Consider the following 144,179-nt stretch of genomic DNA (forward strand, 5'->3'; position numbering starts at 1 on the left):
TTTCATTTTTTATGCGCAATGTATTTTTTCTCTTGCTAGCAATCTTGAGAGTCATATTCATTCTTACTGTTCTAATATGTTCATGTGTGGACAACATTAGCAACAAGACAATGTTAATGTGTTTGCATAGAACTATAATATATTTTCCCAACATTCAAGCAGTATAGAGTTAAGTCTGCCTCTAGACTGCTAGAAATTGGAAACACACCTATTTTTAATTGCTAGCAACCTAGTTGCTAATCAATGAGCAGAAAAGTAACATCTTTATTTTTGTGGAATTATTACACTCTGTCAGCCACATGCACACATCACATCCCTTGCTTTGCAGCCCCTCTGTCAGCAACATGCACACATCACATCCCTTGCTCTGCAGCCCCTCTGTCAGCCACATGCACACATCACATCTCTTGCTCTGCAGCCCCTCTGTCAGCCACATGCACTCATCACATTTCTTGCTCTGCAGCCCCTCTGTCAGCCACATGCACAGATCGCATCACTTGCTCTGCAGCCCCTCTGTCAGCCACATGCACAGATCGCATCACTTGCTCTGCAGCCCCTCTGTCAGCCACATGCACACATCACATCCCTTGCTCTGCAGCCCCTCTGTCAGCCACATGCACACATCACATCCCTTGCTCTGCAGCCCCTCTGTCAGCCACATGCACACATCACATCCCTTGCTCTGCAGCCCCTCTGTCAGCCACATGCACACATCACATCCCTTGCTCTGCAGCCCCTCTGTCAGCCACATGCACACATCACATCCCTTGCTCTGCAGCCCCTCTGTCAGCCACATGCACACATCACATCCCTTGCTCTGCAGCCCCTCTGTCAGCCACATGCACACATCACATCCCTTGCTTTGCAGCCCCTCTGTCAGCCACATGCACACATCACATCCCTTGCTTTGCAGCCCCTCTGTCAGCCACATGCACACATCACATCCCTTGCTCTGCAGCCCCTCTGTCAGCCACATGCACACATCACATCCCTTGCTCTGCAGCCCCTATGTCAGCCACTTGCACACATCACATCCCTTGCTCTGCAGCCCCTCTGTCAGCCACATGCACACATCACATCCCTTGCTCTGCAGCCCCTCTGTCAGCCACATGCACACATCACATCCCTTGCTTTGCAGCCCCTCTGTCAGCCACATGCACACATCACATCCCTTGCTTTGCAGCCCCTCTGTCAGCCACATGCACACATCACATCCCTTGCTCTGCAGCCCCTCTGTCAGCCACATACACACATCACATCCCTTGCTCTGCAGCCCCTCTGTCAGCCACATGCACACATCACATCCCTTGCTCTGCAGCCCCTCTGTCAGCCACATGCACACATCACATCCCTTGCCCTGCAGCCCCTCTGTCAGCCACATACCCACATCCGCCATGTTCTGGGCCAGTCACTTTTTTCTGCTGATGTTTCCCCTGTGTACAGTGTTCTGTCTCACAAATGCTGCATGTAAAGCATTTCTATGTAGGGGAAGTGCAAAAAGCACTGGGTCAGACTAAAATGTGACACAGGTAAAGGGTAATGGCACCAAAACCCATGTCATCCCTAGCAAGAGTAATAGGAAACTCTATACCTCTATGTAAACCTGGAAACTTGTAGCAGGTTCACTGCTATACAAACATTACAGAAGAAAATATGCCTCCTGATGTATATAGATTGTAAATACTAATAACTTTTATCTCTTTGCTTCTTTTTTTTTCTTGACTCCTGAATGACAATTTTTTTTTATTTTTATTTTTATAATAATTGTCCAGGTTTATTCAGTAAATAGACAATAACTCACTTTCCATGAAACCTTATCTAAATTGTCTCTGCTACTGTGGATGTGTCTTTTTATGTAAGACAGACTCCAGGCTAATCATATGCAGATGACAAAAGCAACACGTGTATAGATTCATATGGTATTTCACTGCCTACAAGATTTTTTGTCACAGTAGCTACTCCAGCAGACTGCACTCAGATGGCTGTCATTTCTGATCTGTATTTCCTTGTCAGCTCTTCTTACCAATGCTTTCAGTTTTCTACTGCAGCAGATTCAGTTTTCTGCTCTATTTACCAGTCAATGCAGATTTAGGGGCCGAATAATCAAGCTCCAAATGGAGCCTTGATGTCACTGTTTCCTCGCGGAAACAGCAGTTATGAAGCAGCGGTCTAATGACCGCTGCTCCATAACTTGTCCGCTGTCGCTGAGGCTGCAATCCACCCGATCCTATACAATCGGGCTTATTGACACCCCCTGCTAGCGGCCGAATCTGCAGGGGGCGACATTGCACCAGCAGCTCACCAGAACTGCTTGTGCAATGATAAATGCTGACAGCGTATGCTGTCGGCATTTATCGATGTGCAGCGGACATGATACGCTATATCGAATCATGCCCACTTGCACTTTAATAAATAGGCCCCTTAGAGTTGTAGCATCAAGAAAAACCTGGCAATGGTATGAATACAGCACACTGAAAGCTATCTGAATACTGAGCTGTGTTGTCTAAGCTGTGCATCGTCACTCCTGCTTTTCAGTTTGGTTTCTTGCAGTTTATAGAAAGCAGTCAAACTCCTTATGTATTTAATAATTATATTGAAATAATAAATAGAATACCGGTATAGTTAGGTCCAGTCTTGATTAGCATCTTTTAGATATGACATGTTAGGGTTGTTTTTCAAATAAGGATTGTTTTGTAGTCTTGCCCTTGATTTATCCATAGACAAATAGAAGTAAATTAAGTTGTTTAAATCATATGCTCTCTCTTAATCATCAAATAAAAATGTTGGGTTTTATATCCCTTTAAAACAGAAAACATGCTGAATTTGCACAGGAAGAAAATTAAAGGCTGTGGAAGCCAAAATATAAAGGGACATAAAAGTCAAATTAAACTTTCATGGTTCAGATAGGGGGACCAATAATACTGTGAGGTCCCTCAGAAATTTTTTGGAAGGCAATTTTTAGCTTGAGAGCTGTTTATCTTGCTATGAAGGGTTCTGTGTGTGAAGGACACAAATATACTTTGCAAAATATTGCTACAAAAACGCCCCAAAGATTTTGTGTAATTTCTCTCCATGTGTACGAGTTTTTAATCTTCAGGACCAGAGAGTGCAAGTTCATTAGATTTTCCAATTTACTTCTCTTATTAAGTTTACTTCTCTTGTTATCCTTTGTAGAACAGTATACCTATGTATGCTCAGGAACAACAATACATTACTGGTGATTGGTGGCTATACACATTTGTTTCTTGTCAGTGGCTCACCAGATGTGTTCAGTTAGGTCCCTGTAGTGCATTGTTGCCCTGGAGCTGATTTTAACTATGTGTTTAACCATTTTGCAAGAGTGCAATAATTACATTATTTAACACATTATAGCATTTTCTATTTGCCCTTTTATGTCCCTTTAAGTTTCATGATACATATAGAGCATGCAATAGAAAACAAAAATCTAATTTACTTCTATCTTGTGATAGTTTGTTGAAACTTGACATTCATGACAGAATACCCAAAGCATGCACTTTATTCAGCACTATGTAGCAGTGGTGTTTGAAGCAATAATTTAAACAACGTTATATATTGTGGCAAACAATGCTGCCTCATAGTTCTCAAGACACATGCATGCTAATGAATCTACCTAGGTATGCTCTCATGGGAAGGAACTAGGTTTAAACAAAAGATACTAAGAGAAAAAAAGTTAATTTTATAATAAAAATTAAACTGGATTTTTTTAAAATTGTATTTTCTATCTGAATTATTGAAGTTTAATTTTGCTATCCATGTCTCATTAATAGATTCATATATATATTTAAGCTAACAAATGGTTTGTTTTTAAGTGTTTAAGCATATAACATATTACATTTGGTTTTAATGGTGGCATAAAATGAATAGACTCTATCATTACCACATTTCTAGTGCCTTGTTTAAAATAACTGAACCTCTGTTGAATTACCTGATCTCATGCTAGAAAATACAGGTTTGGATACGTCATTTATAAGGTTTTTTTAATGAACAATGAACAAACTCATGAAGAATATTATTGTAATATTTAGTCTGGAAAAATCTTGTCAAACTTGAGTCCCTGAGGATTGAAACAATTTTTTTTAAAAATATAGCTGTATGTGAGCACAAGTGAGTCTATTAGGGGCCCAGACTGTGTTATCCATGGTCTTTTTCTAATTCTCACAGTCTCCAATAATTTAGAAATAAGTGATCAACTCTCAGATGGGAAGAATATAGATTATGTTAGACATATTTGGACTTTAATTGAAGATCTGGCAGTGGACTCTGAGAGGAAGATAACACAACTCCATTTAGAATGTGCAGTGGAGAGATGGAACAATTGAAGAAGAAAATAAGGATTTGCGTTAGTCAAGGCAAGAGAGGGTAACACTTGGGTTTGCGACGGATCACCAAAAGAAAGAGTGTATCATTGCAATGTTTCTGTAAAAAAAGTTCCAATAGCTGAAGACCAATTTAATATGAATGAATAACAATAAAAGGTAGATTAGTACAACACCCAAATGGTAGCTTAGTTGGCTGAATGATTTTGTGACATTATTGGTTCTAATATAAAAAATTATAATAATGCAAGATGTAGGAGGAATATTAGGTGTTCAATTAAAGATGTCATAGGGTAATCAATAATATAATAGAAAGTAAATTACCACTCAATACAGTAGAATACTGACAAACACACAATAAAAAATGCAACAACACTTATTTTGAATTTGAAACGAGCAGTAGAATATTTTCTGTCACATTTCAAAGTTAATTCAATTTTCTTTCTCCCTGTGTATGAAAGTCATCTACCAATCACAAAATGCATATACACAGTATACTGTGCACTTTTGCACATGCTTAGTAGGAGCTGGAGCCTTAGAAAGTTTGTATATAAAAAGAATGTGCACGTTTTGTTAAAAGTATATTGGATTTTTTTTTTTAAATTGCATGATTTATCTGAATCATAAAACTTTATTTTTATGATTCAGATAAACAGTCAGAAATATGTGACTGAATAGCTCTCTTGAGATCAGAGATAGAAAGATACAATTGTGTTACATCAACAAAGAAAGTATATTGAAATGCAAATTATATTACAGACAGAGGATAAATAGGAGAAAAAGTAGGGTATTTGTGGCTATATAAAAAAAGCTTGTTTATTCCTCCTGACATCAATGGCAGTGTTGATATCTTTACTAAATTGGTAAATTTTGATCTATAAAAATTAAAAGAGCAAGTGAAATACCGGTCAAAAGTTTGTAAACCGAATTTGCCTAGGGACCAGCGTGCTGCCATTGATGATTTAAAATCTAAAGGGGTTACCATACGGAGAGTAGATAAGGGAGGTGCCACTGTACTATTACTGAATGATTTTTATATAACAGAAATAGAGGGTCAACTTAGGGACAATACTACTTATAAAAAATTGAATGGTAATCCAATATTTAATATCCAGAAAGAGATTAGGTCCATTTTGGATAGAGCAGTATTAAGAAATAGTATTGCTAAATCTTTGTGTACTTATTTATTTGTAGAATGGCCAAAAACTCCCATTTTTTATACAGTACCTAAGGTACGTAAAAGTTTAGAGAGACCTCCAGGACGTCCAATTGTGGCTGGAGTTAATTCAGTGTTTATCAACATTGCCACATATTTGGATAAGATACTTCAGCCTGAAGTGTTAAAGTTAACTTCTTATATCAGGGACACCAATGATTTTTTGGATAAACTTAAAAACTAGTGATGTCGCGAACATAAAATTTTCCGTTCGCAACGGGTGAACCGGGCGAAACGCCATAGACTTCAATAGGCAGGCGAATTTTAAAACCCACAGGGACTCTTTCTGGCCACAATAGTGATGGAAAAGTTGTTTCAAGGGGACTAACACCTGGACTGTGGCATGCCGGAAATTACATAGTTGATGCAGAGTCTGGATTTAATCCATAAAGGGCATAAATCACCTAACATTCCTAATTTGTTTGGAATAACATGCTTTAAAACATCAGGTAAAATGTTGTATCGATCAGGTAGTGTAAGGGTTACGCCCGCTTCACAGTGACAGACCAAACTCCCCGTTTAACGCACCGCAAACAACCGCAAACAGTCCATTTGCACAACCGCAAACTCCCCATTTGCACAAGGTTGGATACCAAGCTAGCTATGTCCCGTTCCTTGTCCTCACTGATGTCATTGAAGGTCTCTTCCTCCACCCAGCCACGTACAACACCAAGGGTCCCCGAAAGGTGACAACAAGCCCCCTGGGACGCCTGCTGTGTTTGGTCTTCCACCTCCTCAAAGCCACCTTCCTCCTCTGACTCCTCTTCTTCAGACTCCTCTCTCTGCATTGCCTCTCTCTGCGTTATTATAAGGTGTGTTAAGTAGTAACATTCCTATCAGTTTAATCCCTGTTATGTGCCTTTTTTTTTGTTTGGTTTTTGAAGCCACAGTGCAGCACCAGACGCCAGAAAAATTAGGCATGTACACATGCCTGAAAAATTAGGTATTGTTGCAGCCGCTGCTGTAGCAGCGGACAGAAAAATTGATGTTTGTTTCCCAGGCAGAAAGTGCCCTAAAACATTGCGGCTTGAACCCTAGTTGGTGGCGGATAAGTCACGCAAGTCATCCGGCATTCAGAGATAAAATACAGCAGCGTGTGCACCATTTTTAGCCCAAGGCAGCTCATCTCATCAGGCCTTTTTTAGTCGAATGTATCGCCCACTGTCAGTCCCTTCGGGATCCATCCCTCATTCATCTTAATAAAGGTGAGGTAATCTAGACTTTTTTGACCTAGGCGACTTCTCTTCTCAGTGACAATACCTCCTGCTGCACTGAAGGTCCTTTCTGACAGGACACTTGAAGCGGGGCAGGCCAGAAGTTCTATCGCAAATTGGGATAGCTCAGGCCACAGGTCAAGCCTTCACACCCAGTAGTCAAGGGGTTCATCGCTCCTCAGAGTGTCGATATCTGCAGTTAAAGCAAGGTAGTCTGCTACCTGTCGGTCAAATCGTTCTCTGAGGGTGGACCCCGAAGGGCTGTGGCGATGCGTAGGACTTAAAAAGCTCCACATGTCCTTCATCAACAACACGTCTGTAAAGCGTCCTGTCCTTGCCGGCGTGGTCGTGGGAGGAGGAGGATTACTTTCACCTCTTCCCCTGTTAGATTCCCGTTGTGCTGTGACATCACTCTTATACGCTGTGTAAAGCATACTTTTTAATTTATTTTGGAACTGCTGCATCCTTTCCGACTTGCGGTAATTCGGTAACATTTCAGGCACTTTCTGCTTATACCGGGGTTCTAGTAGCGTAGACACCCAGTGCAGGTTGTTCTCCTTCAGCCTTTTTATACGAGGGTCCCTCAACAGGCACGACAGCATGAAAGATCCCATTTGCACAAGGTTGGATGCCGAGCTACTCATGTCCCGTTCCTCGTCCTCAGTGATCTCACTAAAGGTATGTTCTTCCCCCCAGCCACGTACAACACCACAGGTACCAGATAGGTGACAACGAGCACCCTGGGATGCCTGTTGTGGTTGGTCTTCTTCCTCCTCCTCAAAGCCACATTCCTCCTCTGACTCCTCTTCCTCACAATCCTCTTCCAGCGTTGCCGCAGGTCCAGCAAGCGATGCTGATAAGGCTGTTTCTGGTGGTGATGGTGACCACAACTCTTCCTCTTCACGCTCATCTACGGCCTGATCCAGCACTCTTCGCAGGGCACGCTCCAGGAAGAAAACAAATGGTATGATGTCGCTGATGGTGCCTTCGGTGCGACTGACTAGGTTTGTCACCTCCTCAAAAGGACGCATGAGCCTACAGGCATTGCGCATGAGCGTCCAGTAACGTGGCAAAAAAATTCCCAGCTCCGCAGAGGCTGTCCTAGCACCCCGGTCATACAAATAGTCGTTAACGGCTTTTTCTTGTTGGAGCAGGCAGTCGAACATTGGGAGTGTTGAATTCCAACGTGTCGGGCTGTCGCAAATCAAGCGCCTCACTGGCATGTTGTTTCGCTGCTGGATATCTGAAAAGAGCGCCATGGCCATGTAGGAACACCTGAAATGGCCACACACCTTCCTGGCCTGCTTCAGGACGTCCTGTAAGCCTGGGTACTTATGCACAAAGCGTTGTACAATCAGATTACACACATGTGCCATGCATGGCACATGTGTCAACTTGCCCAAATTCAATGCCGCCAACAAATTTCTTCCGTTGTCACAAACCACTTTGCCGATCTCCAGTTGGTGCGGAGTCAGCCACTGATCCACCTGTGCATTCAGGGCGGACAGGAGTGCTGGTCCAGTGTGACTCTCTGCTTTCAGGCAAGTCAACCCCAAGACAGTGTGACACTGCCGTATCCGGGATGTGGAATAGTACCTGGGGAGCTGGGGGGGTGTTGTTGATGTGGAGCAAGACGCAGCAGCAGAAGAGGACTCAGCCGAGGAGGTTATGGAAGAGGATGGAGTAGGAGGAGTAGAGGTGGCAGCAGGCCTGCCTGCAAGTCGTGGTGGTGTCACCAACTCCTCTGCAGAGCCACGCATTCCATGCTTGGCAGCCGTCAGCAGGTTTACCCAATGCGCAGTGTAGGTGATATACCTGCCCTGACCATGCTTTGCAGACCAGGTATCAGTGGTCAGATGGACCCTTGCCCCAACACTGTGTGCCAGACATGCCATTACTTCCTTTTGCACAATCGAGTACAGGTTGGGGATTGCCTTTTGTGCAAAGAAATTTCGGCCGGGTACCTTCCACTGCGGTGTCCCAATAGCTACAAATTTTTGGAACGCCTCAGACTCCACCAGCTTGTATGGTAAAATCTGGCGGGCTAAGAGTTCAGACAAGCCAGCTGTCAGATGCCGGGCAAGGGGGTGACTTTGTGACATTGGCTTCTTACGTTCAAACATGTCCTTGACAGACACCTGACTGTGGGCAGATGAGCAGGAACTGCTCAAGGCGAGAGACGGAGTGGCGGATGGTTGAGAGGGGGCAAGGAGGATAGCAGTGGTTGACGTGGCTGAAGATGCTGGACCAGGAGGAGGATGGCGGCTTTGAGTTTGTGTGCTGCTTGTACTCATGTGTTGATCCCATAGGCGTTTGTGATGTGCGATCATGTGCCTTCGCAAAGCAGTTGTACCTAGGTGGGTGTTGGACTTCCCACGACTCAGTTTCTTTTGGCACAGGTTGCAAATGGCATCGCTGTTGTCAGAGGCAGACACACCAAAAAAATGCCACACTGCTGAGCTCTGCAATGACGGCATTCTGGTGGTGGCAACAGCATGCGTTGATTGGCGTGCTGTCTGGCTGACCCCGGGTGCCGATGCATGCTGTCTGACTGTGCCACTAGCTCCTTGCGATGACCTCCCCTTGCTTCCAACACGTCTCCTCCTCCTCTCTGTCTCCCCATCTGAACTTTCCCCTTGTTCTTCTTCTCTTCTAGAGGGCACCCACGTGACATCCACGGACGCATCGTCATCATCAACCGCTTCACTTGTATCTGACAACTCAGCATGTGTGTAATTCTGCCTGACTGAGACATATCCCTGTTATCTACATCCTCTGGCAATAATGGTTGCGCATCACTCATTTCTTCCAAATGATGTGTAAATAACTCCTCTGACAGATCAAGTGAAGCGGCTGTGGTGCTAGTGTTGGTGGTGGCGGCAGGCGGGCGAATTGTAACTTGAGAGGTGCCCGAAGCTAAGCTGGAGGAGGATGGTGCGTCAAGGTTCCGAGTGGAAGCTGTAGAAGATTGGGTGTCCTGTGTTAGCCAGTCAACTATGTCTTCAGAACTTTTCGAGTTCAGGGTACGTGGCCTCTGAACACTGGGCATTATTCTAGGGCCAAAGGGAATCACAGCACCACGACCACGACGGCCCCTGCGGGGTGGCCTGCCTCTGCCTGTCATTTTTTTTTTAATTAGTGGTACAATGCGTGCAAGCTACTGTGACAACAGATATGAGTGGCACTGTGCACTGGCAGAAGTTGGCAGAGTAGACGCTGTAGGCCTGACACACACGCTTGCAGACAACTAACTGCTATTCAATCTATTACAGTCAAAATTGTATTTTTTTTTTAAATGTACACTACTGTTACACCAGATATGAGTTGCACTGGTGTGACACTGTGCCCTGGCAGGCCCTGAAACGCACACGTGTGAAGGAAACTGACTGCTATTATTTCACAGTCAAATTTCTAGTTTTTTTTTTTAATGTACACTACTGTTACACCAGATATGAGTTGCACTGGTGTGACACTGTGCCCTGGCAGGCCCTGAAACGCACACGTGTGAAGGAAACTGACTGCTATTATTTCACAGTCAAATTTCTAGTTTTTTTTTTTAATGTACACTTCTGTTACACCAGATATGAGTTGCACTGGTGTGACACTGTGCCCTGGCAGGCCCTGAAACGCACACGTGTGAAGGAAACTGACTGCTATTATTTCACAGTCAAATTTCTATTTTTTTTTTTAATGTACACTACTGTTACACGAGATATGAGTGGCACTGGTGTGACACTGTGCCCTGGCAGGCCCTGAAACGCAGACGTGTGAGGGGAAACTGACTGCTATTATTTCACAGTCAAATTTCTATTTTTTTTTTTTTAATGTACACTACTGTTACACCAGATATGAGTTGCACTGGTGTGACACTGTGCCCTGGCAGGCCCTGAAACGCACACGTGTGAAGGAAACTGACTGCTATTATTTCACAGTCAAAAAAGTGTTGTTTTTTTAACCCCTTAATGACCACAGCACTTTTCCATTTTCTGTCCGTTTGGGACCAAGGCTATTTTTACATTTCTGCGTTGTTTGTATTTAGCTGTAATTTTCCTCTTACTCATTTACTGTACCCACACATATTATATACCGTTTTTCTCGCCATTAAATGGACTTTCTAAAGATACCATTATTTTCATCATATCTTATAATTTACTATAATTTCTTTTATAAAATATGAGGAAAAAATGGAAAAAAACACACTTTTTCTAACTTTGACCCCCAAAATCTGTTACATATCTAAAACCACCAAAAAACACCTCTCTCTCACTTAGACCTCATCGATGGCCGCCCACCCGCCTCCCAATTCAGCTCCAACCCACCAATGAATGCTGCCATCGATGTCCGGTGCAGAGAGAGCCACAGAGTGGCTCTCTCTGCACCGGAGGGGTAAAATTTGTTATTGCAGGATGCCTCAATATAGAGGCATCCTGCAATAACCGGAAAGCAGCTGGAAGTGATCAGGATCGCTTCCAGCAGCTTTCCAGACCGAGGACGTGCAGGGTACGTCCTTGGTCGTTAAGGGACTTTTTTTAGAGGACATACCCTGCACGTCCTCGGTCGTTAAGGGGTTAAATGTACACTACTGTTACACCAGATATGAGTTGTGACACTGTGCCCTGGCAGACCCTGAAACGCACATGTGTGAAGGAAACTGACTGCTATTATTTCACAGTCAAATTTCTAGTTTTTGTTTTAATGTACACTACTGTTACACCAGATATGAGTTGCACTGGTGTGACACTGTACCCTGGCAGGCACTGAAACACACATGTGTGAAGGAAACTGACTGCTATTATTTTACAGTCAAAAAAGTGTTGTTTTTTTTAAATGTACACTACTGTTACACCAGATATGAGTTGCACTGGTGTGACACTGTGCCCTGGCAGGCCCTGAAACGCACACGTGTGAAGGAAACTGACTGCTATTATTTCACAGTCAAATTTCTAGTTTTTTTTTTAATGTACACTTCTGTTACACCAGATATGAGTTGCACTGGTGTGACACTGTGCCCTGGCAGGCCCTGAAACGCAAACGCGTGAAGGAAACTGATTGCTATTATTTCACAGTCAAATTTCTAGTTTTTTTTTAATGTACACTACTGTTACACCAGATATGAGTTGCACTGGTGTGACACTGTGCCCTGGCAGGCCCGGAAACGCACACATGTGAAGGAAACTGACTGCTATTATTTCACAGTCAAAAAAGTGTTGTTTTTTTTAAATGTACACTACTGTTACACCAGATATGAGTGGTGGCACTGGGCAAGTGGGCACAGTACACCCTGTTCCAAATTATTATGCCAATGATATATTTCTCATTTACCTAAATAATTGATGTAAACAACAGTCAGCATAATTCTCATGTTATCAACTATTAAGAGTACAATTCAAATTTTATTGAACAAACCTAATGATAACAGTATTTTTTTTTCAAAATAAAAAACTTACAATGCACTGTTCCAAATTATTACGCACAGTAAGTTTCAAAACACTTTATAGGTTGTAAAGAACTGAAAATTGTCATTTGTTGTGTTTGCAGCATATTTACTGAAATCAAAAGCTATTTCAATCAAACTTTGAACAACATTTTAACTTTTTAAACATTTTAACAGGTCACGTTACATTTTAACATAAGACCCCTTATTTGATAGCAGCTTCACAAGTCTTGCATCCATTGAACTTGTGAGTTTTTGGACAGTTTCTGTTTGAATTTGTTTGCAAGATGTCAGAATAGCCTCCCAGAGCTGCTGTTTGGATGTAAACTGCCTCCCATCCTCATAGATCTTTTGCTTGAGGATGCTCAAAAGGTTCTCAATAGGACTGAGGTCAGGGGAGGAAGGAGGCCACACCATGACTTTCTCTCCTTTTTTTCCCCATAGCAGCCATTGATGCAGAGGTATTCTTTGCAGCATGAGATGGTGTATTGTCATGCATGAAGATGATTTTATTACGGAAAGCATAGTTCTTCCTTCTGTACCAGGGAAGGAAGTGGTCAGTTAGGAACTCCACATACTTTGCAGAGGTCATCTTTACACCTTCGGGGACCCTAAAGGGGCCGACCAGCTCTATTCCCATGATTCCAGCCCAAAACATGACTCCACCACCGCCTTGCTGACGTCGCAGCCTTGTTGGAACAGGGTGGCCGTCCACCAACCATCCACTACTCCATCCATCTGGATCATCCAGGGTTGCACTGCACTCATCAGTGAACAGGACTGTTTGAAAATTAGTCTTCATGTATTTTTCTGCCCAATGCAGCAGTTTCTGCTTGTGAGCATTGGTTAGTGGTGGCCGAATGGAAGGTTTATGCACAGTTGCAAGACTCTGGAGGACTCTACACCTTGATGTCTGTGGGACTCCAGAGGCACCAGCAGCTTCAAAAATCTGTTTGCTGCTATGTAATGGTATTTTAGCAGCTGCTCTCTTGATCCGATGTATGGATCTGGCAGAAATCTTCCTCAATGTGCCTTTATCTGCACAAACCCGTCTGTGCTCTGAATCAGCCACAAATCTCTTAATAGTACGATAATCACGCTTAAGTTTTCGTGAAATATGTAATGTTTTCATACCTCGTCCAAGGCATTGAACTATTTCACTCTTTTCGGCAGCAGAGAGATCCTTTTTCTTCCCCATATTGCTTGAAAATGGTACTCTGCTTAATAATGTGGAACACCCTCCTTTAGTAGTTTTTCCTTTAATTGGGCTCACCTGGCAATCTAATTATCACAGGTGTCCGAGATAGTTTTCAGTGATCAAAAGAGCCCTGAGACATGATGCCATCCATGAGTTAAACTGAAAAAAAAAAATTTAATCTTTGTGACACTGAAAATTTCTGAAATAGAATTTGCATAATAATTTGGAACAGGGTGTATACGCTGTGAGCCTGACACACACGCTGGCAGGCAGGCAACTGCAATTAGATTACACAGGAACAAAAAAAAAAAGCAGACTGATGTTCTAGCCCTAAAAAGGGCTTTTTGGGGTGCTGTCCTTACAGCAGAGATCAGATGAGTCCTTCAGGACTGTAGTGGACACTGAATACACTAGCCTAGCTATCGATTTCCCTATTAAATCAGCAGCAGCTACACTGTCCCTCCTCTCACTAAGAATGCAGCTTCCGAATGAATCTAAAATGGATGCTGTCCAGGAGGTGGGAGGGTCTGGGAGGGAGGGTCTGCTGCTGATTGACTGGAATGTGTCTGCTGACTGTGAGGTACAGGGTCAAAGTTTACTCAATGATGACGAATAGGTGGCGGACCGAACATCGCATATGTTCGCCCGCCGCGGCGAACTCGAACAAGCTATGTTCGCCGGGAACTATTCGCCGGCTAACTATTCGGGACATCACTATTAAATACCTATCTATGCAAAATACTAAGTACATATTGTTTACCTTAGATGTGTGTAGTTTGTACACTGTTATAAATCATGAAAGTGGTATTGAATCAAGTATGTGTACTCTTAAGAATACTGGTATATATATCACGCCTCAATTACAGTTCATAGAAGAATTATTAAGAATTGTGTTGTATCACAATTATTTTCTCTTTACTGATGAATGGTATGAGCAGGTAAGAGGTACAGCAATGGGTTCCAATGTCGCCCCATCATACGCCAACCTGTTCATGGGACAAATAGAAGAAAGATTTGTATATGAGAATACATTATTTAAACTCTATGGAGCAGCCTGGTGGCGCTTTATAGATGATGTGTTTGGCGTGTGGTGGGGTGACATTGGAACTCTCCTCTCCTTTGTTGAACAACTTAATAATGCTGTTAATGGTGTAAAGTTCACTGTATCTTTTAGTGAGGAAAGCATAGTCTTCCTGGACACAGTAATATATAGGAATCCTGATGGTTTATTAAATGTGGACATACATAAAAAACCAACTGACAGAAACACATTATTGGCTTTTCATAGTTATCACCCAGACCAATTAAAAAATTCACTCCCATGTAGCCAGATGCTTAGGGTTAAAAGAATAGTGACAGATAACGTGTTGGCAGGACAGAGATTAAATTAAATGGCCACTAGGTTTAAAGAGAGAGGTTGTCCAGATCCTTTAATAAGTAAAGAAAAAAAGAGGATTCTGGAGGAGAGACCAGTTATTACTGAAAAAGAAAAGTAGCCACAACGCATGGTCTGTGTCACACAATTTAACCCCTATAGCAAAGATATCTCTAAGATCATATATAAGCATTGGAATATTCTTAGAGACTGTAACCCTGATATTGTTGCCTTTAAAAGCCTATAATGGCCTATAAAAGAGTACCTAACCTGAAAGGCAGATTAGTGAAGAGTGATGTGGGATCAAGAAAAACACAGAGCCAGACATACATAACTGCTTACAATACTGGCACATTCCCATGTTTGGGTTATGCTAGTTGTAATGCAGTAATTAAAGGCAAAGATTTTGCACATCCTTTAACAGGGAAAAAATTAAAAATCAGGGAACACTTTATGTGTGACTCATCCTATGTCATTTACCTAATAAAATGCCCCTATTCAAAAATGTATTTGGGTGAAACGACCAGAAAGGTAAGGGATAGGATGAGTCAACACAGGTCCAATATTCGATGTGGGGATTTAAATGCCCCTGTTTCCAGTCACTTTTTGGAGGCTGGGCACAGCATTAGCCAACTAAGGTGGCAAATAATTGACAACGTAGGCAGGTTACGTAGAGGGGGTAACAGGGAACAATTGTTGAAACAAAAGGAATCTTTTTGGATTCATAAGCTCAGTGCTATGATCACTACAGGTCTGAATAGGGAACTTGATTTTGCAGTGTTTCTGTAGGTTTAATTATTAATATAATAGTTTGAGATTTAAAGGCATCATCTCTGTTTAAGTATTGTTTTTAGGTTGGTTAACAGGTCTATACATAGAATAAATTAGTCTATGCTTGAAGATTATATATAAGATTTAAAGATTAGGTAGTTTGTTAAAGTAAGATGTATTATTGTATAATTCCCACTAGGTGGTGCTATGTTATTGTAATGTGATAAGCATGTGAAGGGTTAAGGTTTTCCCTTATAAAGGCTCTGTAGACACCTGTTGATTTTATGCATGATTAAGGGAATGGCTCCCGAAACGTTGCATTTGTTTGTACCTCAATACATTTCTAAGTTTTTCTATAAACTTTTGGTGCTGTCCATTTTTATTTATTGCCATGAAAGTGTATATTTTTGAAATGTTGACACACCAAGGTATTGTATATGGAGTACTTTGATGCAACCGTTTTAGCCAAAAAAAATTGGAGAATGTGTATGGTGGTAATTTTACAATTTAAATTTTTACACACACATTGCTTTTTGACTGTGATTTAGGAGAGACTGTTGTAAGTTATTGCAAGAAAACACTTCAGGTTGTTTTCTGCAAGACCCCCTGAGTACACCCATACCCCCCATGCATAGGTTTGACAGGGGTTTGTTAAAATACAGCACCAATTCTAGAACTTATAAAAAATAGAAGAGTGAAATTTAAAAATCTGGCATAGTAAAAGTAAAAAAGAAAAAGAAAAAAAAACTCAGTAACAGTAAATGTAACCCCCCCCCCCCCAAAAAAAAACACAATGGCAGATGTAAAAAAATAAATAAAAATGTACCAGTGTGTGATACCGCTTGAAGCAGTCCCCAATGCAGAGTCCAGGCTGCCCAGGGCAATCAGGACAGTAAAAGGTGGTGCCCCTTCTCTGCCCCCTCTTGGTACAGACTCTGCATTTCTTCTGAAGATTCTGCTTCGCCGCAGTAGGGGGGATTTTGAAAATAAAATGGGTAGCCCCAACTCTGCTCTCTCCCATCACCCCCCGGGGAGCAGGTGCATTGTGGTACAAAATCCCGGAAATGATCAGGAGCTGAAACTGTAAAAAAGTCAGTTTCATTCCGGGGTTTGCTTTTTTGAACAACAAAAAAGTGTTGTGGGTTGCAATCTGCATTAAGTAAATTGCAACCTTTTTGTACCAGGCCTTTGTCTTCCGCATAATTAGGTAGGTCTGCAGCAACTGATCTTCTAGATCAACCCCACCCATATGCCGGTTATATGCCTTGATGCACACTGGCTTCATTGTGCTCTCAGCTCTGCCACGTACAGAGACCTCCACAGTCCTCTCTGTGTGGATGGTGGTAAGAAGGTGTACATCCTTCTTGTCTCTGTACTTAAGTGCCAACAGCTCCTCTTGGCGCAGAGCTGAGATCTCCCCCTTTCTTAGCCGGGTGCGTGCAAGTTGTCTTGGGAAACCTGCGTGGTTCTTTCGAATTGTACCGCAAGCTACTGTATCAAAACAATACAGTAGCTTGAACAAAAGCACACTTGTGTAAAAATTGTCTACATACAAGTGGTACCCTTTGTTCATTAGGGGTAAAATCAGGTCCAAGACAATCTTTCCAGTGGTTCCCATATGTTCTGAGCAGCCTGGAGGGTCAAGTTGGATATCCTTTCCCTCGTACACCCGGAAGGCCTGAGTATACCCAGTCTCGCTCTCACAGAGCTTATACACCTTTACTCCATACCTGGAGCGCTTGGAAGGAATATACTGCTTGAATCCCAGCCTTCCCTTATACTTCATCAGGGATTCATCAACGCATATATTCCTTCCAGGTGTATAAGCCTCTGTAAACCTGGCAGTAAAGTGGGTAATCAGGGGGCGGATTTTATACAGCCTGTCAAACTGGGGATGCTCCCTAGGGGGGCACAGGCTGTTGTCGCTGAAGTGCATGAAATGCAGAATCATTTAATATCTCTTCCTTGACATACTCTGGGAGAAAATAGTGGTAGAGCAAATGGGGCTACTGCTCCAGTAGAAGCGGATGGAGGGTTTCTTTATGATGCCCATCAGCATAGTCAATGCCCAGAATTTTTTAAATTTTAGCACATCGATGGGGGCCCATTGTTGCTTTTCCAAAAAAGTGTCAGGCTTTGCAGCACGGAACTGCATATAACTTATTTTGGGCCACAATGTTCCCCAATATATCATTGCCCAGAAACACCTCCATAAAATGTTGGGGGCTAAATCCTACCACATGCACATTAATGCCAGGATTTGCTGTGAAGGGTGGGATATCTGGCCTCTTGTGATGAGGCATTACCCACTCTTCAGCAACAATGGCAGCTGGAGCAACACGTCTCCTTCTGGTTGGGGGGCTAGCAGGGGGGTAGCAGCCACAGATACGTCACTATCAGTAAAGACTGTATCTAATGATGTATCTAAGCATATGGCAGGGTCAAAATTGGGGTCTGAATCAGACATAGAGGCATCTGACTCTGACGCAAGGAAGGCATATGCCTCCTCAGCACTATATGTTCTCTGTGACATGATGTATTTTTATCTGTCACAGAGAAAAAAAATTACTAAAAAAAAAAAATCAACACAAAATTTAAATTTAAATTAACTAAATGGCTCTGAAAAGAGCCTTTTGGTCTGAAAAAAAAAATACTAAAAAAATGAACCCCTAAAACAATGCACAGAGAGCAAAAAAAGTGCTGCTATGCTATTGCCAGTGATTTATAGTGATCACTGGCAAGCTAGGCGTTAATGGCTCACAATTTTTTACAACAATTAATTTAAACTAGCTAAATGGCTCTGAAAAGAGCCTTTGGGTCTCAAAAATTTACAACAAAAATGAACCCCTAAAAAAATTGCACAGACAGCAAAAAAGTGCAGCTATGCTACTGCCAGTGATTTATAGTGATCACTGGCAAGCTAGGGGTTAATGGCTCTGAAAGAGCCTTTGGGTCTCTAATTTTTTAACAAATAAATAATATAAATGTCTCTCTCCTAAAAACAGGTCTCTCTCTCCAACAAAAACGCAAGTGAGGAGAGGGAGGGAGATCCACACTGATCAGAGTCAATATTTACAAATATTGACATGATCAGACGAATGGAATATTTTGTTATCATTTTTTTTTTATTGTGGCAGGCTCAGATTGGATGACCCTAGCTTTCCCCTATGATGAGGCAGGCTAGGGACACCCCCAGAAGCCCCATAATGCACTGGGAATCGCCATCTTTGAAGCCACATGGGGGAGGGGGAAGGTGGCTGTATAGGGGCTATATGGGGCTATTTTTATTATAATCTACTATATGTGTTTATATATTTTTTTATTATATGTTGTTTTACTAAGTGCCTCGACCCACCGAGGCACTTAGCACACTTACAGAGCATCAGAAGCCTGCCTGATGGCTTCCGATGCTCTGTCTGACTGCTGGGCTCCACGTGGAGTGAAACCTGGAAGTGATCGCTCCGGGGTAGTGATCAAAATGGAGCCCGGCAGTCAGGAACAGTATTAGAGGATGCCTCAACATCGAGGCATCGCTGCAATACTTACTTAGAGAAAAGTGGGTCCAATGGCACTACTTGCAAATTATAAAAAACTTCCTATAGCTCGAATTTAATGGTAAAGTGAGAAGATAAACTTATAAATAATGAGCTGAAGGGTGCAGTGTATAGACGAACTTAGAGAAAACTTGTATAGGAGGTGAGTGCCTCCTAATGAAAGTATACACATATATCACTCAGGGAGTTTGATAGGATAGTGTTATAATCTTGCATCAGATCTCTGACTGTAATATGCTGTTGTATTACTAATGCCAATCTCATATAAGAGGTGGGCAGGTGAAATTGATGATTAAAATATAACTTTTAATAGAGTTGTGTTTAAAATAAGGAAGAAAAACTTTAAATTATAAACACTTACACAAAATCAGTGTGTTGCTGTATTGCATTCTAAAATATATATGTTGCAACGTGGATGTCTGAAGGGACAAATAAGTATATGTAGGCAGGGCCGCCATCAGGGGGTGACAGGGGTGACTCCTGTCAGGGGCCCAATGAGCCAGGGGGGCCCCATGAGGCAAAAACTAAAAAAAAAAAAAAAAAAAAAAAAAAAAATTTTTTTTTTTTTTTTTTTTTTTAATTTTGGCAGCCACCAGTGGGTACTACAGGAGAGTGCTAATTGAGCATGGGAAATGTTATTACAAGGAGTAAAGTATTAGCATTTGAGAGGATTTCTTAGTGTGCACTAAACCACTATGCTCAGTGTGAGACAGACTTGGCACTTTGTACAGTGTGTGCCTGAGTCAGACGGCAGATCACTTTCATTTGAAGAGGAGGTAGGACTTACTTAGCAAATGTTTTTTATTTCTTTGTGCAATTTTGGATTGTAACTTCAGTGTGGTAGTAGTTGTATGGTGGGGCTAGGAGTCCATAAAAACACATTTTTTTTAGCAGCAGTGTGTTTATGATTATTTGACAATGCTGTAGAAACTCTATATTTAAAACCATGCAGAAATGTTTCCTCCTCAATACACAAATGGTAGATGCCCTTTTGGCAGATATGCATTTTATATATATATATATATATTACATTCCAGTTTACTGCCCCTTTATGCAAGGACTTTCCAGATGCAAGGAGGCATTTTATCTAAGATTTTTACATCTGCATAAAATTTTATACTCTCAGACTAAGATTGCTCAGTGTTTGAAATGATACAGGTTAACTTAAAACTGTTCAGTTTACACTACAGCTGACTTAGTTTTGAAATACATACCAACAAGCCTAAATCCTGCATTTAACCAGATCTAATGGTATGAGTACCACAGCTTATGGTCCCACCAAGACCATATAGAGTACAGCATTTTCAAAATCCATAAGTACAGCTGACAGATGGGAAAATTTGTACACTATATTTGAAGTGGTGCTCTTGGTTGGGGAAAATGGGAAAAAAACAAACAAACATATGTCAACCTTTTAAAGGTACTTTTCTTCATCTAGCCATCTACCCAGCTCATTAATGTACAATTTTGAATTCACAGAATTATTTTTGTTTGCACATTTACAAATATGATTCTTTAAAAAGTGATCTCTTAATTTCTGCATTTTTTTTTATCATGCATGTCACTCACTGTTGATTTAGGGGACGCAAGGTGCATAAATGTTTCCTCCTGTGAGTGTTTCTGTGGGTGTATGTGTTTATGTCTTTGTGCTTTGGTTTGTGTCTCTATGTGTATGTATTTTTTATCTGTGGGTCTCTCTGTGAGGGTGGGTGTGTATGTCTTTGTGCATTTTCTGTGGATGTCTGTGAGGGTGTGTGCATATGTCTTTGAGCTTTTTCTGTGGGTGTTTCTGTGAGGGTGTGTGTGTGTATGTATGTATGTCTGTGTTTTCTGTGGGTGTCTCTGTGAGGGTGTGTGTATGTCTTTGTGTGTTTTCTGTGGATGTCTCAGTGAGGGTGTGTGTATGTATGTCTTTCTGTGTTTTTCATGTGGTTGTCTCTCTGTGTGTGTGTGTGTATATGTCTTTGTGTGTTTTCTGTGGGTGTCTCTGTGTGTGTATGTGTTATATGTCTTTGTGTGTTTTCTGAGGCTGTCTGTGTCGGTGTTTCCTTGGGTGTATGTGCAAGTTTGAGTTTGTGTGTGTGTCCATTGTCTGTTCCTTTTTAGGACATTTTGACCTTACTACTAATTATTCACATCTTTCTACAGACTTTGAGACTAACAAGACCTTTCCAGAAGTAACCACTCCACCATTTAACCTTTAAATTATTGTTTAGGCAGTTCAGGGCCCTTCCTTTCAGCCACTGCATGCTGCTGTCATAATTTAGTTGTCATCTTCCTTTACAAAAAGATAATCAGAAATCCATATTTGGTTTTCTAAATCTCCTTTTTTTTACAAAACTGTAGTTTACCTCATTACTTGTCAGGTCAATGTAAACAAGTGCTAAGTGTCTGTTTGGGTTTCTGTGTCTGAGTGTGTTTCTTTGCGTGTCTGCTAGAGTGTCTATATGTGAATCCTTATGTGTGAGTGTTTGTGTGTGTTTCAGTGTATGTTACTACCTTTACAACATTTCCAAGTTTAAATAGACAATTAAGAATAAAGTGCATATACGTTTTAGTCACTTGGTCAAAAATTGCACATGTCAAAGGAGGGGGGGGGGCCCTGATCAATGGTTGAGTCAGGGGCCCCAAAATTTCTAGTGGCGGCCCTGTATGTAGGTTGATTTGCACACCTCAAAAGGTGTGTATGTTGCTGACCACAGTTATTAATGGGTACCTTTATACCTTGTTATTTGGGTAGCTTATCAATGTTATTTGGGTAGCTTATCAATGTTATTTGGGTAGCTTATCAATGTTATTTGGGTAGCTTATCAATGTTATTTGGGTAGCTTATCAATGTTGAGGAGTAGAAATCTCACTAAGTTACCAAAAAGGTTAGTTATAGTGTATAAAAGGAAACCACTGATATACACTTAGATATATTGGGGTAAATTCAGGTATTAGAGAAATGTGAATTATAGCTTAAATTCAGTATTGCTTATTGTAGCTGTCAATATAGTTGTTTAAAGATTGTAACAATTGTAATAGTTTGAAATAAAGATACAATATTGATATTTATTCTAGCTGAGAATACAGTTGTTCAGCTTCTTGATACAAATATAAACACTTTTGTGAGGAAATTCACATTTGTTAGGTTTGGTAAATAGCATTAAGCAAAAGTGTTTAGTGTTTCTTTGTGATAAAAAAGACTCATGTTTGTATGAACTTTGCAGATATCAGCTCAGTCATTCAACAACCATTGCTCTTTGTACAACGTAATATTGAATAATAGTGAGATTGAAACTTGTTGGGATAAGCTACAAAAAACAATTAATATCAGTTATTATACGTTATACTAGGTATTCTGGTTAATACCAGTAATAACAGTAACTTAAGACAGTGTTTGAACTGATGCTTGGTATTAAGCTAATACTAAATATAGCACTTGCGCTGTTTGTGGTATTTTGTGTGGGGCTGATAAGGAATATTACACTTGCTCTATTAGGAAATATTCTGTATTGGTTAATACTGAATTCACAATATCATGTGTTATTTTTAATGCTGGTATTCAATTTTATGTGATAGTGTTCAGTACTCATACGGTAAATATGTTACTGAGACCTATTAATGATATCATTCATGAGGATAATATATTTATCTTTCGGTGGTGGACTTCCGGGGAGGAGGAGCGTCCTGAATGCAGCGCGCGCTCTGGCTCTCCTGTTTGTGAGAGCCGTCGACCATCAGAGCCCTACTATCTATGCCCTATTGCAGGGGGGAAAAAATACACCCTGCCCGGGGAAAGGAGATACGGACGGAAGTCTATTGGCCCGGTATTGGCTGTTCAGGCCCAGCCACACATACTGATATGCCTAACAGATACAGACACGCAAGTAACAACAGCTACAATCCCAGTAAAGGAAGGATAACAGAGGCAGTAAGAGTACCCCAAGTCTAAAGTGAATAAACGCAGCAAGCGTTGACATCTACTCTGAGGATTGACGAGACTAAGGCAGCCAAGCAGCCCCCTGGAAGGTGGTCTTTTTTTTCGGCGGAGCAGAGCAGTACCGATGGTGACTACAGACTTCGACACACCCCCCTTCTAGTAAGTCGGCACGCGAAACAGTGACTGCACCCGGGAGCCGGAACACACTTTCAGGAACACGCTGACTACAGCCAAGCATTGTCCAGAAGCAGCGGAAAGGCTCGGTGCATCGTACACGGGTGGAGGACTGCCTAGGAGGGAGGTCTCCCAAACGGCGGCCTTACAGTAAGTCACTTAGCCAGAGAGCCGTGAAGAAGCAGGGGGGTAAGTACCGGCATGTTTATACTAAGTGTTAATACTGCTTAATACGGAACGTACATTAGACTTGCATGGTCAAATTACTCCTCACAGTTTTGTTATATAAATCTTGGGGACATTTCTAGCCCGGTGGGCGAAAGCACCTGGTGGGGCAGTGAATTTTAAAAGTGTCTTAGTTGCCAGTTGAGACGCACAATACTTTGAAGGATACTCTTATATCAAGGTCTGGAAAAGGGACGGCAGGATAAACCCCAGTGTGCTGTCAAATTAAAGTTTATTGAACGTCAAAGGGAGTTAAATCACGGAGAAAGTTCCAGGACGTTTTGGGGTTTTTAATAGATCCATAAAAAAGCTGGGGCATGCAACTATCTTTTAATTTTGATACCTACAGATTAAGATAAATTAATAAACTCCCCTGAACTCAACATACAAGGATGCTTTTTTAAGAGAGACTAAGGGATTAAGGGAAAGAGAAGAAAAAAGAAAAAGGGAGAAAGAAGAAAAGAGCTGGGAGGGAAGCAGAACTGATGAATACATATATATCGAAGGAGATTTGATAACAGGCTTCTCATAATTTTTGCCAAAAGACACAATGCCTTCTAAGGATAGGATGCCTGCATAGTAGCAGGCTCTACTGTTTGCCACTGTTGCTCTTTTTTTTTTTTTTTTTTCTTTGTTGTTTTCTTCTCTGTTTTCTGACATATGGTATATTGTTTTATCTGCTTGATTGGTTGCTTGCCAGTTTAAATGTGTATAGCTTCATATATTTGAAATGTGTAGTAAGGGAACATAACACACTTTTTAGCAGAATAAGCCAAACAGCAGGCTGCTGCAGGTGGTAATTTGCAGGTGCCTGTACCCCGACCAACAGGGGGGAAGTGAAGAAGAGGGTCACAAGAGTAGAAAACTCACTAACTCCCTTGCCTACCACAGCTGTTTTCACAGGACACTAATCACAAATTTAATAATTAACAGTCAGCAAGGGTGAGGAGTCAGGAGGTGGGAATAGGGGAAATCAGATTGAGGTTAGAATTTGGAATTATTATATATCATTACCACGATCACATAATAGTGTATGGGGTAGAGTTGAACTAAACACAAACACGAGCACATAAAGAAGGGCCGCCTGCGATCCCACAATAAGATCGCCAAACTGGTCCATAATAGGATAGAGCCCCCTATGAAACCCTAAAAATTGTAATCACATAGATTCAATAGACACAGGAGAACAGTAAGAAAAGAGATACACAGCAGCAGACATTTGCACAACGCTTGTAGAAGGAAAGACAGATCATCTCTGTTCCAGATTGCAGGGTACACACTGTATATATCTTGAGGAATTCACATTATTAACCCACATGGACAAATACATGACAAACCCAAAAAATAAATCTCCCGCCATGCCAGTAAGGAAAGACAGGAAACAGAAACTAGGTCAAGAAACTGGCACTGAGAGTAGCTTAGAAAGCCCGTCTAGCAACCAAGACACACAGATGACAATAAATCAATTAGCGGATCTTTTACTGCCGCAGTTTGAATTGGTGAAGAAAGAGATTGTAGATCTATCACAGGAGATAAAGCTTTTTTCAGTCAGAATAACAGAAGTAGAGTCTAGGGTATCAGAAACAGAAGATAAACTAAGTATTCAAGAATTCAATATAAGGGAAAACACAGATAAAATAAAGGCACTCATACTAAAGGTGGAAGATCTGGAGGACAGGTCGCGCCGGAATAATGTGCGGGTGATGGGACTCCCAGAGAGCAGAGAGTTCCAAGATCTGTTGAAATTTGCAGCATCCACACTCCCCAAATTATTGGGGATTCAGGCAGACAGAGATACACTTCAGGTGGAACGAGCGCACAGGGTAGGAAGTGTCAGGACATCCTCTGATGGTAACACACGCCCCAGGATGGTTCTAATTAGATACCTGAACTTTCAGGACAAAACTAATATCATGCAACAGTACAGGAAAACACAAACATTAACAATTGATGGAAAGAAAATCCTGTTGTTTCAGGATTTTTCTGCCGAGACCGCCTCTAGGAGGAGGGTCATGGCACCATTTTGTTCAGGGTTAATCAAAGCTGGACTTAAAACAGCGATGATATACCCGGCCAAAATCACGGTTTTAACTATGGAAGGGAGAGTGGTGCTAAACTCAGTTAAAGAAGCACAGGATTTCTGTCAGGAGAATAATATAGAGGTCTGAGAGGGAACTTTTATGGTACATGGTTACGTAAGGTAATGAGTTTGTATATGAATCTTAAAGTGTTCAATTGGTTATATCCAGTTTCCAAGGTTATTAAAGCAAGGAGAATGTATCAGAAGTTTAAAATGCTCATTATAATAAAGAGTTGCGGAAGTGGGGGGGAGAGAACGGGCGGCATCCTCCCCTTTTTTTTTTTTTTTCTTTTTTTCTTTTTGGTTTCTTTTGCTTTTTTTTGTTTTTTTTTTCTCTCTTTTTTCCCTCTTCTTTCTTCTCTCAAGCTTTAGATGCCTGGTTAAAAGATTAAAATGTCAGAACCTTTAAAACTAGTGTCATGGAATGTGGGGGGAATAACTTCCCCCACTAAACGGAAAAATGTTCTGAGAATGCTGAAAGGAGAGAAGGCTGACATCATTTTCCTGCAGGAACTGCACCTAAAAGATCACGAAATAGAAAAATTGAAAGTGAACTGGGTGGCAGAAATTGTTGCGACTTCCTGCAATAAGCGGAAGCGCGGAGTGGCCATTATTATAAATAAAAAGGTTAACTATAAAATCTTAAAACAAGAGTGTGATCAGCAGGGCAGGTATATAGTCCTCCAGATGCAGATAGAGGATGTCAGCTGGACCTTTTGCAACATATATGCCCCAAATAAACTCGAGAAAAGTTTCTGGCAAAAAGTTCAACAGAAACTCATACCACACGTAGAGCAGAACCTGGTTATAGCGGGTGATATGAATCTTACGTTATATCCTGAGATGGATAGGTCCAGAGTCAGAGGCGGTCAAGCAAACAATAGAGAGGCCAAATTCTTTAGGAATTATATCAAGTCATTAAAATTAAATGACATCTGGCGGTTGCAACACCCGGATGAACGGGTATATACGTGTGAATCAAAGACGCATAGAAGCTTCTCCCGCATTGACCTATTTTTGATAAGTCAGCAAGTAGCCAGGCTTGAAGCCGAAACCCAAATAGCAGATATTCTGCTATCTGACCACGCTATCATAAGTTTGAGGGTTTGGCCAGATAAGAGAATGAGAAGACCCGGGAACTCGTTTCATTTCCCAGCCTATATGAGTCAAAATATACAGTTTATTAACTGGTTAAAAGCAAAATGGTTAGAGTATTGTGATTTAAATAATGAATACATCAACAAAACGGAAACTTTCTGGGAAGCAGGAAAAGCAGTTATGCGTGGAGAAATTAAGGGATACATGGTTAAGTTAACGCGAAAGTTGAGAGCAAGAGAGTTACAATTGGCGAACCAGCTTAGAAACACATATAATAGATTCCTCCAATCCCCGAATCAAGCCACATGGAGCAATTATATCTCCTCTAAGAATGAAAGGGAGGACTTTTTTAGAGAGAAATGGGCAGGGGAGGACCTTAAGGCAAGGTCTAAGTATCAAGGATTTCATGGGCTCTCTGCCAAGCATCTGGTTAAAATAGTAAAGTTTCGACAAAAGAAAAACATTATAGCAGCAATAAAAGAGGGCAACAAGGTAATAACCCAACCGGCAGAGATCAGGGAAACATTTTATAAGTATTTTCAGAGTATTTATACCAGTGGTGGAATAGATGAAACGGCAAAGAAACAATTTTGGGAAAAAATTAAACTGCCTAAACTATCAGCAGTGGATTTAGACGGTATTAATGCTGCTATAACAGAAGCAGAAATAGTGAAGGTAATACATAGGATAAAATCTGGAAAAGCAGCAGGCCCTGATGGCCTACCGATCGAATTTTACAAAATTCTATCAGGTACATTTGGCAGTACATTAAAAAACCTATATAATGAGTATTTCTTAACACAAGCCTTAAAATCCCCTTACTTCTCGGATTCAATTGTTACCTTGATACATAAGAAGGGAAAAAAGCCAGATCAGTTATCAGCTTACCGTCCTATCTCCCTGTTAAATCAGGACTATAAAATCTTGATGTCAATTATCGCTGACAGATTAAAGAGAGTCATAGGTAAACTGATACATACAGATCAGGTAGGTTTCATCCCGAACAGGAATTCAGTCCGGAATATGAGAAGAGTCCTGACAGTAGTAGACCACTTTCACCAGATCGGCCAACGGCACAGAAGTGAGTACAATAACATCATGAAAAGAGACTTTGCATTAATCACCATCGATGCTGAAAAAGCTTTTGACTCCATTGAATGGAATCACCTCATAACCTCTTTGGAAAATTTCGGTTTCTCTGGCCGATTGGTCGATCTGGTGAGAATGGTCTATAAGGAACCCAGGTCACAGCTTTTAGTGAACGGTGAAGTAACACAACATATTACTTTAGAGAAAGGAACCCGACAGGGCTGCCCATTATCCCCACTTTTGTTTGATCTTGCTCTAGAACCCCTGGCAGTATATATCCTGCAATCAATTCAACCAGTTAAGATTGGTAGGGAGAATTTACTCATATCTCTATATGCTGATGATATACTCTTGTGTCTGCAAGATACCGTAAATTCGATTCCAAGTGTCCTTAAAATCATCACAGAGTATAGCACTTTCTCGGGTTACAAGATCAATCCTAAAAAATCTGAGCTACTATGGGTCAACAAAACTAGGCAGAGTTCTAATCATATTTTTAGAGAAGTGAAGGCTATCAACTATCTAGGTATCAAGATTGCCAGGGATCCGAGGGAATGGTATCAATTAAATTTCAAGGAATTTTTTGATAATATTCAGGCTGATCTTAATAAATGGAATCTGTTTTTCCTGTCAATCTCGGCCAGATGTATGATAATTAAGACAATCATATTTCCTAAAGTCCTATTCCTGCTGCAAAATTTACCCCTTCTTATCACGAGGAAAGACATAATCAGATATAACAAAGCCTGTTCTTCTTTTATCTGGGGGAAAAAGAGACCAAGAATTTCGATAGATAAAATGAGCAACTCTAAATCATTTGCAGGGTTTTCCATTCCAAATATTAAACATTATAATCTAATAGCTCTGGCCAAATTCGGATTAGACTGGCTTACCAAAGCAGAATACGTAACATACTATACGTTAGACGCAGAGCTGATCAGGCCCTTCAGCCCTCAAGCCATATTACACTGTCCTTATAGGAAACTGCCCCAGAATATAGAGGGATTGTTAACATTCACTAATATTATTAAAGGGTGGCAGTTATACTGCTCCTTAGTGGGACAGGAATTCCGGGTGTCTCCATATCTACCGATTATTGGGTGTGTGGATTTCCCACCAGGCCTTAACTACAAAGTGTTTTCTGACTGGAGGGAGAAGGGTCTGAGCTATTTTGCGCAACTAAAAAATGATAGGGATGGCTTGATCTGTACCTTTCAGAGCCTGGTAGAACAATATCACCTTCCAACCAATAACTTTTATGCATATTTGCAGATACGCCATTATATTGAAAGCACGGATAGAGAAGTGGCAACGGAATGGGGATTGCTTCAAATAGCCCCGGGCCTAAAGCTGTACCAAGCAGGGAAACGTTCAATTTCCTGGTGGTATCAAAAAATTCTGACAATCAAGGGACTGGAACATATTAAACTAGCCAAGGAAAAATTCAATAAATATTTTGATAGGTTACAAAGTGAGGACATATCAGAAAGTATTAAATTTGCGGCAGAGGCAACCTCATGTATTAGCTGGAGAGAGTCACAGTGCAAAATCATAAATAACTTTTACTTGACCCCAGCTAGAATGGCCAAGTGGACGCAATCAAGGGCAGGGAATTGTTTCAAATGCAAAAGGGCAGGGGCAGATTTGTTACATTGTATTTGGAGCTGTCCAAAAGTTAGGCAATACTGGGCAAAGGCCCAGTATTGGTTGAACTGCTATCTCCAGAATAAAATTGAGTTACAGGCAGAGCATGTATTTTTTTTAAAAAAGACGGCCAATATAGGGGACAGGCAGCTGGTGAATTTAGTTATTCTGGTGGCACGCAGTCTACTTTTCAAAAAATGGAGACAGAGAGAAACTCCCTGTATTAGGGAAGTCACTAATGCTATCAAAACCCAGATGTTGGTAGAAAGGCAGAACCTTAAGCATGATTCAGAAAGACAATTTAAAAATTACTTTAATAAATGGGGAAGCCTGATCAGTTCATGGACAGCAGAGCAGCAGGGTCACTTTTTGAAACCTTTCCAAAATGCAGTGCCATTCTTAAATCTGATTATATCCGGTGCATTACCCAGGTTATGGCTAACAGAAAGGGCTACTTGATACAGGGTAAAGCTTTTTTTTTTTTTTTTTCTCTATCTTCGCCGCTTCGCTTCTTTCTCTCTGTTTTCCCCCCTTCGCCCGCTCCCTCTCTCCCCCACTTTTGCGCTTTGTACTACGTTTTCCTGTTAATGTTTTTTCTTCGTTTTTTCCTTTTTGGTATCTTTTGAAGCCGAAGTACTTAGATCCTTAATTTAGTAGAAACTAATTGTAAATCAAGCAGACATTTTTCTTTCTTTTTCGGAAGTATTGCTCGCAGTTCGGAAAACTGAGGTTAAGAACAAATGTTTAGTGTTATTTCTCCTTTTTATTTTATTTGATCTTGATGTGGGAGAAATTTAATATACGTATGTTATATGCCATGTTATGTAAATATCTATATTGTGAGGTATTATCTTTTTTTCTGTTCATACCCACAAAGGTCACATTATTGGTTTGATTATACTGTATTACATGGTGAACCTCAATAAAAAGAAATTAAAAAAAATATATATATATATTTATCTTTCAAAAAGTTCATATGTTTTCCCAAAATATCACTCGCATAAATGTTTGATGATTTACTTTATCAGCACTTATAAGGTTAATATGTGGCTAGAGCCTATTGACAATGTTACTTGTGTGCTTAAATGTATTTTACTTATGAGGTTAATTTGTATTGCCCAAAAATAATCGCTGCAATACTGTTTGAGCGTCTGGAAGCGATTTTGATCGCTTCCAACGCTCAGATTACCCGAGGACGTGTCAGGCACGTCCTTGGTCGTTAACTGACACCCTTGGGAGGACGTGCCTGACACGTCCTTGGTCGCCAAGGGGTTAAAGGGACACTGAACCCAAAATTCAGATAGAACATGCAATTTTAAGCAACTTTCTAATTTACTCCTATTATCAATTTTCCTTCGTTCTCTTGCTATCTTTATTTGAAAAAGAAGGCATATAAGCTATTTTTTGGTTCAGTGCAATGGAAAGCACTTGTTGATTGGTCAGTTAAATTAATCCACCAATCAGCAAGAACAACCCAGGTTGTTCTCCAAAAATGGGCCGGCATCTAAACTTACATTCTTGCTTTTCAATTAAAGATACCAAGAGAATAAAGAAAATTTGATAATAGGAGTAAATTAGAAAGTTGCTTAAAATTGCATGCTCGATCTGGATCACGAAAGAAAAAATTTGGGTTCAGTGTCCCTTTAAGACAATTTCTATCAACAGGTAATGGGAAGCAAAAGAGAGAGAAGAACGGTAAAATTCCTATGAGTTTATGAACTTGTTGGCTGAAGATTTACAGTACTTATCTAAATTTAAAAATGGGGAGTTTATTAAGCCAAAAAACTGGAAAATATAGTACATTAGGACCTCCCATATATCTTTACAAAGTGCTTTGTTTTCTGGTGCACAGGTGACAGTTGTTTAAAAAACAGGCTTTATCCTGGTTATTACTTTGAATGGTCAACATTTAATGAAATATTTGATTGCAGGATATTGGCCCATCCCTACTAATTTCAATTAATTGTCTTCAGTAGTTTTTAAAAGCAAAAATAAAAACTCATAGGAAAAGTTATTATCTATCAACACGATAGGCACTTTGGTAAGGAATCACTGATGTTAGATCTCATGGAGATCACCCCTCTGAGGAAGCTGTAGTGATAACGAGACTATATCAGGGGCTATTTTTACTTTGATCTTCTCACCATTGTGGCTTTGATATTTAGTCACTTCTATTTTTTTTAATCTCTTCTTTCATTTTCTTTTTTTTCTTTTAGGAATGAGATAAGGGAGGGGACTTGTTATGGTTGCCACCTCAGCCATGTTTTCCTGGACACTTATGAGTTACACACTAATAGTGATCCTGGACAGCACTATTCATGTTCTTCCCTGCATACCCTGCAGCATGTGTAACTCATAAGTGTCTAGGAAAACATAGCCGAGGTGGTAACCCTAGGGCTTGTACTATTTGATCAATGGAAAAAGGTCTAATTGGATAATGATATTTAACAATAAGGAATAGGCCGATTAACCCCTTCACTACCGGGAATTTCAGAGAAAAATACTTTTTTTATTTAACTTTTCAAAACAATATATAATTTTTTTAGTAGACAACCCAAGGTGCTGATCTAGGCCCATTCTGGTATATTTCATGCCACCATTTCACCGCCAAATGGGATCATATTAAAAAAAATGTTAACTTTTTCACAAACTTTGGGTTTTATGAAAGTTTTAAATATTCTGTATTAATTAACTCCTGCATTACATATAAATTTACAGGGAATACACAGTTCCCATAGACCGCAATGTATAGGCACTTTTTAGTGCCTTTTTTTTTTCTAACACCCCACACCCGCCACTTTTAACCCCTAATAATTACTGCCTAGTGCAGTAGTTTTTTTAATGAAAAAAGCTAAAAAAAATTCATAAAAAAATTAAAAGACCATTTAATTTGGGGGCATTTGGGGCACTTTTAGAAAATTAACTAGAGATCTGATGGCTGGTTATTTATTGCGTGCCCGCAAACAGGCGTATTTGCACATTTGCGGGCGTGCAATAAATTAGCGCTCCTCTTGTAGCCCATTATTGGTTAAAGCCTGATAATAAAAAATGAACAAAAATGATATTGCATGTTTAAAGATATATATAAATATATATATATACACACACACTTGAGCATTTCCCAGTTTTATATTATATATATATACATATATATATATATATATATATATATATATATATATATACTATATCCCTTTTTAACCCATTAAAAACATTTTTTTTTACAATATTAAAATTATATTTTTTTATGAAAATGTGTATCTATGAGTGTAATAATGTATTTTTAATGTTTTAGATGTATTATTGTTATTTGTTTTTAACCCTTTAGCTCTCACGTTGTGCTAAATATTCTAGTGCAGTTTCAGCTATCGCTTGAGCATAACCTAAAGCTTTCAACTTGTAATATGAGAGCTATTTAGCAAGGTTGTGATATTCATTTAAAGTATAGGTTGCGCTAGAGCAATGTCAGCCGTCCTAATCCTTCTCTGGTGAATGGGATTTACCATGGACTTGTAATAACAAGTTGCACGCTAACGTTAACGCAGTCCAACAATATAGTTTATGGAGTCCCGCACTTTCATTACCACCACTTGTAATATGACCCTAAATGTGTCTGTCCCTGGTCTGCAAAACTAAATAAATAAATAAAAATGCTCACAAATGTACAGTTTTAAATTCTTGTAAAACATGCATTTTATTTGCTGATCTTTTTCAGTGATTCATTTCTGAAGTATATATGAAAAATAGCTCTTTAAATGTGTCCTTTTAAACATGTTAAAATATTTCCATGAAGACAGGTTCAAATGTATTTATAGTATATTTTGATTTTGAAACTAACAGAAATTGCTTGTTTGTACAATACTAGTTTATAGAAAAGAAAAGTTCTGACTAATAATCAAAATTCCCGCAGTGCTATTGGTGGTCAGTGACACTTCCCTCAATCATTAAAGCAAAATGCCTTTTTTTAAAAATACATTTTAAAGGGACAGTAAAGTTGAAAATTAAACTTTCATGATTCAGATAGAGCAGTACTTTTAAACAACTTCCCAATTTACTTCTGATATCAAATTTGCTTTGTTCTTTTGGTATCTTTTATTAAGGAGTATTATTTGTAGCTTTGTTATACAATGTAGCAAACCACTGCTGTCATAGAGTACTAAAGACACATGCACACTCCTGAGCTCTTATAAGCCTACCTAGTTTTACTCTTCAATAAAGGATACCAAGAGAACTAAGAAAATTTGATAACAGAAGTAAATTGGAAAGTTGTTTAAAATTGCATGTTCTGTCTGAATCATGAAAGTTTAATTTTGACTTTACTGTCCCTTTAAAAACAACAAAGAAATAAAGAAAGCAATTTTTTTTAAATGTATATTTAACTTGAGCCAACCAACTACAGTAAAATTAAAAAAATATCCAGTTTTTCTTCTTCAACTTGAAGCTATTGAGGCATTTTCATGGAGAATAGGGAAGCTGTACAAATCCAACACCTGGACCAAATTAGCTCAGATTCTTTGCAAAGAACCCAAGATCAGTAGTTTGAATGTGCAGTTAGCAGTAGCTCCTGAGAGAGGCAGCAGAGAGTTGTCTGAGACAGTATAACAGTATTCAGGAGTGTAAGTGTCAGGCAAAATATACAGGCACTGAGCCCTGGAACACAAAAGCTATGGCCCAAATACATTTTAAAATATAAAATTCAACCAACATCACTCAGAACTACAGATTATTAACACTCTTGCAATGGATTTACAGGAAGTCTCCGTGAGAATTAAAATACAAATGCATTCATTATTGTACACAAGGAAAAGCTATTTTTGTCACCAAAGGCACCATATTTTGTATATATAGAAGTAAAATTGGGAATATGGGCAAGGAACTTTGGGTAGCTTTCACAGTTTTCAATAAAAAAAATTCTTCCCTTGAGGTCTTAGTTATATGTGCTTGACACATTCTCTCAAATAGAGTACAAACTTTAACAATTAGAAACAAACTAGATTACAACCTCAATTGTATCAGTGATGAATATATTCATGTGAATTATAAGAGGTTCTATATTTTAGGTATGTTAAGAGAGGATAGATACATTTATAGCTTCATATTTTTGGGTCAGGTATATTTTGTATCCAAAGAGGTTGATCTACATTTCTTATTTATTTTAGCTTTGTAAAGATAGAGGGAGATAGATAGATATAGATTTAGATAGATTTAGAGATAGATAGATTTAGTTATACAGTAGATAGAGATAGATAGATAGATCATTTACAGAACTCCTATGCTGTCCTTGCTAAATCAACCTGTGATAAACAGAATGCTATTCCTGAGGCTTCTTAAGATGTTAAAGGGACAGTCTACACCAGAATTTTTATTGTTTTATTTCCCAGTTTTGCATAACCAACACCGTTATAATAATATACTTTTAACCTCTGTGATTATCTTGTATCTAAGCCTCTGTCAAAAGAACTGAAAAAGGGGTAGTTTGCAGACTTGCAGTCTAGCCAATCAGTGCCTGCTCCCAGATAACTTCTCGTGCACGAGCACAGTGTTATCTATATGAAATACGTGAACTAACACCCTCTAGTGGTGAAAAACTGTTAAAATGCAATCTGAAAGAGGTGGGCTTCAAGGTCTAAGAAATTAGCATATGAGCCTCCTAGGTTAAGCTTTGAACTAAGAATACCAAGAGAACAAAGCAAAATTGGTGATAAAAGTAAATTGGAAAATTGTTTAAAATTACATACTCTAAGTCTATCTGAATCATGAAAGTTTATTTTGGCCTAGACTGTCCCTTTAAAGGTAAGTAAAATCTACAGGTGTCTGAATCTCCAAAAAGGAAAAAACAGGTAAGAACTGCAGATGTGAATTTGAGGCAAAATACTGTTAGTGAGTGACTCCACTTTAACGAATGTGTATGTAGGCGAAGGTAAAGGAGAATTAGTAATGTATAGCTGTTTTCCAGCAGCACAAATGTACAAATGCTGGCAGCTTAGGGAATAAATTACCTGAATTTACATAAAAAATGACTAGAGACTACTGGACTCATGCTATTGTTGATTAAGATTAATAAGTAAAATGACTAGAGACAACTTGGATTTTTGCAGCAATAACACAATCAGGATAAAATGATTCTCATAAGTGGGGCATAGTATAGTTATATCTGGTTACATGGTATTTAAAAAGATCAGAGTAGGAAAGAAAGGGAGAGGAATCGCTCTTTATATGAAAGAACATATAACAGTCACTAAAATTGAAGGAGCTAATGATAAGGTGGAAAGTATTTGAGTAACTGTGCAGTATGGAGGAAAATGTGTTTAGAGTATGCGTTGTATATAGACCTCTATTACAGTATGAAGGATTGCACCAAATATTAATAGAAGAAATAACTAAAATGATTATGAAGGGTATTGGTAAAGTAGTAAGGGGCTTTCATTTGACAGGTACAGGTATATTCTTCAATCCTTGCAAGTGGAATTACTTGAGCAATTAGTCAAAGGGACACTGAACCCAAATTTTTTCTTTTGTTATTCAGATAGAACATGCAATTTTAAGCAACTTTCTAATTTACTCCTATTATCAATTTTTCTTCGTTCACTTGCTATCTTTATTTGAAAAAGAAGGCATCTAAGCTTCTTTTTTGTTTCAGACCTCTGGACAGCACTTTTTTTATTGGTGGATGAATTTATCCACCAATCAGCAAGAATAACCCAGGTTATTCACCAAAAATGGGCCGGCATCTAAACTTACATTCTTGCATTTCAAATAAAGATACCAAGAGAAGGAAGAAAATTTGATAATAGGAGTAAATTAGAAAGTTGCTTAAAATTGCATGCTCTATCTGAATCACAAAAGAAAAAATGTGGGTTCAGTGTCCCTTTAAGGAAAAAACACAAAAGTGACTATATTAGATTTAATACTCACAAACAGTGATATAGTCTCAGATGTTTCTGTTTATTTTGTACATATGAAAATACCCAAACAACTCTTTAAGAAGGGTAAACTCTTATTAAAGGGACACAAGAACAGAGGGAACATTTGAAGGCTGTTATTTTAGATGCAACTGCACACTGTTTAAAATATGTTTGTAAATGAAAATGGAAGCCAATATGGATGGACATATAAGGACAAAAAAGATAGCTTATAATAACATCTAGACAAACTCAGATTATGATATGGAAATATGGAGTCTTAAAAAAAAAACTTTGCTGACACAAAAGAGTCAGTGAAAAAAACGGGAGAATTTTTTTTTTGGTGCTATATAAGTGATAGGAGAAAAACTATGGACGGGGCAGTAAGACTCAAGACATTTAATGGCAGAGTGGTTGAAGGAGATATGCTGTGGAATGTCTCCACAAAAGATTGTGTCTTCTGTCTTCAGATAATGTTAACATTTAGGGCCCAATGTTTTAAAGATCTCTAAGGTGGTGAGTTTCTATAAAAATACTCGGCAGTAGTTCTATTTCCCCGGTGGAATGATCTAAAGATCTCTGAGCTGTGGAGATTATATAAGAATGCTCACCAGTACTTCAATTTCCCTGGTGGAATGATTTAAAGATCCCTGAGCTGGGGAGATTATATAAGAATGCTCACCAGTACTTCAATTTCCCTGGTGGAATGATCTAAAGATCTCTGAGCTGGGGAGATTATATAAGAATGCTCACCAGTACTTCAATTTCCCTGGTGGAATGATCTAAAGATCTCTGAGCTGAGGAGATTATATAAGAATGCTCACCAGTACTTCAATTTCCCTGGTGGAATGATCTAAAGATCTCTGAGCTGGGGAGATTATATAAGAATGCTCACCAGTACTTCAATTTCCCCAGTAGAATGATCTAAAGATCTCTGAGCTGGGGAGATTATATAAGAATGCTCACCAGTACTTCAATTTCCCTGGTGGAATGATCTAAAGATCTCTGAGCTGGGGAGATTATATAAGAATGCTCACCAGTACTTCAATTTCCCCGGTGGAATGATCTAAAGATCTCTGAGCTGGGGAGATTATATAAGAATGCTCACCAGTACTTCAATTTCCCCGGTGGAATGATCTAAAGATCTCTGAGCTGGGGAGATTATATAAGAATGCTCACCAGTACTTCAATTTCCCCGGTGGAATGATCTAAAGATCTCTGAGCTGGGGAAATTATATAAGATTGCTCACCAGTACTTCAATTTCCCTGGTGGAATGATCTAAAGATCTCTGAGCTGGGGAGATTATATAAGAATACTCACCAGTACTTCAATTTTCCTGGTGGAATGATCTAAAGATCTCTGAACTGGTGAGATTATATAAGAATGCTCACCAGTACTTCAATTTCCCTGGTGGAATGATCTAAAGATCTCTGAGCTGGGGAGATTATATAAGAATGCTCACCAGTACTTCAATTTCCCTGGTGGAATGATCTAAAGATCTCTGAGTTGAGGAGATTATATAAGAATACTCACCAGTACTTCTATTTCCCTGGTGGAATGATCTGAAGATCTCTGAGCTGAGGAGATTATATAAGAATGCTCGCCAGTACTTCTATTTCCCTGGTGGAATGATCTGAAGATCTCTGAGCTGGGGAGATTATATAAGAATGCTCACCAGTACTTCTATTTCCCTGGTGGAATGATCTGAAGATCTCTGAGCTGGGGAGATTATATAAGAATGCTCGCCAGTACTTCTATTTCCCTGGTGGAATGATCTGAAGATCTCTGAGCTGGGGAGATTATATAAGAATGCTCGCCAGTACTTCTATTTCCCTGGTGGAATGATCTAAAGATCTCTGAGCTGGGGAGATTATATAAGAATGCTTGCCAGTACTTCTATTTCCCTGGTGGAATGATCTAAAGATCTCTGAGCTGGGGAGATTATATAAGAATGCTTGCCAGTACTTCTATTTCCCTGTAGGAATTATATACAGGGAGTGCAGAATTATTAGGCAAGTTGTATTTTTGAGGATTAATTTTATTATTGAACAACAACCATGTTCTCAATGAACCCAAAAAACTCATTAATATCAAAGCTGAATAGTTTTGGAAGTAGTTTTTAGTTTGTTTTTAGTTATAGCTATTTTAGGGGGATATCTGTGTGTGCAGGTGACTATTACTGTGCATAATTATTAGGCAACTTAACAAAAAACAAATATATACCCATTTCAATTATTTATTTTTACCAGTGAAACCAATATAACATCTCAACATTCACAAATATACATTTCTGACATTCAAAAACAAAACAAAAACAAATCAGTGACCAATATAGCCACCTTTCTTTGCAAGGACACTCAAAAGCCTGCCATCCATGGATTCTGTCAGTGTTTTGATCTGTTCACCATCAACATTGCGTGCAGCAGCAACCACAGCCTCTCAGACACTGTTCAGAGAGGTGTACTGTTTTCCCTCCTTGTAAATCTCACATTTGATGATGGACCACAGGTTCTCAATGGGGTTCAGATCAGGTGAACAAGGAGGCCATGTCATTAGATTTTCTTCTTTTATACCCTTTCTTGCCAGCCACGCTGTGGAGTACTTGGACATGTGTGATGGAGCATTGTCCTGCATGAAAATCATGCTTTTCTTGAAGGATGCAGACTTCTTCCTGTACCACTGCTTGAAGAAGGTGTCTTCCAGAAACTGGCAGTAGGACTGGGAGTTGAGCTTGACTCCATCCTCAACCCGAAAAGGCCCCACAAGCTCATCTTTGATGATACCAGCCCAAACCAGTACTCCACCTCCACCTTGCTGGCGTCTGAGTCAGACTGGAGCTCTCTGCCCTTTACCAATCCAGCCACGGGCCCATCCATCTGGCCCATCAAGACTCACTCTCATTTCATCAGTCCATAAAACCTTAGAAAAATCAGTCTTGAGATATTTCTTGGCCCAGTCTTGACGTTTCAGCTTGTGTATCTTGTTCAGTGGTGGTCGTCTTTCAGCCTTTCTTACCTTGGCCATGTCTCTGAGTATTGCACACCTTGTGCTTTTGGGCACTCCAGTGATGTTGCAGCTCTGAAATATGGCCAAACTGGTGGCAAGTGGCATCTTGGCAGCTGCACGCTTGACTTTTCTCAGTTCATGGGCAGTTATTTTGCGCCTTGGTTTTTCCACACGCTTCTTGCGACCCTGTTGACTATTTTGAATGAAATGCTTGATTGTTCGATGATCACGCTTCAGAAGCTTTGCAATTTTAAGAGTGCTGCATCCCTCTGCAAGATATCTCACTATTTTTGACTTTTCTGAGCCTGTCAAGTCCTTCTTTTGACCCATTTTGCCAAATGAAAGGAAGTTGCCTAATAATTATGCACACCTGATATAGGGTGTTGATGTCATTAGACCACACCCCTTCTCATTACAGAGATGCACATCACCTAATATGCTTAATTGGTAGTAGGCTTTCAAGCCTATACAGCTTGGAGTAAGACAACATGCATAAAGAGGATGATGTGGTCAAAATACTCATTTGCCTAATAATTCAGCACTCCCTGTAAAGACACTTTTTACCCTGATTACAGGATGTCTTGCTAAGGGGCATATACTGCATTTTTATTAAGGAGATGCATACATTACAAAAGTGCACAATGAAAATCGTAATTTTAAAAATCATTCAAATTAATAATTGAATAATTCACGTTAAAATACACAGGAAAAAATTGTATTGTTAAAATGCAGCAAAGATCATAACAAAATTGTTCACCAAAAATCATATTTTATCAAAAACATAAAATTTGTATGTAAATTATACAGGAATAAATCATATTAAAAATGTACAGCGTAAATCGTAATATAAGTGCACTGGATGTGCAAAAAACATACAGAGAGTACTTATAAGTAAAAAAATACAAAGCATAATTGTTGTTTATCATAAAATGGGCTGAACATGAGTTTTCCATGGGCGTGTATGAAATTGTCTCTCAAATCCCAGTGTAATTATCTAAATATTTCTGGCCTACAGATCTCACTGTTTTTTTCTTGCAAACTAAAAGATGCCGAGGTTGTGACAAAATACACAAAATACTTATACCCTAATAGAAAAACACATGCAAAGGAACATAGAGGCAATTGAAAGATGCTATACACAGAAAGTGCGCCCCCTGCTGATTACTAACTTCACTCTACTCAGTAAAGTTTCCCTTTCCAGCGAGTTCCATTACTTTCTATAGTAGACATCTTGCCATTCAAGGAAACTGCCCATTTTTTATGATAATTCCAGAAGGTCAGCCCCTGCAAAGGTCGATATGAAAAGCCACGTCTGATCCGGCGAAGTTTAGATCATTGTGCCCTAAAGGCTGTGACACACTGCAAGCGGAGCGGTGCGCAGCATGTAGATGCAGCTGTGCGCGCTCAGTGTGTCCTGTCTTTTCATCTCTGAGCACTCTGCTGCGTCAGGTCGCATAGCTGAGCGCTCAGAGATGAAATAATTGAACTTCAGAAGCGATGCGACGCGGTGCGAAGCAGCTGCATCGCCTCGCGCCGCATCGCTTGCAGTGTGTCACAGCCTTAAGGCTACATTAAAGAGACATTAAACACTAAATACATTTTATAAGCATAATATTGAGGTTATTCTGGCCTCCCTGTAGTCATAAGTTCTGCCATAATGAATCAGTCACTACAGTCCAGTGCTGACCTGTCCTGTGGAATAATTTTATTATATTGCGCATGCAATCTGAAATGGACATATATGTCATTTTAGATGTACATATCAATATATGACCTAGATTCATTAAACTTATACTCAGTACCATTGTCACTCGGTAGTGAAAGGAAGACTTAGTTACACACAGAGAGAAGCGCACTTACAGCTCAATACTATTGTTAGCCTGTTCTATGGCGATTTACCACCTGGGTGCAGCTTTTTTTAGCCCAGTAATCCTTTTCACAGAGTAGAACTTTACTCTAGTATATCAGTCTGATCCCGCCTAGTGAAAGGAACATACATTTACATCTATCTCTCTGTCTGCCTGCCTGTCTATCTATCTATCTATCTATCTATCTATCTATCTATCTATCTATCTATCTCTCTGCCTGCCTGTCTATCTATCTATCTATCTATCTATCTATCTATCTATCTATCTATCTATCTATCATCTATCTAATCTATATGGTGTATCTATTTATATATGCAATAGTTAAAAAAAGTTACTAGATCCTAGGTTTTATGCAGTCCATAGGTGTGTGCTCGTTTTAACCTATGGTACAGGTGATAGAGCATATGATTGGCTGCACTCTCCATGTTTGAAAAAAGGAAAACAAAGACTTGTTACTGGGGGCGGACAGCAATCAATCACCTAGATTATGAGTTTTGCGTTAGAGGCTATGCGGTGCTAACGAGCAGCTTATGCTCACCTCTCACAGACAGCGGTGGTATTATAGGTTTTTAAAAATTCTGCGTTAACCACAAAAAAGTGATCGTAGAGCAAAATTTTGCTCCGCATCTCACCTCAATACCAGCGCTGCTTACGTTAGTGGTGAGCTGGCTGAACGTGCTCGTGCACGATTTCCCCATAGGAATCAATGGGGGAGAGCATGCAAAAAAGCAACGTTTAGCTCCTATCGCAGCCCCATTGATTCCTATGGGGAAAATACATTTATGTCTACACCTAACACCCTAACATGAACCCCAAGTCTAAACACCCCTAATCTTACACTTATTAACCCCTAATCTGACGCCCCTGACATCGCCGACACCTACATTATATTAATTAACCCCTAATCTGCCGCTCCGGACACCGCCGCCACCTACATTATACTTATGAACCCCTAATCTGCTGCCCCCAACATCCCTGACACCTACATTATATTTATTAACCCCTAATCTTCCACCCCCATTGTCGCCGCAACCTACCTACACTTATTAACCCCTAATCTACCGCCCCCAACGTCGCCGCCACTATATTAAAGTTATTAACCCCTAAATCTAAGTCTAACCCTAACACCCCCTAACTTAAATATAATTTAAATAAATCTAAATAAAATTACTATTATTACCTAAATAATTCCTATTTAAAACTAAATATTTACCTATAAAATAAACCCTAAGATAGCTACAATATAACTAATAATTACATTGTATCTAGCTTAGGGTTTATTTTTATTTTACAGGCAACTTTGTATTTATTTTAATTAGCTAGAATAGTTATTAAATAGTTATTAACTATTTAATAACTACCTAGTTAACATAAATATAAATTCACCTGTAAAATAAAACCTAACCTAAGTTACAATTACACCTAACACTAGACTATAATTAAATGAATTCCCTAAATTAAATACAATTAAATAAAATTATCTAAAGTACAAAAAAAAACCCCCACTAAATTACAGAAAATAATAAACAAATTACAAGATTTTTTAACTAATTACACCTAATCTAATCCCCCTAACAAAATAAAAAGCCCCCCAAAATAAAAAAAGCCCTACTTTACACTAAATTACAAATAACCCTTAAAAGGGCCTTTTGCGGGCCATTGCCCCAAAGTAATCAGCTCTTTAACCTGTAAAAAAAAAAAATACAAATTCCCCCAACATTAAAACCCACCACCCACACAACCAACCCTACTCTAAAACCCACCCAATATCCCCTTAAAAAAACCTAACACTAACCCCTTGAAGATCACCTTACCGGGAGAAGTCTGGATGACGTCACTTAAAGGAACCGTCATTTAGTAAGAAGACTTTGATGGAAGATGATGCTCCGCGCCGGATGTCTTGAAGATGGACCCGCTCCGCGCCGGATGGATGAAGATAGAAGATGCCATCTGGATGAAGACTTCTGCCCGTCTGGAGGACCACTTCGCCCGGCTTGGATGAAGACTTCTCCCGGCTTCGTTGAGGACTTCGGCCCGGTTGGGTGAAGACTTCTCCCGGTAAGATGATCTTAGTGTTAGGTTAGTGTTTTTTTAAGGGGGTATTGGGAGGGTTTTAGAGTAGGGTTGGTTGTGTGGGTGGTGGGTTTTAATGTTGGGGGGGATTTGTACTTTTTTTTACAGGTAAAAGAGCTGATTACTTTGGGGCAATGCCCTGCAAAAAGGCCCTTTAAGGGCTATTTGTAATTTAGTGTAGGGTAGGGCTTTTTAATTTTGGGGGGCTTTTTTATTTTGTTAGGGGGATTAGATTAGGTGTAATTAGTTTAAAAATCTTGCAATTTGTTTATTATTTTCTGTAATTTAGTGTTTGCTTGTTTTTGTACTTTAGATAATTATATTTAATTGTATTTAATTTAGGTAAGTCATTTAATTATAGTGTAGTGTTAGGTGTAATTGTAACTTAGGTTAGGTTTTATTTTACAGGTACTTTTGTATTTATTTTAGCTAGGTAGTTATTAAATAGTTAATAACTATTTAGTAACTATTCTACCTAGTTAAAATAAATACAAACTTGCCTGTAAAATAAAAATAAACCCTAAGATAGCTACAATGTAACTATTAGTTATATTGTGGCTATCTTAGGGTTTATTTTATAGGTAAGTATTTAGTTTAGTTTTTTTTTAATTCCTTTTTTCTTGGAAAATACAACGAAGAGAAGAAAGATATGATTAGATATATATGTTAACATAAACAGTTTACAAGGAATTACCAACATTCCTTGTATTTATAGACCATAACCATCTATATAATATTAGGGGAAAACCCCAACCCTTTTTTTAGTTTTAAAGCAACGAAATGTTATAAACAATAATTATCATTAAAGACCCTCAATTTTAACTTCAAAAGTTCCTATTTTACTTTCCCTACCACCTTTGAACCTGTTACAGTACCAATAATCTATTTCCTATTGAGAGTGAGGCCTAACATAATAAAGGGGCAAAACGAACAACAACAAAAAAAAAAGGGGGGGGGAGGGAAGAGGAGAAGAGAGAAAAAAAAAAACCCTCAACCAATCAACCAATCCTCCCTCCATCCCCCTGCATCTCCTAACCTGTTCTACACTTTACCAAATATGCAGCAAAACCATTTCAGTGTTTCTAAATGGAAACATTAGGTAATCAATTTCTCTAGGTGGGAATATTCTAATAAATTTAGACCATTTATTAAAGAAATTACATATTTCCTTCTCTGAGTTCAGGTCTGTGGTCATTTGCTCAATTATTAGTTGTTCTTTTAAATAGTTCTTAACTTCTGTTATTGTTGGGGAAAATTTACTCTTCCAGTTCTTAAATATTTGATATCTGGCAGCCAGAATAATTAAATTTATTATCTTAGTTTCATTTGAAGGAATTTTTTGACCTATCAAGAATATTATATCTTTTGGGGTAAATCTATGCACAGATATTTTGAGGATATTAAGTATCCAGAATTCTATTCTTTTCCCAAATTGTTTTATTTTGGGGCATGTCCATATCATATGTAGCAGGTTTGCAGCTGGAAGACTACATTTTGGACATTTATTAAAGTTTTTATTCTTCCATCTAGCTCCTTTATCTGGGGTGTAGTAGGTTTGAAAAATTAATTTTATATGGGACTCTCTCCAGGTCTCCGAAATCGTGGCTTGAAAAAGCAATTGTAATGATCGTGTTACATGAAGCTTTTGATCAATGTCATCAGATATAAGGTCTGACCATTTAAAAGCTATAGTTTCTAAATTAGATCTTTCAGACTGTGATATCAAATATGAGTACCAAGTAGAGATAGAATGATGACCTGCTTTGGCCAAAATCGGCCAACTTTCAATTTTACCCCATGACCATTTCCCTGGGAATATATTTATTAGATGTTGAACACAGTGTCTTGCTTGTAAAAATGCAAAAAAAATCCCTATTGCTAAGATCAAATTCTTGTTTCAATTCCTCAAAGGATCGAATGACTCCTGTTGTTGAATTAATAAATTGAGCCACGTAGTAGAGACCCTTCCTTTGCCAATTTTTTAATATCGTTGATTGTGATCCTTCTTGATACTCTGGATTCCCTATAAACATCTGAAACTTCGGAATACTTATATTTATACCTGCTTGTGCCCCAATCTTTTTCCAGGCCTGTATTATTACATAAATTGTTTTAAGAGCTTTTACTTGGGTCGGGATTAGTTTAAGGTCTATATGAATTAAATTAATAGGAGAGAAAGGATATAACATATTAGCTTCTAGTGTAAAATAATCAGATTCTGTTATCCAGTTGATTGCAATATGACCAAGAAAAACTAAATTATATATGCGCAGGTCGGGAAGAGCTAATCCAAGAGCTTGCTTAGAGAAAGATAACTTGTGTATTGCTATTCTTGGTTTCTTTGATTGCCAAATAAATTGACGAATTATTGTGTTGAGTTTCCTTAAATCATAAGATCTCAATAAAATAGGGAGATTTTGCAAAATATATAACATTTTAGGCAGAAGCACCATTTTAAACAGTGCTATTCTTCCGGATATTGATAGAGGAAAATTTTGCCAATTTTTCATATGATTAGTGATTTGTGCCAAGATGGGAGGAACGTTCAAAGAATACCAATTTTGTGGATCGGCCAATATCATAATCCCAAGGTATCTAAATGCCTCTGTAACTACCTTAAAAGGAACTTTTACCAGAGAACTCTTTGCTTTTTTCAACCACATTAACTAAGATTTTGAGTAATTAACTTTATAGCCAGAGAATTGACCAAATAGATTGATTATATTCATAAGCTTAGGTATATTTGAATGGGTGTTAGCCATATAGATTAGTATATCATCGGCATAAAGTGCCAATTTCACCTCTTTTTTGTTAATCTTTATACCTTCAATATATTTTCTAACTTTAATAGCAAAGGGCTCAATTGCTAGATCAAATAGTAATGGCGAAAGAGGACAACCTTGCCGCGTCCCTCTCTCTATTTTAATCATTTTCAGCTCTATCCAATTAATTATTAAGCCGATATAGGATTGGGCACATAATTTTTTTGATTAAATTTGGGAAATTGTTATTAAATCCAAACCGGTAAAGCGTATTCAAGATATGATCATGTTTCACTCTATCAAAAGCTTTTTCAGCGTCGATAGCTATAACTACTGCATCGGATTGGTCAGCCATCTCTTGTTTACCACAATTTTTAAAATAATCAATAATAAGTAATAGTTGTCTTATCTTAGCTGAAGAGTTACGATTATAAAGAAACCCAGCTTGATCTTTGGGAATACTTTCTGATAGTCCCTCTTGTAGTCTTTTAGTCAGGATAGACATAAATATTTTATAATCCGAGTTTAGAAGGGCTATAGGCCTATACAACTCTTTTTTACTAGGATCTTTCCCTGGTTTGAGTATAAGAATGGTTTGAGATACCGCAAAGTTACAAGAGATTGCCAGATTATCTATATAATATGAATTAAAGAGCTTTGTCAGATAAGGAACGAGAGTGGGGGCTAGCTATTTATATAATTCATTTGGCAATGCGTCTGGGCCTGGAGCTTTTGTGAGTTTAAGTGATTGAATTGCTTGGTTAACTTCACTCTCTGAGATCTCAGAGTTTAATTTAAGATTTAATTCATTACTTTTATGATGTAATAGAATGTCCTCCCAGAATTTCTCATGTGGATTACCCTCCGAGGATGGCAACGAATAAATTGTTTTATAGTAGTGTATTTAGTTTTTAATAGGAATAATTTAGTTAATGATAGGAATATTTATTTAGATTTATTTAAATTATATTTAAGTTAGGGGGTGTTAGGGTTAGACTTAGATTTAGGGGTTAATAACTTTAATATAGAGGCAGTGAGGCTGGGGTGGCAGATTAGGGGTTAATAAATTGGGTAGGTTGTGACGATGTTAGGAACGGCAGATTAGAGGTTAATACAATTTAACTAGTGTTTGCGAGGCGGGAGTGCGGCGGTTTAGGGGTTAATAGGTAGTTTATGGGTGTTAGTGATCTTTTTAGCACTTTAGTTAAGAGTTTTATGCTACGGCGTTGTAGTGTAAAACTCTTGACTACTGACTTTTAAATGCGGTACCAGGCTTGATAGGAGAGGATCTACCGCTCACTTTTTGTCAGACTCGTAATACCGGCGCTATGCAAGTCCCATTGAAAATATAGGATACGCAATTGACGTAAGTGGATTTGCGGTATTTCCAAGTCTGGCCAAAAAACTGAGCGGTACAGCTGTACCTGCAAGACTCGTAATACCAGCGGGCGTTAAAAAGCAGTGTTGGGACCGGCCAACGCTGCTTTTTAAGCCTAACGCCAGACTCGTAATCTAGCAGAATGGCTTGTGAATAAAGCATTTAGACACAGTTTGAAAGGAGTTGGAGGTAAGCCTTGAGCATTCCATGCTGCAATGCTTTTAAAGGGTTAGTGCAAGGCTTTTATAGGTTTTATGTCCCTTTTATTTGATTAAATAAGTAAGTCAACGCATTTTGTTTAGCTTTCATTTTTGTCCTACAGTATATATAGCTATATATATATATATATATATATATATATATATATATATATAAGTTTTTTTACAATGCATTTTGTTATGCGTTCCTTCTGCGAAAAACTTATAAATTTTGGAACTGACTGTTACAGAAATTACATTTATATGCTTTTGTATTACAAATAAATCATGTTTTAATCAATTCAAATTCAATAATAATATTTTATACATATAGTATGACATTTGCATATTCATTACAAATGAGTTCTTTTGCTCCGATTTTAGGTTGAATATTTGGTAAGCACAAATTTAAATGTCTAAGAAAAACAAGGACCACTGAGCTGTGCAGCAGCAGATGCGAAAAGCATATGAAAATACGGCTACAACCCCTCAGGCTTTCTCTGCACACAAAGATACTGATGATCAACACAAGCCAACTGCTAAGAAAAAACTGCTAGTACAGTGTTATACAGAAAGCATGTGTTGTTTTCTATAGTAAACCATATCACATTATTTATTCATCATTCATATTTTCTTGCAAGAATAAAGATTTCTGATTGTGCAGCTACACAATGTTTGTGCATATTAATATTAATGCCTATACAAGGAAACAATTCAAAACCATAATGTGAAAAAAATACTGACTTTAAATGAATTACCTTACTGAATGTTTTTACACTAAGCTGTCTGCACCTCAGTGTGAGGCTTTTTTTAAGTTAGTCAGCAGACTATGGTATTGAAACATATTCATTTTAATGGAAACTAAACACTAAATCAATTTTATAAGCATAGTATTGATTTCTCAGCACCCTCAAGTCATCGGTGCCAACGTGTTAAAATCTAGCTTTTACAGCATCTCATTGATGACTTGTGACTACTAGTATTTAATGCTTTTTTGAACATCATGGTACACCCTTTTATTTACAGACACAGTGATGTATGCAGTTTAATAAATACTAGTGTCTCCTAACTACCAGAGGCATTCAGATGCAAAGTTCCACTGGCACCTATATCTCACAGATGCTAAGGTTATAGACATTTAACCTAAAGGCACATCCTTTTGTCTAAAAGATGTTGTTTTTTATTAAATGTATTTCAGTTTATTTTTTTTATTTTTTTTTAACTCATGTTCCTATCCTGAATAAATCAATGCTTTCTTATCATATTTGCATTGTAATATTAGTTTCAATCTAAATTTAAACAACTTTAAAGGAATTGTCTAGTCAAAATTAAACTTTCAAGATTCAGATGCAATTTTAAGCAACTTTCTAATTTACTCCTATTATCAAATTTTCTTCATTCTCTTGGTATCTTTATTTGAATTTAGGCTTAGGAGCCAGCCCATTTTTGGTTCAGCGCCTGGGTAGCGCTTGCTGATTGGTGGCTACATTTAGGCATAGCTTCTTACAGTCTTGCCTTTTCAAATAAAGCTACCAAGAGAACAAAGAAAAATTGATAATAGGAGTAAATTGGAAAATTACTTAAAATTGCCTGCTTTATCTAAATCATGAAAGTTTAATTTTGACTATACAGTTCCTTTAACTTTTACAAAAAAAAAAAATATTTTTGACAAGAATAACTGCTGCTCTTCAAATGCTTGATTGAAATGTTTTGAGTACAATGTTCCTTTTACCAGGAATTTTTCTCCACCACAAATAAAGTAAAACTGCTGCTGGGTAGGTTCATACAACTGAGATCAACCATAACCATTTTTCTCTCTACCCCAAATCTGCCACTAACCGTAACTACTTATGTTCCTCCCTGTCTCTTAATGCTACCCTCTCCAAAAACAATTATCCCTAATGGCTATTCTGTCTGCACTGCAATACTTTTTCCTATTAAAGGGACACTAAAGTCATAATTAAACTTTCATGATTCAGATAGAGCATGCAGTTTTAAGAGACTTTCCCATTTATGTCTGTTATACAATTTTGCACATTCTTTTTATATACTCACTTTCTTAGGCACCAGCTCCTACTGAGCATGTGCACTAGTTCATAGGGTATACGTATACTGGTCTGTTATTGGCTGATGGCTACAAAAGAGAAATTATATAGGAGGGCACTATAAGTGGAGTATATATATGTACCAAAAAATATATACTGTATATATATAAAAAATGATAAGAATAAAAATACAAATAAGTGAAGGGCACTAAATAGTTAAAAGATTAATACAATTTATTTAAAAATAATATTCCTTATATATAAAACTGATATATTTCTATATATCAAATTAATAGTATCGTTAATAGAATCGGTAGTAGATGCAAGTTCTATAAAAAAATCATTAAATATTATAATAAGCATGCTAAGAATGGTTCCTGGAACTGTATCACTAAGGCAGCAATTAATTAATGGCTGCAATAGTGTAACAGGACCCAGTAATTGAGTACTAAACTTTATAGTTCCATAAGGTTAGATTGATACAATGGGATACAAAATAGAAAAAATTAATAGAAAACTAATTAAAAAACATAAATCCTTGGCCGATTAAAGAAGCCTAGTTTTTAATGGAATATAATGATTTGATAGGGACGTCTCCTAAATTACATACTCTCGTTATGGATATAGGAAGTCCAAATAAAGGATTTTTTAAAGTGATAAGTATTTTAAATGATAGGTACTTTCAAACAGCAACTTCCATAAAGTCTATAGTATATAGTTATATGGGTTATGGTACTTCAGATATAGTATATCGTTTGAACTACAATGTGTGGGGTACATATATTGAGATATCAACAATATCCTTCTTAGTTTAGAGGTTATATCTGCCTCTGTCCGGTTAGTGGATGTCTCAAAGTCATGTATAGATGGGCGGTACTCACCCTCCGGTTCTTGAAAAAACCTATTTAGAGGTTTACCTGTGATTTTCTGATACAGTCAGCCTCAGCGTCCTTCTGGTGTAATGAGCTTCCGACTCAATTCCTACGTCCTTCTCTCAGGAGGGTTTCAGACAAACTGCTTCTGGTGCGCAATCACATGTGTGCACGTTACATGATACTCCTGCACCTGTGAGAAGTTACCTGCACTTAGTACATGGCGTACGCAGGGTAATTCGGATGCAAAGTTCCAGGATGTAGATGCAAGTTCTTACTAGTTTGGCCAAACTTTACAAACTCGGTTAATAAAGATTTAAAAAGTAACAGTACAGCTTCAATTTCTCTTTTGAATCTTACTTTTTGGTGTTTCACGTAGAAGGTAACACTAAAGAGAGGCAGTGAGTATTGTGGTCCAGCGCTACACTTCTTTTTTATTGGCTGATGACTGTCACAGGGAACCGGCAAATGGAAAAAAAAATCAGAAAAAAATAAATCCACTGATTATTTGACATCGCCTAACATTGCGGCCGCGGACCTGAATACGCTCTCCAAATTTAATAAAAAAGTTGTTAAAAAGCCGCGCACCAAGTACGGAATGATGAGCAGCGGACTGTTGTTAACTGACAGTCATCGATCTCGCTGCTATTCGGCTTTTTCACAGCTCTATTTGTACCCTGTCACTAAAAACCGCCACTATACTAAACTGTTTAACCCCTATCCCGCCGCTCCTGGACCCTGCCACAACGGAATAAAGTCATTAACCCCTAAACCTCCGCTCCCGGAGCCCACCACAACTCTAATAAACTTATTAACCCCTATCCCGCCGCACCTGGAACCCGCCGCCACCTATATTATGTTCTTAACCCCAATCTGCCACCCCCTACACCACCGCCACCTACATTATGTTATTAACCCCTATCCCGCCGCTCACTGAGCCCACCGCAAATAAATAAAGTTATGAACCCCTAAACTGCCAGACCCTCACATCGCCATAAACTAAATTAACCTATTAACCCCTAAACCTAACAACCCACTAACTTTATATTAAATATTAACATCCCTATCTTATAATACATTTAAACTTACCTTTAGAATTAAATTAAACTATATTAAATTAATAATTAACCTACCCTAACTATTATACTAAAATTACATTAAACTATATTAAACTAATAATTAACCTACCCTAACTGTTATACTAAAATTACATTAAACTATATTAAACTAATAATTAACCTACCCTAACTATTATACTAAAATTACATTAAACTATATTAAACTAATAATTAATGTAACCTAACTGTTAGAGTAAAATTACATTAAACTACAAATTAAATTAACTATATTATATATTTAAAAACCTAACCCTACTCAAATAATTGAAATCTACACTAAAAAATTACTAAGTTACCAAAAACTAACAACTAAGTTACAAAAAATAACAAACACTAAGGCCTAGATTTAGAGTTGGGCGGTAGCCGTCAAAACCAGCGTTAGAGGGTCCTAACGCTGGTTTTTACCGCCCGCTGCTATTTGGAGTCAGTCAGGAAAGGGTCTAACGCTCACTTTGCAGCCGCAACTTTTCCATACCGCAGATCCCCCTACGCCATTTGCGTATCCTATCTTTTCAATGGGATCTTTCTAACGCCGGTATTTAGAGTCGTGGCTGAAGTGAGCGTTAGAAATCTAACGACAAAACTCCAGCCGCAGAAAAAAACAGGAGTTAAGAGCTTTCTGGGCTAACGCCGGTTTATAAAGCTCTTAACTACTGTGCTCTAAAGTACACTAACACCCATAAACTACCTATGTACCCCTAAACCGAGGTCCCCCCACATCGCCGCCACTCTACTAAAATTTTTTAACCCCTAATCTGCCGCTCCGTACACCGCCGCCAGCTACGTTATCCCTATGTACCCCTAATCTGCTGCCCCTAACATCGCCGACCACTATGTTATATTTATTAACCCCTAATCTGCTGCCCCCGCTATCGCTGACACCTGCATATTATTATTAACCCCTAATCTTCCGCTCCGTACACCGACGCAACCTACATTATCCCTATGTACCCCTAATCTGCTGCCCCTAACACCGCCGACCCCTATATTATATTTATTAACCCCTAATCTGCCGCCCCCAACGTCGCCTCCACCTACCTACAATTATTAACCCCTAATCTGCCGACCGGATATCACCGCTACTCTAATAAATGTATTAACCCCTAAAGCTAAGTCTAACCCTAACACTAACACCCCCTAAGTTAAATATAATTTAAATCTAACGAAATAAATTAACTCTTATTAAATAACTTATTCCTATTTAAAGCTAAATACTTACCTGTAAAATAAACCCTAATATAGCTACAATATAAATTATAATTATATTGTAGCTATTTTAGGATTTATATTTATTTTACAGGCAACTTTGTAATTATATTAACCAGGTACAATAGCTATTAAATAGTTAAGAACTATTTAATAGTTACCTAGTTAAAATAATTACAAAATTACCTGTAAAATAAATCCTAACCTAAGTTACAATTAAACCTAACACTACACTATCAATAAATTAATTAAATACAATACCTACAATTATCTACAATTAAACCTAACACTACACTATCAATAAATTAATTAAATACAATACCTACAAATAAATACAATGAAATAAACTAACTAAAGTACAAAAAATAAAAAAATATTTACAAACATTAGAAAAATATTACAACAATTTTAAACTAATTACACCTACTCTAAGCCCCCTAATAAAATAACAAAGCCCCCCAAAATAAAAAAATGCCCTACCCTATTCTAAATTAAAAAAGTTCTTTTACCTTACCAGCCCTGAAAAGGGCCCTTTGCGGGGCATGCCCCAAAGAATTCAGCTCTTTTGCCTGTAAAAAAAAACATACAATACCCCCCCCAACATTACAACCCACCACCCACATACCCCTAATCTAACCCAAACCCCCCTTAAATAAACCTAACACTAAGCCCCTGAAGATCTTCCTACCTTATCTTCACCTCGCCGGGTATCACACCGATCCGTCCTGGCTCCGATGTCTTGATCCAAGCCCAAGCGGGGGGCTGAAGATGTCCATGATCCGGCTGAAGTCTTCATCCAAGCGGGAGCTGAAGAGGTCCATGATCAGGCTGAAGTCTTCTATCAACGGCATCTTCAATCTTCTTTCTTCCGGATCCATGTTCATCCCGCCGACGTGGAACATCCATCTTCACCGACGACTTCCCGTCGAATGACGGTTCCTTTAAGGGACGTCATCCAAGATGGCGTCCCTCGAATTCCGATTGGCTGATAGGATTCTATCAGCCAATCGGAATTAAGATAGGAAAATTCTGGCACCTATATCTCACAGATGCCAAGGTTATAAACATTTAACCTAAAGGCACATCCTTTTGTCTAAAAGATGTTGTTTTTTATTAAATGTATTTCAGTTTATTTGGGGGGGTTAAACTCATGTTCCTATCCTGAATAAATCAGTGCTTTCTTATCATATTTGCATGTCCATTTCCACCTGTAAAACTGTTGGGGTTTTCATAATCAGAAAGTAAGGATTAGAATGGGAAATTCAAGATCAGCACTGTAATATTAGTTTCAATCTAAATTTAAGCAGCTTTCTAATTTACTCCTATTATCAAATTTTCTTCATTCTCTTGGTATCTTTATTTGAATTTAGGCTTAGGAGCCAGCCCATTTTTGGTTCAGCGCCTGGGTAGCGCTTGCTGATTGGTGGCTACATTTAGACACCAATCAGAAAGTGCTACCCAGGTGCTGAACTAAAAATGGGCTGGCTCCTAAGCCTAAATTCAAATAAAGATACCAAGAGAATGAAGAAAATTTGATAATAGGAGTAAATTAGAAAGTTGCTTAAAATTGCATATGAATCTTGCCTTTTCAAATAAAGTCTTGCCTTTTCAAATAAAGCTACCAAGAGAACAAAGAAAAATTGATAATAGGAGTAAATTAGAAAGTTACTTAAAATTGCCTGCTTTATCTAAATCATGATAGTTTAATTTTGACTATACAGTTCCTTTAACTTTTACAGCTTTTACAAAAAAAAATATTTTTGACAAGAATAACTGCTGCTCTTCAAATGCTTGATTGAAATGTTTTGAGTACAATGTTCCTTTTACCAGGAATTTTTCTCGACCACAAATAAAGTAAAACTGCTGCTGGGTAGGTTCATAAAACTGAGATCAACCATAACTATTTTTCTCTCTACCCCAAATCTGCCACTAACCGTAACTACTTATGTTCCTCCCTGCCTCTTAATGCAACCCTCTTCAAAAACAATTATCCCTAATGGCTATTCTGTCTGCACTGCAATACTTTTTCCTATTAAAGGGACACTAAAGTCATAATTAAACTTTCATGATTCAGATAGAGCATGCAGTTTTAAGAGACTTTCCCATTTACGTCTGTTATACAATTTTGCACATTCTTTTTATATACTCACTTTCTTAGGCACCAGCTCCTACTGAGCATGTGCACTAGTTCATAGGGTATATGTATACTGGTCTGTTATTGGCTGATGGCTACAAAAGAGAAATTATATAGGAGGGCACTATAAGTGGAGTATATATATGTACCAAAAAATATATACTGTATATATATATATAAAAAATGATAAGAATAAAAATACAAATAAGTGAAGGGCACTAAATAGTTAAAAGATTAATACAATTTATTTAAAAATAATATTCCTTATATATAAAACTGATATATTTCTATATATCAAATTAATAGTATCGTTAATAGAATCGGTAGTAGATGCAAGTTCTATAAAAAAATCATTAAATATTATAATAAGCATGCTAAGAATGGTTCCTGGAACTGTATCACTAAGGCAGCAATTAATTAATGGCTGCAATAGTGTAACAGGACCCAGTAATTGAGTACTAAACTTTATAGTTCCATAAGGTTAGATTGATACAATGGGATACAAAATAGAAAAAATTAATAGAAAACTAATTAAAAAACATAAAACCTTGGCCGATTAAAGAAGCCTAGTTTTTAATGGAATATAATGATTTGATAGGGACGTCTCCTAAATTACATACTCTCGTTATGGATATAGGAAGTCCAAATAAAGGATTTTAAATGATAGGAACTTTCAAACAGCAACTTCCATAAAGTCTATAGTATATAGTTATATGGGTTATGGTACTTCAGATATAGTATATTGTTTGATCCACAATGTGTGGGGTACATATATTGAGATATCAACAATATCCTTCTTAGTTTAGAGGTTATATCTGCCTCTGTCCGGTTAGTGGATGTCTCAAAGTCATGTATAGATGGGCAGTACTCACCCTCCGGTTCTTGAAAAAACCTATTTAGAGGTTTACCTGTGCTTTTCTGATACAGTCAGCCTCAGCATCCTTCTGGTGTAATGAGCTTCCGACTCAATTCCTACGTCCTTCTCTCAGGACGGTTTCAGACAAACTGCTTCTGGTGCGCAATCACATGTGTGCACGTCACATGATACTCCTGCACCTGTGCGAAGTTACCTGCACTTAGTACATGGCGTACGCATGGTAATTTGGTTGCAAAGTTCTAGGGTGTAGATGCAAGTTCGTACTAGTTTGGCCAAACTTTACGAACTCGGTTAATAAAGATTTAAAAAGTAACAGGCTGGTGAGGCGCTGGTTTTGATACTCCCGAGAAACACAAATATGACCCCTACTATGGTGTCAGTATATTTATGAAAATCTTAGCAGTGCTATCCAAATAATATATATAAGTTTATGGCAGGGTTATAAACACAATACAAAGAAATAGAAACCCTTATCAACCATGCACCTACTAGACCATACAATTAATATAAATATCTGAATTCTTTTATTTAGTTAATATCCATAAACATATTGAAGTATATTTGCAATAAAAGGAAATTAAACAAAATTTATATGCGTTAAAACCAACTCTTAAGATATGCTATCCTTCTTACAAAACCCAGAAAAATATACCTTCACAATTTAGCCTTATTTATTTAACACAATGGGATTAAAACCTTTAACATCCAAGCAATACAATTCTAAACAGTGTTTATAAAACAATAGGATAATATATGTATTCTGCTATTTAACTGCAATTTATCCTAATACAAAATTAACTGAAAATATCAGAACTTGCATAGATGAGTTACTTGGTCAATCAGACGCAGATTTAAACAATATATATATATAGGCTGTGAAATGCTAACTTAAAAAGAAAAACACACTGCTTCTTTAAATCTATTAAATACAAATTAACTATGCATATAACTTATCTTATAAAAACCTTGTATACATCACCCAAATAAACAGCAATCCGGTTCCCAATGTTTTGCAACAGATCCAATTCACCTCAGAAATTCAAAATTGGGGTAAAGCATATGGAGTCCAAATGGTAGATGTGTGCTTTTGATTAATAACTGCCGCAGTTACCCTTTCTGGATCAAAATAACACAACCCTTTCTTAGTCTCTATGCTGGGGTTAAATCATCTGATCTTACCCCTCCCCTTTTTGATTATTTATCAGTCATTGGTGAATATTGGAAACGCCCACGGCCTTGTCTTGGATTAGTTCTTCGCAAACTGAACATGGATTGGTTTATTTGGTAAATGTGTTGTCAAGGAAATGCATTCTTTGCAACAACCAATCATCTCATGGTTGCAATTCCGCATCATAACACTAGGTGGCAGCAGACGTACAAACAAACAAATACAACAAGACCATCTCTAACATTTTTAAGCAAGTTAAATTTTTTTTTTTTTTTTTTTCATAAAATGGTTATTTAATCAGATCACACTCTCTGCATTAATCATATATAACCCCAATTACAGATGGTTAATATTAGGTTATTTTTTTCTGATTATTCTGATACCAAATATGTTATATTATTAACATTTTATTTTATTTAGGTAATTTAATACTGCTAATTATTAGTTTAAAATGCATTACAATGTTATCGGTATCCTGGCATTTATATGTGAATAATAGCTTATTTTTAATTCAGTATTGTACTGTATTCCAAGTGAATCCTGTCTATGTAGATCTGAAATAAAATAAATGTTAATAATCACTTCTCTTCAGGTCCATAAACATCTATTCATGTTCTTAAACACACAGAGGCTAAGATATTCATGCTTTCAAAACATACACATATATATATATCATATATATATATATATATATATATATATATATACACATACACACACACATCTCATGTCCATTAAAACATATACTGTTGCTTTGAAATCATAATGTAAGTCATTTGTCTTCACTGTGTTATTCTAACCCCCGACACAACGTCTGTGTTACGTGTATTCTGATGTTATCATCCAAACAGCCTGAGTCACTCAACAAGTCTGTGCCAATTATCAGTTCCTTTGAAGAATGTTTGTATCTCTCACATTTCTTCAGACGGATCGGCATTTCTCTTGGAGGAAATCCATATATTTGCTGTATCCTGAAACTGTGTTAGTTTCCATTTCCTTTCAAAATTACTTCCCCCAACATTCCTCTAAGTGACTGTTCTGAAATTTGGCAGGCCAAATGTTCCATTGTCTCCCCCTGTGTGTTCAGCATAATTTTACATAATGAATGTGGGAGATCTCTTAGGAACAAACCTTTGTCTACAGACCATGTTCATATCCACAGATCTATTAAATAAAGACAAATATACCTCTATATATTATTTAATAACATTTCAAATACCTTGACATAAATCCCCCTTTCCAATTCAAAAATATGTAGGACACATGTATTTGAATTGGATCAAAGTTAGTGGTATTTGGTGAGGATGTTGACCGTACACATCATGGACAGTCTTCTATGTAGATAGTCTGTCAATTTTGAACCTTCATGTTTATCAGTTAGGCATCTTTAAACTATAGTATGTCTTTAGTTCATTTGGGGATATGACACTTCATTCTCCCTCTATGACTTGTAGTTGGGATCTGGGATGACACGCTCGCAATTGATTGATATGGACCCATTTATTTATGAAACCTTCATTTTTGGGGATCCGTATTTTATAGGCCACTGGAGATATTTTGTCAGTAATGACAAAAGGACCTTTCCATGAGGGAAGAAATTTCTTCTCCCTAACCTGATCTCTTCCAAAGTTATAAAGATAAACTTTATCATTTATTTCATATTCCTTTTTGGATGTTTTGAGATCATAATAGGTTTTAGTGGCAGTTGCGGCTCTTTCTAAATTCCTTTGAGCAAATGCAAAGGCATGTTGCAGGTGTTTCCTTAGGTTTTCCACATATTGATGTGTATTGGCAGCGTTTATCAAATTTTGGTCTGATGTACGGTACAGCAGATGCTGAGGTAGAACCATTCTTCTACCAGTCATCAGTTCAAAAGGTGACATCGTGGTAGCACTACTTGGAGTTGCTCTTAATGCCATTAAGACTAGAGGTAGTTTTACATCCCAGTCTTTACCTGTTTCACTCACAAACTTTTTGAGGATTTTAACAATAGACTGGTTGTAACGCTCTACACCACCACTTGAGGCAGCTCTATAAGCAATATGGAGCTTTCTTTTAACCCCTAGTATTTTCCACATTTTTGTCATCACTTCGCTAGTGAAGTGGGTCCCCCGATCTGATTCGATTCTTTGGGGCAAACCAAATCTGGAAAATACATGGTTGATGAGCAATGCTGCACATGTTTCAGCACTATTGTTAGGTGCACTAATGCACTCTACCCATTTAGTGAACAGGCATGTCACTGTTAACATGTATTTGTTACCTCTTGATGACCTTGTTACTGGACCAATAAAATCAATTTGTATATCTGACCATGGCATTACCATCCCCCTTTTCTGCAATGGCGCTCTATGCATTGGTGCAGTGGGTTGGAATTGTGGGCAGATTAAACACCCTTGACAGTAGGTTTGAACGTCTTTCAACATGTGTGGCCAAAAAGCATAATCACGCAATATTTCATACGTGAGTTTGGCACCGCGATGTCCAGATGTGGGAGCATCATGGGCATGTTGGAGCATTAGACCTCTGAACTTGGTGGGTACTACCCACTGCTGGATGCCAGTTTTGGAGGTTCTAATTAACAAACCATCCTGTAATTTGAATTGTGATTTAGATTTTATTAAGATTCTCAGATCTTCTTTGCCAATACAATCATCTTTTGAGATGGGGTTGCTTTCAGGATCTTCTATGTGTTTATAGAAGATGCCTACAATGGGGTCTTCTTTTTGACTAGTGATCAGGTCCTCACTAGGAGAATCCTGACTCCATTGTACCAAGTTAGGCTCACTCTGTTGTTTTGCCTGGTTTCTGGTAATGGCTTCTACCTGAATTGCACCCATTAAATGGTCAATATTAAGGAGTTCTCCAGTTATGGCTCCTTGTTTGGCTAATGAATCCGCAAGGTCATTGCCTTCCTTATCAGGACCTAGAACTCTGGAATGACCCTTGGTCTTTTTCCAGTGTATTGTTAAATCATTGGATACTACCAGATTATCAATCTCGCAGAACAACTTGCCATGCTTGACTGGTTTGTTATTGCTTTTCTGCATGCCATTTCTTTTCCAAGTTGGCAGGTATTCAACAAAACTGTCACGCACATAATTTGAGTCAGTTATGATCACAAATTCATGAATACCATGTTCAATAGCCATTTCAATGGTTTTGAAAACAGCAGTTAGTTCTGCAACTTGACTGGATCTTGGTCCAATGTTGAAACCTATAGATATATTTGGGAATCCATTTGCCCCAGTTATACCAATGCCAGCGACTAATCTGCGCTCATTATCAATAGTGGCATGGTAAGAACAACCATCAACATACACCCAAGGTAATGTTTGGCAATTTTCCTCATTGTACATTTTATATGGGGAAAGCAATTGTTCCTCCAGAAAATCATCTTCTGATAATTCTTCCCCAGGATCTCTATCAGTACAGTCGTGGAGCTCAGCAAGTCCTTGTGCGACTGGATTCTTTTTATTCTGCTTGTAGCGAATTTCTAATGGCCAGCCTTGCAAGGAAAGAGTCCACGCTGTTATGCGGCTATTAGACAAATTCCCATCTCTTATTCTCTCACTTTGCAAATATAGCAAAGGCTGGTGGGCCGTTTCTACAATAATTTTCTCGCCCTGTATATAGCTGCGGAAATTTTGTAGAGCCCATACAGTAGATAAGAGGGCTTTTTCGCAATCGTTAAACTTTATTTCTACTGGGGATAGATTTTTGCTCGCATAAGCAATGGCTTTGTTCAAATTATCATGCTTTTGGTATAACACAGCACTCATGCTTATATCTGTGTAACCTGTCTCTAAGAAGAAAGGTTTACCACCTTCAGGGTACGCTAAGCAAGGTGCTTGAGTGAGTTTTCTCTTCAGCTCTCTGATGGCTGTCTCTTGAGACTCACCCCAGTGCCATTTCACATCTTTCTTTAGAAGAAGTAGTAGTGGTTTAGCTAATTCCGCATAATTATCAATGAATTTGCGAGAATAATTCGTCATACCCAGGAATGATCTCAATTCCTTTAAGTTAGTTGGGTTTTTAGAATTCACTATAGCTTCCACCTTTTTCTTCTGGGGATTTAATCCATCAGAGGTAACTTCATGTCCCAAGAAGTTTACACGAGTGCGGCACCATTGAGCTTTTTGCAGGGATAATTTGACACCTGCCCTTTTAAGTTGGCTGAGGACATGTTTAAGTTCTGTGATGTGTTTTTCAAAGTCTGTGCTTTTGATTAAAACATCATCAACATAAGATAAGGTCCCCCTTTCCAGTGCGTCAGGCATAGCCTTATGCATGAATACAGCAAATTCATGTCCAGAATTTATGTATCCAAATGGAAGTCTCTGGAATGCATATTGGACCTTTTGGAAGGAGAATGCTAGCTTATATTGGTCCTCTTCATGTACCTTTATGGTCCAATATCCCTGTGCACAATCAATGGCAGTGAATATTTTGGATCCTTGCATTTGTGCTAGGCACTGGTCAATGTATGGTACAGGCCAGCCAGACATGTATACTCGTTTGTTTAGCTGTCTTAAGTCAGCACACAAACGCCATTGTCCATTGGGCTTAAGGACACCTAGAATAGGATTATTATAAGAGCTGTGCACCTGTCTGATAATACCTCTTTCTTCCAAATTCCTTATGATCTCTGCAAGAGAATCATATGAGGCTAAGGGAAGTCTGTATTGTTTGACAAATACAGGTGGTGCATCGGGATCTGTTTGTATTCTTGCAATGTGCAAGTCTGTAGTACCACAGTCATAAGAATCCTTAGCAAAAATATCCTTGTACTCCATCAGGAGTTCTCGCAGCTGTTGGCGTTCATCATCGCTGGAACAGCCATTAGCTAAGGATATTTGCTCTTCGACTATTTGCTGAAATCCTGGAAAGATTTCAGGCTGTCCTATTTCATAGGCTTCTTCCAGTCTAGAGGTGAGATCCCCTTGATTATAATTTACATTGCTCCCATGACTCTGGGTATTGGGGTAATCTTGCTGTTTGATTGGCTGATCAAACACTAGAGAGGCTTCTTCAATTTTACAGATGCCTTCCTCTGAGCTGAAGGGATAAATAGACTGAATATTAAATAGACCCTCTGGCATAGATGCAAAGGATTGTTCTATTAATTGTTCTTCAGTTAGGTATCCTTCAGGTATTAGCCCAATTACATTATTCTGGAATCCAAAAGTGTAATAACTTGATTCCAGTGCATATCCTATGGTAGTTCCCTTGGATAATGTTATATCCTGTGGGGTCATGTTATGCACAATAATATTTATTGGAACAGTTCCAATATTCACCATAGGAGTGTAGGTTACTGAGACACCCAGATTTTGTATTCTATGGGAGAGGCAAATCAGTGTTTCAGAAGTTTTTAATTTCTGACCTCTCTTTACCTGTAAGGGTAAAAGAAATTTATCAGCCCCAGCAGGAATTATGACATCGCTAGATACCTGCATATTCACAGCATATGGCAATTGCTGGTTTGATTTCAGGGCTGCATTTTCATCCTGAAATACTTCAGGGTCCCCCTTTAACCTGCTCCAGAGGCAAGAATTAATCAAATCTATTTGTATGGCATATCTATGTAAGATATCATTGCCAATGTATATTTGATTATGGGGAGTATTTAAAACTAAAAACAGGTGCTTCACTGACTTATTTCCTATAGAGATAGATAATAAGCACTTAGCAGTGATGTTATAGCTTTCAGACCTGTCATCCAGGTTGCTGACACTGTGGTCTTGGGGAGAAAGATATTTAATCACTTTAGGTTCAGCTATCTGCGCTAATAAACCTTCGCTTATATAGCTAGCTTCCTGTTTTAAGTTTATTTTAGCATACTCGGTTTTACCAAGGTCATGCACTTGTATAGGGATAAATAGATCCTCTTTAACTCTCTCAATCCCTGTGAGGTATTGAGTGTGGCCTCCCCCCTTAGGGATTTTATGATCCCCCTTGTGGAGTGATATGGTTAATACATCGCCATCTAGGGAAATATTCGCTATCTTTCCAGGCGAAATTTTAAAAGTATTACCATCAGAACCACTAAAAGGAGTCTGATCGTCTATTTGTAGAATAGTGATTTCAGGTGCAGAGTTATTCCTGAAATGAATCTCCACAGCATCTGGTTTCTCTTCCACCACGTGACAGCTATGTCGGGCGTGAGATATACCAGATTTTTCATAATTGATAGGCCGTTTAACTTGCGACCAAATTACATTATTTATGCAATCAATTATGGTGCTTAATCGTTTCAGGAGATCACTACCAATAATTAAACGATCAGTTGGCAGATCCACTACAATGACAGGGTGTCTTATGACCCTGTTCCCCAATTTAAATTTTAACCAGGCAGTACCGTAAACTTTTAGGGAGTCACCCCCAACACCTATTAGAGAACCGTCAAATTCTTTTATTTTAGGTTTGTGGGGTGTTAGCTCATTTAGCTGTGTGTAGTATCTGTGGGATAAGATAGTTGCCTGTGACCCAGTGTCAATTAATCCCCTGATAGGGTTGGAGACTGAATCTTGCAGCTCAACTAGTACATAATATCTTCCTGCAGTTTCTATCATTTCACACATAAAATTTGCATTCTCATACATTTGTGGGCTTCGCCACGTATTACCTGAGTTTGCCATGCTTTCCGATGCAGAAGAAGCTTCATACCTACCTGTTTCCTCTATGACAGGGTCGGCTGGATTCTTTTGTACTGCATCTGTGGAAACAAGGTTAAGAGAGAGCTGCAAAGGAAGAGATTTGTTAACTTTTTCCGGCTGATGTCGCTCATTGTCACAGCTAATTTGTCCGTTTCCGGTCTGTGGGGAGATAACATGATTAGTATCATTGATATTTATTACTACATTTTGTATATCTCTCCCCTCCCCTTCAGGTGATACTGCAGTATTTATGACTGTGCCTGTGGTCCACTGCTGACCACTGGCTGTACCCCTAAAAAAGTATTGTTCGGTTGCTGAGCCGTAGATTTTTGACTCATATTAGCGATTTGTTCGCTCAACCGATTTAATTGGGTAAACAGCATATCTACCTGATTGTACAAGTTACCTCTACCCCTGGGCCTATCTCTTGGTGCCCCATTGTACTGATTCCTGGACCATTGGGTTCCCTCAGAATCAGGGCCACTATTTCTATTCTGGCGTGGTTGCCCCTGGGGTTCAGCTTGTTCAGTATTAATATTTTGGGAAGCATTATATACCTGGGGTGTCTGGTTACCCTGAGAATATCTTCGCCGTCTATTGTGTCTACCCTTGCGCGGATACCAATTATTTGGTGAGTATTCTCTTTGTGAGTAATTATTCACCTGATTATGTCCCCCACTTTGGTTATAGTCTCCCTGCGCCTCAACCTGTGTAGGGGGAGGGGCAGAATTAAACCTCTGTGGAGATGGCCTGTTTTGACTGGCCACCTCTGCATAAGTCCTCTTGTTAGACTCCAAATTGAGGGGGCTAGGTGACACCCTAGTTTCTGCCACAATTTTGGGTTTTGACTCCTTTTTAACCCCCTGCTCACTGGACTGCTGAATAGAGTATAACTTCGTACTCTCTTTGATCAGCCATTCCAATGAGCAGTCCTCATCAAAATCTCTAGCTAAGTTGATTTTGATGGGTGTAGGCAATGCTTCAAAAAATAAATTTACAAATTCTGAGCCATCAAATCTGGGATTATCTTCAGCCATACTGTACGCATTTTTCAATACAGAAAGGAATTCGACTGGACTCTGATTCGCACGACACTTTAAACCATATACCGCTATTTTCGCGGCAGTTTTAGTGCGATATTGCCCGAATTCTTTTCTGCATTGTTGTTTTACCCCATTCCAGGAATGAATATTCATATCCTTTAGTGAAGCAAAGAATTTGTGATGCTTACTGTCAAATACCCAAGGCAGAAATTCAATTTTCAATTTCTCACTTGTAACATTCATTATAGCTAACGCATTTTCAAAAGCCTGTAAATGATCAATTACAGATGTTGTTCCCTTATTGGAGAATATAGGTACTGCGCGTTGTACGAAGGTGATTATTTTATGGGAATCATAGACTTTATCAGACTTATTTTGGGATTCTCTGTTAGAGTTTCCCTCCCCCACATCAGCTGCGCTACAGCTGTCCTCTGGATTTACATCCTGAGGGGATTGTCTATTTGGGAAATCTACTTCTGACCCGTTAGGGGTCATTTGTCTATGTTGTTCTATATATTTTCGTACCTCGTCCCTGACGCGTTCGCTAAAGGAGTTAGCATTATCTGTATTATTCTCATTGCTAATATAGGGGTTTTCATTATGGCGATATGACCTTTTTAAATCGCTTAGTTCTCTCTGGCTTTGCGCAAGCTGTTTATTTAAATCTTGTATCTGCGCGATTAAGTCCATATTGTGCTTATCTAAGGTGGCTAGGTTTTGGGCAAATTCATCCATTTTATTTTTGGCTATTTTTAAACCCTCTTCGCGTCTGCGCGAGGAACGAATACTATTTTCTAGCTCCTGTATTTGCAATCGTTTGTCTGTGACACAAAACGACATTTCGTCAATTATGCATATTAAAAGGGGCCAGGATTTTAGTATTAGTTCGTCTCGCTTTTTGGGAGCTTCGCATTGATTAATCATTAATAATTCCTGGAAGAATTCATTCTCTTCATTCCACATATTATTATTAACGGTAATATTTTTAGCCCTAGTTTCAAGCATATCAATAAAATCATTTAATTCACCCGCAATATTAAACTTCCCTTTAAGGTAACTTAAGATATCTTTCTTAAGGACCTGACCTTTAGTAATAGGTATGGTTATGGGACCAATTTCATTGCTATGTATAGAATTAAATGAGTCACTTCTGGCTACAGACATTATTATATTGGTTTAGTACTTAGTTAAACTAAAACGCTAATACAATTTTTGCCAATAAAAAGAGAGAAGGAAAATTTTTATATTTCAAAAAAAAAATATTATTAATTTTGAAATATGAAAAATTAATATTCCAAAATATGAGAAATTAATATTTTTGATTAACTTTGAAAATATGAAAAATCAATATTTTTGATTAATTTTGAAATATGAAAAATTAATATTTTTATTAATTTTTCAAAATTAATCTTTAATAATATTTCAAGATATTAATGTCAATCTCGAAATATGAAAATTAATATTTCAACTTTTCAAAAAAAATTATATCTTCGAAATATGATTTTTTTTTTTTTTTTCTCTTTTATAATAATTTCTATTTACTTACAAATATATTATATCAATTATGATGGAATATTAATAAATCTCAGAAAAAGTGCCTCCAATTATTATGTCAGTATATTTATGAAAATCTTAGCAGTGCTATCCAAATAATATATATAAGTTTATGGCAGGGTTATAAACACAATACAAAGAAATAGAAACCCTTATCAACCATGCACCTACTAGACCATACAATTAATATAAATATCTGAATTCTTTTATTTAGTTAATATCCATAAACATATTGAAGTATATTTGCAATAAAAGGAAATTAAACAAAATTTATATGCGTTAAAACCAACTCTTAAGATATGCTATCCTTCTTACAAAACCCAGAAAAATATACCTTCACAATTTAGCCTTATTTATTTAACACAATGGGATTAAAACCTTTAACATCCAAGCAATACAATTCTAAACAGTGTTTATAAAACAATAGGATAATATATGTATTCTGCTATTTAACTGCAATTTATCCTAATACAAAATTAACTGAAAATATCAGAACTTGCATAGATGAGTTACTTGGTCAATCAGACGCAGATTTAAACAATATATATATATAGGCTGTGAAATGCTAACTTAAAAAGAAAAACACACTGCTTCTTTAAATCTATTAAATACAAATTAACTATGCATATAACTTATCTTATAAAAACCTTGTATACATCACCCAAATAAACAGCAATCCGGTTCCCAATGTTTTGCAACAGATCCAATTCACCTCAGAAATTCAAAATTGGGGTAAAGCATATGGAGTCCAAATGGTAGATGTGTGCTTTTGATTAATAACTGCCGCAGTTACCCTTTCTGGATCAAAATAACACAACCCTTTCTTAGTCTCTATGCTGGGGTTAAATCATCTGATCTTACCCCTCCCCTTTTTGATTATTTATCAGTCATTGGTGAATATTGGAAACGCCCACGGCCTTGTCTTGGATTAGTTCTTCGCAACTGAACATGGATTGGTTTATTTGGTAAATGTGTTGTCAAGGAAATGCATTCTTTGCAACAACCAATCATCTCATGGTTGCAATTCCGCATCATAACACTAGGTGGCAGCAGACGTACAAACAAACAAATACAACAAGACCATCTCTAACATTTTTAAGCAAGTTAAAATTTTTTTTTTTTTTTTTTTTTTTTTTCATAAAATGGTTATTTAATCAGATCACACTCTCTGCATTAATCATATATAACCCCAATTACAGATGGTTAATATTAGGTTATTTTTTTCTGATTATTCTGATACCAAATATGTTATATTATTAACATTTTATTTTATTTAGGTAATTTAATACTGCTAATTATTAGTTTAAAATGCATTACAATGTTATCGGTATCCTGGCATTTATATGTGAATAATAGCTTATTTTTAATTCAGTATTGTACTGTATTCCAAGTGAATCCTGTCTATGTAGATCTGAAATAAAATAAATGTTAATAATCACTTCTCTTCAGGTCCATAAACATCTATTCATGTTCTTAAACACACAGAGGCTAAGATATTCATGCTTTCAAAACATACACATATATATATATCATATATATATATATATATATATATATATATATATATATATATATATATATATATACACATACACACACACATCTCATGTCCATTAAAACATATACTGTTGCTTTGAAATCATAATGTAAGTCATTTGTCTTCACTGTGTTATTCTAACCCCCGACACAACGTCTGTGTTACGTGTATTCTGATGTTATCATCCAAACAGCCTGAGTCACTCAACAAGTCTGTGCCAATTATCAGTTCCTTTGAAGAATGTTTGTATCTCTCACATTTCTTCAGACGGATCGGCATTTCTCTTGGAGGAAATCCATATATTTGCTGTATCCTGAAACTGTGTTAGTTTCCATTTCCTTTCAAAATTACTTCCCCCAACATTCCTCTAAGTGACTGTTCTGAAATTTGGCAGGCCAAATGTTCCATTGTCTCCCCCTGTGTGTTCAGCATAATTTTACATAATGAATGTGGGAGATCTCTTAGGAACAAACCTTTGTCTACAGACCATGTTCATATCCACAGATCTATTAAATAAAGACAAATATACCTCTATATATTATTTAATAACATTTCAAATACCTTGACAATGGCCCCCAAGCCAAAAACTGATCAATTCCTTGTTTTGAAAAACACATATAAAGATGAACCTTTAAAATATGTTCTTAAAAAATATATACCTCAATGTAATATTATGAACACCTTATATTCTACTGTACAATGCTCACACTTCAGATTTTCTAAAACATATGGCGTTACATCACATCACAGACCTAAACAACACACATACATTATATATATTCCTTTGAACTGAATTATATAGCATTACACAAAAACATCACATGATCATCATATACATCTCTCCAGCCAATGTCACCACCCTTCTTGTATAAAAGATCCAGCATTTTACTTTTATAATATTTTACATCATACAGTCTGTCATGAAATCATGTGGCCAGTTCACATAATTTAATTCTTGAAATCCTACCACACACACAATCCTATATCCCTGATGCCCTGTCACATTTCAACCTCACAGTATAGCTTCCATCCCGCAGAGCCAGACCCTACTCCAATGTACACTGAAAAGCAGAGCCTAACTAAAAAAGTAACATTCTATTCCAGAAAAGTACATGTGCTAAATAATTAGAGCATTACATTTTTGTATTACAGCAAAGGGGGTTAAACACATATGCAAGGTCCAATCAAGAGCCAGTGCCAGAAGCATTGCAGGTCCTGAGCAGACTAGCACTAGGGATTGGCTCATCCACCACATCCTGTCCAGGATCTGCAATACTCTGTCTCCCAAGCTGGTCATTATCCATGTGCTTAAAGGGACAGGAATCCCCCAAATGTTCTTTCATGATTTGGATAGAACATACAGTTTTAAACAACTTTCCAATTTACTTCTATTATCAAATTAGCATCATTCTCTAGTTATCCTTTGCTGAAGGAACAGCATTGCATTACTGGAGATAACTAAACACATATAGTTAGCCAATCACAAAAGACAAATGTGTGTAGGCACCAATCAGCAGCTAGCTCCCACTAGTGTATGATATGTGTTTTATTTTTCAAAAAGGGATACCAAGAGAACAAAGCACATTTAAAAATAGAATTTAATTTAAAAGTGTCTTAAAATTACATACTGAATCCTGAAAGCTTTATTTTGACTTTCCTATCCCTTTAACTAGCTATAGTCAGCTGTACTGTACATACTAAGTAAAGGATCATTAGATTGCACTACCAATGAATGAAACTCTCTGTGGGTTAATACTTAGTATTGACCCACACAGAGAGTTTCATGGGTAGTGTAAGTGCACTCCCCAATGCTGAGGGAGATGACCACTGAGACTGGTGAGTAGGGGCCTAAACAGGTACGACAGGAGCTTAAGTACAGTATACTGTGTCTGCTCTAAGTAGAAATCAGCAAGCAGGTCTGGCTATAAATGATGTGCAATACACTTGGTTCAGTTACAAACCATCACTCAGATATAAGGGTTGCATGTCAGTGAAGGCTTGAAGCCTTTAGGCAATTAAATAAAAATGTCTCTCTCTAGTAAAATATCCACAAAAATAGCAGACACTTCTAATAGAGTGTGAATTCCCCCAAGAAATTCTTAACAAACTTTCCTTGTGCTATTTTTCCAGTTAAATCAAAACTAATAGGTTCAAAATACAAACTCCTAGAATTCTCTCCTGTTTTTATGTTTTGCCTCTGCTAGTGAATGTTGTTTTTATAATTAACAAATGCACATTTGAGGGATGCTTTTGACATTAAACCCTGTCTGTCAGCAAATCTGAAATACGTTGTCACAAGTTATCAAATTGCATATATGCTGAAGGCTCAGCAAGGCCAGATTATTTAATTGTTCCAGAATCCATATTTATACTACAGCAACACACAGTATATTTATGTTCCTTAGGCCAAATAAATTATAAAGTTGGTGCATTAAAGTCCCCTCTATACTACTTCATAATATATCCTCCTAATCCTACCTCGTACCTCCTCGACCTCCAGTCCAACTCCTTAGTGAAGTCCTCCTCACTCAGTCACTCGAGTCTACTAGTACTAGTCTTTTCCTTCCTTCTGTAGTTGTAGTAGACACACGTCGTTGTCACTCACATTTGCCAGCCGGAAAGTGGACTCCTCGCTAGGCTCGCTCCTTGCTCACTACTGATTGACGACGGTCCTGATCTGACAGACTGTGACATAGTCTGCCACAGTCTGTCAGGTCAGAACCGTCAGTCAGTAGTGAGCGAGGAGCGAGCCTAGCGAGGAGTCCACTTTCCGGCTGGCAAATGTGAGTGACAACGACGTGTGTCTACTACAACTACAGAAGGAAAGAAAAGAGTACTAGTAGGCTCGAGTGACTGAGTGAGGACTGTCAGACTCAGTCTCACATGTGGCTCCTTGGTGGCTCTGGATCCTCTACGATGCAGCAGCTCCTTGCTCCTGGTGTCAGTCACTAGTGTCTTCCGAAGTTCTGAAATTCCCGCCAATGCGACATAATTAATTACGTCACTCACTCAGTCAGCCTAGACCAGCAGGAACGCCTCCTGATGCTGCTGATTGGCTGTGTGGAGCTGCTCCATCATAGAGGCGGTTTTGAGAACCGCCTCTATTTGAGCTTGTATGGGGCCCGGTGAGCCACCTCTAGGAGGCGCTAGCTCATACTGAGCAAAATATAGTACTCAGCATCCAGGTTGCGCAATATATGGAGGGCAGCGGAAAGGCTCACTGCCTCCTTATTGCGCAACAATGGATGCTGATTTTTTTTCTTGCCTAATGGAAAAATAATGTATCGGGTGGCGCCGCCGGGGGGTGGGGGCTGGTACCTATACCTAGTGTGGCCCAAAAAAAAAAAACTGGGAAAAAAAAATGAAAAAATTAAAATATTTTATTAATCAGATTTAAAAACAGTTATTCTGTGATTTGACAGGGGAGGCGCTGCCTCCCCTGCCTCCTATTACTGCACGTCACTGGCAGTGAGTATTGTGGTCCAGCGCTACACTTCTATTTTATTGGCTGATGGCTGTCAAAGGGAGCCGGCAAATGGAAAAAAAAATCAGAAAAAATAAATCCACTGATTATTTGACATCGCCTAACATCGCGACCGCGGACCTGAATACGCTCTCCAAATTTAATTAAAAAGTTGTTAAAAAGCCGCGCACCAAGTACGGAGTGATGAGCAGCGGACTATTGTTAACTGACAGTCATCGATCTTGCTGCTATTCGGCTTTTTCACAGCTTTATTTGTACCCTGTCACTAAAAACCGCCACTATACTAAACTGTTTAACCCCTATCCCGCCGCTCCTGGACCCTGCCACAACGAAATAAAGCCATTAACCCCTAAACCGCCGCTCCCGGAGCCCACCGCAACTCTAATAAACTTATTAACCCCTATCCCGCTGCTCCTGGACCCCGCTGCCACCTACATTATGTTCTTAACCCCAATCTGCCACCCCCTACACCGCCGCCACCTACATTATGTTATTAACCCCTATCCCGCCGCTCACGGAACCCAACGCAACTAAATAAAGTTATGAACCCCTAAACCGCCAGACCCCCACATCACCATAAACTAAATTAACCTATTAACCCCTAAACCTAACAACCCACTAACTTTATATTAAATATTAACATCCCTATCTTATAATAAATTTAAACCAACCTTTAGAATTAAATTAAACTATATTAAATTAATAATTAACCTACTTTAACTGTTATACTAAAATTACATTAAACTATATTAAACTAATAATTAATCTACCCTGTTATACTAAAATTACATTAAACTATATTAAACTACTAATTAACCTACCCTAACTGTTATACTAAAATTACATTAAACTATATTAAACTAATAATTAACCTACCCTAACTATTATACTAAAATTACATTAAACTATATTAAACTAATAATTAATCTACCCTAACTGTTAGACTAAAATTACATTAAACTACAAATTAAATTAACTATATTATATATTTAAAAACCTAACCCTACTCAAATAATTGAAATCTACACTAAAAAATTACTAAGTTACCAAAAACTAACAACTAAGTTACAAAAAAATAAGAAACACTAAGTTACAAAAAAAAAATAAACACTAAGTTACACAAAATAAAAAATAAATTATCAAAGATTTAAACTAATTACACCTAATCTAAGGGCCCTATGAAAATGAAAAAGCCCCTTCAAAATTAAAAAAAAACCCTAGCCTACAATAAACTACAAATAGCCCTTAAAAGGGCCTTTTGTGGAGCATTGCTCCAAAGAAATCAGCTCTTTTACCTGTAAATAGAAAATACAAACAACCCACCACCCACACAACCAACCCCCCAAATAAAAACCTAACTAAAAAAACCTAAGCTCCCCATTGCCCTGAAAAGGTCATTTGTATGGGCATTGCCCTTAAAAGGGCATTTAGCTCTATTGCAGCCCAAAACCCTAATCTAAAAATAAAACCCACCCAATACACCCTTAAAAATCCTAACACTAACCCCTGAAGATTTACTTACAGTTTTGAAGATCTGACATCCATCCTCCAAGAAGCCGGCAGAAGTTTAGACTCGGGGTACATGTTAGGGTGTTAGGTGTAAACATAACTTTTATTCTCCCATAGGAATCAATGGGATATTGGGCAGCAGCGAACATGAGCTTTCGCTGCTTTCAGACTCCCATTGATTCCTATGGCATCCGCCACCTCCAGGGCGTCGGATTGAAAACCAGGTACGCTGGGCCGGAATAGTGGCGGGCGTACCTGTTAGCTATTTGATAAGTAGCAAAAGTAGTCAGATAGTGCCGAATATGCATTCTGAACATCTGTAGTGACGTAAGCATCGATCTGTGTCGGACTGAGACCGGCAGATCGTATGTTACGTTACAAATTTCTACTTTTGCCGGTCTGTAGGCTTTGATAACTAAAGGGAATCAAGCTCGCCACAATTACGCTTTGGAATTTCAGCGTATTTGCGGTTGATGGCTTGATAAATAGGCCTCTAAGTGTTATTGCATTGCCTTTTTATTATGCACTTGTTAATTATGCAGTTCTACTGTATTTAGTGGTCCTTTATTTTTCCATTAATTTAATAATTTAAAAAAAAAAAAATATATATATATATAAATATATATATATATATATAGCAATCACAAAGGTTTAGCACTCACAATACTCCATTTCAGAAACTGGGGTGCTGCAGCACAGAACTACATAAACTCCAACAAAGGCAGGCACTTTCCGGGTTTTTTAACCAAATCAATTTTTAATCCAAATGTGACAGTGACGTTTTGGGGTCTGAGGATGGGTCTGGAGACATGCTTGGCCAGTCTATCACCTTTACCCTCAGCTTCTTTAGCAAGGCAGTGGTCGTCTTGGAGGTGTGTTTGGGGTCGTTATCATGTTGGAATACAGACCATGACACTCCCACCACCATGCTTGACTGTAGGCAAGAAACACTTGTCTTTGTACTCCTCACCTGGTTGCCGCCACACGCACTTGACACCATCTGAGCCAAATAAGTTTATCTTGGTCTCATCGGACCACAGGACATGGTTCTAGTAATCCATGTCCTTAGTCTGCTTGTCTTCAGCAAACTGTTTGCAGGCTTTCTTGTGCATCATCTTTAGAAGAGGCTTCCTTCTGGGACGACAGCCATGCAGACCAATTTGATGCAGTGTGCGGTGTATTGCCTGAGCACTGACAGGCTGACCCCCCCACCCCTTCAACCTCTGCAGCAATTCTGGCAGCACTCATACGTCTATTTCCCAAAGACAACCTCTAGATATGACGCTGAGCACGTGCACTAAACTTCTTTGGTCGACCATGTCAAGGCCTGTTCTGAGTGGAGCCTGTCCTGTGGAACCGCTGTATGGTCTTAAGAAATACAACAAAAGGGTTTGGTTTTGCACACCTAACAAAAACATTGTATATATATATTAGCACACATACTGTGGGAGTGCTGTCAAAATGACCAAAAAAATTTATAAGACAAAAAAAGGTTTTGGCGCATCCATCCAAACACATAAGACTACATATATTTTCACCTATTTTTAACATATTTATAAATGCTGCAAAAAATTGCCTACCTAATATTTTTACATTTTTAAATAAAGTTGGGATCCTAGTCACACAATATAGCCATATTCTGCTCAGTCAGTCACCACTTACAAGGTGTCCCAAAATAGACTGGTCCTAACACTATAAAGCTAAGCCTTACTGGGTTCAATCATTCTATTAATATTTACCAAAATAGAATTCCAACAGTGCAGTACTTGCCACAAATCAAGACTGCACAGAATAAGACTCCCTGGCTTTTTATATATAACTCAATTACATTGTCTAGGAACACACCTGAGCAGGGTGGTGTGCTTTAACCAATAGAGAGATTTGGTCAGTCTCCCTGAAATTTAAGAAATACAACAAGAGGGTTTGGTTTTGCACACCTAACAAAAACATTTTATATATTAGTACACATACTGTGGGAGTGCTGCCAAAATGACCAAAAAAATGTATAAGACAAACACAGGTTTTGGGGCACATCCAAACACTTAAGACCAAATATATCTTCACCTATTTTTAACATATTTATAAATGCTGCAAAAAAATTGCCTGCTTAATATTTTTAAACTTTTACATTTTTAAATAAAGTTGGGATCTTAGTCACACAATATGGCCATATTCTGCTCAGCCAGTCACCACTTACAAGGTGTCCCAAAATAGACTGGTCCTAACACTATAAAACTAAGCCTTACTGGGTTAAATCATTTGATTCATATTTACCAAAATAGAATTCCAACACTGCAGTACTTGCCACAAATCAAGACTGCACAGAATGAGACTCCCTGGCTTTTTATATATAACTCAATTACATTGTCTAGGAAGACACCTGAGCAGGGTGGTGTGCTTTTACCAATATAGAGATTTGGTCAGTCTCGCTGTATGGTCTTGCCCACCATGCTGCAGCTCAGTTTCAGGGTCTTGGCAATCTTCTTAAAGCCTAGGCCATCTTTATGTAGAGCAACAATTCTTTTTTCAGATCCTCAGAGAGTTCTTTTCCATGAGGTGCCATGTTGAACTTCCAGTGACCAGTATGAGAGAGTGTGAGAGCGATAACACCAAATTTAACACACCTGCTCCCCATTCACACCTGAGACCTTGTAACACTAATGAGTCACATGACACAGGGGAGGGAAAATGGCCAATTGGGCCCAATTTGGACATTTCCACTTAGGGGTGGACTCACTTTGTTTGCCAACGGTTTAGGCATTAATAGGTGTGTGTTGAGTTATTTTGAGGGGACAGCAAATTTACAGGCTGTACGCTCACTACTTTTCATTGTAGCAAAGTGTAAATTCTTGTCACATGAAAAGATATAATAAAATATTTACAAAAATTTGAGGGGTGTACTCAATTTTGTGAGATACTGTATATATATATATATATATATATATATATACATATATATATATATATATATATATATATATATATATATATATAAGCAAAGATGGGTGTATGTGCACTCTCAACAACGTTCCACAACTATCAGGGTGCTGTACGGTGAATTGTAGAAATGCAAAAAGAAAGCACTCACTGAATTTTCTTCAAAATGTGACAAATGATTTTAATGCAGTTTGTGACGTTTCGGGACAGCAACAGTCCCTTCCTCTGACAAGTTAACACTAAACAAAATCCGCCTTTAAATAGGCTCCCAAGCACACTCCCCTCAAGATCAGCCAATCCAGGCTGAATAATAGACACACCCCTACAGTGACCAATAAAAATTAGTGATACATATGTGCATATAAATGTTGTGAGATTATCGATCAAAAAGTCAATTAAAAACAAGCCCAGGATGAATCCTATTGTTGGTAGTCATGTCCCCTTTACAAAATCAAAATCTTGCCGAATTCTTAGTCAACTAAAGTAATAGAATATGAGCAAACTTAATTGTAAGCTTTTAGCCAATCAACCTTCATTTTGTATATATATATATATATATATATATAAAAAACATAATTAAATCATTTGTTGTTTATTTAGATATAAATGTACTTACCTAATATTGTATAATAAATGGAGGGTTGCAGTGCAGTTTCATACTGCTTCATTTAAGACTTTTTAATAATGTTTCTGCTTTTCCTGGTTTCATGATCTTTTTTTTTGTAATGAATCTATATATATATATATGTGTAAATTAATGTAGGCTTGATAACCATTTTTGCTTTGCATTATAACATTATAATGCAACTCTATAGTAAGCTCTCATTATATGATCTATCAGTTGCTCTACCACATACAGATATTGATTTCTTAGATTGCCAAAAAATCCGGAAAGTGGGAGAAATACATTTTGACAGCCTGTCCTTCCACAATGATGATTGGATAACTTGAATAATCAATCAGACACTGTTTTTTTCTGAGAATTACTGAGAAGAAACAGAACATGAAGAAGCACAGAAGAGCCAAAGACCCAATGTCTAGTAATATTATTTTTTTTATCTATGGATTTTTTTTCAAATCAGGAGCGTTGAGTACAGATGGTGGGTGATAGTGGTTTAACTATAGGAGTGTTTTTAAAGTTAATGGGAGGTTTGAGTTGGGACAGCCATTATGAATAATTAATCTGGGGAGGTCAGAATTATTTGTGAAAGGAGAATTGGGTCAGCTCAGTTAAAATTACACAAGTGAGTCCTGAAGGTAGGACTCATACAGCAGATTCTTTCAAAGCCTAGGTACAGATTTCGCTGCACCAGTTGCACTTCCATCACAATATTATTTTACTTCAATCTTTTTTTACAGTATTCTGCAGTGCATTGTGAAATTGTGAAATGTGTCAGTCTTGACACAGAGTCATTTCATATATCTCTGTCAATGTTGGTGTCTCGTTTCCAAAGTATTGTGGCATTTTTCCCACAAGTTGTGCTTCTTTTTTTTGCTCTGATTATCTGGACTTTGAACTTTGTCTTGATTCCTGGGCTATCCTTTGTCTTCCGGTTTTCAGCTTGTAATTTTCCAGCCAGTAATGTATCCTGTTTTACCTCCTGCTTTCCAGATCATGATTATCTGTGCATTTTCTGTGTGGAGCAATGTGGGTCCTGAACGGAAACTGCCACTGATCCAATCAGCAGCGCTAACCGCACGACTCAGATATGTAACTAGCGCTGCTGATTTGATCAGTGGTGGTTTCTGCTTAGGACCACCATTGCTCTATGGTTACCTTTTCGGGGGTTAAACACACAGTAGTGCAAAATCATTAGTCTTAAAATTACATGCTCTAACAAATTAGACCAAGTTCTTTTTAGATCATTATGGTCCTTTAATTTAATGCCGATTTTGATCTCCAAATCTGGAGAAAATGTCATCTCTGGATGCAAAGGAGGATTGAATAAACTGCTGAAAGGAGTTTTGAGTTTTAGTTCATGAAATTCTTGGAATTAAACATACTTTTCCTTCCAAAGGCCTAGTTTCCATTGCTGTTATAAACTGTGTAAACTGGTGGTAGTAAGTATCTCTATTAAAACCATGAGTTTACACAGTTTACAACAGCAATGTAAACTAGGGCAAATTGCTTGGAAATCAGGTATCATCCAAACAACATGTAACCTTTAAACGATTACAAATATCAGCTAGAGAATCAGAGTCTAACTTATTTATTAGATGCAGTTTGAAAATTGAAGCACAAAAAAAAAAATCCTGGAGGAGAATAACAGATACATTGGACATATGTCTTCTTACCAAGCTTCTGTAGTGCAAAATGAATTTATGGGCACTCTATCTAAAATGTTGAGGCATTTTGACTCTCACTGGACTATAATGAGTGAGACAGACTATAGAGCCAGGGTATCCATCTTTATTGAGAGGGGGTCTACTATTTTGTGAAGTTTGTCAGTGTAATCTGAACCCTGTCAACTCACACAATACCACCGTGTGACACACGGTTCCATGCATTTCCTCCCGAGCACCCGACACAGACAGTAAATCACACGATTGTTGCTATTGTTGTTTTTAAAATATATGTTGCAGTCTGAGCTGTTACTGAGGGGTGATTGCAGAAGGAGCTGTCAGACCAGCTACGCTGTTTCTGTCAAACATTAAACTTACTGCAACCAAACGCTACTCTTTATGGAAGTTCCCCTCTCTTTCTTTTCCTCCCTTTGCTCCAACTTAGTGCTGTTATCCCCAGCATTAAGAAAAAGTATTTTTCCAGCCACCAGTTAAACTTTAAAAAGACCTTTATTCGTTTCTTACAGGGTCCATCATATCAACAACAACGTTTCAAACCTATGCCAGGTTCTTAATCATGTCTACTGAATAGTATACAGGTGTGTCTTTTATACCTGTCCAATTTTTATCAGATTGCACAATAGTGCCATCTTGTGGTTAAAATTTAAAATTACATGTGACAAATTATCTAAAGGAATTTACTATTAATTCTTATATTTTAAGTTGGTTTCTTCATTACTTATATATGTTTGTCACATGGAAATTTAAAACCAAATTTATATACATATAATTAAAACCTATACACATTATAGTATCAGAATCAAACATGCTGCTACAGGTATATGCTATCATAGTCAAAAAAATAATGACCATTCAAAATCTTTATTTAAGCCTTCAGGTATCATTGTGTTTAATCTGTTTATCCAAAACATCTCCCTTCTTTTAAGCATCTGGTCTCTGTCACCTCCCCTCCTGGGTCTGTCAACTTGTTCAATGACTTGAAATCTAAGTTGACTGATGTTGTGACCCATGGAGAGGAAGTGACAGGAAACAGGAGCCTCCATATTTTTGTTTCTAATGTTAGATTTATGTTCTGTGATTCTTGTTCTTACTTCCCTACTCGTTTCTCCTATATAAATCCTGGCACACGGACATTTGATAAGATAAATAGCATATGTGCTTCTACATGTTAGATATTTCTTTATAGGGTATTTGGTTCCCTTAATGGGGTGAAAAAAATCTTTCCCTTTTATTATTGAACTACAGTGACTGCAATGAAGGCAGGGATAACACCCTCTATTATCTGATCCCATTGTTGTTTGTAAAGTCTTCCTATTACTACCTATATCTGCCCTTACTAATTCATCTCTCAAATTTTTGGTTTTCTTATAAGCTACCATAGGAATATGTTTGAAGTCCTCCACTTGGGGATTACAGTCTCTCAGTATGTGCCAGTGTCTATTTATGATATGTGATATTTTTGTTCCTAGGGAGTTGTATTGGGTAACAAATATCATTCTGTTTTCTTTTGTTTTGTTTTTAGTGTTATCAGTTTCTTTATTTTTGAAGTATTCCAACTGTTTTGTAATTAGATCTTCTGGATACCCTCTTCTTTTGAATTTATCTGCCATTTCATTTAGTCTTATGTCACATCTCCTTTCATCAGTCACTATTCTTTTTACTCTTTTAAATTGACCTTGGGGTATTGCTTCTATTGTTCTTTTTGAATGGAAACTGTCATATTGTAATACTTTATTTTTATCTGTGGGTTTCACATACAAGTCAGTTTTTAAGAAGCCTTGTTCTTTATATACAAAAGTGTCTAAGAATGCTACTCCTGTTTCCTCCATATTGAGTGTAAATTTGAGCCCAGCTACTGATGTGTTAAGGTGTTGAACAAATTGCAGTAGGCTACCAGTGTCTCCCCACCATATGCCAAATATGTCATCCACAAATCTCCACCATGCTGCACCATATTTTAAAAATAATGGATGTGAATATATGAATTTCTCTTCTATGTGGGACATAAAAATGTTGGCATATGTTGGGGCTACACTGGGTCAGTCAACTTAGATTTCAAGTCATTGAACAAGTTGACAGACCCAGGAGGGGAGGTGACAGAGACCAGATGCTTAAAAGAAGGGAGATGTTTTGGATAAACAGATTAAACACAATGATACCTGAAGGCTTAAATAAAGATTTTGAATGGTCATTATTTTTTTGACTATGATAGCATATACCTGTAGCAGCATGTTTGATTCTGATACTATAATGTGTATAGGTTTTAATTATATGTATATAAATTTGGTTTTAAATTTCCATGTGACAAACATATATAAGTAATGAAGAAACCAACTTAAAATATAAGAATTAATAGTAAATTCCTTTAGATAATTTGTCACATGTAATTTTAAATTTTAACCACAAGATGGCACTATTGTGCAATCTGATAAAAATTGGACAGGTATAAAAGACACACCTGTATACTATTCAGTAGACATGATTAAGAACCTGGCATAGGTTTGAAACGTTGTTGTTGATATGATGGACCCTATAAGAAACAAATAAAGGTCTTTTTAAAGTTTAACTGGTGGCTGGAAAAATACTTTTTCTTGGATATATATTGGGGTCTGGCTAACCCTTTTCCCGTGCCCCAAAAAGGAAAATAGGTGCTGTCTTTCACTATCATATCCCCAGCATTAACCCATACAGGTAGCTGACAGCAGTATATTGCTTACATAATTTGCATTTAACACTTAATGTTGTCTATTTTTGTTTTCTAAAGTCTCAGATAAGCTTAGGGACCCCATAAAGGTAGTATGTGCAATATTTAGTTGCACCTTATGTACATATATAAAGCTATGTGCTATGCTAGTGTGTTCGTATATTATTATGTATGCTGTCCAGTGTGCATGAATGAGGTGTAATATATATATATATATATACAGTATATATAGGGGTGGAAAAATATCAATATGGTTTACTAGTCAGGGGTTAAAAGCTACTAGCCCAGAGGTAAAAAGTTACTAGTCTACTCAATGTTAAAGATAGGAAAAATTCAAATTTCTATTCTAACTCTAATTTCTAAGTCGTCCGGGACTAGTGGATCACTAGATATTTCAAGACTTGTATATATATATATATATATATATATATATATATATATATATACATACACAAAACAAAAGTAATGATCCCTGTGCTGTAACCCTATAGTATTAGGGGTTTAAAAGAAAGCATATATTGTTTTTATATATCAATTTACCTAATGATAAGAGCTGAGAGTTAGTACCCTGTCACCCCCTCTTAGGTGTGGTTGTATCCAATCAATAGCCTCCAGTCTCAGACTGCTAGAGTCTCTATTATGTGCCATAGAGACGTGAGCTGAAACACCATGATTCATATTACCTGGTACTATATTTATCAGATGTTCAGAGAATCTGGTTTTCAAACAGCGCTTTGTGCGACCTATATATATTAGGTCACATGAGCAAGATAAGATATAGACAACATGTTTGGACTTGCAATTCATAAAGTGATCTATCTCATATATCTTATTATTTTTATCAGCATGTACACATGTCGTGCACTTTTTTTCTACCACACTTATAAAAAACCCTTTCGTCTTTAAAAAAAATATTGTTCACTCTATTATTAGATACATTTACTCACCGTAGACTGCTTGGGGCAAGAATAGTTTTAAGGTTTTTATCTTTGCGAAAAATGTTTTTTCCTCTATCGGAGATGGCATCCTTCAATAATGGATCCTGCTTTAGAATGGGCCAATGTTTGTTAATGGCTTTTTCAATCTCCTTGTTTGCTACATTATATTTAGTAGTAAATATAGGGGGACCTTTTTTTGGATCTATATCAGTGGCACTTCGTTTGCTATAATTCTTTTTAAAAAGTTGTTCCCTATCCATAGATCTCACTTTCTTTATCCATCAATAAATCTTCAGGGTATCCTTTGACTCATAATCTATTACTTACTATTTCAGACTCTCGATCAAAATCAATAACATTAGTACAATTTCTCTTTATTCTTTGATATTGGCCATAAGGAATATTGTCAATCCATTCTTTCTTGTGACAACTTTGGGCATGAAGATAGCCGTTAGTGTCTATGGATTTCCTAAACAATTTAGTTATCACCTTCCCATCCTCATGGCCAATTTCAAGGTCAAGAAATGTAATGGTATCCTTATGATGACATTCCGTGAATTTGAGATTTAAAAAGTTATTGTTGAAATATTCAACCAGACCTCCTATACTATTCTCTTCCCCCTTCCATACAAATAGAATGTCATCTATAAATCAAAACCATTTGACAATTTTCTCAAGTTTGTGATGCTCCTGTAATTTGTAATTAAACTCACCTGTATCAATTAACAGGTACTGATAATAAAGAAATAACACTGGCAACCAGTTAAAATGGGGAAAACTTGACCCAACCTTTCTGTTGTGTGTCTCTGTGTGCCACACTGAGCATGGAGAAAAGAAAGAGCAGCAAAGAATTGTCTGAGTATTTGAGAACAATAATTGTGGAAAAGCATGGACAATCTCAAGGTTACAAGTCCATCTCCAAATATCTTAATGTTCCTGTGTCCACTGTGTGCAACATTGTCAAGAAGTTTACAGCCCATGGCACTGTAGCTTATCTTCCTGGATGTGGACGAAATCGAACAATTGATCAAAGATTGCAAGAGAAAAACTGATCAAAGATTGCAACAAATAAAAAACATGGATAATCTCAAAGTTACGAGTCCAGTTTACAGCCCATGGCACTGTAGCTAATCTCCCTGGACGTGGACGAAAGAGAAAAATTGATCAAAGATTGCAACAAAGGATTGTTCAAATGGTGGATAAAGAACCTTGATCAACTTCCAGACAAATTCAAACTGACCTTCAGGCACAGGGTAAAAATGTGTCAGCTCACATTATATGTCGCCATCTGAATGAAAAGGGATGCTATGGTAGGAGACCCAGGAGGACCCCACTGCTTTCACAGAAACATATAAAAACCAGATTGGAGTTTGCCAAAACCTACCTGAGGAAGCCAAAATTATTTTGGTAGAATGTGCTGTGGACAAACAAAACAAAATTACAGCTCTTTGGTAAAGCCCATCATTCTACTGTTTTAAGGAAAAAAGTTATGCTTTTAAAGAAAAGAATACAGTCCCTACAGTCAAACATGGTGGAGGTTCACTGATGTTTTGGGTTGCTTTGCTGCTTCAGGCACTGGATGTCTTGACTGTGTGTATGGCATCATGAAATCTAAAGACTACCAAATGATTCTGTGGTGCAATGTAGGGCCCAGTGTCAGAAAGTTAGGTCACCGTCAGAGGTCATGGGTCTTACAGAAGGACAATGACCCAAAGCACCCAGAAATGGTTTAAGACAAAGTCCTGGAGAGTACTGAACTGGCCGGCAAAGAGCACCTGTGGAGAGATCTCAAAACAGCAGTTTGGAAAAGGAACCCTTCCAATCTGAGAGACCTGGAGCAGTTGGCAAAAGAAGAGTCCAAAATTCCAGTAAAGAAGTGTAAGAAACTCATTGATGGTTACAGGAAGCGATTGATTTCAGTTATTTTTTCCAAGGGGTGTGCTACCAAATATTAAATTGAGGGTGCCAATAATTTTGTCCAGTCCATTTTTAGAGGTTTTTTTTTTTTTTGGTTTTTAAAGCTTTATTGGTAATACAACTGAAATACAGATAGGCTCCCAAACGCAGTGGGAAGTGTAAAACCAGTCATATAAGCATCATGATACAGTGAGAAAACAAAAAAGAGAACCAGACATGTCGCAGGTAACTCTCGAACTATATCAAATGATACCGTAAGAAACATGGGTAACTGAGAGAAAGGAGGGATGTCAGGCAAAGTGACAGCGAGAAAACAGCGTGGGAAAGGAGGGAAGAGAGAAAAGGAAGTGAAAAGAAGAAGAAAAGAAAGAAAAAGAGAAGAGAAGAAAAAAAGAAGAACGAAAGAAAGATAGAAGAGAAGGAGGCTCTTGAGTAAGCAGTATGCTATCCGGGAGAGTTTGGAGGATCCACCTACAGGTCTGACCTAGGGAGCCAATTGGGATTAAATAATTTAGTCCAATGTTCCCAAATCTTCTCAAAGAGGTCTATTTTATCTAGAATATAGAACACATTTCGTTCCATGGAATTGATATAGGCCATGATTTCTGAGACAGAAAACCAGCTCGGGGGGTTCTGGTTTTTCCAGGCTCTAGTGATCGCCAGTCTGGTGGCAGAGAAAAGATACACACACATGTAGCTCTGAAACTTAGGAAGGGAATGTAGGCCTACATGTAGTAAAGCTGTTTCTGGGGATTTTGGGACATGTATATTTAATCTGGTTAAAAGGGTATACACTTTGTGCCATAGAGGTTTGAGCTTGGGGCAGGTCCACCATATGTGTAGGGAGTCCCCTGGATTTCCACAAAGTCTCCAGCACTGGGGCGTAGGAATCAGGTTGAGTTTAAAGAGTCTCATCGGGGTGAAGTACCAATGAGAGAGCAATTTGTAGTATGATTCAAAGAGGGTTGTGCAATGTATATCTTTTGTGGTTAGATCAAATGCCCTAGACCAAAGGAACTGAGGGAGGTGTACATGTAAGATGTCTTCCCATTTTTTAATATGTGACGCTTTATCGTCCGGGGTTGCCCCCTCCACAAGTCACTAGAAATGGGTCAAGGGTTTACATATTTTCCCCCCTTTTTTCCACAGTGTTTCCCAGATGGTCAAGGGGCGGGGGAGAGACGGAGTGAATCCCCAAGATCTCAATATGCTTTTAATCCGGGTATATTCAAAGGGTAGCTTGGGAGGAACGGCCTGTGTGCCGGTAAGTTGGGGCAGGGGCAAATATGTGTCTGTGGAGTGAGAAGAAATTAGGTCAATAGACCAGAGAGAGGCCCAAGTTGGACCAAGCATTAGGGTGCGAGTCAGGGAGGCCTAACAGCAGACCAGCCAGGGAGTGGATAGGTGAGAGATGGGGGGATACCCCCGAGTAGTGTCTCAATTTATCCCAGGAATTTAGGCATTCTTTTATTATAATGTTCTCAATATTGAGGGTACGTCTACAGTGTGGGGGATCCAGATTAAGTCGCATAGGTGGATATGGTTGGGTAGAGATGCCTGCTCAAGAGCACGCCATCTGCTCAAACAAGTTTTGTTACCCCAGTGTGAGAGATGGGAAAGCATAGCCGCTTCATAATAACGAATAACAGAGGGAGAGGCTACTCCCCCGTACGATTTTGGGTATTGAAGCAATTTATGGGCAACTCTGGCTGGTTTGCTTTGCCAAATGTATTTGGTAAGGCCACTTTGAAACTGTAACAGCAAACATCGCGTGAGTCTTATGGGCAAGCACCAAAATAGATAAGTTCATTTTGGTAGAAATGACATCTTAAGGGCAGCGATCCTACCCAACCATGAAATTGACTTATATTCCCATTTAGAAGTTAAGGATCTCAATTCAGTTAGAAGAGGGATATAATTGTCTCGAATCAGCTGAGCTTTGTCTGGTGAGATAAAGATTCCTAGGTGTTTAATATTATCGAGTTTATGATTAAACCCGTAAGTTTGCAGTAAGGCCTGAGTATAGTCTGCCCGGAAGCCCTTGGTATTGACCTCAGTCTTCGAGGTGTTGAGTTTATAGTAAGACATATCTCCAAATCGTTTCAACAAAGATAAGAGGGATGGGATAGTGGTCCAGGGGGGTAGATGTGAATATTGTGATATCATCAGCGAAAAGGGCAATTTTATGGGTGGTACCATGAAGAGTGATCCCTGACATAGAGGTGTCTTGACGCGTAAGCTCAGCGAGGGGTTCTATGGCGAGGGCAAAAAGTAGGGGAGACAGAGGACACCCCTGTCATGTCCCATTGGTCAGAGGGAAGGAGCCAGAGCAAAAACCCAAGCCCCTAACCTTAGCCGACGGGCACGAGTACCAGGCCCTTATAAAGGATAGGGTCTCTGCCGGGAACTTGAAGACATCTAGGACCTCCCACAGATACTCCCAGCGAACCCGATCGAAAGCCTTTTCGGTGTCTAGGGAGACCACCGAAAAAGGCTTCCCTAGTCTAGTGGCTTCCATAACAATATTGAGTAGGCGTCTAGTGTTATCAGGGCCTTCACGATTATGGATAAATCCCACTTGGTCCACATTGATTAAGCTAGGTAAAAGAGTAGCCATTTGATTCGCTAGGATCTTAGAATAAATTTTGATATCGGTATTAATAAGAGAAGTAGGTCGATAGCTGGGGCATAGAGAGGGGTCCTTACCAGACTTAGGTATAGTAATGATAGTGGCTTCGAGGAACTCCTTTTTAAAAGAACCCCGGGAGCCAGAATATTGAAAAAAACGGTGGAGAATGGGAATAAGGTCCTTTTTATAGACTTTGTAAAATAACTGGGGAATCCATCTGGACCGGGGGCCTTAAGTGGTTTGAGAGAATTGACTACCCGTTTAATTTTGAGCATAGATATTGGTGCTTTAAGGGAGTCCCGTTGTTCATCTGTCAAGGTAGGGAGTTTAAGGTTTTTGAGGGTCTGCTGAATATTAGATAGTGAGGTAGCAGTGGGGGATTCTGAGTTCTGAATGTTGTATAGCTCCTCATAATAAGAGGCAAACATAGACCCAATTTGTTTAGGTAAAGTGGAGGATCGGCCTTTATGTTTCAGGATTTGTATTCGGGAGGCGCTCTCTCTATGTCTGAGCTTATTAGCCAGCATGGTGTCTGCCTTATTTCCTTTATGGTAAAATAGTTGTCTAAGTTTCAACAAATGCTGTTGTGTCCATTTTAATTCTAAGGTGCAAATGTGAGCTTTTAGGTCCTTTATGGCCATAGACTGAGCTAGGGAAGGGGAGAGTCGGTTGAGTCTCTCTAGTTCGTTGAGCTTACTAAAGGCTTGTGAAAGGGGCAACCCACGGGTCTTCCTAATAATGGCCTGCTTTCTTATCAATAGTCCTCTAATTGAGGCTTTGATAGCACCCCATAAGGTGTCATCAGCTACTGCTTGGGTGTCATTCAGAGCAATTAGTTCCCTTAGGTCTTTCTCTAGTTCCTGTCGGAAGGGAATATCAGCGAGAATAGTATGTGGCATAGACCACGCTGGTGGATATGAGGAGGTAAAGGAGTTGTAAACTGTGAGCGACACTTGGTCATGGTCAGACCATGCACATGAATGGATAGTAGTGTCCTTAACTTGGTCTAGGGTCTGAGATTGGCTAAAAATGTAGTCTAATCTAGTATAGGTTAGATGAGGGGGAGAGCAATGTGTGTAGTCCCTATCCATTGTATGAAAAGCGAGCCAAATATCAAAATATCCGAATGCAAACATAAGGGACCTGAATTTGAGTGAAAGAGTCTCTAATCTATGGTCTTTAGGGTTTGGTTTATTTGATTTTTTATCTAGTAGGGGATCCCAGACAAGGTTAAAGTCCTCGCCCATAATGACTCTACCTTGCTTATATTTATCAACCGTCTTTAATATTTTACGTAAACATTTACATTGACCTGAATTAGGGAGGCAAACCGAGACTAGCGTGTACATACATTGGTTGAGTCTACAGTTAAGGATAATGTATCTAGCTTGGGGATCTACTTCTTGAAAAGTAATTTTGCATGCCAGGCACTTGTGTATAAGGATGGCAACCCCTCTAGCTTTAGTAGTAAAGGGGGCGAGGATTAAGGTAGTGTAATGTTTAGAGAAAAGTGTAGGGATGTCACCAACCTTCCAGTGTGTCTCCTGTAGGAATACAACGTCTGGGTTGGAATGTTTGAGGGATCTGAGGACACTACGCTTACCAGGGGAATTTAACCTTCTCACATTATGTGTGAGGAACTTCAAGGAGTCCCTGTTAGCCATGTGAATGATGTAGAGAGCATTCTTGTAACAAGAGCCTGAGAAGGGGAGTAGGGAGAGAGGGAAAAAAAGGTTAAGTGCATAGAAATAGGAATATACATTTTACATAGTAAATGAATAATTGTTGTGGTGGAATTAGTCCACCATGATGAGCCCAGCATAGGGGCTAAGTGGGGGGGAGATCACCTAGGTCTATCAGTAAGACCTGGGCAGCTTGACCCAAAAAAAAGTTTTTAAATAACATCAATAAACAGTTGAATAATACAAAAAGCAGTATTTAACTGACAAATAAAATAACAAGAAACTTAACTTATGTTACTCTGTAACAACAGTATAATACTATAACTGAACAATCAGGATTAAGAGCACCAATAATGACAAAACAGATATGAGATAGCTACTCATCTTGTATTTGGAGGCCCAGATCAATTAATCAGAGTGTCCATATGCATGGGCATTTAGGGGACCGCCTCCTGAGGGGGGGGGTCAGGTGTTTTTGCCGTTTGGGCCTCTGCTCAGGTGTTTTTGCCATTTGGGCCTCTACTCTTTGACTTGCCACTTGAGTCTTGACTGTGAAGGTGGTGGTTGGAGGTTACTCATAGGTGGGCGCAGGCCCCAGGTTTCAAGGTTTTGTGATGAGAATTTTAGCTGGATAGCCCCATCTGTATTTTATATTCTCTCTTCTTAGGATCTCTGTTACTGGGGAGAGCAGTCTCCTTTGTTGAAGAGTGTGTTGAGACAAGTCCTGTAGCAATTGAATGTTCTTTTACTTTTCAGGCAAGGAAGGCTTACGGAAGGCTGCCTGCAAGATCTGATCTTTAAGACTGTAGCTATGGAAACATACAACTACGTCTCTAGGTTTGTCAGACGAGAGCGCTCTGGGCCTGAGCGCCCTATGACAACGCTCCAGAGTGTTAGGAGTCATAGTGAATGTTCCCAGGAGTTCCTTAAATAACTCTGAAAGGAAGTTTTGTAACTCAGGAGGTGAGACAGCCTCTGGAATGCCTTGGAAACAAATGTTGCTGCGTCGCGATCTGTCCTCCAAATCGGCTAATTTATATTCCAATTGTGTGATCTGATCCGCCAAAGATTCAGAGTATGCCAGGAGATTAGTATGGTCAGTGGTTAGGTCATCCTGCTTGTGTTCTAAGGCATCAACCCGTTCCCCAATCTCAGAAATGTCCTTGAGGAGCTCAGCCGAGCTGCAATGAATCTCTTGGGTTATTGAAAGGGTTTGGGCAGCCAACAATTTCTGCATAGTTGACTCTGTGATATATTTGGAGGTGGTCGCGTAGGAATTGACACTAGATTGTGAGTCGCCGTCCTGGGAGTCCTGATCAGCATGGCTATAGGCCGACTGAGATGGTACTCTTGTAGTTGGAAGAGAAAAGTGATCCAGAACTGTTTTCTTAACTTTATTCTGAGACTTAGACTGTTTCCTGGCAGTATGCGGCATTATTAATCTTTGATCAAACCGAAACCTCAAAGGAAGAAGCTTCAATATAATCTTTCAATAGTAACAGATAAGGGCTTCCTGTAGCCTGTGGAATAATCAGTTAAGTCAGGGTAAAACATTCAATAGAGCATGAGTTAAGCTTTAGTTTATATGTATACTGCTAAAAAGGGTCAACCGCCCCAGCCATACAAGCCTTTTTTACTTACCACATCAGAGAGGAAAGAAACTCCTCACAGTGTGCCCAAGAGGGCTAATTAGAGAATATGACTGACGTGGCAGTAAAAAAAAACTTCCAGGGAAGGAGAGTAAGGACAACACTATGTCTAGGGTTGTGTGCACCACAGGGTGCGTGAGATGGTTACAACAGCGCCAACACCCAAAAGCCAGACCCTCACCTTAGGGAATATGGGGATACGACCTGAAGGAAGGGAGAGGGGAATGGGAAGTGACCCACCCAGACAAGCTGGGCAGGAGCGGGAAGGTGAGGGGTGGTCACACAAGTGGTACACTTGTGATATTACTTGCACACTTCAATTAGTATAGATTTGATAGATTAGTAGGGGCAGAGTTGGAGGGTAGGTATTGAGGGTGGAGGAGGCTTAGAGTTGGAGGGTAGGTATTGAGGGTGGAGGAGGCTTAGAGTATGATGAGTTATGTAAACAATTTTAGGTAAATCGTATAAATGACACTCCACTCTGGGTATGGACCTCAGAGGCACAAAAGCTGGCGCAGCAGCTAAATTAAAATCAGTTCTCTGCATTTGAGCCTCTCAGGGTTATATTGGGGGCTTATGTCTGTCTAAGTATGAAGCTGACCACTGTGTAAATCTCACTCAGGGAAATAGTCTGTATACAGTACAGCAGAGGTTGTATGCCAATGCCCTGTGTGTGGTCCGGTTCTATGTAGTGCAACAGACAGGGGATGATTTACACTATAAGTTTATTATCTTATAGTTTTTATTAACCGGTGCTCCAGCAGTGAGGTGGAGCTTTTAGGGTCAAGGGTTGCCTCTGTTCTGAAAGGATTTAGGCATAATGCCAGCACTTGATGCAAATCTGTGGGTAGATAGGCTGAGCATGTACAATATGGCCCGCAGCGTCTCATACACTATATTCCAAGATGGCGGGTGTTCGCGCCAATTCTACTAAATAGGAGACAGACTGCTCAATCTGACGTCCCCACCTCGCAGCTCTATTGTCTGATCTATTTCTGCTCACCTGATGACCTCCGGGTACCAGCTGTGGCGGGTGCTGTCCCCAGACTCTCTAATCCTCTCTAGGCTTGTAATGCCGAAGTCCTTTCAGCACTGCGTGGTGTATCCCTCGGATCTCCAGCCGTTGGCAGGTTAGTGTCTGTCGCGTTGACACACATACTCCGGAGCGGAGCCCCGACCCTCCGGAATGTGAGGATGTGTGGCAGGCTTGCTGTGCGGGTTAACTCTGATGGGAGCAGGTGTTCTGCTATGCGGGTAAGTGCTTATCAGTGTGCTCCAACTGCAACCCTCAATCTCGGACCAAACTAAAGTTCTCCCGGGGATCAGGTAGACTGGGTGTATGATTTTAGGTTTTCAAATCTCAGTCCTAGGCTCCAAAAAACAAAGTTTTACTCCCCGGTGTCCCGGAGCTCTTAACCTTCACCTCCGTTCAGTATGGCGGTTAACTCCGCCCCCCCCATTTTTAGAGTTTTGTGTGGAATGTGTCAGATATGGCTTTTTTTCTTTCCACTTTTTTATGTCATACCATTACAAACAAAATAAATAAACATTAGAATGCCTAAACATTTGTAATGGCAACAATTTTCTGGGTGAAGTGGTGCATTATCTGACAGAAATGCAGGGGTGCCAATATTTTTGGCCAAGACTGTATATATAAAGAGAGAAAGAGAATGAGAGGAAAATTGGAAATTACATAAGAGCCTTGGGGGTCTAAAGACCGCTGCTCCATAACCTGTCCGCCTGCTCTGAGGCTGCGGACAGACATAGCTGGAAATCAACCCGATCGAATACTATAGGGTTGATTGACACCTCCTCTGCATTTATCGATGTGCGGCTGACATAGTTCGCTATAGCGGATCATGTCCATCCGCACAATGATAAATTGACCCCTTGTAATCTACTGGTCAACATTAATTTATAAACTTACTTAGATTCTTCTGTGGGGGACTGAAGGACAGAGCATCCATAATACATAACTCAGCAGTCTATCTTAACAAAAGTGAAATTATAAAAATACTGAGAGTTAAAAGACAAAAGTAGCGCATTAATTAAAGGAGGAAACAGCAGCTGCTAAGTAGAAGGCACAACCTGGCAAATGTTATGAAAGAAGAGATCTCACCATGACTCCGAGCAAATAAAATGTATAAAATATTAATGTGTCTGTGTGTCATTGTGAAAAAGAAAAAGGACAGGAAATGATTTGCTTCAGTGCTCTAAAAATGCAGATAGATTCCCCTAATGCTAAGGAAAATTCCCAATTCACAAGCACGTATTGTCAATCTCTAAAAAAAAAAAAACATAATTGCACACAATGTATCAGCAATGCCAATATTTAGTATAATTTATGTATGATCATTTATTTATAATCATTTATTTATTATCATTTATTTATTATCATTTATTTATAAAGTGTATTGTTGAATCAAGCACCAGCATACAAAAAATGTGATATGTAGTATGAAAACACTGAAGGGAGCCATCTGTATGCAAAATTAACTGAAGCATTGACACTATATTACCATTTAAAAAATAATGATGAAAAAAAAAAAGATGAAACATACATCATATTATACTAACTAGAAAGTGGCTGCACGCTTATTAAATAAGTGTGTTTTTAAATTTGGCCTGTTTCTTATTTTTTGGAACAAGATTTTGTGTACGTGATATTAATATCCCACAGAATAAAGTGGTTGCAAGTTTTTCCGGTTTACAATAGTGTTTCTTTTTGAAACATTTAAATCAAGTTTTTAAAAGAAGACAGGTTTTTTTAACATTGTATTTACTCAGCCGCTACAATCACGCACAACAAGCAGACTGATATTGTGGTCACACTGTACCAAATATGTTTACTTTTAATATCACATTTGGTACAATGCAACCACAATATGAGTTTCCTTTTAAATTAGAAGTAAATGAAGTGTTGCTGGTTAAGGTACACTATTTTTTTCTTTAAAGAAAGGCATCTGGTATATACTCCTGAAAATACCGGGGTTTTAAAGTGAAATGAGATTGTGATATAAAAAAGCAGAAAGTTCATAGTTTAGCCATCACAAACCTAATCCTGCTACTTTCATAATACTAGTTGATCATATCTGATAGATGAGTGGCATTCAAAAGGATATGTCCACGGACTGAAAAACAATGCAAAATATACTAACAAAATTACAGAAAATGCTTTATATCTTTTACATTATAAAGTTAAATTGCTGAAATATACAAATCATATCTAACAAATTATGGTTTATGACTCTTTAAAAATAACTCATTAGTGAATGCTACAAGAGTGAGCCGAGATATATGTTTTTATATACAGTATACACAAAGGAAAACACAACCAGACTGGTACTTAAAAGCTCAATTATTTAAAAACACAATGGTCAACATATATGGATAAGAACTTTGTCAAGATCTTTTTTGTTAAAATTGTATGCTCTACTCAAATCATGAAAATTTAATTTTGACTTTCCTGCCCTTTTAAGGGACATTATTTACTTACAGATTCATGAATGTAAGATTATAAAATGAGGGAATTTTATGAATATATTTTGCATATGCTGTGCTAATATTAGACACATTTAATCAGGTGTATTTTGCAATGGCTTTTCTTAGGTGTCCCCAGAGCGGACATCCTCCCACACAGCTAATATTTATTCCACAGCTCTTGAATTGGTGTGACTTCAACTAGACCTAAAATCAAGGCTGCAAAAGCTATGTTTTGCATTTTCTGTAGCAAAAACAGTGCAACTTGCTATATTTTCTACAGAAGTGTTAATCAAGGCAGGATTGGCCTACCAGAATAGCAGGATATTTCCCAGTGGGCCACAGCAGCTGGGGATGGTCAGCTACAATTTAAAGGGGTGGTGCTTCTGTATCACCTCTCTTTTCCTCTGATTATATGTACACAGAGTACAGAGGCCGAAACGATCGTCTGGGGTTGTCATGTTCCTTGTTCAGAGGAGAATTGCCTGGTATTTCGGGGCTGGACTGACCTTACTTGGCAGGATCAGACTGATATACTTCAGGAAAGTTTTCTTCTGTGAAAAGCACACTGGTCTAAAAGAGGCTGCTTCCGGGTGGTAAATCGCCATAGAACAAGCCACTGAGCTGTTGTTCGTTCCTGGTAGAGCGCTTCTCTCTTTGTATGCAAATTATTATGACCCTGGGGAAGTCTCCCTATGGGTGATGGGGGAAACCAGACGTGGACTCCTTGCCCAGTGTGCTTAGAGGAATGTGGCTGCACGTCACTGACGAGGCCCATAGGAGGCCAAAACGATCGTCTGGGGTTGTCATGTTCCTTGTTCAGAGGAGAATTGCCTGGTATTTCGGGGCTGGACTGACCTTACTTGGCAGGATCAGACTGATATACTTCAGGAAAGTTTTCTTCTGTGAAAAGCACACTGGTCTAAAAGAGGCTGCTTCCTGGTGGTAAATCGCCATAGAACAAGCCACTGAGCTGTTGTTCATTCCTGGTAGAGCGCTTCTCTCTTTGTATGCAAATTATTATGACCCTGGGGAAGTCTCCCTATGGGTGATGGGGGAAACCAGACGTGGACTCCTTGCCCAGTGTGCTTAGAGGAATGTGGCTGCACCTCACTGACGAGGCCCATAGGAGGCCGAAACAATCGTCTGGGGTTGTCATGTTCCTTGTTCAGAGGAGAATTGCCTGGTATTTCGGGGCTAGACTGACCTTACTTGGCAGGATCAGACTGATATACTTCAGGAAAGTTTTCTTCTGTGAAAAGCACACTGGTCTAAAAGAGGCTGCTTCCGGGTGGTAAATCACCATAGAACAAGCCACTGAGCTGTTGCTCGTTCCTGGTAGAGCGCTTCTCTCTTTGTATACAGAGTATTTCCTTGTATGTTTTATTTCCTAGACCATGTACCATTTAGTAGCCCTCTTTTGAATAGTTTGTAGCGTCTACTCAAGTAACACTGTGAGACAGAATGACACACTGTTTTAAGACTCTTCTCCAGATCACACTATAGATAATCGTGCTCACACTGTAAAAGAGAGTCATGAAGGAAATTGGCTTATAGTTATAGGGTGAGTATATAGCAACAATCTGCCTTTTTTTAAATTACAAATTAATATAATTTAATTATGAAAAAATATATTGGGGGAAGGAGTATCCCAGTAATCCCCTTGAGAAAAAAGGGGTGTGTGCAATGGAAAATTGGGCTGGGCTCTAATTTTTCCAGGGCTGCTTTTTATTCCCAGTTTGGTCCTGGGGTTAGTGCTGTAGAATTACAATTCCTGTCACTGTTAATTTAATCCCTTAAATACCACTTACAGAACTGAACATTAAAGAAACATAAAAGTATTTTCTGAGACCTGCCCCTGTTGCTCATCTCCAAACTTTACTTTATACTTGCTGATAGGCAGTTTTGTTCCCATTCACAAGCAAGTGCATTTACACCAATCAGTAGCTGCCTAGGCTACAACATTAGAATATAGAATGATGTTCCATCATGTCCCATCATACTTTTTCACTATTATGCCCCTTTAAGAGACATATCAAAGTGTGTGCATATCTAGACAGTAAGAAGACCTAAATAAATGTTAGCCCACAAACCTTTTTCAGTTCTAACAGTTCAGAACTCAGAGGACAAACTGGCAGCCAAGCAAAATACTATGAAGTGATAAAGACCTATCCCCAACCTTTGAGCCAATAAGTATGGTATTAGTTTGATGTATTTTGCCTTCCATTGTTATTATTTTATCTTATACATGACTTATTTTTATCTTATACATTGCAGGCCTGAAACGTTGTATTTTTTTCCTATGGACCCAACTATGACAAAATTAAGGGCTTTTATTTAAAAACTGAAGGGTGGAATCCATGTTGTTTGAAATTATTTTATCTTATACCATTGGTCACATTGCAGATAATATCATGAGAGGTTTTTTGTTGTCACCAATAGCTACAAAAGATGTTGAATAGGTAAATAACAAGTGCTTCCACTGCAGAGAGCAAATGTGCTGTTTTTCCTGCACTTCTCCATTTTCAATTATAAAACAACAACGCATAAAAGAAACCCTGAACCATTATTAACTCATTAAACAATATAAACAATAACTCCAACAGTAAGCAAATCCTACTCCAATTTTGTTTAAAATAAATTATGTTGAACTTGTTTGGCCCACTGAAATATTTAGATAAAAGAAATCTCAATAATAATGGACCTAAGAATACAATATTCCATCTATAAATATTTGTACATTCCTTCTCTCAGTGAGTAGATAATATAATATATAACCATATGACATATTAGAATATACAATGGGGGATATTTATCAAGCTGTCAACCGCAAATATGCTGGAATTCCATGTCGTAATTGTTGCGAGATTGATCCGACCTAGTTATTAAAGCCTCAAGATCGGCAAATGTTGAAATTTGTGACGTAACATACGAACTGGCAATCTCAATCCGACGCAGATCGATGCTTATGTCATTACAGATGTTCTGAATACACATTCGGCTCTATTTGACACTTGTTGCCATTTATCAAATAGTTAACAGGTACGCTTGCGTCTTTTTCGACACAGCGTACCTGGTTTTTAATCCGCCACCCTTGGGGCCGCGGATACCATAGAAATCAATGGGAGTCTGAAAGCACCGAAAGCTTATGTTCGATGCTGCCAGAGAATGAAGCATATCCCATTGATTTCTATGGTAGAAAACAAGTGACGTTTACACCTAACACCCTAACATAAACCCGAGTCTAAACACCATTAATCTGCCGCCCCCGACATCGCCAACACTTAAATAAAATGTATTAACCCCTATTCCGCCGCTCCCCGATACCGCTGTCACTAAATAAACGCATTAACCCCTAAACCTCTGTCCTCCCACATCACCACCACTAACTAAACCTATTAACCCCTAAACCATCAGCCACCCACATCGAAAAAAACTAAATTAAGCTAGTAACCCCTAAACATAACAATCCCCTAACTTTAAATTAAAATTACAAGATCCCTATCTAATATAAATTAAAACTTACATGTAGAATTAAAATAAACTATTTTTAAACTATTAATTAACCTACCCTAACTATTATACTACAATTAAATTAAACTAACAATTAAATAAACTAAATTACATATTAAAAAAACCTAACCCTACTAAAATTATTTAAATATGCTATTAAACATTATTAAAAGTACTACATTACAAAAACAAACACTAAATTATGAGAAAAAAAACAAAAACAAATAATAAAAAATAATTTTTTTTTACACCTAATCTAATAGTGTTACTAGCTTAATTTAACTTTTTTGCGATTTGGGGGCTGATGGTTTAGGGGTTAATAGGTTTAGTTAGTGGTGGTGATGTGGGAGGACAGAGGTTAAGGAGTTACGTTTATTTAGGTTACGGCGATGTCGGGGAACGGTGGGATAGGGGTTAATAACTTTATTTAGGTTGCAGCGTTGTCGGGGAGCGCAGAATAGGGGTTAATAACTTTATTTAGGTTGCGGCGGTGGCGGGATAGGGGTTAAACATTTTAGTATAGTGGCAGCGTTTAGTGAAATGATATAAATAAAGTTTGGAAAAACACGAATAGTAGCGTCATCGATGACTGTTAGCAACAGTCCAATGCTCATCGCCCCGTACTTGGTGTGCGTGTTTTTGACAGCTTTTTTTATAAATATGGAGATCGTTTTGAGATCTGATGCCGCGATGCTAGGCGAGCGTATTGATGCCGGCGAATGCAACATAGTTGACAGCTTGATAAATATCCCCCAATATGTCAAGCTGTTCTAGGATAAAGAAGTCTCTAATTGAAAGGGGTGGTCCTCAACTATCCTGTAGAGTTTTAAGGGGACAAAAAGAGAAATCATAAGTGTATGGAGTATTGTAAAGAATCGTAGAGTAGCAGCTACAAAAGAAAAAAGATAGTGGGGTATATTTATCAATGTGCAAGCAGACATGATACGAAGTAACGTATCATGTCCGCTGCACATCCCTGCATGTCGATAAATGCAGACAGCATACGCTGTCGGCATTTATCATTGCACTAGCAGTTCTTGTGAACTGCTGGTGCAATGCAGCCCCCTGCAGATTTGCGGCCAATTGGCCGCTAGCAGGGGGTGTAAATCAACCCGATCGTATTCGATCGGGTTGATATCTGTCCGCTGCCTCAGAGCAGGTGGACAAATTATGGAGCAGCGGTCTTTAGAGAGTCTAATCACACATTAGAGAGTCTAATCACAAAGTTCACATGTAAAGGAGCACTGGAACTGATTGCTTTAATCATTAAGATATGCTTTATTTCTTCATCATTAAAAAGTATACAGCACTGCCATGGTGGCCAGTTATCAACACTCACAACCTGAGTCACAAACAGCTTACGCATTTTGGTAAAGAGCATCTATGAGTACAGCATCTTAGCCAAAGTGTGTAAGCTGTTTTGTCTGCTAAAAAAAAATAATGTGTGTGGATTTCTCACTGAAAAATGGTCTACAGTAGGCATTAAATGTGAGCTGCATCTAAAAATTCCAAAACAGCTCAGCAATGGCGTGGAAATACCTCAGCAGTTGAGAGGTTAAAACTTACATATCGTACTAAAAAAATGCCATATGAATAATATAGATCAATGCAGCCACCATAAAAATGTAAAGTTAGTAACAAGCAAATGTTGCATAGCGAGTCCAAAAGCTGGTAACTGAGAAATATTAAAACTTCATATGTTCTTATATCAATATAGATGGTACCTTCATCCTTATCTTAATGTAGTGGCCTCAAGGGTCTTAATATTTAAGAAGAACCACTGTAGATTTCAATAAAAAATCCAACTGGATATGGAGTATGGAAGTTTGTACACACAATGGCGCCTCTGCAGCTTCTCTATGAACAAGTAGTCCGTTACTCCAAAACACTCTAAAAACAAAAGAAAACAGAGATGCACATCTCCGATTTACATTAAAAGATAGACATTTATTAAAATATCCCGACTCATTGACAGACACTTACAAGATATGTATGCCAACCTGACGCACACAAAAAGTTGACTTCTAGTGCAGTTAATGCACGAGCAGGAGCAATAAATATCGCTCCACTTGTAATCTAGCCATTAGTAAGTAATACTCATGATATTGTATTTGTGCTCAGCAGTTTAATGTCACTTTAATCTCAAACAAAATGTAGTAGTGATACGGAGCAGATAGGCCTAGTTTCCATTGAGGTGCTAAAGTTTGGGGTGATAAAAACACTTGTACCCGGAGTCTTACTGTAATGTAACAAGGAACAACAATAAGGGAAGGGGTCACATGGTCAGTATGCCTAAACGGGGGCATACCCAAAGAGGTAAATGAAAAAAAAAGAGGAAATAAAAGGAGTGAGTGGTGGAAATGTAAAGGAAACGCAGATAAGGTGAAGGAGGCATGAGCAAGCATATATATAGGGTAAGACTCCTCCTACAAATTCAGGCTAGCCAATAGCCAGAGTCCTACGTATCTCCATTAAAGTCCACCAGTTTCCCAACTTTACTACTTCATTGGCCTAAATAATTTATATAAGGTACAGTTTTAGCCACACCTGTTCAAGTCATTATGCTGCCAGTGTTTAAGAGTAAATTGACAACCCCAACTCTCTATCCACTTAAATCTAAACTATAGTCATCAGTCTAAGATAATTAATTTTAAACTACTTGAAATGTCACATGACAACATACTGTCACACAGCTATAAATAAGAGAGTATTTTCTCATAAAAAATAAATTAATATTTCTATTAGCTTTCATTTTGAGATCTCCCTACGCACCACCCCTGTCAAATGCTGCCTGGGATCCCACCTGGTCCAATTACAGAGCCATCCCTGAGGCACACAATATTATGTTCTATATTATTGAAGAGCTTATGCTGTCAAGATGAAAATTCCTTCACTCTGCTTGTAACAAGAAATACCAGGATCCCTGCTATATGTCCCATCTCCTGTAACTAATATGTAAGACAGGCAACAAGGGCAGTTTTTTGAAAGTGTCATAGAGCATTGTTTTAGAAGGTTGGAATTTAAGTATAAACAGCTTTTTCTATTTAGCATGCTGGAGGGTAACATTTCTGGATCCCAGTGATTGCCCTTTAGCCTTTTCATCATTTGTGCCAGAGAACATGGTTATGTAAAACAAAAGCGAGATGGTTAGCACTGGACAATATATTTTTGTTTATGAAAAACATTCTGAAAATAATAGATGTAATCTTTATCTGCAAACAGGGTGCAAGCAAAAACACAAGTAAAGATATGAAATGTGTGAGTCATTTTACTGGTTAAATAGAAAGGCAGGTTTACTTTTTCCATGACAACAGCATAAGCGAATCAGAATGGTTTCAGTGCAAAGGCTGTGTCTGTGATACACCTCCAATGGAAAGACAATGCAGGCTGTAAGCTGAAGGGAACTTTCAAGTTAATTCCTCTTACATCAGATATCTTACAGTACAAAGTGAAATATATGTTAATTTACAGCACGCAAAGGGGCATATTTATCAAGCTCTGCTACTCCATAACTTGTCCGTCTGCTCTGAGGCCAAGGACAGAAATCAACCCGATCGAATACGTTCTGGTTGATTGACACCCCCTGCTAGCGGCTGATTGGCCACAAATCTGCAGGGGGCGGCATTGCACAAGCAGTTCACAAGAACTGTTGGTGCAATGATAAATGCGACAGCATATGCTGTTAGCATTCATCGATATGCGGCCGACATGATATGCTACTTCGTATCATGTCCGCTTGCACATTGATAAATATGCCCCAAAGTATCTACAACAATCTCTTATGCTGACAAAATGTCCACATCTGTAAGTAGTGAATTCTAATATTTAGAGGATAGGAATTCTTTTGATTATGGTTGCATTTCAAGAATATAGGGATATTTGTAATCCATTAGAAAAGCCCTGTACAAAACTGTCCACATTAGGTTTCAAATTCAAGGTTATTCCCGGCCATCAGAAAACTGTGTATTTGCATGCTTTTCTAAACTTTAATTTTTTTCACTTTCATCACACCGCATCTCTTGCCTTTCTGCTCAGAATATTTCAATGTTTAAAGGGATACTTACTCTACTGTAAAATATTTTCCTTTAAAGGTACAGTGTACTGTAAAATTTTCTTCCCTTTAATGTGTTTCCAATTATCCATTTTAGCTGCTGCAGTGTATTTAATTGTTTACAAATAGCTAATTTACCTTTATTTTGTCCTGGTTAACCCACAACCTATACTGGAAACTTCATTAATAGTTGCACATAATCAAGATACAGCAGAAATCTTACTCCGAGGGGTAGATTTATTAAGCAGCGGATGCTGCTTTCTACCCACAATGTTTTCGGCTCACCGGAAACATAAGTTAAGAAACAGCGGTCATAAGACTGCTGTTCTTTAACTCACCCGCCACCTTTTAGGTGACGAACTTCAATCATCTCGGCTCGATCTGACCAGGATAATTGACACCCCCTGCTAGCGGCCGATTGACCACAAATGTGCAGGAGGTGGCATTGCACAAGCATTTCTGGTCTATGCTGTCGGCATTTAGCGTTGTCAGGTGGACATGATTCGCTACAGCGAATCATGTCCGACCGCCATTTGATAAAGTGGCCCACTAGTGTGTGGGGGCACAGTACTAAAATGTTCATTTTCAAAGGAACAATTTTGTTTAGATAGAGTGATGAGATAATGATAACTGCTCTTCTTATAAGCTCAGTCCATTTAAATGGATCGTGGTGTCAAATTGCTATTTAATGTACAAAAATAAACATAATTTTTACACTCTGAAACTAGCAAATACATCAAGTTAAAAGCAATTTTACAGTGCAACATCCCTTTAAGTGTACTGGAGATAGCTCACTTAGGTATATATAGCTGTTTTTGCACGTTGATACCACCACCCTTTGTTCTCAAGAATATCTCCACTCAAATGGAATCAGCCTGCAGGAAGAGCAGACCTCCTTACCTTATTCCTTTTACACAAAAATAACCAATAAATACCAGGAAAATATCTTGCAGCACTCTTGGAGCAGGAAATGTGCATTGATGGTGAAGAGAATATTAGGGCAAAAATAAAATGTTGTGTAGAGAAAGTTGAAGGAGATGATATATACGTGTCTGTGTCTGTATTTCATTTTGAAAAGCTAATTTAGTGGTCGATCACAATCCTTTAGATATAATTATCTAATGATTATCATCAACAGAAAAACAACATTAAAGTCTATGGGGCCTATCTATCAAGCTCCGGATGGAGCTTGATGCTCCGTGTTTCTGGCGAGCCTGCAGGCTCGCCAGAAACAGAAGTTATGAAGCAGCGGTCACAAAGACCGCTGCTCCATAACCTGTCCGCCTGCTCTGAGCAGGTGGACAGACATCACCGGAATTCAACCCGATCGAGTACGATCGGGTTGATTGACACCCCCTGCTGGCGGCTGATTGGCCGCGAGTCTGCAGGGGGCGGCGTTGCACCAGCAGCTCTTGTGAGCTGCTGGTGCAATGCTGAATACGGAGAGCGTATTGCTCTCCGTATTCAGCAAGGTCTGGCGGACCTGATCCGCACTGTCGGATCAGGTCCGCCAGACCTTGTTAAATAGAGGCCTATGGGAATTTTTTTAGAGATAAATCGGTTGATATTTTTTTCTAAAAGATTGTGATTCACTACATAGATTCTTATTTATGGGCCTAAATTAATAGCAAATATGTTTTAAGTTATTTTATTTTTTATTAGTAAAAATATTTATTACTTCTATATCCTTCTTTTGAAAAGATGGACACCGTTGTCTACAGTATCTCTTTTGTAAACATCTAATCTGTACCCAGGACCGTCTTTAACACAGGGCAAAAGGGGCAGCTGCCCAGGGCCCAGTTTCTGTTGAGGGGCCCAAGAGCCCAAAAAAAAAAAAAAAAAATTTTAATTTTTTTTTTTTATGGTTCATACCAGACTGCTGATTTGACATGGGGAACACACACATTCAGTCCTAATACTGTCACAGTCAAAAGTACTCTTCTTATATATATATTTTTTTTTTAAACTGTGCCAGACCGTGCCGGTGTCATGTGATATGCCAAGATATTGCCATGTGCTGTTTTAGATGTGCACTGTGCAGCACTGAATGCAAAGCCCTAACTCGACATCCAGCCATTCCCACTGCATCATAAAAGTTCCTACTGGGGTTACCACTGTTACCAGGTAACTGCTCTGGTGGTGGGGATTGTTTCTGGGTACGGCTGACTGTAGGCGCATGCAGCAGAAAGCTGGAGCGGCAAGCACGTGAGGATTTGAGCATCTTTGCAGCTGCATACACTGCTCTCTTCAGTCTTGAGGCTGTGTAACTCATCTCATACTGTATCCATGCAGCCTTGGGCAGACAGCATCCAGTCTGCTGGTCCCCTTAGCCCTGCTCTTTCTGCTGTGGCCTTAAGATCAACTAACTGAAGTTTGTTAGGGGAACAGTGCTTTGTAGAAAGGTGTCAGTGGGAAGAATAAGTGAGTGTACACACACCCCTCCCCATGCAGCATTGTCTAGTGCAAGGTGAGAGGGAACTTGTTCCTAGCAAAGAAGTGACATGTGCTGCTGTGGCTGATGTATAGTGTCATGCTGATACTTCACACATTAATGTAAGGTTTATTTTTATAGTTTTTGTTTTCTCTCTGTCTCAGATTTTACAGCTTCCCATAGTAGTTCTGCTGTTCCAGTCAGTAAACTTATACTGCACCTCCATGCTTCCTCCTCAGTCTTTACCTTGCTTTGCTCCTGTTGGCTGCCCTAAATCTCTTTAACCAACTAACCTCACACCAGAATCACATTCAAAAGAATATTAAATGAATCCACAGTGGAGGAATTTATATATTTATTTACTTATTAGTACTGCTTAGGTCCAGTTTCACATATTTCAATTTATTTCATTTTTTTAAATGATTAGCTCAGCAGTGGATAATCCACTGCTGGGCTAATAATTAAAAAAAAAAAAATAGATTTTGTTGTTTTTTGGGATGTTGGGGTGGAGAGCAAAATTGCATGGGGGGGGGGGGCAAGAAAATTTTCACCCAGGGCCCAGTCAATATTAAAGACGGCCCTGTCTGTACCATGTGTTTTGAAATGCAAATTTGGTCAAATTCTGTTTGTCAAATGCTGTTTGCTGAAATTTTACACCCAGTTTGCGAGCCTACAAATACTGCAAATACCAAGCAAATTTGTAACAGAAAATAATAAAAAATAAATAAATCACTGTACACAGTATTTATCACAAATGTAACAAAATCAGATTTCCTTTGGCATGTGTGATATTGAGGCTAGAGAATACAGAAGCTTTCCTTCTTTGTTCTTGGCTGTTTGTGTATCCAGCACTTGGCCTCGGTTTATGAAATTGCTTCAATGCTTCCTGCACTGACACTTGGGCTGTTTGCTTCAGTTGAGCCTTCACTGCCTGTCATGTTTCAGGTTTCGCTTGACTACTTTTTTGGGATCTTGCCTTTGTAATTTCCTCTGAGTATATACAGCCTGCATTAGGCAGCCAGTGTCCTGGATTAGTTGGGTGCCTTCATCTTGTCTGGCTATCTGAATGTACTTATACATTTTTAGAGAGTAACATTTGAGGGTACAAAAAACAACCACAAAGCCAAATTTGAAGGGAAACAGGTAGTACTGATGGGCACATTTCTAGCAAGTGTTTTTACAAAATCCTGTGGTTTACTCTGCTCATAGACAAAGCACTACAAATCCCACAATGCTGTAGAGTGCTAACCAAAGCAGCAGAACAATGCTGTTTGATGTCCGACCAAACACAAACAATGGATGCACCCAAATAACTTTTAAATGCTTTAGGTAAGTGCATATGTGGGCCAAAATCCTCTTATGTGTCTCATGCCTCTTGTGCTTAAACATAGATTACACTAATTCTTTTGCCTCTGGCTTTTAAAATGGAATTGTCCAGTCATTACTGCCTTTCACAATATTATTTAAAAAAGCTCACCAAATACATCAGTCAGGGAATGCTGCAGTGAGTGGTAATATGTTTTTTTTTGTTCTTATGTTTCTGCCTGCCTGGCAGTGTGGCAGCCAGGCCCAGCAATATGCTACTCTTCACTCCCCTTACACAGCCTCCCCTGGTGGTGCTGGAGAGACGCTACACCACATGAAGGATAACCCGAAGTAGCAGACATGCAGCCCCCCCGGTAAATGAATACGTTTATTGAAGGACTCAAAGGCCAGGCATCTGATCTGAGGTCTAATGCAGGTACGGGGCTGTCCATGTGCGACTGACAATGAGGCAGAAGTCTTATATTGTGTTTGTTTTTGGTTTTTATGGATATTTTTTTAACAAATATTTGTGCTTTATTAATAATAAAATCTAAATTAAAACAATGAGACAAGCATATCTGTTTCCTTATAATATTACTTTAGTTCTAGAGCCACCCCTAATGGTACTATTGTTTATTTCATGACAATTCATTCAGAGTCTAAGTACATGATTATATGTTAATAACCCATTGCTGAGAATCTGAATTTACTAAGCTGATATTAATGTTTAAAATAAAATCATCAATACTAAAATGGTCTAAGTGAAATCAGATCTCAAGGGAAGAGCAATGTCATCATCTGCTCTGGATCAATTTGAAATGTTGTAGCTGCTATTAGCAGTAACGTTTGCAATGCTATCTCAAGACCCTTTTAAGACAAATGTTTGTAAATATACAAAAAGAAAAGAAAACAATATGGATCTTACTCCCCTCTGAAAGTAGAACCGCTGCCGTCCAACAGTCTCTCCCAAAGCTGTTTGTAGAAATGTGTGTATGGAAGGAGGCCCTGGTTCACAGAGGGCTCAAAGAAATTCGCTGAGGTGTCGCACGGTCTCCCAAAGTGTCTCGTTGGGATAAGGTGTCTCCAAATGCTGTTGGAAAATTTCACAATTGCGTAGTGCATCCAAACACCATAAGTAACAACTGTAGATACTCACAGAATAGAGTCGAAATATTCAGCTTCTTTAGCTTTTATTTTCTCAACGCGTTTTAACGGCTTCTACCGTCTTTTTTCAAGAGCTTCTAAAATTCAATGTTGCTTCATAAAAAGGTCAAATATAATATAAAAATATATGCACCTTTACTGTTAGTCACAAAAAGCCTCTATCTGGATCCTCTCTGGCATGATGTGGTGTTTTCTCTTTTTATGATATGTTTTTTTTTAATTTTCAAATCTTTGAAGCAGATTTAACCCCTTAACTGCTGAGCCATTTCCACCTCTGTGCTGAGCTGTTTTGGACAGGTTTTTTATTTTTGTTCAGCAGACCCAACAGATTCAAACTATAATGTTATTTTCTGGATATATCATGACATTCAATAACTGTGTAACAAAATGTGTGAAATTTTTTTATATTTTTATTGAAATTTTAATAAACAGTGTTGCAAAAAATAACGTTTGTGTTTGATTTTTTTCTAAACTCGAAAGTTAAAAGGAAGAAGGGGTTATCAATATATAAATAAGGGCTTATTGTTATAGTTACCTTGATTTACACATATGGGTGCCCATGATTCTCTACTCAAATAAATGAATATTTATTCATACCAGGTGATTGCTATCATCTACCTATTAAAACTTATATATGATAGTCTTTATTTTAAAGAGCTGGGCTTTAAAACAAGGGGTCATGGGGGTCTCTAGGCCTTTTTGACGGCCTCTTATATGCGCCTAGAGACCAGAGCGGATTACTGCTCATTCTACTAGGTCAGTTGCCATTTCTTGGGCCTTCAAGTATGAGGCCTCAGTTGACCAGATTTGACAAGATTTCCTAGGCAGCTACTTGGTCTTCTTTGCATATTTTTACTAAAGTCTACAATTTTTATATTTTTGCTTTTTCTGAAGCAACCTTGGGTGGAATGTTCTTTAGGCAGTTGTCTCAGTTTGATTTTTTTTCCTGTTTAATTTATTTTAAGTGGATTCAAAAAAAGATGTTTTTAAATCCCTTCCTTTATGTTATTACTCATAAACTCTGATGCTTGGATATTAGTTCCTATGAGTAATATATTGTGGTCTCTCACCACCTGTATGAAAGAAAACATAATTTATGCTTACCTGATAAATTAATTTATGTCATGGTGGAGACAGTCCATGAGACCCCACCCACCCTTATGTTTTACTTTGCTTGGCTATACCTTAGAATGAGGTATGTGTGAGGTTGGAGGGGTTTTATAGGGCTTTATTGGGAAACTTTGCCTCCTCCTAGTGGTAGAGTAATTCCCAGGAGTAATGGATCATGGACTTTCACCACCATGAAAGAAATGAATTTATCAGGTAAGCATCAATTATGTTTTTCTTCAGGATGTTGCTGTGCTTTAGATGACAGAGAGATTGAGAGGAGAGGACATTCAGAGTTAGATACTGGCACACTGGATAAACTGCACTAAGATGGACAAGATACAAATCTTGCACAGAGTATGGCAGACTGAACCAATCTCTTCAGCACAGGTTGCAACAGGTAAAATGATTCTCTTTCTGCACGTGTTTGCGGTTATACCATGACACTTATACTTTATACCACCAAGGTCACCTTTCAAACAATGATTCTTGAGAGTCTCTAGGATTTTAGAGAGCTGAGATTGAGGTGTTTAAACACGTACTACTCCCATCTAGCTCTCTTAAGTCCTGTGCAGCTACTGTGCACTTCTGGGTTTTCCGGGGCTTGGTGACATTACCATGTCCATCTATAAATGCATGGGGGCTGCAATTAGTACTTAAAGCAGCCCCCCAAATGATGACATGTGGTGTTAACCAGCAAAGTATTGGCCAAATATATCCTATATATACATTGCCCTCCACTAATATTAGTACCCTTGGTAAATATAAGCAAATAAGGTTGAGAAAATAGTCTTTATTGTTTAAACTTTTGATCCTTTGTTCAAAAAATACACAAAAATACTCTGCTCTCATTGATATCAAACAATTGCAAACACAAACCAGGTTTATTTATAAAAAAAAATATTTGCTAAATATATGTGTGGCACAATTATTGGCATCCTTTTAGTCAATACTTTTTGCTACCTTCCTTTGCCAAGATAACAGCTCTAAATCTTCTCTTATAATATCTGATGAGGTTGAAAAATACATGACATGTGATCTGAGACCATTCCTCCATACAGAATCTCTCTAGATCCTTCAAATTTCGAGTTCAATGTTGGTGGACTCTCCACTTCAGTTCACTTCACAGGGGTTCTATGGGGTTCAAGTAAGGGGACTGGGATGGCCATGGCAGGACCTTGATTTTGTGGTCAGTAAACTATTTTTGTGTTGATTTTGATGTATATTTTGGATCATTGTCCTGCTGGAAGAATCAACCATGGCCCAGTTTAAGCTTTATGGAAGAGGCAGTCAGGTGCTCATTTAATATCTGTTGATAATGCCATGTATCCTAACAAAATTTCCAGGTCCTCTGGCAGAAAAACAACCCCAAAACATTAAAGAGCCACCACCATATTTAAATGTGGGCATACGGTACTTTTCGATATGGCTACCTTTCTGTGTGCACCAAACCCACCTCTGGTGTTTATTGCCAAAAAACTCTATTTTGGTTTCATCTGACCATAGAACCTGATCGCATTTGAAGTTCTAGTAGTGTCTGGCAAACTGAAGATGCTTGATTTTGTTTTTGGATGAGAGTAGAGGTTTTTTTCTTGAAACCCTTCCAAACAACTTGTGGTAATGTAGGTAACGTCGGATTGTAGTTTTTGAGACTTTCTGACCCCAAGATGCAACTAACTTCTGCAATTCTCCAGCTCTAATCCTTGGAGATATTTTGGCCACTCAAACCATCCTCTTCACAGTGCCTTGAGACAATATAGACATGAGTCCTCTTCCAGGTTGATTCATAACATTTCCAGCCCTGAAATGACAGGCAATTTGACTTTTTCCTATATTCATCTTTGAGTGGACTAGTAACATTTCATCTTTTTTTCTTCACTTCCAAACATAATATCAGTGAAACTGATTTTTTTATATCTGTGTCTCTCAGTTCTCCCAAGCCTTCATGTTGCTGCTCATCAGTGATTTCCAGATGCCCACTCTGTTATCAAGTAAGGGGTGAACTATTACTGACATTTTATATTACCCAGACTTTTTTAATTACATTTTTTGGTCCCCATACTAGTGCTACAATGTTTTACCTGTTAAATTTGGACACTTTATTTTCTATTTATAGTGGCATGTCTCTGTAAGTTTGTTTTGGTCCTTAATACTTGTTTTTTGTGTTCCTTATTGTTCATGATTCTGATGCTTGCTATCTGTCCCATCTTTAACTTGTTGCCTGACAAATTTTTTCAATGTATTTCTGTTATCAATGTCACTTTGTTCTCTTGGTATAATTTTTTGAAAAGCAAACCTAGGTAGGCTCATGAGTAGCAATGCACTACTAGGAGCTAGCTGCTGATTGGTGACTACACATAAATGCCTCTTGTCATTAGCTCACCAATGTGCTTAGCTATCTCCCAGTTGTGCATTGGTGCTCTGGAGCTAACTTTATCTGTGTGTTAAATTCAACCAGTTTCTTTTTGCACTTTAAAATGTAGCACCTGTAATTTGTCTACAGGCCTCTTCGACTCACAACATTTTTAGAGATGTGAAAGTATAATTCACTCACATATATAGGATTGTATATGACTCAACTACCCAGAACATTTCTTGTCAGAGAATACACAATAGGTTATTTTTTAAAGAATTTTTCACAGACTTATGTTATCATGGTACAGCTACCTGTGAGTGCCTTTGATCACCCAGGGCTGTGCATGTTGCAGGGTCATAGGATGTGTACCCAGTCCTGTCTGAGAGTGCAGTCCCCTTCTGTGTTTTGTATAAGTCTAGGGTGATTACATAAGTCTGTGAACCCTTGACTTGTTCCCAGTTTGTTTGATTGAGAGCTTACATTGTATAGCTATATTAGGGACTCAGGTTTTGGGAGAGACCTTGACGTGGTACCTGGACTTGTCCCATTTGGCCAGATGCGGTAACTAACTGTTCCAGTTTTGCTTTTAAACTTAGCTGAATGCTTGCAAGTGAGTGCTGGACTTTCTCTGTGTGTTATATATTATATATATATATATATATATATATATATATATATATATATATATATATATTTAAATTTTTTGTAAAATATATATCTATACCTATATACCTCCCAAGCATCATTTGAGAGCATGGTCCCTCGCATCATATCAGGACATGGTCCCTCCCTCCCCCTCCCAATCATCATATAAGGGCATAGTCCCTCCCTCCCTCCTCCTAAGCATCATATGAGGGCATGGACCCTCTCCCATCCCAAGCATCATGAGGGCATGGTCCCTCTATCCCTCTCCTCCCTCCCAATCATCATATGAGGGCTGGTCCCTCCCAATCACCCCATCAGATCAGAGGGCTGAATCCCTCCTCTCCCACCCCATCAGATCAGAGGGCTGGTCCCTCCCTGTTACCCTTTCCACCACATGACATCAGATTGCTGGTCCTTCCTCCTACTGCCTCAGATCAGAGGGCTGGACCCTCCCTGCTTCCCTTCCACCACATCAGATCAGAGGGCTGGTTCCTCCTTCCACCACATCAGACCGCATCAGATCAGAGGGCTGGTTCCTCCTTCCACCACATCAGACCGCATCAGATCAGAGGGCTGGTCCCTCCCTGCCACCCCCCATCGAATCAGATTAGAGGGCTGGTCCCTACTCCCACCACATCAAATGAGAGGGCTGGTCCCTCATCCCACCCTCCCACTGCAACAGATCAGGGGGCTGGTCCCTCCTCCCACCCTTCCACCACATCAGATCAGAGGGATGGTCTTGAGAGCGGAAGTAAACCACTATCCCTTGCTAGTTTTCATCAAAATGAAACGGAAATAAAGATTTTAAGTTATATTTAGACTTTTTAATTTTATTTTTAAAAATGTATAGTTTTGCTTATTTTTTTAATAACGTGCTAATTTTCAGGCTTAGATGTAGACTGATGTCTACAGATTCCTGCAGCTTCTGTTTGTATAATCTGTCTTCTCATATGCAGGGAAGGGAGGGGTCTGCTGTTCCTTTATTCCCAGCCTCTTTCACTGGGTGTTCCAGCCTAACCTAAACAGTGCTAAACTGGGAGCTTCTAAGTAAGTTGTAAAAGTTTTTATACTGGATTTTTAGATCAGTATCTGTGCATATTCTTCTTTATAGGAGTTACATGCAGTTATAGGAAAATTGGTGTATAATGTCCCTATAAGTACTTGAAATAAAGTTTTATTTATGAAAAAACAAGGTTTTGTGACATAATTAAAGGGATATGGTATAAGATAAGGGGAACTGGGAAGGGGTCAAAGGTGTATGTATGTGCTTAACTTTAATTAAAATAGTACAGCACAGAACTACTACCGAAGAACTCCACTACTTGTGTGTTATTTTGTGTGCACCATCACTGTAGCACTCAATAGTTGTTTGACATTAAAAGCACAATGAATTAAACTTAAATTGATTGGATAGAGAGTAATTCTAGATCAGTGGTGGACCGCGAGAAGATGTTGGTGTAATGCTTGTGGGATATTTCCCTATCAGACCAGACCAATCCTGGCCAGTAGTCTTTTTATCCCGGCGTCAAGTGGCAAGATAAGGAAATATCCCAGATAACAAAAAGTAAGAAGAAATGAGGATGCAATCCAATACTCACAGTAGAGATGAGAGACACAGGAAAAGGGTCTCAGGCAGTGTAGGGAACAGACACCAGGCAGTAATCTAATAATTCACGGTACCAATGAGTAAGGCAGAGAGAGGGTGGTCAGTGGCAAACAGAGTTCAGCAATGAGTAGCAGACCAGAGCGACACAGCAGTTTAAGGGTTAACCAGTAGAATATTAAAGGGACACTATACCCAAAAAAATTCTTTTGTGATTCAGATTGAGCATGAAATTTTAAGCAACTTTCTAATTTACTCCTATTATCAAATTTTCTTCATTCTCTTGGTATCTTTATTTGAAATGCAAGAATGTAAGTTTAGATGCCGGCCCATTTTTGGTGAACAACCTGGGTTGTCCTTGCTGATTGGTGGATAAATTCATCCACCAATAAAAAAGTGCTGTCCAGAGTACTGAAACCAAAAAAAAAAGCTTAGATGCCTTCTTTTTCAAATAATGATAGCAAGAGAACGAAGAAAAATTGATAATAGGAATAAATTAGAAAGTTGCTTAAAATTGCATGCTCTTTCTGAATTACAAAAGAAAAAATTTGGGTTCAGTGTCCCTTTAAGTGGCAAGCAGAGTTCTGCAATGAATAAACAGTCCAAAGCAATAAAGCAGTTCATGGGTTAACCAGTAGAATAGTCAGTGGCAAGCAGAGTTCAATAATGAATAGGCAGTCCAGAGCAACACGACAGTTCAGAGGTACACAGTAGAATAGTTACTGGCAAGCAAAGTTCGGCAATGAATAGGCAGTCCAGAGCAATACAGCAGTTCAGTGGTTAACCATTAGAATAGTCAGTGGTAAGCAGAGTTCGGCAATAATAGGCAGTCCAGAGTATTACAGCAGCAAAGTACTAAGAAACAAAGGCACCCAGGAATATGAATAGTACAACATATACATGAGCAGAGATAGAAGGTAAGTAAGGTATTAACATAAGTGCCAGTTGGCGCCAAAGAGGACAAACAGTTGTGATCAGGGAGACACACAGCATGCGGCGATGACATCACTGCCATGCTCCTTAAAAGCACCATCGGGTCCATGACAACGGCCATGGCAACGGAAGGAAGCGGCCGCAAGCATGACATAGCCCCCCTCCTAAGGATTAACTCAGGGAACCAAAGACTGTTTGGAAGGGTGGGCAGCACCAGGGAAGGAGCATGCACATCCCAGGCAGGAACCCAGGAACGATCTGCCACAGAGTATCCCTAGCAGTGCACAGGGTGTTGAAGTTGCCTGCATTTGTATCTGGAGTCCAGGATCTTAGCAACCTCATACTCGGGCACACCTTGCACCATGAGTGGTGGAGGAGGAGGTCTGAGTCGAGTTAATCTATTTGTGATGTAGGGCTTGAGCAATGAGATGCGGAAGACAGGATAGATGTGCAGGGTTCTGGGCAAGGCCATTTTGTAGGCAACATGAGATATTATTTTAAGGACCTTATAGGGACCAATGTAGCAAGGCCCCAGTTTGTCACAGGGCTGTCGTAAGTGAACATGTTGAGTAGAGACCCGGACATGCTCACCCGCTGAAAAGGCACGAATAGTAGCTCGATGATGATTGGCATGCTTCTTGTATCTGGAGACTGCTGAACTTAACTGAGAGCGTATACGTTACCAATGGGTAGTAAGGTCAGTGAAACGACGTTCGGCAGCAGGAACCCCCATGGAGTGAGTTGAAAGAGGGAAGATGCGGGGTTGATATCCTGCAGTGGCTTGAAATGGAGAGCACCATTGAGAGGAGTGTCAATGACTGTTCTTTGCCAATTCAGCTAAGGCTAACAGCTCCGACCAATTGGAATGTTAAAAATTGACATAGGCTCTGAGATAGGGTTTGAGATCCTGATTGGTTCTCTCTGCCAGTCCATTAGTCTGGGGATCATAGCCAGAAGACAAGGAAACAGTGTTACAGATTTTACAAAAAGCTCTCCAAAAAGTGGAAATGAACTGAGGACCTCTGTCAGAAACAATATTTACAGGTATACCATAAGGACGTACCACATGAAGAAGAAAAAGACTCAACAACTCTTGGGTGATAGGCAGTTTGACCAAGGTACAAAATGAGCAAGTCTGGAAAATCCATCCACAACAACCCAAATTACTGTATGATGGTCAGAAGGAGGGAGGTCCACAACAAAATCCATGGCTATGTGAGTCCAAGGTTGTTTGGGTATGATCAGGTGTTGAAGTAAACCATGAGGTAAGGATCGGGAAGTTTTATTGACAGCACACATCTGACAAGCCTTGACATATTCCTGAGAATCAGTCTTCATGGTAGGCCACCAAACATGTCAAGAAAGAAGTTTGAAGGTTCTAGTAAGACGAGGATGACCTGACAGTTTGCTATTATGAGCCCAGGATAACACAGGAGTAGGTAGGTTCGGAGCCACAAAAAAGATCTCAGGAGCCGTAGGGGCTTCAGTTTTTTTTTTATTAAACACGTCGTAGTCTCTTCAAGAGAGACGTATTAAAATGAGCAATCACACAGGAGGAAGAAATGATGTGTTCAATAGGAGCTTCAGAAGAGTCATTAGAATGAGGAAACTGATGGTAAAGCGCATCAGCTTTCTTGTTCTTGGTCTCAGGAAGATAAGAGACTATGAAATTAAAATGGGAAAAGAACAAGGCCCATCTGGCTTGGCGAGGATTGAGTCGATGAGCAGTCTCCAAATATGTCAGGTTCTTATGACCAGTGAGAATCTGAATGGGATTGGCAATCCCCTCAAGCCAATGTCGCCATTCAGTAAGGGCCATCTTAATGGCTAGGAGTTCATGATTCCCCACATCATAATTCCTGTCAGCAGAGGAAAAGTGTTTGAAAAAAAAGGCTACAGGATGCAATTTGGAGAGGCACCAGCTCCAATTTGAGAGGCATCGACCTCTAGGGTAAACTGCAGGTCAGGATCAGTATGGCGTAGTACAGGGTCAGTACAAAAGGCCTTTTTTAGGAGAAAGAAAGTGTCCGTAGCTGCTGAAGGCCAATTCTTGCAGTCTCTATTTCTCTTAGTCAGCTCAGTTAGAGGAGCAACGATCCTGGAGAAGTTCTTTATAAATTTGTGATAATAATTAGAGAAGCTCAAGAACCTTTGTAATTCCTTGAAAGTGGTTGGTTGAGACCATTCCAGGACTGTGGTTAGCTTTGTAGGATCCATGGCAAAACCCTGTTTAGAGATGACATATCCAAGGAATTGAATCTGGGCTTGGTCAAACTGAGAAACCTTTCTCCAGCTTGGCTACCAGAGAATTGTTTCTCAGGCGAAAAAGCATCTATTTTACATGCTCATGATGCTCCTCCAGGGTTGTGGAGAATATGAGAATGTCATCCAAATAAACAATAAGGAAATCCACAGTGAGTAGCAGCAAATAATTTATTCAAATGTATAGCACAGCAATTAACAGCAGCAATGTTTCAGTATTACTACCTTAATTATGCTATCAAACATACTGAAAAATATTGAGCACCCCTGTACTCCAGTTTTATACACTTTTCCTAAATTTCACAAAAATGTAGGACACCCCATAGTCGCAAGTACGGATTCTGTTCTGACTAATGTATCAATGTTTCTGGATTGTATCCTTAGACCTTATGTTGAAGTTTCCAGTTAATTTATAATGGATACTAGCGATTTTCTAAGGAAGATTGATACATTGGGGATTGAAACAGATATACTGTATATATTCTATTCAGTTTAGATGTAAAGAGTCTCTACACTTCAATCACCCATGAAAGTGGGATGGGGCAGTTAAAGCAGTATTGTGTACCAACAAAAACTATTCCAAAGCACAAGTAAGCTTCCTATTACAATTGTTAGAACTTATCCTGTACTGTAATTATTTTTTATTTGAAGATGATTATTTTTTACAAATACAAGGTACGGACATGGGCTCCAACGTCGCCCTGAACTATACTAATATTTTTATGAATATTTTCGAGGAAAATTTAGTTTTTACTAATCCTGGGTTTCATCGGTATGGTGCCTGTTGGTGGCACTATATCGATGATATCTTTGGTATTTGGTTGGGCAACGTTGGATCCCTAATGGATTTTGTGACCGATCTAAATAGTGCCACAAGACATATTAACTTTAAATTATCCTGGAGTGAGGATGATATTGCATTTCTTAATACTAATGTAATTAAGAATGGTCGGTCTTTAAAGGTAGATTTATTCAGGAAGGATACAGATCGTAATAGCCTGCTTCACTTTGATAGTGCCCACCCCCTTCCTTACTTAAAGCTCTTCCCCATAGTCAGTCCTTAAGAGCCCGTAAGTGATAATCTTCTTAAAGTGAGATTTAAAGAAATGGGCAATAGATTTTTAAATAGAGGATACTTGCCCTCAGTAATTGATAATGAAATTAAATATGCTTTATCTGTTTCTAGAGAGACTCTGTTGAGTCCAATTAAGAAAAGTAAAAAGGATGAGCGTATAGTATTTGTCTCAGAATTTAATGCTCAATCTGATCAGATCCAACATATTATTAAGAAACATTGGGCAGTCCTATCGAGCTGTAATCCAGAAATTAAAGAGTTCCAGAATTACCCTATGCCTGCATACAACAAGGCTTAATTAGAGCTGATGTAGGCTCCAATAAAAAATCTAAACAAGGGTTTATTACCTGTAAAAATGAAGGATGTTACCTATGCCTAAATTGCTCATGTTACAATAATATGATTAAAGGCCCTACCTTTTTTCCATCCTACCATAGGAAAAAAGTTTAAAATTAAAGGTTATCATACATGCCATACATCATTTGGGATATACTTAATTAAATGTCCTTGTGGGCGGAGCTGTACAGTTGAAACAACAAGGGCTATTAGAGAAAGAATAATCAAGCATACAAGCAACATTAGGACTGGGAATATCAAAGCCCCCGTAGCTCACCACTTTATTAAAATGGGACACTCAATTAACAAATCTGAGGTTCCAAATAATTGAAAATGTTCCTATGCCCCGTAGAGGAGGTAACAGAGAGCTTTTGTTAAAGCAACGTGAATCATTTTGGATTTTTAAATTAGGAACTATGGAGCCCAATGGGCTAAACAGGGATTGGGATCTTTCTGTTTTTCTATGAATGGCATATGATGTATAAAATGCCTTGATGTTGTAACATTATGAAATAAATGTTAAAAATGTAAGATTTGCCGCTGTTCAACTCTGATTTAGTAGGAATAAGGTTATCTATTTTTCTATATTTTTTTAATTGTATAATAAGTATGTAAATTTCCCTTTAAGGTATTGCCTTTAAGGAGGGTATATGTATTGTTAATATTTTTGTGCACTTGAGTGTCGCCTAGTGGTGGACAGGTATAAATAGAATTATTTCAGTATGTTTGATAGCATAATTAAGGTAGTAATACCAAAACATTGCTGCTGTTAATTGCTGTGCTATACATTTGAAAAAATTAATTGCTGCTACTCACTGTGGATTTCCTTATTGGACTTAGAGGCTTAAGTGGGCCTCCAGAGTAGCGTGCAAGGACCGTTGTGTGCTGGATTGAATTGTTTGCTGTTGGATAAAAATAAACAATGACAGTACAATTAAGGAGGTCACGGAAGACGTCATTGATAAAGGCTTAAAAGAAGCAGAGGCATTACACAAAACCCAAAAGGCATTACTAAGTATTCATAATGCCCGGATTGTGTGTTGAAGGCAGTCTTCCACTCATGTCCTGGGAAGATAAGAATGAGATTGTATGCCCCACGGTGATCAAGTTTGGTAAAGTAGCAAGCACTCTGGAGTCAATCATAAAGCTTGGTAATCAAGGGAATAGGATAATGATTCTTAATAGTGATATTGTTCAGGGCTCTATAGTCAATGCATGGTCTCAAACCATCCTTCTGACTAAAAAAAAACCCCAGCTCCGGCAGGCGAGGAGGAAGGCGAATAAAGCCCTTAGCCAGATTCTCTTGAATGTTTTCCTCCATGGCCTTGGTTTCGGCCTTGGAAAGCGGATAGGTCCTTCCTTTAGGAAGTGGGGCTCCGGGAAACAGATCTATTTTGCAGTCGTATGGGCGGTGAGGAGGTAACACATCAGCTGCTTTCTTTTCATAGACATCCATGAAATCTGCAAAGACAGAGGGAAGGGTGGAAGAGGTCAGTAGAGTGGCTATGGGGTTGTGATGCAATGGAGTAAGCGTAGTCAGACAGGAATGAAAGCAGGAATTACCCCAGGAGGCCAACTGACCCTGAGTCCAATTAAACTGAGAATTGTGTTTGCGTAGCCCAGGGAGACCAAGGATAACAGGTTGTGTGGGAGAATGGATGACATCAAATTGTAACTGTTCAGAATGTAGGACTCCAATGGTCAAGGTTAGGGGTGCAAAATGAATTAAACCTGAGGTGTGTAATCCAGGGTAGTTATTTTGAGACATTGCTTTTTCTGAAGAAGAGGTAATCCTGAATGAGCATTAACAGAGTTCTGGAGAAACGTAAGGGTAATAGGTACCAGGATCTGTGAAGAGTGAGGGGATTTGGTAGTGGCCATGCTTAGAGGTACCACACCTTTATCCTCTAAGCATTGGATTTTCCCGGCAGGACAGCACAGTTTTTTAGTTGATGAAAGTTTGAGCCACAATAAAAGCATAAGCGTAACCATCTTCTTCTCTGACTTTCTGACTCAGAGGATTTCAGGGAAGAGAGATCTATAAGTTCCTCCTCAGAAGAAGTAGGCGGTACAGGAGGGGTAGTAGAGCGTCTGGTAGCTATATGGGCAAGAGGACAAGTAGGGAAGGTTCTGCAAGTTCTCTCTCTATCCGCTTGTTGCTCATGAACATGAGAATCCAGACTAATACAAAGTGATATGAAATCATCCAAAGAAGAAGGAACGTCACAGTAAGTGAACTCATCCTTGATGCGATCATGTAGACATCTCCGGAAGGGTTCTTTGAGGGCACTGCCACCCCAACTGATTTTGTGTGTCAAGGTACGAAATTCGATGACATATTGTGCCACTGACCGGTTACTCTGATGGAGATCCAAGAGAGAGCATTCTGCAGCAGAAGTGCGACCAGGGGTCCCAAATACAGAAGACAGTGCAACAATGAAGGAATCAGCATTGTTTAAGAGCTGAGCACTCTGTTCCAAAAGGGGAGAGACCCAGGGTAAAGCCTTGTCTTTTAATAAGGAAACAATAAAGGTGACTCTTGACTGATGAGACTGGAAGGTATGAGGGTCATTAAAAAAATGCAGTCTGTTAAGAAAGCCTCTACAATCGGTTGTGCCATCATATTTGTCAGGCAATGGTATCAGGGGTATATTGCCAGAAGTAGTGGAAGGAACCATGGCACTATCAGCAGGGATAAGTTGTATGGCAACAGAAGCAGGGGTAGCAGCTTTGTCTGCAGCAAGAGAGGAAAGCATAGTGGTAATGGTTTCCAATTTGGATTCCAGACTTTGCAGGTGTGAGGCGTGGGTTCCCAGCATTTGTCCCTGGCGAGAGATGGTCCATGTATAATGTAATGCTTGTGGGATATTTCCCTATCAGACCAATACTGGCCAGTAGTCTTCTTATCCCGGCGTCAAGTGGAAAGATAAGGAAATATCCCAGAACAAAAAGTAAGAAATAAATGAGGATGCAATCCAATAATCACAGTAGAGATGAGAGACACAGGAAAAGGTTCTCAGGCAGTGCAGGGAACGGACACCAGGCAGTAATACAATAATTCACTGTACCAATGGGTAAGGCAGAGAGAGGGTGGTCAGTGGCAAACAAAGTTCAGCAATGAGTAGGCAAAGAAGAGCAACACAGCAGTTCAAGGGTTAACCAGTAGAATAGTCGGTGGCAAGCAGAGTTCAACAATGAATAGGCAGTCCAGAGCAACACAGCAGTTCAGGGGTTAACCAGTAGAACAGTCAGTGGCAAGCAAAGTTCGGCAATAAATAAGCAGTCCAGAGCAATACAGCAGTTCAGGGGTTAACTAGTAGAATAGTTAGTGGTAAGTAGAGTTCGGCAATAATAGGCAGTCCAGAGTATCACAGCAGCAAAGTACTAAGTAACAAAGGCACCCAGGAATATGAATAGTACAACCTATACATGGGAAGAGATAGAAGGTAAGTAAGGTATTAACATAGGTGCTGGTTGGCGCAAAAGAGGACAAACAGGTGTGATCAGGGAGACACACAGTGTGCGCCGCGCTCCCCACAAGCACCGATACGTCCATGGCGATGGAAGGAAGCGGTCGCAAGCAAGAGCAGCGTGACAGTTGGTGATCCGTGACACCATCAAACAGGAATTAATCTCCTTTGATGGTGTCGTCCCCATGGCGCCGCAACTCCCTACAGTGCCTGGCTGGACATCAGTGAAAACCGATGGATGAGGAGTTAAATTACAATCTCCCTAAGCACATTGCATAGCACTGCACAACTTGCGTAGCTAGATTGTATTTTTGACTCCTACCGTCCGGCGCGCTGCTCAGAGGAAGATGCTTCCATTCTAAAGCCAGCAGAGGTTGGTATAGTCTTGGCTTGAAATAGTGCAATTAAAGTATATAAAAAAAAGAAAATCTTAAATAAAAAAAAACTTCTCTCTTATATTTAATTTATTTTCTTCCCTTTACCGGTCTCTTTGTAGTAGTTTGTTTTCCTCCCCTCCATCTTCTTTTTTTTAAAAATTAAATATGAATTATTTTTCATTCTAATAATTGTCCCGCGCACAAAGCCATTCCACCTGAATTCCAGTAATTGCCACCCAGCATATCAGCCATATCCCACCAGTATTATAGTAATTGCTAGTAACTTCAGTCGTGGTTTGCTCACATCCATATTGAGAGCTTTCTGATATAAACTTAATTTATGACTCCAATGTCTGTCCATGATCATAAGTAGTTTTGAATAATTCCTAACTGGGGAGGTAACATGGAAGTCTTGTGGTCCTTTAATTCTTTTTTTTCCCACTTTCTGCCTCGCTGTTTCCAGCTCAAAAGTTGGCACTCACCCTTCATCTGTCAATTGGAAGTATTCTCTCAGTTCTGTCATTCAGTTAGTTAAATCCAAAAAATTATTCTTAAAAATGTGTAAATATATACATAATGTAAACTTAGTTATGGTTATACTAGTTATGTACAGTATGTGTGTGTATGTATATATATATATATATATATATATATATATATATATATACTGTATATATATATATATATATATATATATATATATTATAGAGTTTTTAAAAAAATTATGTTAGGGGTCCACGGGATTCAAAATTGTGTTCTAGATGACCTTAGGAGCGTTCTCGTGTCCTTAGCCATCTGACAGCATTGTTTGCAACATTGTTTATAACAGTGTTATACATGGTTACAAACACTAGGCCCTTGTAAGCCTACCTAGGTTTAGTCTTCAACAAACTATATCAAAAGAACAAAGTAAATTTGATAAGAGAAATAAATTGGAAAGATGTTTTAAATTGCATGCACTATCTGAATCATGAACGTTTAATTTTGTGTCCCCATAGAAGTCTATTATGTGAAGAATTTAGCGCACACGTGCTATCTGACATTAAGTTATTAGCAAACTCTAGACTTCAGCGACTTTACACTTGAGCGATAAAAAATTTAATATGAGTGCAACAATAGAAGAGATATTGATTATTATTCTCGAGCAATATCAAAGCACAATATTATAGCACAATAGCACTAATAATTTTGCTCTTCACTTGGAATTTAGTCAAAATGGTTAAAGGGACATGAAACTCACATTTTGTTTTTTCATGATTCAGATAGAGCATGTGATTTTAAATATCTTTACAATTTACTTCTATTATCTAATTAGTTTTGTTCTTTTGTTGAAAAAGATATCTACTGTAGGTAGGATCAGCAGCTGCTGATTGGTGACTGCACATATATGATTCATATTATTGGCTCACTCAATGTGCTCAGCTAGCTCCCAGTAGTGCAATGATGCCTCTTCAACAAAGGATATCAAGAAAATGAAACAAATTAGGTAATACAATTACATTGGAAAGTTGTTTAAAATTGCATTCTCTATCCGAATCATGAAACAAAAAGTTTGGATTTCATGGCATGTTAATTATGCATAATTAAAACAAATTTATAAAACATTATTTATTTTGCCTGATTGTTCTGTAACCTATCTCTGAAAATGACTTTGCTTCCTCTACCCGTAGAGAGGCTGCAGTGCATTCCATTGAATACAGAACCCCACATTCCTACATGATGGTTGATATTTAAAGAAGACAATTTATATTGTTTTTTTATCTTCTTTGCCACAGTAAAGGAAGTCTGAAAACAAACATTCAAGAAACTTTTAAAGGGGTGTGTCTTGAGGTTGTAATACAATGTATATTTTTCTAACAAAATGCATTTAAAACATTTATTTTGTTGTATGCAGCTATGTTACAATGCAGTAAATAATTTCTAATGCATAAAAAAAATCATTTTAACTGAATATCAGCAGATAAAGGGACAGTCTAGTTAAAAATAAACTTTCATGATTCAGATAGGGCATGTAATTTTAAACTTTCCAATTTACTTTTATCATCGTTTTTTCTTTGTTCTCTTGGTATTCTTAGTTGAAAGCTAAACCTTGGTAGGTTCATATGCTAATTTCTTAGCCCTTGAAGGCCACCTCTTATCTGAATGCATTTGACATTTTTCATAACTAAAGGGCGTTAGTTCATGTGTGCCATATAGATAACATTGTGCTCATGTTAGTGGAGTTACCTAGGAGTCAGCACTGATTGGCTAAAATGCAAGTCTGTCTAAAGAACTGAAATAAGGGGGCAGTCTGCAGAGGCTTAGATACAAGGTAATTACAGAGGTACAAAGTATATAAATATAACTGTGTTGGTTATGCAAAACTGGGGAATGGGTAATAAAGGGATTATCTATATTTTTAAACAATACAAATTCTGAAATAGACTGTCCCTTTAGTAAAAAAAAATAACTATTATTACCAGTGTAATGGCAGTGGCATTTGATTTAGTAAATAAAATTTAAGGTTGAATAGAGCCTGCTGGTATAAAAACTAGTCCTCAGGTTAGAACTGGAGAAGCAGTAATCCAATTTCAGATGCATTATAAATGGTTCAGTATTTTGGAATAACTAACTTCAAATGAGGTGGAAGACCAAATACAGCAAAATGTAGTATAGCTGACAAAAAAAATATTGTTATTCTACCATAATAGACTTTATATTGGAGATTTGCAAGCTGCAAAATTTCCGCTGTCACAAGGTTTTCTAAAACATCAAAAAAGCTATTCATTACTTCACCCACCTATGACAAATGTTTATGTGTTATAAAAAAATAGATTTTCTTTGCTTGTTTCAGCTCTTTGGATTAAGATGGTTTCTTGGTGTAAAAAATTAAATTCCTTTTGGCATTATTCTGACTTTTATAAATAAATGTTGTGGTATTATTTGAAGGGCATAAAGAATTTCTCTGTTGCAGATGCATCTCCGGAAATCACATATAATGTTATACTAGGAGGGATGATCACAGCTGGGGAGCACATGGGGCAGCCTGTTTTCTGGGGGCTAGTCCTGCCCCCAATAGAGATGCATACTCTGTTGCAACGGCAGCTCTGGGACAGGTACAGCTTTAAGTCTATAGCGAACCTATTACCAAATTTGTGCTGGTTCCACTTGGTTCTTGGACATAAAACACATTCTAGTGCTCCAATAAATTAAACAGACATAATGCTCAAGCATTTTCTCAATAGCATTAAAAGGGATATAAAAATCAAAATTAATCTTGCAAGAATCAGATAGAGGTGCATATCTATCAAGCTCCGGATAGAGCTTGAGGCCCCGTGTTTCTTGCGAGCCTGCTCCACTGCTCCATAACCTGTCCGCCTGTTCTGAGCAGGCGGACAAGAATCGCCGCAATTCAACCCGATCGAGTACGATCGTGGTTGATTGACACCCCCTGCTGGCGGCCGATTGACTGCGATTCTGCAGGGGCGGCGTTGCACCAGCAGCTCTTGTGAGCTGCTGGTGAAATGCTGAATACGGAGAACGTATTGCTCTCCGAATTCAGCAAGGTCTGGCAGACCTGATCCGCACTGTCGGATCAGGTCCACCAGACTTTGATAAATAGAGGCCAGAGTATGTAATTTTGAGACACTTAATATCACTTCTATTTTCAAATGTGCTTTGTTCTCTTGATATCCATTGTTGAAAATGAATACACACATATCCTACACTAGTGGTAGCTGGCTGGTGATTGGTGCCTGCATACATTTGTCTCTTGTGATTGGCTGACTAGATGTGTTCAGTAAGCTGCCAGTAGTGCAATGCTGTTCCTTCAGCAAAGGATAAAAAGAGAATGAAGCATATTTGATAATGAAAGTAAATTGAAAATTGTTTAAAATTGTATGTTCTATCTAAATCATGAATTACATGTTTGGGGTTTGATGTTCCTTTTAAGAAAAATATTTAAAAACTGTATTAAAGTGCTTTGTATTGTGAAAAACAGATTTTTCTGTGCTGGAGTAAACTTTTTCTATGTAACTTAAGTTGTCCCTCTCAGCCAATAAACAGTCCGGGACTCAATTACACAATTATTTTTCAAATTTAAACTTCTTCTGCTTAACTTTTTTGAAGCATATTTTTAACATGTTCAACTGTAGCACTTTCAGAAACATGATACAGTATATAATATTGAGTACTATGCATGTTCCTTTAACGTGCAAGCCAAGTGTGTAAGATTTACAAACAGATTAAAGGGACGCTCAAGTAAGAATTAAACTTTCAGGATTCAGATACTGTGTGCAATTTTAAACAATTTTCCAATTTTTTTCCATTAACACAATGTGCACAGTCTTTTTATATTTATACTTTTGGAGTCAACAGCTCCTACTGAGCATGAGCAAAAATTCACAGAATATACGTATATGCATTTGTGATTGGCTGATGGCTGTCACATGATGCAGGAGGAGTGAAAATAGACATAACTTTGAAATTTGTCAGCAAAATGTTAAGTTCAGACTGAGCGCTATTGCATTGTCTTTTTATCATGCATTTATTGATTATGCAGATGCACTGTATTTACCGGTCCTTTAACATTTTGTTTGCAGCAAAAAAAATTAAAAAGTCAGTTGTCAAATTAGCTCTATGTTATGGTATCTATATTCTATATGTTTCCTTTGGTATCTAGATAGGCTCTTTTCATGTTGGTATCTTTTTTTTTACCTTTTTCTTTTAATATCTAGATAGGCTCATAAAAATGCATGTACCTTAAGTGCTATATTATGTTGGTGGCTGCACATATCTGCCTCTTGTCATTGGCTCGCCTGATATGTTCAGCCAGCTCCAAGTAAAGCATTGTTGTTCCTCCAGCAAAGGATAAAAAGAAAATGAAACACATTTGATAATATAAGTAAATTGGAAAATTGTTGAACATTGTATGCTCTATCTGAATCAAGAAAGAAAAAAATTGGATTTAATGTCCATTCGAAAGGGTAGTAAAGTAAAAAAAATTAAACTTGCATGATTCAGGTAGAGCAGGTAGTTTTAAGACACTTAAATCCACTTCTATTTTCACATTTACTTTGCTCTCTTTGTATCCATTGTTGAGAAAAAATATGTAAATATCCTACAGTACTGAGAGCTAGCTTATGATTGAGGATACATATGTGTCTCAAGTCATTGGCTCTTCAGATGTTTCCAGCTAGCTCCCAAAAGCACGCTGTCACTTTACACTGACTTAAAGAGATATTTTAGTTAAAAAATGGCATGCTCTAATTTGTTAGCACTGCTAGCTCTGCAAGCCTATATGTTTAACCTCCCACAGCTGCTCTGTAGCTGAATTTTACTATGTATTTTTTTTTTTTTTAATTTTTTATTAAGATTCATTCAAGGTATACAAACACACATGTCAGAATAAGTTGTAGAAGTAAGGTTACAGAATGTAAAATGATTTTCATAAATCAAGTTATCCTTGAACAGAAATACAATATAACATCAAACTGTAATATGCACAATTAATACCCACCAAATTATAAGCCCTCTAAAAATAAACCTTTTAAGGCCACTCTTGGGCCTCACATGATCATACAATAAAATGTAACAGTATAGAAGGCCACAATGATCCGTAGGAGATCACTTTTGGATCTCAAAGTATGAATCTGCATTTTTTACTATATAAAGTATGATAATATGGTACTAGTGATTGTATATAGACAACAATATATACAGTCCAATTATATGCAATAGAGAATAGGGTTACTATAGGGCTTATTGTCCTATGCTCACGACGTGAGCCCACTGGAGTAAGGGGAGGGAGGGGAATAAATAAGTATAAATGCTATGGAGGTTTGGTTGCTACAATGGAGCTATACATATGCGCACATAACAGAACCTAGAAATCTAATACAACCAATGTAGGGTAACGGTGTTACTGATGTCTATGTTGAGATAGTTCTCCGAATATCTATTACTCTCGCACGAGTATTGTCTCAGTTATCGGAAAGAGCAATGGCTGATTCACAGGAATACCTATAGGGCTTAGAGTAAATTGTGGTTGCTTAGGCCCCCCATGTATCTAAACTACCTTCAGCATATCAATTAAACAATTCTTATATGAGTGGAATCAAGCTAGCACACTAAAAAAAAGGCTATGTAAGATTCAGGAGTTATTAGGATGAGCGGTCAGGTTTCTCTCAATAATCATTGCTAGAACAATGTCTATGTACTTATCTTTCACCCTGCATGGAAAGCCACACCACCCCGGCCGCTGGCAGTGCGGTATCCTTCACATAAAATAAGGAGAAACTAGAGTCACAAGTGTGTTGGTCTATGTGAAACCCAAGTTACCAGTTAATGTGAACATCAAACATAGAGATCTCCAAAATCCCAACATAGCTTACTTAAATAACTTAGAGAACCACTTCCTCAAATATTGTGAATTAGCTAATGCCTTATTATACTTATTATCTGACAGGGAAGACCTATATTCATAATTCAGATGTTATTAGAGCCCTCAGTGTATGTCTGAACCAATATATCCATAAGCTCAAGATATAATGATCATGTACCTATCAATGGGAAAGAACCAATAGACAAAGTGTATTACCTGCTGACCTGTGACAAAATGTTATAATGAAGATTATCTTAAAGAGGCAAATGCCATAAGTGAACTATGTGAAGGAGAACTTGAACCAGTTAGCGTAACATAACCCCACAACGATAAGTTGTGGCCCCTGGTGTGTATCTTTAATGTCAGAGAACAGGTAACAAACTATAGGAACATCAAATATACATATAAACATTAAAGTGGTAATTACTAATTGTAAAATTATGCGGGCAGGCCAATCAGGCAAATAAGCCATCATAAATGGTAGGACCTGAGCGAAATCAGAGAAGCAGACTACAAAGGAGTGATATATTTAAGCGAGCCATTATCCAATGCCACGCTTATACTGTTCCTTTAAGGTCGCTGATGAAAGTTGTGGAGGCCCTGCAGAATCATGTCTCTCAATGGCTTCCGTCTGAGTATCTCTTCTCAGCCTGTGCGTCTGAACTATAATCCACCAGTAGTTTAGGTAACTAGGGTCTAATGGAGTCTCTCCTGTCGATGTCAGCACAAACCTTACAACTGGGAATTTTCTGGTTTCCTCCGGACTGATGTCGGTACAGCCAACTATGCACACTGAGTCCATTCCGAGACCCTTGGTGACTGCCATAAGAGGCATCATAAGTTCAACTCCACCATTTCGGGGATTGCGTGCAGATATTCTCAGGGACAGGAGACCCTTCTTATCCGTGTGAGGCTTTATCGTAGATCCGGGATTAGGTAGGGAAGCGGGTCCAATAATTGAAGTCATGTTCTCCATCCTTATCTGTTGCGCAGTTGGAATGCTTTCCGGCGCTGCCGAATCACCACCCTGTTGTCCCTCTCTGAATGCATTCTGAATTGCCGTTAGGATATGTATTTCAAATAGAGCCCAACGTCTGCATATCAGATCTTCCAATGCTTGTGGCTCGGTAGAAAACATATGCTCCATATTTTATCTTCTTAGAATATCTAGATGTATAGCACTAAAGGTCCGTAAGAGCCAGCTTGGATGGCTACGCAGTTACAGTTCATTGAGCTTATATTAAATTTCCAAACTGAAAAACTAGCATTTAAAGTTGTGATAAGTGCACTGAGCATACCTGTTTCTGGGATATAGTTTATATTGCCTTAGCAGTAGAATTTTGTAAAAAAATGTCCAGTAATAATAAATATATCCAGGAGCTCTATGAAAGTGCGTCTTTCCTCCATGATGGCTAGCTCCGCCCCCCTGAATTTTATGTATTTATTCCCTTTGCAGTGGTCAAACACACAATGTTACACAAGCAATAGTGCAAACATAAAATACTCTAATACATTAAAGCATTTTCTATTTGCACTGAGGAGCAAATATCTCCATCTTCATATATAATACGTTTACACATATGTACAGTTTCTCTATTATTAACTCATACAATGCTGTTTTATGATACTAAATAGGATGCAAATAAATAGCAAGAGTGACTCTATTTGGATTTTATCTCCTGCCTTTTTTGTCTACTCACTGTCAGCGCTATGACTTTTTTCTGTGTGAGCTGACTAAACTAGAAAGATTCCAATTAGGAGGTTTTAGATGCAGTCAGTGTGTGCCCCAGGAGAGGGAGCAAAACTGCAACACCTCCCCTGCTGTTTTCAGGCTTTGTGTGGTAATGACAGGAACAAGAATGATAGAAAAGCAGATAGAATCAAGCAGGTTTTGAAAAAATATTTTTTTATTTTATTTTAATATTGCAGGAAGTGCAAATGTGATAATATATTTATCTATCTATCTTTCTATCTATCTATATCAAATGTGTGTGTGTATATATATCTCAAATATATATATATATGTCCATGTATAATTAGTATACGTAGTAAATATCCATAACATGCTATGCAAATCAAAGATGTAACATAAGACTTAAATATGTTGCTTCCAAGTTTATGCAAAATATGTCTTCCAATAAATAAAATGTAACTCAGGTCATATAAATTATAAAGTAGTGCCTCATTACAACTTACATTTGTGTTGCTATGGTTAGTAAATTCCATATCTCAGAGTAGGTATATAAGAATCATTTTCAACACATAGAACTCTGTTACACTGCAAACCTATATGAAATGTAATTTCACTACAGGTATAATCTTAAAGGGACACTGAACCCATTTTTTTTTTTCATTCATGATTCAGATAGAGTATGCCATTTTAAGCAACTTTCTAATTTACTCCAATTAGCAATTTTTCTTCATTCTCTTGGTATCTTTATTTGAAATGCAAGAATGTAAGTTTAGATGCCGGCCCATTTTTGGTGAACAACCTGGGTTGTTCTTGCTTATTGGTGGATAAATTCATCCACCAATAAAAAAGTGCTGTCCACAGTACTGAACCAAAAAAAAAAAAGCTTAGATGCCTTCATTTTCAAAGAAAGACAGCAAGAGAATAAAGAAAAAATGATAATAGGAGTAAATTAGAAAGTTGCTTAAAATTGCATGCTCTATCTGAATCATGAAAGAAAAAAATTGGGTTTAGTGTCCCTTTAAATCATATATAATTTGTATTCTCCCCCCCCCCCCCTACATTTACTCCTATGAATATATAATTAGGACACTTATCTGTGCAGTTCCCTTGCAGTGCAGTTTTTAAGTTCTGATGCACATAAACAATTACATTAATGTTCCTTTACGTTTAACTGTACATCATTATTAATTTGAAAATCAAAAATATCCTAAAAACAAGTTTGTTTTTATTAAATACAAATATAATCATTTCACATTTTTCATAACCTTTTTTATCCATTGACTCCCTGAAATTTTAAAAGAAGCATAATTGAAACAAATACCACTTTTTTTTTAATTGCACATATAGCTTGTTATTAGCCCAATATGTTATTTCTATGCACTCTCAACTATATTTCTTTCATTAGTGCTGTAAGCTGGATATGATCTATAAGAATTCCCAGAGGTATGGGAGCATCATGTGACTGGCCCATAACTGCAGGACAGAAGCACATTCACACACACTGACCTCTTACCCTGAAGCAAAGAAGATAAGCAGGGCAGGTGGTGGGACCTGATGTTGGCTATCTATACTTTTACGTTTAAGGAGCTAAGGGGACTAGGTTTGGGATGTGATGGGAGGAGAAGGGAGGAGGAGGAGGGGCAAGAGAGGAATTGTCAGCAAGTCATCAGCAGCTAGTGGTTGGCTGCAGCTTTCCTGGTACCTAGAGAGTGAAGAGAGGAGGGAGGGGGTAGTGTGCAGCATTATAGCGTTTAAGCACATCTGCTGTCTCTGCTGGAACATGGTGCGTCTGTGACATTATTGCTACACATATACCAAGGACTTCCCTTGCTGCTGCTGCTGCATATTTCTTCAGTCATGAAGGACACGTGGTGGATATAAAAAATTATCTGAACGTAGTGGCTCATTGGATTATGATTTATTCTGCAAGGACTCTTATTATACAGGTAAAGTACGCTGCATTCATATCAATTACCTCCTTTGTTATCTATTTCCTATGTCATTCAGGCTAGACTCGTTAGCAGGAACCTAACTGCAGAGTGTTATACCCTGACTGCAAATCATGGCTGAGCAATGCGGCATTAAATTGGTTAAATACTGCCCAAAGCGTTTGCAGGCATATCTAGCAGGGTGCACCTGTTTGGATCACTGCCTGGCACTATTCTAATACCTTATTGCATGTGCAGTTGTAAGTCTCTGACTGGAAGTGAATTGTTTAAACCGATTAGAGGGTGAGTTTACCCTCACCAGCCCCCTCTCCTAGGTTGGGTAGCTATTAGCACAGACTGAGATCCTATAGGCTGAATGGCCTCGCTATACATTGTGAAATGTTCCATATGGGTGGCTCATATGTTGCTGACTGGAGCTGAAAACAAAAGAAACCCTTAATTCAAGCATTTTACTGGCAGATGTGTGTCTTCTAATGGTCTGTTCTCATGTGGCAATCTCAGACACCATAGACACAGATTTTAGTGGAGTAATACATCATAGATATGTTCACAATCTGGAATGAATTGAGCAGCACCAGGCTTTGCTGGTTTGTTTGTGTTTTCTACCTATACCATTGCAGTGGTTGATATGCATAGAAATCCTTTGCAGTAAATGGGTGTATATATGGAAAGGGAGATTGCTGTGCAGTCAGCACTGGACAGCTCCTGTGAGACTGCTGCTGCGGTACCTGATGATGATTTGACCCCAGACGTTGGTTGAACAGCAGGATGCCCAATGTCGTGACATATTGTGGGCTGGTGTGCAGGCAGTGCAATCCAGTTGTAGGTATTACTAATACATTCTTTGTGCTATGGCCTAGACTGCATCAACATATACACATAGATTGGCTGGTGACAGCTTTTGCAGTTGTTTTTTGTTATGTAGTGATGTAAAATTGTACAATACTCAAAGAGAAAATCTACAGGAATCTGCATTGAAGTGCACATTAGCTAAAGCAGAGACTCAAGACTACTGTTTATAACACCAGTTATAAAATATTCTAGCGGTGTTACAAAGATTAGCAACTGTTTAACAAACACACTTGTATTAAAAGAAGTGAAAAAACCCACATAGTATTCCAAAGCAGTGATAATGATATCAGAACATGTTATAGCAAGTCTTGAGTGATACAACCTGACTAATGCTGGCGAGACCGAAAACTATGTAAGAATAGTTCACTGATATGCTAAAAAAAATTGGTATTTACTTAAAGGGACATGCAACCCTAAATTGTCTTTCATGATTCATTAAGAGCATGCAATTTTAAACAAATTTCTAATTTACTTATATGATCAAATGTTCTTTGTTCTTTGGTATCTTTTGTTGAAAAGCAGGGACATAAAGCTCAGGAGCATGCACATGCCTGGAGCACTAAAATCAATTTTTTTACAGGGTCATCAAAGTTTTTAAAAAGAATGGCCACAGTGCATTTATTTAATTTAAAGGACCATTATACTATAGATGACATTTTCATGGTAATTCAAATACAACATTTTTATTCAATTAAAAGTCATGGTAAAATGTGATAGCATGCACGTGCACACACACAATTTTTTACACACTATTGTTGTAAGTGCACACACATACAGTGTTACATTATATTATACAGTATTGTTGTAAATATACACACTATACACTATTACATTTTATTATATAGCACAGATATAAATACACACACATTTAATATTACATTTTATTATATAGCTCAGATATAACTAAACACACATATAATATTACATTTTATTATATAGCACAGATATAAATACACACACATTTAATATTACATTTTATTGTATAGCACAGATATAAATACACACACATTTAATATTACATTTTATTGTATAGCACAGATATAAATACACACACATTTAATATTACATTTTATTGTATAGCACAGATATAAATACACACACATTTAATATTACATTTTATTGTATAGCACAGATATAAATACACACACATTTAATATTACATTTTATTGTATAGCACAGATATAAATACACACACATTTAATATTACATTTTATTGTATAGCACAGATATAAATACACACACATTTAATATTACATTTTATTGTATAGCACAGATATAAATACACACACATTTAATATTACATTTTATTATATAGCACAGATATAAATACACACACATTTAATATTACATTTTATTATATAGCACAGATATAAATACACACACATATATTACATTTTATTACATAGCACAGATATAAATACACACACATATAATATTACATTTTATTATATAGCACAGATATAAATACACACACATTTAATATTTCATTTTATTATATAGCACAGATATAAATACACACACATTTAATATTACATTTTATTATATAGCACAGATATAAATACACACACATTTATTATTACATTTTATTTTATAGCTCAGATATAAATACACACATATAATATTACATTTTATTATATAGCAAAGATATAAATACACACACATTTAATATTACATTTTATTGTATAGCACAGATATAAATACACACACATTTAATATTACATTTTATTATATAGCTCAGATATAAATACACACACATATAATAATACATTTTATTATATACTACAGATAGAAATACACACACATTTATTATTACATTTTATTATATAGCTCAGATATAAATACACACATATATTACATTTTATTATATAGCAAATATATAAATACACACACATTTAATATTACATTGTATTGTATAGCACAGATATAAATACACACACATTTAATATTACATTTTATTATATAGCTCAGATATAAATACACACACATATAATATTACATTTTATTATATAGTACATATATAACTAAACACACATATATTACATTTTATTATATAGCAAATATATACATACACACACATTTAATATTACATTTTATTATATAGCACAGATATAAATACACACACATTTAATATTACATTTTATTATATAGCACAGATATAAATACACACACATATAATATTACATTTTATTATATAGCACAGATATAAATACACACACATTTAATATTAAATTTTATTATATAGCACAGATATAAATACACACACATATAATATTACATTTTATTATATACTACAGATATAAATACACACACATTTAATATTACATTTTATTATATAGCACAGATATAAATACACACACATATAATATTACATTTTATTATATAGCACAGATATAAATACACACACATTTAATGTTACATTTTATTATATAGCACAGATATAAATACACACACATATAATATTACATTTTATTATATACTACAGATATTAATACACACACATTTAATATTACATTTTGTTATATAGCACAGACATAAATACACACACATATAATATTACATTTTATTATATACTGCAGATATAAATGCACACACATTTAATATTACATTTTATTATATAGCACAGATATAAATACACACACATATATTACATTTTATTACATAGCACAGATATACACACACATTTAATATTACATTTTATTATATAGCACAGATATAAATACACACACATTTAATATTACATTTTATTATATAGCAGAGACATAAATACACACACATATAATATTACATTTTATTATATAGCACAGACATAAATACACACACATATAATATTACATTTTATTATGTAGCACAGATATAAATACACACACATTTAATATTACATTTTATTGTATAGCTCAGATATAAATACACACACATATAATAATACATTTTATTATATACTACAGATATAAATACACACACATTTAATATTACATTTTATTATATAGCACAGATATAAATACACACACATTTAATATTACATTTTATTATATAGCACAGATATAAATACACACACATATAATATTACATTTTATTATATAGCACAGATATAAATATACACACATTTAATATTACATTTTATTATATAGCACAGATATAAATACACACACATATAATATTACATTTTATTATATACTACAGATATAAATACGCACACATTTAATATTACATTTTATTATATAGCACAGATATAAATACACACACATATAATATTACATTTTATTATATAGCACAGATATAAATACACACACATTTAATGTTACATTTTATTATATAGCACAGATATAAATGCACACACATATAATATTACATTTTATTATATACTACAGATATAAATACACACACATTTAATATTACATTTTATTATATAGTACAGATATAAATACACACACATATATTACATTTTATTACATAGCACAGATATACACACACATTTAATATTACATTTTATTATATAGCACAGATATAAATACACACACATTTAATATTACATTTTATTATATAGCAGAGACATAAATACACACACATATAATATTACATTTTATTATATAGCACAGACATAAATACACACACATATAATATTACATTTTATTATGTAGCACAGATATAAATACACACACATATATTAAATTTTTTATATAGCACAGATATACACACACATTTAATATTACATTTTATTATATAGCACAGATATACACACACGTTTAATATTACATTTTATTATATAGCAAGGATATAAATACACACACATATAATATTACATTTTATTATATACTACAGATATAAATACACACACATAATATTACATTATATTCTTTTCTTTTTCAAATAAAGATAGCAAGAGAACGAAGAAAAATTGATAATAGGAGTAAATTAGAAAGTTGCTTAAAATGTCATGCTCTATCTGAATCACGAAAGAAAAAAATTGGGTTCAGTGTCCCTTTAAGTAAATTAAAATGTAGATATAAGGACAAAAACATGTGTCTTTTTTAAAATTCTTGTGGCCATCTGACTCCGGGTGGGTCACATTGTCTGGACTAATAGAGCACCAATTAGAGCATGTCATATTGGCATTTCCCTTCAAGATGTCACTAGCAGGTGGCCAGCTTTGCTATTCTGATCTGAGATCATACTGGGATTTCAGCTATTGCAGTAATTTATTTTAGCTCTAGGGAATTTTTGTATTTTTTTTAAATCTTTGGCTTTTGCACAGAAATGGGATTACTAGTCTAAATCTCAAATTCCTGATGATTTTATAGTGTGAATGTGTAAAATGTGCCACAACATCTATTTGTGTTGTAAGAACTTTAATACAAATATTTCCACATGTTTATGATATTTTTTTATATCAGACTGGAAAACAATATCTTATGGGTTAATTCTAATGTTGTTCTCAACTCAGCTATTTTTTGGCTTAGTAACCACCAGTATTCCAATCCATAAAATTTGCATCTGTTTAATTTGTAATTTTTCCAAATTACATCTGCAGTAATTATTTTATAGCTTCCAAATACTTAGGGCAAGATTCTATGCTACGGTTCTTCAAACCATGGTTCGAGACCCATTACTGGGTCGCAACACCATGGTTACCGGGTCTCGATTTATGCGTGTTGTAGGAGAGTGTATGTGGTGTGTGTTTGTTGTATGAGAGTGTGTGTTGTATAAGAGTGTGTGTGTCTGTTGTATGAGAGTGTGTGTGTGTTGTATGAAAGTCTGTGTGAGTTGTATGAGAGTCTGTGTGAGTTGTATGAAAGTGTGTGTTGTATGAGAGTTTGTGTGTGTATAAGAGTGTGTGTGTGTTGTATGAAAGTGTGTTGTATGAGAGTCTGTGTGAGTTGTATGAAAGTGTGTGTTGTATGAGAGTTTGTGTGTGTTGTATGAGCGTGTGTGTTGTATAAGAGTGTGTGTGTGTGTGTGTTGTATAAGAGTGTGTGTTGTATGAGAGTGTGTGTGTGTTGTATGAGAGTCTGTGTGAGTTGTATGAAAGTGTGTGTTGTATAAGAGAGTGTGTGTGTGTTGTATGAGTGTGTGTGTTGTACAAGAGTGTGTGTGTGTGTGTTGTATAAGAGTGTGTGTGTGTGTTGTATAAGAGTGTGTGTTGTATGAGAGTGTGGGTGTGTTGTATGAGAGTCTGTGTGAGTTGTATGAAAGTGTGTGTTGTATGAGATAGTGTGTGTGTGTGTTGTATAAGAGTGTGTGTTGTATGAGAGTCTGTGTGAGTTGTATGAAAGTGTGTGTTGTATAAGAGTGTGTGTTGTATGAGAGTGTGTGTGTGTTGTATGAGAGTCTGTGTGAGTTGTATGAAAGTGTGTGTTGTATAAGAGTGTGTGTCTGTGTGAGTTGTATGAAAGTGTGTGTTGTATGAGAGTTTGTGTGTGTTGTATGAGTGTGTGTGGGTTTTATGAGAGTGTGTGTTGTATGAGAGTGTGTGTAGTGTGTAAATGTGTAATATGAGAGTGTGTGTGTTGTATGAGAGTGTGTGTATTGTATGAGAGAGTGCGTGTGTATGTTTTTACCTTTTACAGCATGTTCAACTTTAACTACAATCAGGAATAAAATATGCACACATTTTACTCACTTTGCCAAAAATTGCAGCTATCTTGTTGTGTATTACGTCAGAAATTTTCAGACCAAGCATAAAATTAGGGTCTCAAAGGTATGTGGTATGATGGAACTGGGTCTTGGGAACAAAAGTTGCCCTACCTGTAGGGTCAGCTGTGTACCAGCTGGTGCTGTAAGTGCTAAATTAGTGGTAGGTAGCAGTAGGTAGCCTCCTGCCATGGCAGAAAATACTACAATTATTCAAAACACATTATTATCTTAGCCTTATCTTGGCGGTAATTAATCTAAATCATGAAAAAAAAAATTGTTGGGTTCCATGTCCATTTAAGGTAGGGGTAATAGGGAGTAGATTTTTAATGGATTTTAGGATTTAATGGTGGTTAAGGTGTTTAGCAGTTAAGTGGTAAGCGCAAAGGGACCACATGGGGTTCAAACACTTAAAGGGACACTCAAGTCAAAATAAACTTTTATGATTCAGACAGAGCATGCAATTTTAAGAAACTTTCCAATTTACTTCCATTATCAAATTTTGCAGTCTTTTTATATTGACACTTCCAGGGAACAAAATACTACTGAGCATGTGAACAAGCTCACAGGTTATACGTATACTAGTCTGTGATTGGCTGATGTCTGTCACATGATACAGGGGGCCAGAAAATGTGAGAAAAATACATTTGTCAGAAAAAAAATCTACCGCTAATTTGAAACTCAGAGTAGGAGTTAAGTCATTGTCTTTTAATTATGTACATGTTAATTACATAATTCTACTGCATTGAACGGTATTATTGGCAGTGGATCTTCAGGGGATGCTAGCAATATTTGTGGTGGGGGTCAGGTTTAACTAGCAGTTAAGCAAGTTTTGAAGTGGATATAATAGTAGGCGTTATTGAAGTGGAGGGCAATTAAGCTGAAATGCACCATTTTAACATGGCAGTTACATTTAGGAACTATAACGCAGGTATTATACAATATATTTGTGTTATAGAGAATTACATCAGAAACTTCCTGGTGGTATTTAGTTAACGAAAGTAGCAAATAGTTACTAAATAGTAGTGGTATGATCTGGTTACTGCAATGGGACCACTATACATTCCATAGGATCCAGCCCTTAATTTCAGTCATAAATGGAAATTCATATGCTTTTTTAGGTCGATTTTAATGAAACTAAAAAATAATTGCGTATTAGATTAAAAGCCCACAAATAAGTCATCCAAAATGTCTAAATATGCTGTACCAAATAGGTGCAAGAAGTAAAAAAATGTTCAAAATATTTTAAGAAACAAATTATACAAAAGTTATTTAATTATAATGAGAGGTTTAATTGTAAAGTTAATAATGTGCAAAGTCACTGAAAAATAATTAGAAAACTGTTTTTTTGAGGGATTAGAATGTATTCAAGTTTGAAAATTGCTTTTTTTTTTTGCATAAACCTGTAAGAAAAACTGATTAGAATAATTACATAGTTTTCCAACAAAAACATTTTTTTATCAGCATCATGATTATCAAAATCTACTATACAGGGGATCCAAACAGGCCTCAAGGACTCAATAATTTGCCTGTGTGCACAAAGGTTTGTAAAATAAAGGCCTACTTATGGTCCTAGAAAAGTCTATATGGACACTTCTCTATGAATAACAGAGGAGTTGAAGATATTCTAGAGGCAGGAGAGACCAAGTACATTCACTAGCAGCTTTTCCAACGTCTTTAGTTTCCTCACTAATATTCATTCATTTTACGTTCCACAGCAGTTTTATTCAAACTTTTTCCCACAATTCAGTGGAATAAGATCAAATGCCCTGATGACCAAACTCTTTCGTTAAAGGGTCATTAAACTCAATATTTTTATTTCATGGTTCAAATAGAGAATACACTTTTAAACAACATTCCAATTTACTTCTATTATCTAATTTGCTTCATTCTTTAGATATCCTTTGTTAAAGAAAGAGCAATGCACATGGGTGAGCCAATCACATGAGGCAAATATGTGCAATCACCAATCAGAAGCTACTGAGCCTATCTAGATATGATTTTCAGAAACGAATATCAAGAGAATGAAGCAAATTAGATATTAGAAGTAAATTAGAAAGTTGTTTAAAATGGTATTCTCTATCTGAATCATGAAAGAAAATTTTTGGGTTTAATGTCCCTTTAAGTAATTAATGGCTTATATAGAACAAATGAACTCATTAGTCAATAAATACTGTATTCATTTAAAAGATACTTTATAGTCAATTAAATATGACTGAGCCGATGTATGTCCAAAACTTAGTAATGTAATGTTTCCGTTGTTAGTCATTTTCCTTGACAATAGTTTCTACTATTGAATGCTTATGTTTACCTATTTTGAATGTACATCCAAAATTCAGTATTTGTTTTAGAACAACAACAAAAAAATAAGCAGTTGTTTAAGGGACATGTAACCCAAAAATTGTCTTACATAATTCAGATAGAGCTTGCAAATTCATGTAACTGTTCAATTTACTTCTATTATTTGATTTGATTTATTGTCTTACTATCCTTTGTGGAAGGAGCATACATGCTCTACTGGTAGTTAGCTGAACTCATTGGGGTGAGCCAATGACAAGAGGCATATATATGCATCACCAATCAGCATCTTGCAACCGAGTACTCGGGCCCAATTTTTGGTTTGAAGAACCTTATAGTACAGATTCTCTTCTTTACAGAATGGGATTTTTGTTTAGCTTCTTTGAATGGCTATGGGATTGTCGACTCTAGATTATTAATAAAGCTACTAAGCTTTCCTATTTTAATGAAACCTGAATTTTACCTTATGATTTGCAAAACACAATTTAACAAATCTTTCACTCCTAGCAGAATTTATTGAAGGATTTATCAGTATCCCTAGAATCAAACAGTATTCCTAAGCGAATGCTGCATAATTTATTGTTATAATGAGAAAAGTATATTAGGTTAGCTGCCAACAACCTAGTTTTTATGAACCAACTAGTGTCTGAAGCAAAGCTAATTACTTTTGTAAGTCAATTAAAGAACTAATCAAATTGCAGCCTGTTACCAGTGGTTGTTTCTGAAGTTTTAAGTTGGTAGGAAGGAAAATGTTGTCTTTCAGTAAGAATCTGCTGAATTGTTTGCATAGGCTTTTGATTTGCAGCTAACGACTTATGCCATACCTGATTGGTTCAGCAACCATGTTCAACTCCACAGCAGTGGTGAATTGCTTCTCCAGAGCTGACTTTAACTGTGTGCTTAACAGTTTTGTAACGGCTTGTCTAGTAATATTTTGTACTTTCTGAGAGCTATTAATTTAAAAGGAAATGAAAGTCAAAACTGAATTTTTAAGGGTCAGAGTCTACAAATACTTTTCAATATAGTTCTTTTTATCAAGTTTACTTCATTCTCTTGGTATCCTTTTTTAATAATCATATCTACATATGATCAAGAGCAGCAGTGCCCTACTGGGAGCTAGCTGGTGATTGGTAGCTTCACACATATGCCTCTTGTTATTGGCTCACCAGATGTGTTCAGCTAAGTCCCAGTAGAACATTGCTGTCCTGGAACTGATTTTGGCTATGTGTTTAACCTCTTTGCGGGAGTTAATAAACACATAGTTATATGCAAGCAATGGTGCAGTAATAAAATGCTGTAAAGCATAAGAGCACTTTAGTTTTTGTTTTTTTATGTCGCTCTTTTTTTAAAACCTGTTTAATGGGTCAGGAAGTGACTGAAACGTCTAATTAGACGAACTGCAGTATTAGCATCTGTCTCTCTTCCTTAGGGGGCGATTCTAAAAAATGTGCAGGTCTAGACGTGTTTTTCTATTATAGCACTCTCAGGGGCAGCCCTCATTGAATTCTGTATAAAAAGGGTCTGTCTCTGTAACTGGACTGAGGTCTCCCATATAAATAATGAGAGCCGACTCATAAGCTTACATTACTGTTTTTTCAAATAAAGATACCAAGAGTATGGAACATTGATAATAGAAGTAAATAAGAAAGTTGCTTAAAATTGCATGCTCTGTCTGAATCATGAAAGAAAACATTTGGGTTCTGTATCCATTTAAGTATTTCTTTATCTTGTCTTGGGCCCTGATATTTAAAACCTCTCTGCTCAGGTGAGATTTTCTAAAATGATCCTCCCGCACTGTGAGATCCCTAGTGAAATATTCAAAAGGCAGATTTTGCTTTGTTTCTCAAAGGGGCATTCCCTGCATTTCTGTATGTGAAGGAGAGACAAGCCAAGTGCAATATAGCATTGCATGACATGAGAGTTCTACTGCATTTGCACGTTGTGCTTTCTATTTTATATCAGTTTACACTTTAGATTAAATGTTATTTCATTTAAACTTTGCACTTTCTATGTTGTATTTTATTTTGTATACAGCAGTGTATTTAGGATTGTGATTTTACAAATTCTGATTATGCCTTCACAGTTTCTGTGTAACTTTAACAAATTAGGCGCATATATATATATATATACTGATCCTCAGGTAAGCAGTGAACAAGTGCGCATGCGCACGAAACATGTCTGCAGGAGGATCAGTTCACTAACCTGACTGTTCTGAGTCACTGCTGGCTCTTTATTAGGACTTTTTGTACTTGGTCCTTATTTCTATTTTTAACGTATGCTTCAATAAATTTTGTTTTTTATCTAACTACCTGCCTGGGCTCATTCTACTTGGATTATCCCTCAAGCTCATTGAGCGCATATATCCGTTTTTGACTTCTACATTTGCTGTTTGCGTGTGTGGCAGACACGCTTGGAGTTGCATCCAATCAGAGGATCCGTTAAGGGGGTGTGTGTCCCGCCCACTCTCCATTGTGCCGGGTACGTGTTACAGAGAAGACGCTCAGGGAGAGCGCAACTTCCAGCGAAACTTTCTTGAATCAGTATATATATATAATATATATATATACTGTATATATACTGTATATGTGTGTGTTTTTTATAAATTAGATTGCACTTTGAAAGTCTTTTATTTAAATTAAAACTGAAAAACTGTCAGCTTCAGTTTCACAAAGAGCATCATTACTTTCTATGGGCCAGTTCATCAAACATTCTCTAGTTTGGAGACAGAATATAGTGCTGACTTCACAGGGGCAGAACTCACTGAATTTTCTAAGAACAGGGGAGGATCCTGGAAATTACAGAGAGATGAGAGATGCCTTCCATAGAAAGCAATGAAGCTCTCTGGGATACAACATTTCACCAGGTAGAGAAGGTAACTGGAGAACCACTGGGGCTGATTTGTACCAATTCCAAATTAAACTGAAATGTTTTCACTACAATTTAACTTATCTTTGTCTATATTTTAGCATAAATTACTTTTCTGTTAAAATAAGTGTATTGTGAATTTTGAGCAAACTTCACCTGCATACAGCTGATGAGACAAATCAGTGAGACCAGCTTGTTTAAAATGCTTATAAAATTTCACAAGACTTGTGAAAGAGCTTCAGATGTTCCCTGGGAACTCCCCTGTTCAGCCCAGGAAACTGCCCTGTCCCTCCCACTTTCTGAAAGTGTCGGTTTACAATATGGAAAATACAAAGTGTAATGTACTTTGTAAAAGATACACGGAAATATACAAAGTAACACAGAAACTTTCAAAGCATAATCAGAATGTGTAAAATCACTGCTAGATCAAAATATAAATGTATTAAAATACAAATGAGAAAGTGCAAAGCTTAAATGCAATAATACTGAAAGGATCTAATCTGAACTGTATAATAAAATAAAATACAATGTACAAAGTGTAAGTGTTACAAAACTCTCATATCATGTAGGGATGTATTGCACTGGTCTTGTCTCTGCTTCACATACATAAATGAGAGAGATCTTGCAGTGCTGGAGAGCTCCACCCTTTTTCTTTTGAAAATTCAGCGAGTTCAGCCTTTGTGAAGTCTGAAATACAATTTCTCTCCACCTTGGAGAATCTTTGAATATCATGGTCTTGGTCTGTTCAATGTTGTAACTGTCTTAAAGGGACGGTGTACTGTAAAATTGTCTTTACCTTAATGTGTTTCAAATTACTTGTAATACCAACGGCAGAGTATAAAATGCATGATAAATTGCTAATTTGTGTTTATTTTTGTATTTGAAATGTCTGGTATTATTCTTTGAAACCACAACCCATCAAAATTGGTTGAGCTTGCAGGGAAATTAGATATTCCTAGTTTATCACTTTCTGTACTCACATATGCTTCTTTATATTATCTCTGTAAACCAAAGCGCAAAACTTAGAACAATTGAAAATTGATTATTAAAAACAAATTAAATTGGCACCCTCATCAACCAATCACCGCACCAACTGTATAGACAAACTTGCCACCAGCAGCTCCTACACTAGAATTAAAAGTAATGTCAAAATTAAAGGGACCTGAAAATCAAAAATTAAATGTTCATGATTCAGATAAAAGAAGCAACTTGATATTTTTCAGTTTACTTATACCATCAAACTTAAAGGGACATGAAGCCCAAAATGTTCTTTCATGATTCAGATAGAGCATACATTTTTTTTCGGCTTTCCAAATTACTTCTTTTATCTAATTTTCTTTTTTCTCATGGTATCCTTGTTGAAAAAAATGCCTAGATCAGACATCCTCAAGCTGGCTGAGCATCATGGAAAATGTAGTTCCAAAACCTCTGGAGCGCCAAGTTTGAGGATGCATTACTGAGAGCAAGCTGCTGATTGGTAGTTGCACATATATGCCTATTGTTATTGGTTCACTCGATGTGCTCACCTGCCTCCCAGTAGTGCATTGCTGCTCCTTCATAAAAAGATACCAAAAGAACAAAGTACATTTTATAATAGAAATAATTTGTAAATGTATTTAAAATTGTAAGTTCTTTCTGAATCATGAAAGAAAAAATGTGGATTTCATGTCCCTTTAATCCATTATCTTTGTATCTTTTGTTGATAACTAAGTAGGCTTATGAGAGGTCATGTTTGTGGAGCACTATGCATCTTTACAACAATGTTTGTAACAATGTTATTTAATATTGCAAAAACTGCTGCTATCTAGTGCTAAAAAGTGCAACACTGCTGCCATTTTAGTACTGACATAAATCAAAGAGAAAATCTAGAACAAACTGGGTATCAGAATTAAGTACATTTTATAATAGAAGTATTTTTTCCCCAGATTGCTTGCTCTATTTGAATCATGATAGCTTTATTTTGAGTTGTATGTCCTTTTAATCTCACATTTCTCTGTGTTCTGGACAAGTGCTGCCATAGACTTATAGTTACTCACAGCCTTACTGGTCCTAGTGTTGCATTAACCTCTTGGCTACCTGAAAATGCTGCAATATATTTCTTAGCAAAAATTGCAGTCTTCTCTAGTACTGAAAGGGTTAAACCCTAATTAAGGATTTGAACTACAGGTTTAAAGGAATCACAAAAATATACTTGCTTTGCTTTAATAGTCTCATACATTTATAACTTTTAAAGTAAAGTGTATAGCATAAAAACAAGATTTCTGGGTCTAGTCTTAATGCATTCAGATATTACAATGTACATTTTGTTTAATCATTAAGCTATCATATTGAAATAAACATGAACTAATTAATTATTAAATGTTGAAGCTTCTGCAACATGAATCAATAATTAGAAGACTTGAAGCAGTGCATAACACCTGACTAAGCTATGTAGTTATGTCTCCAAAAGGCATCTGCAGATCTGTGCTGGAAAATAGTAAGGGCATCATTGTCTGTGTATAGATCTCAAGATCAATGGGGCTGTTTTTGCATGCATTTGCTCTAATTGGATGGTGGTAGCTGACCTGAGCTTTAATTTGACAACATCTACTAGTGTATGCTGAGAGTTGTAGTATTCTGCTGTTGGTTTTAAAGGGACACTCAAGTCAAAATAAACTTTTAGGACTCAGAAAGAGCATGCAGTTTTAAGATACTTTCCAATGTACTTCCATCGTCAAATTTTGCACAATCTTTTTATATTCACACTTTTTGGGGAACAAGATCGTACTGAGCATGTGCACAAACTCACAGGGTATACGTATACTAGTCTGTCATTGGCTGATGTCTATCACGTGATACAGTAGCTCTGAAAATGGTAGAAAAAAAATAATTTGTCAGAAAATAATCTACTGCTTATTTAAAATTCAGAGTAACTGCTATTGCATTGACTTTTTATTAT

This window comes from Bombina bombina, chromosome 5 (genome assembly GCF_027579735.1).
Source record: "Bombina bombina isolate aBomBom1 chromosome 5, aBomBom1.pri, whole genome shotgun sequence".
Taxonomy (NCBI): domain Eukaryota; kingdom Metazoa; phylum Chordata; class Amphibia; order Anura; family Bombinatoridae; genus Bombina; species Bombina bombina.